General features: G+C 46.9%; 1 protein-coding gene across 3 annotated transcripts; it reads left to right on the forward strand.

Annotated features, from left to right (window-relative positions):
* Positions 1 to 44,144: 44,144 nt before the first annotated feature.
* UBE2K (ubiquitin conjugating enzyme E2 K) lies at positions 44,145 to 114,961 on the forward strand. Of its 3 annotated transcripts, XM_073561094.1 has the most exons (7): positions 44,145 to 44,487; positions 73,231 to 73,324; positions 88,405 to 88,463; positions 91,694 to 91,776; positions 92,319 to 92,418; positions 100,813 to 100,941; positions 109,511 to 114,961. In XM_073561094.1, the coding sequence occupies exons 1-7, from the start codon at positions 44,239 to 44,241 to the stop codon at positions 109,583 to 109,585; spliced, it is 789 nt and encodes a 262-aa protein (XP_073417195.1). In that variant the 5' UTR covers positions 44,145 to 44,238; the 3' UTR covers positions 109,586 to 114,961. The 3 variants fall into 3 exon arrangements, 2 of the variants coding, with proteins under 2 accessions (XP_073417195.1, XP_073417197.1); XM_073561096.1 differs by lacking the exon at positions 73,231 to 73,324 and having other exon boundaries at positions 44,228 to 44,487; XR_012227055.1 differs by lacking the exons at positions 44,145 to 44,487; positions 88,405 to 88,463; positions 91,694 to 91,776; ... (1 more) ...; positions 100,813 to 100,941; positions 109,511 to 114,961 and adding an exon at positions 44,494 to 54,011.
* Positions 114,962 to 133,621: the final 18,660 nt, after the last annotated feature.

Consider the following 133,621-nt stretch of genomic DNA (forward strand, 5'->3'; position numbering starts at 1 on the left):
TACTGACGTCATCATGACCCCCTGTCAGTGTCGGCGTCTGTGACGTCAGACACAGAGGGGTATGATGGGAGAGGGAGCGTAACGCTCCTCTCATCAATGTGGTCAGCTGTATCGGCATCTAGCCGGTACAGTTGACCCTGCGATGACGAGCGGGGGGCCCATTGCTGGTACAGGGCCCCCCACGTCTCCTCAGGGGCTCCATAGTGGCCGGGGGCAAAACAGGGAAATCGATTCTCCCTGCTCTGCAGCAGAATGTAAGTGTATCGGCGCAATGTGGTCGCTGATGCAGTTACAGTACATAGAGTAGCTCCTGGTGGGCCACCGCCCCCTCAGTAGTTACACTACTGGTTCTTATGTATGCTTGAAAACTAGTATTTGGCTTTACACCACTGCAACTTGGTTTTGCACCACTAGAGGGAGTATTTCCCTATATTTCATCATTTTGTCCTTGAAACTTCTTTATTCCTTTTTGTATTGCTATCTGTATGATGTTACTGAATGTAATTGTTTGTTTGGATTTGTGTCTAATTGTTAAAATGTAAAGTTTCAATAAAAATTTACAGTTTAAAAAAATGGTTTGAGCTCCTGAGCAATTTTCATAACCAGCAGAGGGAAAGCTCTTCACTGGGAAGTGATATTAGTAATATGGGAAAAGGTTCCCAGGCTATTAATTAGAGATCACAGTGTTTACTGGTGAATAAATCCAGCAATGGCTAAACAGAGAGCTGTGGGTTCATATAAATAGCCTGGGAAGGGGCCAGAGATATTGCCCCTCCAGACTATCAGCCCTCAACTGCCCCAGAAATGACGCATTTATAAGATGTGCCAAATATGGTGCTTAGCCTGACTCTTCCCACTTGCCCTGGTGTGATGCCAAGTGTATTGTCAGCTAACATCAAGCCCATGGATTAATAATGGAGATGCATCTATAAGACGTCCGGACCATCGTAAGTTTTCAAATACACACATAGCAATAAAATCTTTTTTTTTAATAACACAAAATGTCGTTTTACACATTTATTTAAAAATAAAAAACAAAGTTATATTCACCTTTACACCTAATCCATTGAAGCCCAAGTCCCCTGTAAAAAATTTTTAAAAAAATAAACAACTATATCTTTCACTTGCCCGACATGAAGATAATTCTCCGATGCCCATGTACCCAGTATGCTGTAATCCATCTCTGCGACATCTGGTTTTCCAAAGGAACAGTGGCATGTAGTGATCTTCTGCACAGGAGCCGACGACTTCTGCTCCAGTGACCTCCGGTGTGTGCACCAATAAGGTGCTCTCCCCATGTCCTCCCTGCATAGTCATCACCATGTACACATAGTTCGTAGCGATGACTATACAGGGAGGAAGAGGGGAGAGCATCTTATCGGCGCTCACACCGGAGGTCACGGTGACTCACCGGCGCCTGCGCAAAGGATCCCTAAATGCAGCACCCACAGAAAGGATGAAGTATGTATTTCTGAGGGAGTGCAGGGCGCAAACATAGGATACCGGGGCCGTAACTTACGCTGATGGGAGGGGGTAAGTATTACAATGAAGGCGGCAGGGATTTCTTCCAGACACCGCACGCCTTGCAGCCTGGAACAAATCATGAACATAAAGAAAGGATATAAAATTTCTCAGCTACAAGAACCATTAATATGAGTCAAACAGGAAGGACTAGTGCAACATTTCTATTACCTGTATGCCCATATTAATAGCCTATATACGTTCCGGAGAGTGACAGATTCTCTTTAAATTGAAGGTTCCCTCTTGAAAACTGGAACCCAGGTTCATCGGTCCTCATAAGATTGTGACCGCCATCAATCCTGTAGCATTCCTCCTTGCTTTGCCACCCACCATTTGGATTCATAATGTTTTTAATTGATCTCTACTCAAACAATATGTTGCGTCCTCTGTACCATAACCGCTACCCAGGGTCGGAGTGGCCTGGCGGGGTACCGGGGAAATCCCCGGTGGGCCCTTGGCTGTGGGAGTTTTTAGGGGCGTGGGCCCTTTAAAAACACAGGCGTATGTGCAGGGGCGCGCGCAAGCAGCGTTCATTACCTGAACCGCTGCGGTGCGTGTCCCGATGGATATTGGCAAGTGTATGGGGTGCCAAGATGGATTTATGGGGGAGCCAGGATATATATATGGGGGGTCATGGTGGATTTATGAGAGGGGGCAGGACAATGGACCAGGATGCATATATAAAAGGGCAGGATGCATATTTATAGCAGGCCAGGATGCATATATGGGGCAGCCAGGATGGATATATGGAGGGGGGAAGGATGGATATATATGAAGGGGCCAGAATGCATATATGGGGGGCCAGGATGGATATATGGGGGAGGGGCAGGACAAGGGACCTGGATGGATGTATAGGGAGCCAGGATGCATACATATGGTACAGCCAGGATGCATATATATGGGGGCCAAGATGGATTTATGCGGGAGGGGGGCAGGACAAGGGGCCAGACTGAGAAGACATCATCATTGCTATTGGCTACACCCCATTGCTGAAGTGTGAGAGAGCCGTGAAGCCAACCACTCGTACACAGAGCTGCGTAAAAACCTGCAAAAGTTTTAAAACTACATGAGGATGTTGGAACAGAGCTTCGATGACTTGCTGCAATGTATCCGAGGATTTATCACCAGGCAGGACACACAACTACGTTGAGCATTTCCTGTGGAGGAATGTCTGTTGGTGACCATGAGGTTTTTTTGAAAAACACATGTCGTTAGTATTATTGTTTGAAAAGCCATGTACTTATTTTTTTTTCCTATTTTCTGTCTGGCAGATTCCTGGCTACCGGAGAGACCTTATCATCTCTACATTTTCAATTCCGGATTGGAGTGTCCACCCTTTCTGGGATTGTTGGAGACACCTGCCATGCTTTATGTGATGTTCTGCATGAAAAATTCCTCCCCCAACCCACAACTGAACTGTGGCTGGAAAATGCTGCAAAATTCCAGGACATTTGTAATTTTCCAAACTGTGTGCGGGCTGTGGACAGCAAACACATTCGGATTATGAAACCAGCTGGAAGTGGATACGAGTATTTTAATTGCAAAAAATACTTTTCCATTGTTCTCATGGCGATTGCAGATGCTGAATGTTGATTTGTCGTCATTGATGTTGGCTTATTTGGATGAGAAAATGACTTACAGACGTTCAAAAACTCTGACACGGGCCATCGTTTGTATGGGAATAATTTCAATTTTCCACAGCCACGACCTCTTCCGAACACTGAAGGACCGCCAATGCCGTTTGTTGTGGTTGGGGATGAGACGTTTCAAATGTGTGCCAACCTCATAAAACCGTACTCGAGTTGGGCCTTGAATCACACCAAAAGGATTTTTTCAACTACCAACTGACAAGGGCACGAAGAAATGTGGAGTGTGCCTTTCATTTGCTGGTATCTAAATGGCGCATTTTGGGAACAGCATCAATCTAAAAACTGAGACAATTGATGATGTGGTCAAAGCGTGCGTTGTTATGCACAATTACATCCTTGCAAAAGATCAACAACCACTTGACGAACCTGTTGCTAGCAGTTTGCAAGATTTCTGTGATCACCCTCTTAGGACTACAGTGGAAGTTGCCTAGATGAGGGATAAGTTTGCTGCTTGCTTTGTTTTGGATATTGGACGTGTGGCATGGCAAGACGGTATGGTTTAATACACTTGTAAGTAAATATACCTTTAATGTTTGCTGACTTTACTACTAATAAAACATCTCCAGTGAAACACCCGTTTCTACTTCACTCAACAGTACAATACACGTGTGTGTTTTCACATTAAGAGACAAAGAAAACACAGGGATAGTGCAAACAAAATAAAAATGTTATTTACCAACAACAAACAACTGTTTATTTTCCATTAACCAACATTTGGCTTTATGCTCGGGGTCTGTCTGACAGAGAGATATTGTAGACCTTAGGGGTGTTGAGCTGTGATGATTGGGTGGTAGTCAATGATGAAGAGGTTACAGAGAAAAGGGCAATAAATAGCAGAATTGGCTCATGGATGGGACTGGACATATTAGGAGTAGACACATTAGGAGTAGAATCTTGGGAAGGGATAGACAAATTGGAAGGGAGAGACACAAGGGAAGGTAGTGACATATTTGACAACAGAGACACATTGGTAGGTGAGGGTGGAGGTGGTGAGTCCAATTTTGGCCAACTTTTTTGCCCTGGGTCTTCTTTTTCCTGTGCTGAGCAGAGTCACTAGTGGGAGTCTGCTTTTTGAAGGTACCTCTGTGTTTCTTGCTTGGCTGAGTGGGAGTGGTGGCCTCTGTTGCAGTGTGCTGGCGTGGTGCTGGACTGGGCAGCGTGGTGGACATTGAAGGCTGCATGGCTGCCGCGTTCGGCTGCATGGTGGATGTTGAAGACTGCATGGCTGCTGCACTCGGCTGCATGGTGGAAGTTGAAGGTTGCATGGCTGCTGCACTCAGCTGCATTATGTAGATGGATACTGTAGGAACAGTCCTAATGTCCAGCGCTGATGGTGGTGGATAGGTCACTTGCGCTGTCATCGGTTCTTGAGCAGACGGGTATCCAAGTCCTTGAGATGTGTCATGGTTTGCTGAGGAGTTCTTTGGCAGTGCTTCTAGGGTTAACACCATGTGGCCTCTCTTTGGTTGGGGGAGGGCTATATTTACCTGCCCCTGTGCTGTGCCCCTTGTCAGTTATCATCCAACCTTGGCTGAGCAGCTAACCCTGTGAATACCTGTGTGTATGGCTTATATTTGTTTGCGTGCTTGTATATGACCTGGTCTGTTCCACATTTTGCATTTGTCTCCTGATTCGGTACTTCACGTGATACTCCTGGTTTTGTTCTCTGCTTTGTCCCCCAACTGTCTGCTTGTTAGTTCCTCTGGTACCTTGTATCTCTCTCTGGCTTCTGACCCCGGCTTGTCTCTTACCACGCTATTTGTCGGTCCTCTTGGCTACCATGCTGTTTTCTGGTCTGACCTTGGCTCGCCTGACACTGTCATCATCCCTGGGAGTTCAGGACCTATCCCTGTCTCCAAACCACGCCCACGGTGGTCACGTGCTGCAGGTCCTGTTCACCTGCAGGCATGCTTACAGCAGCATCCCATGTTACAGCAGAAGTTCCTGGCTTTGCCAGCATGTCCCGGGACACTCGTACAGTCTCAGGGGGTAAGTCTGTCACAGTGTCCGTTACAAGATGTTTGGAAAGTTATTGGAGGATTCTACCACTGCTGCTGTGCTGGCCCTTGTTGACCTGTAGCAAACAAAGCTTGTGCGGACTACTGATATCGGGACTGCTGCAATGCCTGGTTGTAAGCAGCCTGGCGGGCCTGCATCACGTTCAGCTGGAGATCAGGCGGTAGGTTTTCCGAGACGCACCGCTCTATTAATGAAAAAAATGTTGTGCCGGTCTCTGAAGGTTGGCTTCCAGGTTGTCAAGGCATCTGTGGACTTCCTGGAAAAGTGTGTTCACCTGAGTGAACCCACTATCCAGACTTTCTAAAACCGCCTTCAGACCATCCTGGAAGATTGAGCCTAAGTGAAGAAACTTGGGCATGACTGGCCTCTCCCAGGCCCTCTGCCGCTGAAGAGAAGACCCAACAAAACCAGTGGCAGAGGCCTGGGAGAGGGGAAAACCAGATGGACCGGCAGACTGTTCCCCTGCCTGTGAAGCCAGCCTGGTTGCTCCATCGCTGTTGGATTGGGATTGGGCCTGTTCATTGGCTGGTCAATGAGGAGCCGCTCCAACAGAGGACGATCCAGGTTGTGTTGTGCTGTACTAGGTTCTGTGTGGAAAATAAATGAAAAACATTAGTAAAAAAATATATTGTTTATATAATTGTAGGACAACACAAAAGATACTCGCATTCCTTGACTAAGCACAGGCCTCAGAAACAAAAGTTGACAATGGTATTTATATTTTCTGAGTATTGCAGCAGCACCACTTTGAGCTCAAATCTCCTCTCAAATGTCCTTATTGAAGCGATCCTTCATCGAACGCCAATGGACTGTTATTCTCTTCACTGTGAAGGGGTAAAAAAGGAAAAGAATTAATTGTAAAACAATGCATCTACAGTACATTACCAGGTTCACTGCCACGTCAGACCACATTGCAATACTTATGAAAATCCTTTCTGGCATGTGGCGTGGCACGGTCTCAATCAGCCAGCAGCAATCTTGCCACTTCTTACCAGAGTCGTCGAATCACGTCGGAGTCAGAATGACTACGATTACGGGGGTCCCACAACACTGCTCGCTCTTGCACAGATTGAATGAGTTGGTCGTTATCAATCTCATGTTTGCCTTCCTCACGTTGTGGAACCTAAAGATCAAATAAAAAAAAAGAATCGGTAAGTAAAACTGAAAACAAATTCAATTACAACTGATTGTTCTGCCCATTCATGTGCAGCAAGAAATTTCTTAGGTGCTGTTCTAGCTATGGCCATTAAATGTCACAGTTGCCCTTCTCTTTCCTGTTCATGGATTTAGAAACCTTTCCCCTTAGGCCTCTTTCACACTTCCGCTTTTGACCATCAGTCAAAATCCGCCAGGTTTTGAAAAAAACGGATCCGCTATTTTTTTTGCGGATCCGTTTTTTTCCCCATTGAGTTGCATTACTGGCGGATTTTGACGGATGGCCAACCTTTGGATCCGTTTTTGTGAGGATCCGCCAAATTTTTTTCATCCGCCGGCATGCCTGGACGGACTTTGCAATGTTTTTTTTGTTGTTGGATCCGCATTTTCCATTGCGCATGCCCAGAGAAAGGAAGTCAGGGACAAAATTAACCCTGAAATCCTTTCTGGCGGACGAAAAAAATTCTCTCTCTCTCTCTCTCTCTCTCTCTCTCCTTCCCGGCCAGCGGTTCCTTTAAAATTCTTCATTCTGCGGATCCGTCAAAATAAGGATCCTGTGCCATCCGTTCACATCAGTTAGGAACGGATCCGCTTTTCCGCCTTTTTGGCGGATTTTAACTGAAACAAAAAACTGAAGTGTGAAAGAGGCCTTAGTGGTTAATCTGTTCAGAACCGCTCCTTCTTGCTTCCCGGGTCAGCAACATGTAACCATTTCTCATGGATTTCTGAGGAACTCACATGTGCTCAGATCTCTGCAAGATCACTGCTTATATCAAGCAGATTGCGGTGAGCTTTTAATGCAGTTATGTAATATATGTTATGCATCTGTGTTAGCTGGCCATAGTGCATGTCCTATGATATTTGCAATGCATTTTCAGTTCTTTGTAATGCTCTTCCTCTGCATCTAGTTATATGCATTTTCTGTTCAGTTATCACTATGCTAGCAGCCTAAGTTTGTTTCACTGCATTGTATGTTGTATTGCTCAGCCTCTGAATAATGCATGCAACTGATATAATAGCACTCTGTATTACTATAGCACCTTGTGTATTGCTGTGATAAAATCTGCTAGCTCAGACATACTGTATTGTCTGTTTCTTATAGTTTTTACATGATATCATCCACAACTGTGTACACCAATCTCTGATTCAGCCACAATTGTGTTCAGCAATCTCTGATTTCATCTACTACTGTGTTCACCAATCTCATCTACTACAGCATCTGTTACCTCCAATTGTTGTCCATATCATCACAATAAATAATAATAGACTTAAGCACCCATACAGTCTTGTTACTGGGAGTGGATGAAGGGTTTAGCCGTATGCTGGAATCCACACAGCGTCATATGTGGAAGAAAGCAGAACACTAATAATGAAAAGACTATTTACACCCCGTGTTTCCTCCTCAGATTCTTGAGGCCCACGACCCTGGGAAGATTCATTTCCACTCGACTGCTCCTGCTCTTCCACACTGGCATGTACCTATATAGAAAATACATGATTTACCACATGTATAGTATTTCCAGTCAATACATACCAATCAGTATATCAAATTTGATTACATAATCAGTGTCATGTCAACTGTGGGAAGCATCACTGGAGGACATGTTGGAATAACAGGCAGCACTCAAGTAAAACACTACAGAAAAGAACAGAGAAGAAAAACTAAACTTGTTAAGAGCCAAACAAAACAAAAAAAAGATAAAAAACACAATGGACACCAATATTTACATTACAGGCAGTAGTCCAACAGTGCCGCTGTCAGGCAGCACAGCACCAGGACAGCAGCACAGCATGGGGACAGCAGCACAGCATCGGGACAGCAGAGCAGCCCCAGGACAGCAGCACAGCACTGGGACGGAGAAATCCAGGACAGGAGAAATGAGGGTCAGTACCACAGCACCAGAATGGTGAAATCCTGGACAGAAGAACAGGAGGGCCAATACCACACCACCGGGATGGAGAAATCCTGGACAGGAGAAGCAAGCCTCAACAGTAATCCTGGACCAGAGCAGCAACCAGTCTACAAGGAGCAGAAAAATAATTAGTACAGACTACAGACTGCAGAGGCAGATACACATTTTCAAAGCTTCTATACTTAAATAGGCAGTATTGTGCTCACATCCAGAGTTTGGAGAGTAATGGCCTTACAGTGTCCATAATTCCTTTTATACAGCTGGTAACAGGTGCGGACTGGGGCTGAAATTCAGCCCGGCATTTGAAATCACACAAGCCCATGGTGTCCCTGTCCCCAAGCACCAGATGGAATATATTACTAATTATTACCCTGGATGGAGGAAAGCAAGATTTACTACAAGACCAGTATGTCTAATGATACCTGTGGCCTGCTGGGTAAGTGGCGGAGTCAGGAACTCTGTGCTCTGTCAAAACTCTTAACAGTATGGGTGTCTTGAGATCACCCATTCTGTTAAAAATGTAGCAGTCAAGGTGGCCCACAACCAGACAGGCCCTTCTGGTATTTCCCAGAATTGCCAGATGGCCAGTCCAGCCCTGGCTGGCAATTAGCATGTGATGAAATAATTTCCTGGATCTGCTAATTCTGAAGTATGCATGCGTTTCAAACGCATGTGTATGCATGTCCTTGCATACCAATGCGTTCCCATAGACAGTAATGCGTTGTTTTGATGCATGACTGCGCATAATTGACGCCTCAAAAAATGCAACATTTTGCATTCGCCGGACACCGCCGCACACAGCGAAACGACGCATGCGTACAAAACTGCATGCGAACTGATGCAAACGCGTGTCCCTGCGTACACGATGTTAAATATAGATACGTGTGGCGCATGTGGATCTATGTGGATCGTACGTTTCGCACAGATACGCTAATGTGAAACCAGCCTTAAACCCAGTCTGAGGTTCCGGAGGTCCCTCGTAGAAGATGGGGTACTGTCCCAGGATACCCGACAACAGAGTCGTGACATATATAGTGGATAAAATAAGTATAAGAAAGGAGAGGTCTGTAATTTTTATCATAGGTACACTTCAACTAGTTTGCAAAAGAGAAGACTTAATAGCTGTCTACAAATATCTAAAGGGCTGTCACATTGTAGAAGGATCAACTTTATTCTCATTTGCACAAGGAAAGACTAGAAGCAAAAGGGATGAAACTGAATGGGAGGAGACACAGATTAGATATTAGAAAAAACTTTTTGACAGTTAGTGATCAATGAGTGGAACAAGCTGCCACGAGAAGTGGTGAGTTCTCCTTCAATGGAAGTCTTCAAACAGAGGCTGGACAGACATCTGACAGGGATGATTTAGCGAATCCTGCTTTGAGCAGGGGGTTGGACCAGATGGCCCAGGAGGTCCCTTCCAACTCTACGATTCTATGATTCTATGATTCAACTGTGAGAGACAGAATTGTAAAAATAAAAATCCTATTTCATGAAATAAGTATTTGACACAATAGAAAAAACAGAACTTAATATTTGGTACAGAAACTTTTCTTTGCACTTACAGATGTCAGATGTTTCCTGCAGTTCTTGACCAAGTTTGCGCACACTGTAGCAGGGATTTTGGCCCACTCCTCCATACAGGATCGGACTGAAGCACCTTGGGTCCACCAGAAAAAATCATTCTTGGGCCCACATTGTAGCTACATTGAAATAAATACGACCACCAATTGTGCGGTAAAACGCGCTAATATCACGGTATAATATAAGGTACTACACATCTTAATTATGTAGCAGGGGTTGGGGTAGCCTTCCTCATAGAATATAAAGTAGCCAACTCATAGAATATAAAGTAGCCCCCTCATACTATATAAAATAGCCCCCTCATATAGTATTATGTTGCCCCCTCACAGAAAATAATGCAGACCTCATATAGCATAATGTAACCCTCCCCATAGAATATAATATAGGTCCCCATAGAATATAATGCATCATACAGTATAATGCAGCCCCCATAGGGTATAATTTAGCCCCCATAGAGTATAATGCAACCCCCTCATAAGGTATAGTGCAGCCCATCCATAGAATATAATGTAGCCCTCTCATAAAGTATAATGCAGCCCCCATAGGGTATAATGTAGCCCCCTCATAGGGTATAATGCAGCTCGCTTCGTATGGTATTGTCACATCGGCGGCTGTTCCCGCTGTCGTTCCTTCAGCGGCAGGGTCCGCCGCCGCTTCCACTCACCGGGCCGCGTCTCGCCGTGCCGCCTCCCTCACTCACGTGGTCCAGTCTGTCGCCTCCTCGCTTCCTTCCTCCCGGCCAGCCGCGGTCCCGCGCATGCGCCTTAGGCCGCGGGCGCGCCCTGCAAGATTGTTAACCCTGCAGCGGCCATTCTGAGGCTATGGCTGGCCAATCATCTGCCGGCACAGGGTATATCAGGTGTCTCCTCTTTGTTGGAAACGCCTGATTATCGTGTGCCCTGCCTGCGCTAATCCAGGCCGCTTTACAGTGTTTTTCCTGCCCTGTGCTCCGTTCTGCCCTTTCTCCTGGTTCCAGGGCTGTATTTAGAGTTTATGCTGCCCTAGGCACTTTTAGTGCTGCCTCCCCCATTGGTGAGTATGACTAATGAAGACACTTTGGCAAAAATCGCTGATATGAAAGTAGCCTTTCTCCCCAGTGCAGCCATCTCCCCAGTGCACCCATTTCCCCAGTGCAGCCGTCTCCCCAGTGCACCCGTGTCCCCAGACGCTCTCCCCCCCCACGCCGCTCACTCTCCATCTGGCTCACCCCCCACGCCGCTCACTCTCCATCCGGCTCACCTGGCTGCTGCTGCTGTATGTCTTCTCTAGCCAGGCGCAGGTATCTGTTCTTCCTGTTTGTGTGAGTGCGTGGTCACGTGGAGTGGCATCCATATTCATTACTGTAATGAGCGGTACCACATGACCCCATACACAGTCAGGAAGCATAGCTGCGCCTGAGATCATCGGAGCTGCAGGCACCGCTGGAGGAGCCAGGAGGTGAGTATGATGTCATCGAGGGGGGGGAGGAGGAGGGAGAAGGGAGGAGGAGGTATGGACCGACCGGAGGGGAAAAAAAAAATATTGCTGAGGTGCCGCCCCTCCACAGAGTCCCGCCCCAGGCACAGGCCCACGAGTGCCTAATGGGAAATACGGCCCTGCCTGGTTCCTCTGTCCCGTGCTCCGTCCTGCTCCGTGTCCTGGTTCTTCTGTCCCGTGCTCCGTTCTGCTCCGTGTCCTGATTCCTCTGTCCTGTGCTCCGTCCCGCTCCGTGTTCTGGTTCCCTTACCCTGTGCCTGTTCTACTCCTGTTCCTGTAGTCCTGTGCCCCGTGCTCCTTTCTGTGCTTATTACCCTTTGCTCGGTGCTCAGTCCCGCATCCACCACCTGGTACCTGCTTCGTCCACCTCCTGTGGTCTGGTATCCAGCACCCCGTACTCCATCCGGTACATCCCGTTCCAGTACGCTGTGCTCTGTCCTCTACTCTGTCCTGCCTGAGGTACACCCCGGTCCCTTGAGCCACCCCTCTTGGTTCCAGCTGTCACGGTGTCTGACTCCCGCGGGTCTGCCCCTAAAGGTCCCTGTATAGTGGTCGGCTCCACCTGGTGCGCTCGCTCTCGGGGGCTTCAGTTCCGCGACCCAGAGGGTCCACTCTAGGATGCTGCTCTTCCCAGAAGCATCAAGTATAATCAGGCCATGGACCCCTCTGGTGCTGCGGCGGCTACACAGAAAGAATTACTCTTTTTGCGGGAAAACTAGACTCGAATAATGGCCTTTATGAAGTCCATGGACACCTGGCTTTCCACTCTTCAGACCACCGACCCAGGGAATGCCCCCCTGCTAGCAGGCCTCCAGCAGGAGCTCGAGCAGCAGCGTGATGCCCAGTCCCACATCCTGAGCTACATGGCATCCGTCGATGATCGACTACTTTCCCTGCAGTCATCTGCTGCTGCCTCGGCCCTGCCCCGGGACCCAGTATATCACCCGCCGCCACGTTTGGGGAAGCCTCCTAGGTATAGCGGGGACCCCAAGCTGTTCCGGGGGTTATTGAACCAGTGTCGTTTGCACTTCGAGCTCCTGCCCAGCAATACCCCTCCGATCGGGCCAAAGTAGCGTTTATTGTGTCGCACCTAGAGGGGGAGGCCTTAGCTTGGGTAAATCCCCTGTGGGAGAGGGATGATCCCATGGTATCTAGTATGCAGAATTTCCTGGATACTTTTCGCAAGATTTTTGATGAGCCCGGACGGTTGGCTTCTACTACCGAGGCCCTTTTTAATCTCCGTAAGGGTTCCCTTACCGTAGGACAGTACGCTATCCGCTTCCGGACACTATCCTCAGAGTTATGGTGGAATAATGAGGCTTTGGTTGGGGCCTTTTGGAGAGGGCTCTCAGGCAAAATAAAAGACAAGCTTGCCGGCCAGGACACTCCCACCACCCTGGAGGACCTCATATCCCTGGCCACCTGTATAGATTTACGGTTTCTAGAGCGCTCTCGCAAGTCTATTAGAGAGAGGAGACCCTTTAGGCTATACCAGGCTCCCATTCCTCGTTCCCCCGCACTGCCTACTGCCTACTGAGCCCATGTGGACCGGGTAAGATTGTCCGAACAATGGCGGAGGGAGAGAATGACACAGGGTTTGTGTCTTTATTGCGGCGGAGCCAATAATTTTTTGCGTACTTGCCCAGAGAGACCGGGAAACGCCTCCAGCTAGGCCAGGTAAGGGAGGCCTCCCTAGGTGACCCTGATTCCTCTCTGCCCCTTACCATTTCAGCTCTAATTATTCTAGGTCGGGAGCGTAGATCTGTGGAGGCGTAAGTGGACTTGGGTGCTGCTGGTAATTTCATTCTGCTCGAAGAGGTGGGCAAGTTCCGAAATCCGGTGGTTACCCTAGACAATCTGCATGCGATCGCCTCTGTGGATGGCAAACCGTTACCTGAGCCCATCACCATGGTTACCGCCGAAGTGGAGTTGCAAGTTGGAGCACTTCGTCTGGAAAGAATAGCCTTTTACATCCTGCCCAACTTGTCTCAAGCCGTGCTTCTTGGCCTACCTTGGCTCAGGTCGCATGAGCCAGTTCTAGACTGGCGTTCAGGGGAGATTCTACGCTGGGGCCACTCCTGCCAAAAACGCTGTCTGTTGTCGATTGCCCATCCCAGACCGCTACAGGTTCCTGCCGATCTTCCTGGGCTTCCCACGGCTTATCACTTGTGCGCCGATGTCTTCAGTAAAAAGGAGGCTGAGTCCCTACCGCCGCATCGGTCCTACGACTGCCCAATCGAGTTGATTCCGGGGGCTACACCTCCCAGGGGGAGAACTTATCCACTGTCTCCAGCAGAAACCTCGGCCATGTCAGAGTACATTCGGGAGAACTTGGCCAAGGGTTTCATTTGAAAATCGTCTTCTCCTGCTGACGCTGGTTTTTTCTTTGTCCGGAAGAAAGATGGATCCCTTCGGTCATGTATTGACTACTGAGGCTTGAACAATATCACAGTCAAGAATAGGTATCCCCTTCTGCTAATCCCTGAATTCTTTGACCGCCTGAGGGGGGACCAGGTCTTTACCAAGTTGGATCTGCGGGGGGCCTATAACTTGATCCGAATCCATGCTGGGGACAAGTGGAAAACTGCCTTCAATACACGGGATGGCCATTATGAATATTTGGTCATGCTGTTTGGACTCTGCAATGCCCCAGCGGTGTCCCAGGAATTCATTAATGAAATCTTCTGGGACCTACTGTACTCATGTGTTGTGGTATATCCTGATGAAGCCACTGCGGGTGGCGACATGTGTCGGATACACACTACACCTGGCTTTACTCCATATTGGTCTTTATATCTAACACTATTTTTCTCATGTCTTTCGACATGGGTGCTTTTTTCAGCCTGTTATTCTAATATCTGCATGCCTGAACGGCCATTCTAGGGTTAATTAATTACGATTATTTTGTTTATGAACCTACATGCACTTTATCCACAGGTAGCTTTATGACTTTAGTGATTCAATTTTCATTTTTGGTCACTACTTATATCCTTTATGTGTATGGTACCTGGATTATTTTGTTATCCTATTGACATTTGTCTTGCATGATTTAGAAATGATATAAACACATGGATATCTGTATCCCTAGTAGGCACAACCTATATTGTGAATTGTTATTTGGTATGCTGTCTATATGACTATTTGGCTGCTATTTGTATTAACTGTTTTTGGAGTATTACTACTGGTTGCTGGCTGTATTATGAGCCTATGGTTGTTACAGTTATGTCACATGGGTGACTTTTAAATGTCCATGTTTGTTTTATTCATGTCCAATAACATTTGCTTCCAAACGCTATCTCCTGGCTTGTGGTGATCCCCCTTTTATGGTCTATCTTTTTCTGTGTTTGTTATAGCCTTTGCATATAGGCCTGGGTTGGATCCTGTCTTTTCTATTCAACTGTGGTGCCCCCGCCTCTTGTTTCCAGTGTCAGAGGAAGAGGGGAATGATGGGAGAGGAAGCATCATGTGATGCTCTTACTTCCATGATCGCGACGCGCACTTGGGGGCGGCGCTGACGCCGGGTCCCCCTGTCTCTCGGCCCCATAGCGGCCACTTGTGCTGGGGGCCCCTGTGGCAAACACTGCCCGCTTAATATTCACTCCTCTCCACGCCCATGGGGGCGTGGGGAAGCGTGAATATTCATTTCACTTTAGCAGCGGGAACAGGCTTTGGCTTCCTGTCACCCGCTGCTGCTCTGCTGGCAATGGGGTCCCCCATAGCAGCTGCATGGTGTGCTGCTATCAGCGACACACCACTGGCTGGAGGCCCCTGGAGCAGTAGGGGCCCTAGGCAGCTGCTAGCACTATATGCCAGCAGGTGTCAGTGCCCATTCCAACCCTGCCTCGTGTGGTACAGTAAAGGGTGTTTTACTGGATGGAAGATACGTTTCTCCTAGCAGATTAATGTTTGGCCGGGTTTTTTCTTAAAGACGGGACCTGCGATGATGTCAGGGTCACATGATCAGCCCATGTGATGTCTACCTCACTGGTGGGAGGGGTTAGGCCCTATGTAATGGAGGTTGGTGATTGCCACAGTAGGAGTGTGTGTTTCTGGAAACTACAGGAACTTGTGTGGACGCAGCCTGCAACTTGTGGGATGGGATTCCCGTGCTGCAGGACTGTCGCAGCAAGACTCGGAAGAACCCCGGGATGGCACCTGGCGGATGCCGCAGGACCTGGCAGCCACTTAGTTACGCCCGTCCAGTGCAAGGGGTGAGTCTGGGACCAGTGGTTCTCCAAACTGGAGTATGTGATTGCTTTGCCTTCTGTTTTATTAAGTTGCTGGTTACTGAGTGACATTAAAACCTCTGAAATTGGACTTTATGCCTGTGTGTTGCCTCGTTACCTACAATTGGTGGAGAATGCAGGCAGAGGCAGTGAGGCCAGGCTGTTTTTGTTTTGATCGGAACCCCAGCCTATGTCTTGGGTGAAACGAGTGGCAGAGATCCAGGCGGGGAACTTTCCAGAAATGGAGGCCACGGTAAAAACGCTCATAGAGGCCATATGACAGCAACAGGAGGCCATGTGGCAGCAGCAACAGGAGGCCATGCAACAGCAGGCTATGCAGCAGCAGGCTATGCAGCAGCAGCGGGAAACCAATCAGCTGTTGATACAGCATATCACAACAGCGCAAGCAAAAGGAGCTGACCGGGGAATCCAAGATATTCGGAAAGCGGTTTGTCCTGCGATTCCTAAAATGGAAGAATCGGACGATGTGGAGGTGTATCTGGAGATGTTCGAAGGAGTCGCTGAGAGAGAGAAGCTCCCCCGGGACCATTGGGCAGGTGTTGTCGCTCCGTTTCTGACCCCAGGACCATTGAGCAAGCATATCTCGACCTACCCCCAGAGCATAGGGCAGACTACACGGTCGTCAAGGGTGAGATACTGGCATGCCTTGGGGTAAATGTGTTAATGCGGGCCCAGCGGGTACACCAGTGGGAGTTTACCCCCTCCAAGCCAGCCCGGTCCCAGTATTACGATCTTTTGCACCTGTTACAAAAGTGGTTGCAGTCTGAAGTGTTGTCCCCCACGGCCAAACTGGACCGCATAGTGACTGATAAATTTTGGAGGGCTTTGCCTCACTCCCTCCAGACATGGGTCGGTCAGGCATCCCCTATTAATGCCATGCAGATGATAGACCTCATAGAAAGGTATGGGGCTACCAAAGAGTTACAGGGAGGGACCCCTCGAAAGGTAACAGGAAGGTTCCCTATGTCCCCGCCCCTGGTTCGGCGAGAGGAGCCCAGGAAGGCCGCTCAGGACTTATCTGGGGAAGTAAGGAGCCCAATAATCTGCTGGCGGTGCCAGGAACCAGGTCATATGAGAGCTGATTGCCCCCACCTGACTGAGCCCATGGACACCAATTTTGGGTACCGCCAGTCCCACTATGCCGAACCGATGTGTGCAATGGGTACCCCGAAAGGTCCCAATATGGAACATTTGTGTCGGGTTGAAGTAGAGGGCCACCCGGCTGTGGCCCTGTTGGACTCAGGGAGTCTTGTAACCCTGGTACGAGCCAGCTGGATACAGACCAGAGAGTATACGGGTCGGAAAATTGGGGTGTTGTGTATACATGGAGACTTAAAAGACTATCCCACCGCACTAATGGTAATCAGCACGCCAGCAGGGAGGCGGTGCCACGAGGTGGGGGTGGTGACTAATTTACATTATGAAGTGATAATTGAAAGAGACTTTCTGTTGTTTTTTGTGCTGTGGCCGTCGGTTGTCCCGTCCACTGAGCAACTGCCGGCACCAGAAGCAACCAGGTTACATTCTCCAGAAGGGGGGCATGAACCTGGTAGCCCAGAGGAAGAAGTGCTGGTGGTAGGAATAACCTTCCCTTCGGTGGAGGAGGGGGAGAGTTCTCCCATTGAAATATTGGCTGGAGAGGTGGAAGACTTGCCGCTGGGACCCGAGTTGTCAGACTTGAATGTATCAGGTGATAATTTTGGTACAGCGCAACTCCGAGACCTCACTTTAGCCAGGGCCAGAGAAAATGTACTGCTTGTCAATGGGGAACCCCAACAACCTGGGGCAGATACGGTGTTTCCACACTTTGAGTTGAATCAGGATTTGTTGTACCGAGTCGAGAAAATACGTGGGGAAATGGTAGAACAGTTACTGGTACCTTAGACATATCGAAGGCTGGTAATGGATTTAGCGCATGCGCATGTACTTGGGGGGCATTTGGGCCAAAAAAAGACCATTCACCAAATTCTGCAGCGATTTTACTGGCCAGGGGTCCATGAAGAAGTTAAACGATACTGTAGCTCTTGTCCAGTGTGCCAGGTAACCAGTCCCCAGCCTCACTTTCGGAGCCCTTTGGTGCCGTTGCCAATTATAGAGGTACCCTTCGAGAGAGTGGCCATGGACCTGGTGGGGCCTCTCAATAAGTCGGCAAGGGGACACCAACACATTCTTGTAGTTCTAGACTATGCTACCCGATATCCTGAGGCCATTCCTCTGCGCCACACATCAGCTAAGCTTATAGCAAAGGAACTCATGGGTATGTTTTCACGGGTAGGAATTCCGCAAGAGATTTTAACAGACCAGGGAACCCCCTTTATGTCAAAAATTATGAAGGAACTCTGCCGGTTGTTAAATGTTAAACAGTTGCGTACCTCGGTCTATCATCCCCAAACAGATGGTATGGTAGAAAGATTCAATAAGACACTGAAGAGCATGTTAAAAAAAGGCAGTTTCCAAAGATGGGAAGGACTGGGATCTGTTATTGCCATATTTGTTATTTGCAGTACGGGAGGTACCCCAGGCATCTACGGGGTTCTCGCCCTTTGAAATATTGTACGGCAGACATCTACGGGGCTTACTAGATATAGCCAAAGAGGCCTGGGAGAACCAACCTACTCCCCACAAAAGTGTGATAGAACATGTTGCAAAAATGCAAGAGAGAATGGAGACAGTCCTACCTTTGGTCCGGGAACATATGGAGGCAGCACAACGGTCACAGAGTCGGGTCTATAACCGGGAGGCTCGGGTAAGAACCTTTAGCCCTGGGGATCGAGTTTTGGTGCTTGTGCCTACCGTAGATAGCAAATTTCTCGCAAGGTGGCAGGGACCCTACGAGATCATGGAGAAGGTGGGGCCAGTAGACTACAAGGTACACCAACCATGTCAGAGAAAGCCAGAACAGGTTTACCATGTTAATTTGCTTAAACCCTGGAAAGATAGAGAGCACCTTGGTGGGGATAGTCCGCTGCCAGCGTTTCAGATGGAAAAGGCTCCGTTACCTCGGGGTGAGGCAGGAGAAGCCCAACCCGCAGTCAAAATTGCAGATACTTTGTCTCCTAAACAGGTTCAGGAGGTCCGGGAGTTCATCAGCCGAAATACAGATGTTTTTTCGGAGCTCCCTGGACGCACCTCCCTAATCCAACATGACATTGTCACAGAGCCACAGGCCAAGGTCCGACTAAAGCCATGTCGAGTGCCTGAGGCCCGGCGACAAGCCATCTCATAGAAGAGTCTCAGAGTGAGTGGGCCAGCCCAATAGTTCTAATACCCAAGCCTGATGGGTCTCTAAGATTCTGTAATGATTTTAGAAAACTCAATGACATTTCAACGTTTGACGCCTACCCCATGCCCCAGATTGACGAGTTGATAGAGCGCTTTGGGCAAGCACGGTATTTTACAACTCTGGACCTCACAAAATGTTATTGGCAGGTACCCCTAACAGAGGCGGCGAAGGGAAAGATGGCGCTTATAACACCTGAGGGGCTGTTCCAGTATACGGTGTTACCCTTTGGGTTGTATGGCGCTCCAGCAACGTTCCAGCGGTTAATGGATATTGTTCTCCGTCCCCATCGCCGCTATACCTCAGCCTATCTGTCATGATCACGTGTGTCAGGACGCAGATGTTTCCGCAAGGCGAACCCATGTGACACACGTGACCCTGGATACACCGCCTCCAGTGGGGCGCATTTAAATAATAAAACGTGCAGGTGGATACGCCGCCTCCACCTGGCGAATTTGGGAATTACACGTTATACATAAAATCTGGAACCCCCGCCTCCAGTAAGGCGAATTTAAATAATAAGGGGAACCTGGGAAACTTTAACAATGGTGGGCCCTGCGATAGGGAATGGGGGACGTGGAGACCTCCTAAGCTCCCCTGAGCCAGTGTCCCTGCACTCCTTACATTCCCTAAACAGGCTCCGCACCTGTCGCCGCACACGTACCTTAACGCCCTTGCTCACCCTGACCCTAAACCCTCACTAGGGAATGGGTCGGTGCGGAGACTAATCCCACCACTGCACTAATAACACACATGAGGAAAGAAACAATACAGGGGAAAGACCACTTAGCTTTGCTCTGTTGCGTGCGCTCCTAGCAACAGAGCCCACCACCTGCGTGCGTCTTCTCCTCCACCCGGATCCATCACCATAACAGGATCCTTCACCTTAGTGCAGCCTTGGAGCAGAGTCCACCACCAGTTGCAGCTGCTTAGTACCAGAGTCCCAAGGATGAGTTCAGCTTCTGACACGAAGTCGAGCATGCTTGAGTCCAGCTCAGCGGCCAAGTCCCACATGGTGAGTGCCACTCTCCATAGTCGCCACTCCACCAGCCCATGCAGACACTTCCCGCTGACACCATCACTGCGACCCCACCACGCCATGCCAGCCCTTCGTCCAGACACCATAGCTGACACACGTCCCCTCTGGCTAAGCTGCGCAGGACTCCTAACCAGCTCCATCCTTCCTCCAGGCTCTCCAACCCCGAGTGAACACAATCTCACAATATCACAGGCCGTGATTGCACACCCCTAGCACACCTTTATAGGGTGTCACACCTGATCCATAATTAAGTGCACAAAACCCTAAAGTGCAATACCACTAACCACCACCGGGGACAGTCAAGACACCTTGGAACTTTCCAAAGTAAAAAAAGTTCACCCAGTGCAATTTAAAACTGTCAGATCATTAAAGTACCCGCCCTTAATGAGGGGCCTCTGGACCCTCAAGACAACCCCTCATTAGGGAAACACCTACAGCGGGGAAGCCCAGACCCTGAGTTCACCCCACCATTACCTGACACTTCAGGTTTATGACAAACGCACCGCTGGTATTGGCAATAAAGTTCATTTTGGGGGCACCACTCATCTCCACAGCGCCGACCTGGGGAACGAGTTTATGTATGTGTATGTTTGTTTGTTATGAGCTGATCAGGCTCCACAACACACTTCCACAGGATGTTTTTTGGTGGCACACATACACGCTTGTTCACACACAGGTCCAGACCTGAACGTTTAATGCACACATTCGTTTGTCATAAATTTGGTGAACTCATTCTGGACTCTAACAGAGGCGCCCCCCTGAGTCACCACACTCACACCCCCGCTATTCACCACGGGACACCACCCTCCAACCCTCTTTACCATGAGGTCTACGCCTCCCAGGGTTGGTTAATGGCGAGGGTTGAGACCCGCCCCCACTCCCCCGCAGCGCACCCGCCGCACACACCTGGAGGAGAAGGGGACAGGAAGATGGATGAAATATACACTCGCTGGTCGGCTTCCTCCAAGCGACCAGGAGGGCGGCTTCTTCGGTGGAATAGAAGATTTGGCGTAAACCCCGTGGACTATCACACCAGTCAGCTCACCACAGGGGCGTACCCCTTCACCTCGGGGAATACCAGGCAGCTCCGTGGGGCACCATTCCTCCCACCTGCCTGGGTGCGCCCGCATGCATGAACCAGTCCCGCTCCCCAGCAGCGACTCTAGGGGGCTTTAGTACCAGAGCCGCAGGAATATGGAGGAAAATATATACACTCGCTGGTCGCCTCCATACGACCAGGAGGGGCGGCTACTTCGATGGTATAGAAGATTTGGCATAAACCCCGTGGACTATCACACCAGTCAGCTCACCACAGGGGCGTACCCCTTCACCTCGGGGAATACCAGGCAGCTCCGTGGGGCACCATTCCTCCCACCTGCCTGGGTGCGCCCGCATGCATGAACCAGTCCCGCTCCCCAGCAGCGACTCTAGGGGGCTTTAGTACCAGAGCCGCAGGAATATGGAGGAAAATATATACACTCGCTGGTCGCCTCCATACGACCAGGAGGGGCGGCTACTTCGATGGTATAGAAGATTTGGCATAAACCCCGTGGACTATCACACCAGTCAGCTCACCACAGGGGCGTACCCCTTCACCTCGGGGAATACCAGGCAGCTCCGTGGGGCACCATTCCTCCCACCTGCCTGGGTGCGCCCGCATGCATGAACCAGTCCTGCTCCCCAGCAGCGACTCTAGGGGGCTTTTAGCCAGACCGCAGCCGCCATCTTTTTTTTTATTTTCTGGTTAGCTGAGCAGAGGCCCCAGACCCTGATAACTGCTGCTGCAGCGGCACTAACACACCTTGCCGCTCCCCACACCTCAGTGAGGCCCGGCAGCAAATACCATAGGTCTCCACATGGCCAAGGCTCACCAGAAACAAAAAAAAACTGTAGGGCCTGTGATAATGTCATGATCACGTGTGTCAGGACGCAGATGTTTCCGCAAGGCGAACCCATGTGACACACGTGACCCTGGATACACCGCCTCCAGTGGGGCGCATTTAAATAATAAAACGTGCAGGTGGATACGCCGCCTCCACCTGGCGAATTTGGGAATTACACGTTATACATAAAATCTGGAAACCCCGCCTCCAGTAAGGCGAATTTAAATAATAAGGGGAACCTGGGAAACATTAACAATGGTGGGCCCTGCGATAGGGAATGGGGGACGTGGAGACCTCCTAAGCTCCCCTGAGCCAGTGTCCCTGCACTCCTTACATTCCCTAAACAGGCTCCGCACCTGTCGCCGCACGCGTACCTTAACGCCCTTGCTCACCCTGACCCTAAACCCTCACTAGGGAATGGGTCGGTGCGGAGACTAATCCCACCACTGCACTAATAACACACATGAGGAAAGAGACAATACAGGGGAAAGACCACTTAGCTTTGCTCTGTTGCGTGCGCTCCTAGCAACAAAGCCCACCACCTGCGTGCGTCTTCTCCTCCACCCGGATCCATCACCATAACAGGATCCTTCACCTTAGTGCAGCCTTGGAGCAGAGTCCACCACCAGTTGCAGCTGCTTAGTATCAGAGTCCCAAGGATGAGTTCAGCTTCTGACACGAAGTCGAGCATGCTTGAGTCCAGCTCAGCGGCCAAGTCCCACATGGTGAGTGCCACTCTCCATAGTCGCCACTCCACCAGCCCATGCAGACACTTCCCGCTGACACCATCACTGCGACCCCACCACGCCATGCCAGCCCTTCGTCCAGACACCATAGCTGACACACGTCCCCTCTGGCTAAGCTGCGCAGGACTCCTAACCAGCTCCATCCTTCCTCCAGGCTCTCCAACCCCGAGTGAACACAATCTCACAATATCACAGGCCGTGATTGCACACCCCTAGCACACCTTTATAGGGTGTCACACCTGATCCATAATTAAGTGCACAAAACCCTAAAGTGCAATACCACTAACCACCACCGGGGACAGTCAAGACACCTTGGAACTTTCCAAAGTAAAAAAAGTTCACCCAGTGCAATTTAAAACTGTCAGATCATTAAAGTACCCGCCCTTAATGAGGGGCCTCTGGACCCTCAAGACAACCCCTCATTAGGGAAACACCTACAGCGGGGAAGCCCAGACCCTGAGTTCACCCCACCATTACCTGACACTTCAGGTTTATGACAAACGCACCGCTGGTATTGGCAATAAAGTTCATTTTGGGGGCACCACTCATCTCCACAGCGCCGACCTGGGGAACGAGTTTATGTATGTGTATGTTTGTTTGTTATGAGCTGATCAGGCTCCACAACACACTTCCACAGGATGTTTTTTGGTGGCACACATACACGCTTGTTCACACACAGGTCCAGACCTGAACGTTTAATGCACACATTCGTTTGTCATAAATTTGGTGAACTCATTCTGGACTCTAACAGAGGCGCCCCCCTGAGTCACCACACTCACACCCCCGCTATTCACCACGGGACACCACCCTCCAACCCTCTTTACCATGAGGTCTACGCCTCCCAGGGTTGGTTAATGGCGAGGGTTGAGACCCGCCCCCACTCCCCCGCAGCGCACCCGCCGCACACACCTGGAGGAGAAGGGGACAGGAAGATGGATGAAATATACACTCGCTGGTCGGCTTCCTCCAAGCGACCAGGAGGGCGGCTTCTTCGGTGGAATAGAAGATTTGGCGTAAACCCCGTGGACTATCACACCAGTCAGCTCACCACAGGGGCGTACCCCTTCACCTCGGGGAATACCAGGCAGCTCCGTGGGGCACCATTCCTCCCACCTGCCTGGGTGCGCCCGCATGCATGAACCAGTCCCGCTCCCCAGCAGCGACTCTAGGGGGCTTTAGTACCAGAGCCGCAGGAATATGGAGGAAAATATATACACTCGCTGGTCGCCTCCATACGACCAGGAGGGGCGGCTACTTCGATGGTATAGAAGATTTGGCATAAACCCCGTGGACTATCACACCAGTCAGCTCACCACAGGGGCGTACCCCTTCACCTCGGGGAATACCAGGCAGCTCCGTGGGGCACCATTCCTCCCACCTGCCTGGGTGCGCCCGCATGCATGAACCAGTCCTGCTCCCCAGCAGCGACTCTAGGGGGCTTTTAGCCAGACCGCAGCCGCCATCTTTTTTTTTATTTTCTGGTTAGCTGAGCAGAGGCCCCAGACCCTGATAACTGCTGCTGCAGCGGCACTAACACACCTTGCCGCTCCCCACACCTCAGTGAGGCCCGGCAGCAAATACCATAGGTCTCCACATGGCCAAGGCTCACCAGAAACAAAAAAAAACTGTAGGGCCTGTGATAATGTCATGATCACGTGTGTCAGGACGCAGATGTTTCCGCAAGGCGAACCCATGTGACACACGTGACCCTGGATACACCGCCTCCAGTGGGGCGCATTTAAATAATAAAACGTGCAGGTGGATACGCCGCCTCCACCTGGCGAATTTGGGAATTACACGTTATACATAAAATCTGGAAACCCCGCCTCCAGTAAGGCGAATTTAAATAATAAGGGGAACCTGGGAAACATTAACAATGGTGGGCCCTGCGATAGGGAATGGGGGACGTGGAGACCTCCTAAGCTCCCCTGAGCCAGTGTCCCTGCACTCCTTACATTCCCTAAACAGGCTCCGCACCTGTCGCCGCACGCGTACCTTAACGCCCTTGCTCACCCTGACCCTAAACCCTCACTAGGGAATGGGTCGGTGCGGAGACTAATCCCACCACTGCACTAATAACACACATGAGGAAAGAGACAATACAGGGGAAAGACCACTTAGCTTTGCTCTGTTGCGTGTGCTCCTAGCAACAGAGCCCACCACCTGCGTGCGTCTTCTCCTCCACCCGGATCCATCACCATAACAGGATCCTTCACCTTAGTGCAGCCTTGGAGCAGAGTCCACCACCAGTTGCAGCTGCTTAGTACCAGAGTCCCAAGGATGAGTTCAGTTTCTGACACGAAGTCGAGCATGCTTGAGTCCAGCTCAGCGGCCAAGTCCCACATGGTGAGTGCCACTCTCCATAGTCACCACTCCACCAGCCCATGCAGACACTTCCCGCTGACACCATCACTGCGACCCCACCACGCCATGCCAGCCCTTCGTCCAGACACCATAGCTGACACACGTCCCCTCTGGCTAAGCTGCGCAGGACTCCTAACCAGCTCCATCCTTCCTCCAGACTCTCCAACCCCGAGTGAACACAATCTCACAATATCACAGGCCGTGATTGCACACCCCTAGCACACCTTTATAGGGTGTCACACCTGATCCATAATTAAGTGCACAAAACCCTAAAGTGCAATACCACTAACCACCACCGGGGACAGTCAAGACACCTTGGAACTTTCCAAAGTAAAAAAAGTTCACCCAGTGCAATTTAAAACTGTCAGATCATGACACTATCTAGATGATATTATTGTGTTCAGCACCGATTGGGAAAGCCACTTAGCAAAAGTACAGGCAGTGATAGACTCCCTGCGACAAGCAGGGCTAACTGCCAACCCAAAGAAGTGTTTCATAGGGTTGGTGGAAGCCCGGTACTTGGGTTATGTCATTGGGAGGGGAGTTCTCAAGCCCCAGGTGAACAAGGTCGAGGCAATTCAGAACTGGCCCCGTCCCTTCACAACAAAGCAGGTAAAGGCCTTTTTGGGTTTGGTGGGATATTATAGGCGATTCATTCCCAACTTTACAACCCTGTCCGCGCCTTTAACAGATTGTTTAAAAGGGAAAAAATCTGTGATAATCCACTGGAATGATCAGTTAGAGGAGGCCTTTACAAAATTAAAAGGGGTACTGTGTGGTACACCAGTCCTGATCACTCCAAATTTAAAAAAAGAGTTTGTGGTGCAGATTGATGCCTCTGAGATAGGCCTCGGTGCCGTGCTGTCTCAGGAAGTTAACGGGGAAGAGCATCCCGTTAGCTTCCTAAGCCGGAAACTTACCCCAGCTGAAACCCGGTACAGTATTGTGGAGAGAGAGTGCCTGGCCATCAAGTGGGCACTGGAATCATTGCGCTACTATTTGTTGGGGAGAACATTTCGGTTGGTGACAGATCATTCCCCTCTTACGTGGATGAGTCAAGCTAAGGAGAGGAATGCCCGAGTCACCAGGTGGTTCCTGTCCCTGCAAAACTTTAAATTTTCAGTAGAACATCCCGCAGGCAGACTACAGGGGAATGCAGATGCCCTGTCCAGAGTTCACTGTATGTCATGTGTCCACCCCTCTAGGGTTGAACATAGGGGGTAGGTATGTGGTACAGTAAAGGGTGTTTTACTGGATGGAAGATACGTTTCTCCTAGCAGATTAATGTTTGGCAGGGTTTTTTCTTAAAGACGGGACCTGCGATGATGTCAGGGTCACGTGATCAGCCCATGTGATGTCTACCTCACTGGTCGGAGGGAGGGGTTAGGCCCTATGTAATGGAGGTTGGTGATTGCCACAGTAGAAGTGTGTTTCTGGAAACTACAGGAACTTGTGTGGACGCAGCCTGCAACTTGTATATGGGATTCCCGTGCTGCAGGACTGTCGCAGCAAGACTCGGAAGAACCCTGGGAATGGCACCTGGCGGATGCCGCAGGACCTGGCAGCCGCTTAGTTACGCCTGTCCCGTGCAAGGGGTGAGTCTGGGACCAGTGGTTCTCCAAACTGGAGTATGTGTTTGCTTTGCCTTCTGTTTTGTTAAGCTGCTGGTTACGGAGTGACATTAAAACCTCTGAAATTGGACTTTATGCCTGTGTGTTGCCTCGCTACTGCTGCCCAGCTATTGCCTACCAGAGCGAATCCCTACACTCCATACAGATCTTCTCCAGATTTTTCAGGTTTCAGAGCTGTTGTAAAAGGGGTTATGTAAAAGTGATCATTGTATTTATTACTCTTTGCTAACTGGTACTGCTACATGTTTACATGTATTACCACACATATGGAATGGTACTGCTACTCCTTTTTGGGTATTACCATTGTGTGTCTCTGTGTCTTATTGTTATTGTTGCTTTTATCTGTATGTGTGATAATGTTTACTACATTCCAGGGTTTGTCATTTGTAGAATAGGGAAAGCGTAGTGCTCCCTTTGGAACACTAGGGGGGCACTCTAGTATATAGGACTTTTAGCAGTTTAGGGTTAAGTGTAGGAGGGGCTGCCGGGAGTAAGGGTTAGAGCAGAAAGGAAGTTAGTCAGATGGGGCCAGCGTGCCCGAAGTGTCCATGTGGGCTATAGGCCCAGGACGGCTCGGCAGTCACACAACGTTTAAGTAGCAACAGCCCAAGTTATCTACGGCCACTGGACATCAATACAGTGGGCCAGAGCAGTAGAGAGAAGATGTTGTGACTCATAGCCTGGGCGGACGCTTTTAGGGCGGGAGTCGGTTGGAGTGAGGAACATAAGGATGCTGAAGCTTCGCAGGGAGTGGTTCAGACGGGTCGGATGCTTTTCCAGAGGCAGCCAAACTGGGTCGCGGATGATTTCAAGTCTAGGATGAAACAGGCAGAAGGTGATGGATAGTCACAAGCCATCAAACAAAGAAGAACTGCTTAAATTTTTGCCCCAGAAGCAATGTGAAAGATTAGTGGCAAGCATGCCAAGACGCATGAAAGCTGTTTTTAAAAATCATGGTAATTCCAGAAAATATTTATTTCTGAACTCTTCCAGGGATAAAACATTGGTATTGTTTTTTCTAAATGATTATGAACTTGTTTTCGTTGCATTATTTGAGGTCTGAAAGCACTGGGTTTTTTTTTTTTTTAATTTTGACCATTTCTCTTTGTCAGAAAAAAAATACAAAGTTTATTGCTTGGATATTCGGAGACATGCTGTCAGTAGTTTATAGACTAAAATAACAATTTACATTTTACTCAAAAATATACATATAAAGAGAAAAATCAGACAAAGTGAACATTTGAAAGTGGTCTCTTTATTTATGCCAGAGCTGTATATGCCAATTTGTTTTTTTGAGCCATATTCATGGCGATAATCTGGTCACGGTTTTCACCTGCACTGTTATATGGAATAAGTACTCTTATACACCCATCGCACCTTATAACTTCATTATCTGGTAGCCAAAGTGCTGCTTTTCATTCTCCATACTCAAGTTCTATGTGTATTTACTTGTTATATTCTTGAATAAAATAATGTTTTTAGCCATTTAGTCTATGTTGGAGTGGCTAATGGGTCTGTAACAGGATTCCTATTTGTATATGGCCTTTTGATTTACTGTCAATGTGCCCGGCTGTTGTATTTTCTATTAATCATAATGACATCAACTTGCATCACTGGAGCAGATAGTCATGTCCATGCTTCTGCCATCTAGTGACAATTTATCAAACTACAGGACATCACAAAAACCCACAAAAATTAACTGGAATATAAATTGGTGTGCTTGCAACATGTTGGCGCATGTTCACACTGGCCACTAAACAGACAAAACCTAAAATAAAAAAAAGCAAATACCCTACTGTAAATAAATAAATAGCGATAGTGCATTAAAATTCTATAGAGTACTTTGTTAACAAAATTTTGATCAAAAATATAAAAGCAACCCAACCACATAACGGTGACCCTATTCGGCTAGTCCCAACAGCTAGTTGCTCACTTTGTTTTATCTTAGGTTTTGTCTGTTTAGAGGTCAGTGTGACCATGTGCATACGCACTGCATGTATACCAACTTGTATTCCAGTTCATTTCTTTCAGTTTTTGCTGCAGGTTTTTGCAAACTGTGCAAATAAGGTTGTGGCTTCCCTTTTACTTGAGCTGGGCATTATGTTTATATAGGTCCCCATGACTGGGTGTCCATTAGTTGGGGGACTCAGTCCTGCTTGGCTCTTATTCACATTACATCATTTTGACATATGATAAGGTTTTAATACTAAAAGTTAGGACCATCCCAAAAAGGGTCACCTTGACGTAGTGGGATGGCTTTTACGTTTTTTTAATCAAAATTATGTTATCCGAGTCCACTATGTTATTTAAATGCTATTTATTTATTTACTGCAGGGTATTTGCTCATTTTGTTTTTATCTTGGGTTTTACATGGGCTATTTCAGCTTTGTTCCTTCTAAGCATTGTGAGGTGACTGGGTCCAGTGACGTCACATCTACTGATTTCTGCTGGGTCACATTTGTAGGCACTATGGGGCATTCCGCTGTGGAAAAAATATTTCCTTATTAGTTTATTTTTTTAGAACCCTATTGATCCCATTGTGCTGTACATGAGAAGGGGTTACATACAAAAAAAACAAATGTAAATTACAGAGAACAAGCTACAATGACGGACTGGTACAGAGGGGAGAGGACCCGGCCCTTGTGGGCCTACAGCCTACCATCCCAAAGAAATTCTATGAAGGTAAAGCAGAGGCGGGTTCTACAGCAAATCTTCCGACCAGTACCCTATTTGGTGAGTCTGTTTCTGGATTTGGTGGTTGTCTTCCATGTATTTTGCTTTCTCTATTCCCTACTATGGGAGTTGCAGAAACAGCATGCTGGATATTTCAGTGACCACCTTAGAAATGGATAGAGAGAGCTGCATAAAAGCGCAGCCACCTCTCCATTCAACCTTCACTTAGATGCAATGGCCAGAGAACAGACTGGGGGGGGGCACTGGAAACCTTGAAAACGTGTCGTGGAGACAAGAGTAGGACCTATGCTTTACTTCCCCTATAATATACAAGATAACTACAAGATTTAGCACTAGTGTGAACACAATCTTCAAAGGGTTGTCTATCACTTTCTAAACGTTTCTTAATGAGACCAGGTGAGAATGAAATAGTAAGTGGCTGTGGTTAATAATAATAATAAATTTTATTTCTATAGCGCCGACATATTCCGCAGCACTTTACATTTCAGAGGGGATTTGTACAGACAATAGACATTACAGCATAACAATAATCACATAGATTATAACAAATACCAAGAGGAATGAGGGCCCTGCTCGCATGCTTACAATCTATGAGGAAAAAAGGGGAGACACGAGAGGTGGGTGGTAACAGTTGCCCTGATTGTATGGACCAGCCATAATGTTAAGTGTGTAACAGTACAGACACAGAGGGCTAATGGATGCATAAATCATGTGGGAACATGATGCGGGGAACCTAGTTATGGTAAAACTTTTGGCTGTGCCACCCAGGGATAGATTAGGTTAATGTGTTGAGGCGGTAGGCCAGTCTGAATAAATGCATTTTCAGGGCACGCTTACAATTGTGGGGATTGTGGACTAATCGTATTGACCTGGGAAGTGCATTCCAAAGAATTGGCGCAGCACGTGTAAAGTCTTGGAGACGGGAGTGGGAGGTTCTGATTATTGAGGATGCTAACCTCAGGTCATCAGCAGAACGGAGGGCGTGGGTAGGGTGGTATACTGAAACAAGGGAGGAGATGTAGGGTGGTGCTGAGCCATGGAGTGCTTTGTGGATGAGGGTAATAAGTTTATACTGAATTCTGGAGTGGATAGGTAGCCAGTGTAATGACTGGCACAAGATAGAGGCATCAGTGTAACGATTGGTGAGGAATATGTTCCTGGCTGCAGCATTCAAGACAGATTGGAGAGGGGAGAGTTTGGTAAGAGGGAGAACGATTAGAAGAGAGTTACAATAGTTGAGACGAGAATGAATAAGAGAAACAGTAAGAGTTTTTGCAGAGTCAAAAGTAAGAAAAGGTCACATTCTAGAAACGTTTTTGAGGTGCAGATGACAAGAGTGAGCCAGTGATCAAATGTGGGGGGCAAAGGCAAGCTCGGAGTCATGTATGACCCCAAGACAGCGGGCATGTGTTGCTGGGGAGTAATAGTGGAACCACACACGGAAATGGCAATGTCGGGTATAGGTACATTAGTAGAGGGAGGAAACACAAGGAGTTCAGTCTTTGACAGGTTCAGTTTCAGATATAGTGAGGACATGATGTTAGACACAGCGTTTAGACAATCACCGGTGTTTTCTAGAAAGGCTGGCTTGATGTCAGGAGAAGAAGCGTATAATTGGGTGTCATCAGCATAGAGATGCTACTGGAAACCAAATCTACTGATTGTTTGATGAATAGGGGCAGTGTACAAGGAGAAGATGAGGTTGCCTAGGACCGATCCTTGAGGAACCCCAACAGTAGGGAAGATGAGAGGAGGAGGAGCCAGCAAAAGATACAGTAAAGGAGCGGTCAGAGAGATATGAGGAGAACCAGGAGAGAACGGTAACCTTGAGGCCAATGGAACGGAGCATAGTGAGGAGGAGCTGATGATCCACAGTGTCGAATGCTGCAGAGAGATCCAAGAGAATTAGCATGGAGTAAGGACCATTTGATTTAACTGTTAGTAGATCATTAGAGACTTTAGTAAGGGCAGTTTCAGTAGAGTGTAAAGAGCGGAAACCGGATTGGAGAGGGTCGAGAACAGAGTTATCAAACAGATAGCGGATAAGACGGGAGTGGACCAGGCGTTCCAGGAGTTTAGAGATGAAGGGAAGATTAGAGACAGGTCTATAGTTAGCGGCACAGTTTTGGTCGAGGGATGGTTTTTTAAGTAGTGGATGTATGATGGCATGCTTAAATGAGGAGGGAAAGAGGTTAAATATTTTAGTTAGGTGAGGGGTGACAGCAGGGGAAAGGGACTGGAGCAGATGTGACGGAAATGGGTCACTGGTGCAAGTAGTTGGGCGAGAGGATGCAAGGAGCCTGCTTACTTCTTCTTCTGTGACTGGTTCAAAAGCAGAGAGTGAGCTAGATGCAGTGGGGGAGGGAGGACAGTGCATGGTTTGAGGTGATTGGGAGATAATTTACTGTCTGATCTGGTCAATTTTTTCTTTGAAGTAATTGGCCAGATCGTCAGCTTGAAGATCTGTGGTTGGGGCCTGCACTCTTGGGTTGAGTAGAGAATGAAAAGTGTCAAAGAGACGTTTAGGGTTGTTGGACAGTGAGGTGATGAGGGTGTTGAAATAGGTTTGTTTGGAGAGGTGAAGGGCAGTGTTGTATGTTCTAAGCATAAACTTATAATGGATGATATCTTCGTGTAGATTGGATTTACTCCACAGAAGTTCGGCGCACCTGGAGCACCGCTGCAGGAAACATGTTTGCAGGGTGTGTCAGGGTTGTCGCTGTCTGTGTTGTGGTGTTCTATTTATAGGGGGTGCAAATTCATCCAAGGCAGTTTGAAGTGTTTCATTGGTATGCTTCAATGCAGAATCAGGACATGAGAGGGAGGAGATAGGGGCCAATGAAGACTGCAAGTTTTTCATAAGTTTCTGGGTGTTAATGGCCTGTGTGTTTCTATAAATATGGACAGTGGGGATGACCTGAGCAGCCTGGCAGTTCTTGATAGAGAATGAAAGAAGATTGTGGTCAGAGAGCGGGAGAGGGGAGTTTGCAAAATCATCACTGCACAAAGCCGAGAGAAGACCAAGTCGAGGGAGTTTCCGTCTTCATGCGTTGGAGAATTAGTAAGCTGTGAAAGGCCAAATGAGGAGGTTAGAGATAAAAGGTGAGTAGCAGATGGGGAGAGGGGAAGAGCAATGGGGATGTTGAAATCTCCCATGATAAGGGTAGGAATGTCACAGGAAAGAAAATGTGGAAGCCAAGTGGCAAAATTATCCAGGAACTGTTGACAAGGGCTGGGAGGACGATACACCACCGCCACTCGCATGGAGAAGGGGGTGTAGAGTCTGACGGCATGGACCTCAAAAGAAGGGAAGACTAGTGAGGGTAGTTGAGGGATAACCTGAAAGGTACATTTTGGTGATAGGAGCAGACCAACACCTCCACCTGCTCTATTGTCTGATATTTGGGGTATGAGAGAAGTGTAGTCCCCTGTATGAAAGAGCAGCAGCAGTGGTAGTGTCAGACTGCTGGATCCAGGTTTCAGTAAGAGCCAGGAGGTTAAGAGAATTAGAAAGGAAAAAGTCATGAATGAAGGAGAGTTTGTTACACACTGAGCGAGAATTCCAAAGTGCACAATTAAGAGAGACAGATGGCATACAGGGAATAATAATAAGATTAGAGGGGTTTCTGAGTGTAGCAGTTGGGGGGTTTGACTTTCTATAACATGGGGGACCAGGGTTGGGAGCAATGTCTCCTGCGACTAGGAGAAGGAGGATAGAGTGAGCAGATGGTTAAGTGATTTGTGAGAGCGTCTCTTATGTTGAATGGTGGGACTGACTGGATCTGTGCAATTTAACAATGTGAAAAGAGGGTGAGTGCTATACATAGGAGAGGAAAGGAGTGAGGGGCTGATATGGATGGAGTGTAGAGAGTTAATGCCAGGGCGGTGGAAGTGTGTGAATGCAGCGGCCAGGATATAAATTACACAAATGCATATGGTATATATTTGGTGCACTTCAAATGTACAGGGAATAGATGTATATAAATGTCTTACCTGTCTCCTGCCCTGTCTAACTGCCATGTTCTAACTGCCTCGTACATTGATACATGTACTTCGATTACATGTGCATAAATGCCCCCTGCATAAATGCTTCCCCAAACTACAGTTGTGGCCAAAAGTATTGACACCCCTGCAATTCTGTCAGATAATACTCAGTTTCTTCCTGAAAATGATTGCAAACACAAATTCTTTGGTATTATTATCTTCATTTAATTTGTCTTAAAAACACAAAAAGAATTGTCCTAAAGCCAAATTGGATATAATTCCACACCAAACATAAAAAAGAGGGTGGATAAAAGTATTGGCACTGTTCGAAAAATCATGTGATGCTTCTCTAATTTGTGTAATTAACAGCACCTGTAACTTACCTGTTGCACCTAACAGGTGTTGGCAATAACTAAATCACACTTGCAGCCAGTTGACATGGATTAAAGTTGACTCAACCTCTGTCCTGTGTCCTTGTGTGTACCACATTGAGCATGGAGAAAAGAAAGAAGACCAAAGAACTGTCTGATGACTTGAGAAACCAAATTGTGAGGAAGCATGAGCAATCTCAAGGCTACAAGTCCATCTCCAAAGACCTGAATGTTCCTGTGTCTACCGTGCGCAGTGTCATCAAGAAGTTTAAAGCCCATGGCACTGTGGCTAACCTCCCTAGATGTGGACAGAAAAGAAAAATTGAAAAGAGATTTCAACGCAAGATTGTGTGGATGTTGGATAAAGAACCTCGACTAACATCCAAACAAGTTCAAGCTGCCCTGCAGTCCGATGGTACAACAGTGTCAACCCATACTGTCCGTCGGCGTCTGAATGAAAAGGGACTGTATGGTAGGAGACCCAGGAAGACCCCACTTCTTACCCCGAGCCATAAAAAAGCCAGGCTGGAGTTTGCCAAAACATACCTGAAAAAGCCTAAAACGTTTTGGAAGAATGTTCTCTGGTCAGATGAGACAAAAGTAGAGTTTTTTGGGCAAAGGCTTCAACATAGTTTACAGGAGAATAAAAGAGGCATTCAAAGAAAAGAACACGGTCCCTACAGTCAAACATGGCGGAGGTTCCCTCATGTTTTGGGGTTGATTTGCTGCCTCTGGCACTGGACTGCTTGACCGAGTGCATGGCATTATGAAGTCAGAAGACTACCAACAAATTTTGCAGCATAATGTAGGGCCCAGTGTGAGAAAGCTGGGTCTCCCTCAGAGGTCATGGGTCTCCCAGCAGGACAATGACCCAAAACACACTTCAAAAAGCACTAGAAAATGGTTTGAGAGAAAGCACTGGAGACTTCTAAGGTGGCCAGCAAGGAGTCCAGACCTGTATCCCATAGAACACCTGTGAAGAGATCTAAAAATGACAGTTTGGAGAAGGCACCCTTCAAATATCAGGGACCTGGAGCAGGTTGCCAAAGAAGAATGGTCTAAAATTCCAGCAGAGCATTGTAAAAAACTCATTGATGGTTACCGGAAGCGGTTGGTCGCAGTTATTTTGGCTAAAGGTTGTGCAACCAAGTATTAGGCTGAGGGTGCCAATACTTTTGTCTGTCCCATTTTTGGAGTTTTGTGTGAAACGATCAATGTTTTGCTTCATTCTCTTTTGTGTTTTTTCATTTAAGACAAATTAAATGAAGATGATAATACCAAAGAATTTGTGTTTTCAATCATTTTCAGGAAGAAACTGAGTATTATCTGACAGAATTGCAGGGGTGTCAATACTTTTGGCCACAACTGTATGTCTGAATATATAGGAGGCTAAGGCTTAGATTTTTTTTTTTTGCTCTCTCTCTTCTCGTTAATCAATCAAACTAAATTGAGACAGCAGGACCCAATAAAATGTTGTGGTCAGATAAACAGATGTCCAGCACTACATGGATCATAAAGCACTTTGAAAAGTTTCTTGACCTCACAACATAAGGGGACAAGCAGAGTAAGTTGAAGTAACTATATACCAGATATGTGGGGCTGAGGAGAACCAGAAGTGAACCCGCAGAACAGAACCGCGACGACGAACCTCCTCGGGGCGAGCTGGCCAAGTGGACCACCCCCTATACAGGGAGCGTCTGGTGCAAGCCTCGGGGAGACTATCACCGCAGAAGTTTATACCCGGGGACAGATAGCAGGAGGAAGACCAGAGGAGACCACAGGGGCTGCGGCAGGACCAGCAGGAGAGGGTTTGTGGACAGGAATGGATCAGACTGACGGCGGTAGATACTGCAGGAGAAGACTTGAGGACAGGTACGGGCGAAGCAGGCAGTAGGAAAGAACACAGGGAGATTACAAGGAGGTACAGGAGCACAGAGCGCAGGACAGAGTGCAAGGCTGGGAGGGCGCAGGGATGCGTGGACCTGAATCAGAAGTGCTAGACACAAATGATAGTCAGGCACCGGGCAGGAGGCGAGGCTACCTGATATAGGACTGCTGGCAGCACTTCCGGGTCAGGGTCAGCCAGGAGGTGGAGCAGCAGCAGAGCAGGGGAGATCAGTGGCAGGGTCACTGGCGCGCAGTGCGCAGGCGCACCCGACGAGTATGGAAGGCCAGCTGCAGCGGCGGCAGTGAAGGAGCGGGATGACGCGTACACACCTCGGGAGCGCGCAGGGTGAGGCGAGTGCGCCGGTATTCGGGAGGAGCTGTGGAAGCGGAGGGCGCCGTCACAGGCGGCGTGACAGGTGCAGTTGGAGCGGGAAGCGCGGCAGCGGGCGGCGTGACAAGATATAAGCTTGCATAGTTGAAAACACATATATAGCATTCAGGATTAACTGCTTGCTGACATTGAATGGAGTGGAGAAGCACAGGAGTTGATTCAGAGCAGAGATTGAATGAGCTGGTTACCTGTATGAAGAGAACAGAGATGCGTGTCATATTCATCCATGTTATAACTGCCTCGTACTTTGATACATGTACTTCGATTACATGTGCATAAAAGCCCCCTGGTTAATGGGGTGGTCTAAAATTTGTTGCATATTCTGTCCCTCTTTCTCTTTTTTCAGCAGTTGGGAGGTATAGTAGTGACATTAGGGTTAGAGAGGGCTGGAAATAAAAAGTATGGGCGTGACTTTTTCAGACTCATAACTATATGGAGGACTAGATGGCACGCACCGTATAAAGACTGGACTAGTTAGACCAGTGGCACGTGCTGGCGTCAGAAAGATTATATGTTCAGAAATAACTGCCCAAGCTCTATTTCAGGAATACATTAGTAGAATCATTGACAATGACCTGACACATTCTCTTTAATGCTTCGTGTCAATTAGATGTTTACATATAAAACAAATGTAGGGAGATGGACGGGGCTAGGGCGGCTTCTTGTCTGGCCGGGCTGTCACCATTGTTGCCGGGGGAAGGACTTTCTGACTGGAGCAGACCTTTGCACCTGACTTTAAAGGGCGAGGTGGACATAAAAGGGGCTGAGCGCACGAAAACGGGACTTCTGGAGGTACGTGTAAGGAGAAGGTTGACTCAGTCTCCCCTGTTCCACGCCAACCAGGAGGCCTATTCGGCGGTCTGTAATTCCCTGCGCGCGCAACCTGTGCATGGACAGAGCTAAGCATATTGTAGACTCCTGAACCCGAGAGCCCTGACCAGTCGGCACCCCTCACAGTGACTGACAAGCTTCACAGTACTGACCTCGTGTTACACGCTGAATCGGGAGGCTCTGCTGTGGCCTCCACCTCAAGACTTTGTGTCGCACTTGCTGCGTCACCTACAACATCTTGTTCAACACCGTGTTCCAGGATTGGGACACCACGTCTGGAAAAGGATACGCCACTTCGTTAAAGACAGTGCTTCAATTTCATCCGGGACCACTTCAGAGACGTTTCGCGCCACCTGCGCTGCCATCTTGGGATCTTTCAACCTCTTCCATCTGGGAGCCACAGACTGATAAGTTAATTTGCTTTAACTGTCTGTTGTTAATGCTGCACCCCCCTACTGTTTTACCCCTACCTGCATTTGTATACATCCATACCTTCGTACTTCCGGCGTGGAGTAGTTACCGCTAAGATCTCTTTGCATAAAGAACCCGTTAACTCTTGATCTGCTGGGTCGCCCTCCCAGGGCTGTGGGGTACTCGGTACCGGGCCGGTCTCTCAGAGGGGAATGTCACAGCAGCGGTGACCCGGTCCGTGGCCCTGGGCGCCCATGTAAAAGGGGTAGAGTGGTGGAATAAAGTTTGAGTGATTCGTGACGCCACCTGTGGTATTCGGCAATGAAGATGTTAAGCCGACGCTGCAGACAGATCCTCTGGGACAGATGCTGTGGTGCAGCAATGATGGTGTAGCCCTCCACAGGCAGGGCTGTAGTCCCAGGGCAGTGTAGATCGGTGTTGGGGAAGAGGGTGCAGTGTCTGGCACAGAGATGTAGCAGTGCTGGAGAAGTTGCAGAAGGAAGGCAAGGACACAATGGAATGTAGTTTCTTTACCTTTACTTTGTAAGTGCAGTCCAGGGTCCAGATTACAGATGGCACAGGAGCTGATTAGCCTGGAAGCAACTCAGGAATCTCTCTATGCGGATAGATTGTGTAGTCTCCTTGCTAGCGCTTACTTGAGGTACATCCAGTACTGTGTTACTCTGAAGTTCCTCCTTCTTCTTCCCTTTTGGATCTACCTCGTATGGCAGACAGCTGTAGCCTTCTATCTCCTTTGGCTCACACATCGCTGTTGTGACCACAAGTCTTAGATGGGAATAGAGCATTTACAGCTTCCTATTCCTCTGGTTTCTGCTGCAGGACCATTAGTATCCATACAACCGTGGAGACCAGGCTCCAGATCATGCGCTCCAGCTGGGAACGAGCTCTCAACTCTGCTCAGTCCCCCAGCTTCTCTCTCCACGTCTACACACTTCGCCTTCCTCACAGAACTGACTAATTTCCCCTCCTGGCCCCCAGAGAGAAGCTCTTCCCCTTAGTATTGGTTCAGAGCTCCCTCTGCTGGCCTGGAGTGGGAACTGTGTTGTATGTAGAGATTAACTGCTAGAGAAACCCTTCATTGCTTCCAAGCCTGACATCACCCTCCCTGGAGGAAGGCAATGCCACTGGGGGCGCCACACTGCCTCCTGCTCGTCACTGCATCCCACGCTCCTGCTAGTACCTTTCACACAATTTACATAAACTACAGGGTGGGCCATTTATATGGATGCACCTAAATAAAATGGGATTTGTTGGTGATATCAACTTCCTGTTATTGATATTATTAAGATATTGAGTTATTGAGTCAGTAGAGCATTGATGATTTTTATGCCTCACCACTCGGTGACCTAACTCTGTAACTTTATGTAGTCTTAACTTCATGGCTCAGTTCTGGTGGTTCCTTTCACTTTTCAATAGCTGTTCGGATCTGATCTGCAGTACCTGGTGGCGAGCACTACACAGTGTACAGAACTGTGCTGCTTACAACTGGAATCCACTTAGGGTATGTTCCCACAGTCAGTAAACGCTGCTGGTTGGATGCTTCGTACATCCGCAGCGTTAAAACCGCAGTGGTCAGATGTTTCAGCATAGTGGAAGGGATTTCAAGAAATCCCATCTCCACTATACGCTTAAAGACACCTCCGGCATCCCTGCGTAAACGGACATGAGGCGTGTCTTTCCAGACCGCAGCATGTCTATTTATGTTGCGGAGACGCTCACTCTCCACAGCATAAATTTCCCATACACTATCATTAGATGTGGTAAAACCACATTATCTTTCTAATCACATGCGTATTAAGTGTGGGAACGCAGCTTACTTCGCGTGTGAAATAATTCAAATAATGTCTTACATTGTGACACAGCCGGAAGTCAAGCTACACTACATTTCTCGTGATGAGTTGAACTGACCGCGAGAACTGCTGTGCACATGACTGCAGGGGTTATCTCCTATCACTAGGCAAGTTCTCACGATCAGCTGACCGTACCTGCAGTACACGTGACCGCCGGGGACATCTGAAGGGTTAAAGCAGAACCATGGGATGCAGTAACAGACCAAAGCAGAGCAAGGGTTAAAGAGGGTTTAATATACAGTGGATACTTCACGCAGGGAGAAGTGGGGAAGAAAAGACAGGTTCAACAGGGATGTCAGAAAACGAGAATGTTAGGCAGAGTCAGGCAAATAGGCAAGGAGGTGTACTGGATCTTGGCGAAGGTGAGGAATCCTTGTGGTCCGGAGGAACGAAGGGTGGAGAAAGAAGTTTCTTCCCCGTGCAGGGGTTAACATGACACGGCGGTTGTACGCAAGGTTATTTGGCCTCAGGTCACAGGGTCTGACCCGGCTTCCCTGCCAGATATGGTGCGAGTCTATGATTTCACAAGGAGTCTTATGACTCACAGTCAGTGATGTCAGCCGTGACCGCGGTGTCACTACCACTCTCTGCTGCTTGACTTTCCGAGAATCGCTGAGGCCTCTAAGCCTTAGGTCGGCTCTGTGTCAAACCCCTGCGGCTAGAGCTCTCACACTGTCGCTCTTTGTGCTGCACGCTCCCGCCGAAACTGACTGCTTTTCCAAGCGCTGCGGCTCTTTTAGCTTAACCATGCCTGTCAGCAGGTGCAAAGGTCAGTTCGGGGTTTTTACCTTTCCCCCGTGCAACATAGGTGACAGCCCCGACAGTTCTGGAACCTTTGCAGGGAAGGTACGCCTGACACGGTCCTTCTCCTTACACATCTCTGGTGATCAGCTAGCTCGGCTGTGTCTGGATGTCATGTTGAGTGGTGGCATAATGCCACCGTTCAGCCAAAGGCATCCAGATATAGCAGAGCTGGACTCATCATGGGACAATATAGATATCTTCTCGGTGGAAAGGTATGGTATACTGCTGCTTTTTTATTTTATTTATCTTACAGGAGATTGAGGACATCAGTGGAATAGGCAATGCTGTAAGTATGGTTTAATTAAAATTATTAAAGTAGTCTTGTATCATTATTTCAATTAAAGGACTTTATTCTGGCTGTTTCTTTATTTACCATACAACTATAGGATTAGTAATGGACAGGTGTCTTATAGACGCTTCTCCATTGCTAAGCCGTGGGCTTGATGTCACCTGACAATACAAAGGTGAGATCAACCCCACTAATATTACCCCACTTGCCACCACTACAGGGTAAGTGGGAAGAGCTGGGTAAAGTGTCACAATTGGATGTGCCATTTGTGGGCCGGCTGCGGGCTGCTATTTTTAGGCTGATGAGGGCCAAAATCCATGGGCTTCACCAGTCTAAGAATACCAAGCCACATCTGTCTTTTTCCTTGGCTGGTTAACAAACATAGGGGGACCCCATGCTATTTTTTTGAGGGAATTCCACTATTTTTGCTTACCATCCAAGGTAAGCAGACTGCTGTGGCCTGCTATTATCAGGCTGGTTAGGTTCATGGATATTGGATCCTTACCAGCCTGAAATACCAGTCCCAGTAGTCTGCTTCCCTCTGGCCGGTTAACATACATAGGGGGACCCTATGTGCACACGATCAGGAATGGCTCGGTATTTGCTCAGGTTTTGACACAGGTGAAATCTTCAACAAAGGTGGAGGCGTCTCAGCACGCATAGTGGAGATGGGATTTCTTTTTAAATCCCATCCACTATGCTGTAACATCTGGCCTCTGTCAGATGTATGCAGCGTCCAGCCCATCTCGTTTACTGACTGTGGGAACATACCCTAAAGCTTATAACAGCTGATCAGTGAGGGTGGTGGTTGTTGGACCCTCACTCATCGGATATTGTTGACCTTTCCTGAATATGGGTAATATCAAAGTAGAGGACAGCCGTTTTGAGGTCCGGAATTTTAAAAAATGTCAAAATTAATAAATTAAGATTTGTGTGTCACAAGGCACCGAAAAAACTAAGATGATATAGAACACTGTCCTGAAGGGACCCAGTAATCAGAACCTTAAAAAGAACACATTGTGCATGCAGCCTGATCTGTGGGCAGTATGGTAGAGTAGGAAAAGCTGAGCAGAGTGATATATAGCAGGGGTGGGCAGTTAATTTTCCCGAGGGGCCACATGAGAGACTATGACTGTTGTGGAGGGCCGAACCAATAGGCCGAAATTAATTCTGCTCAATATTAATATAATTATTATATTATTGATAATTTTAAAAATATTAATTGTATCACTTAATAATAATGAGCAGAATTAAGCATGCTGACATCCCCTATATATTGTTTGAACCAGAGTACAGCCCCTTCTGTACAATTCTGGCACTTAGCCCCTCTCTTGCTATTGGAAGGTGACATTAAGCCTGGTTAATAATGGAGAGGCGTCAATAACACACCGATCCATTATTAATCTTATATTAATAAAGGGTTAAAAAAAACTACACACATAAGAATAAAGTCTTTTCATTAAATAAAACACAACACGGTTTTCATCTTTTTAAGTCCCAGATCCAAGCAATGCCCTCGTCTCCTATTAAAAAAGAAAAATAATAAACCAACCGTATACTCCCTGTCCGACGCAGTCCAATTAATAACGAGTGTCCCACGACGATCTCCCCTATAGAGCAGTGACATCAGGTGATGTCACTGCTCTATGGGGCCTACCAGTGATGAACTGACAGGAGACAATGGCTCCTGCTGTCCATCACTGAGGTTACCTGAGTTCAGAGTCTCACTTTACAGCACTGCTGCATGAGAATTAGGGTTATGGGACATCTTTCCTGGCGGAGAGATACACAGCGGAGGATTACCTCCTCCTGTCATTACTTGCCAGAATCCATGGCTGTTCTTCTGATGATTCTCGTCCCTTACTTGCCAGCATCCATGACTGTTCTTCTGATGAGCCTTGTCCCTTACTTGCCAGCATCCATGGCTCTTCTTCTGATGAGTCTCGTCCCTTACTTGCCAGCATCCATGGCTGTTCTTCTGATGAGCCTCGTCCTTAATTGGTAGCATCCATGGCTGTTCTTCTGATGAGTCTCGTCCCTTACTTGCCAGAATCCAAGGTTGTTCTTCTGATGAGCCTCGTCCCTTACTTGCCAGAATCCAAGGCTGTTCTTCTGATGACCCTCGTCCCTTACTTGTCAGCATCCATGGCTGTTCTTCTGATGAGCCTCGTCCCTTACTTGCCAGCATCCATGGCTGTTCTTCTGAGGAGTCTCGTCCCTTACTTGCCAGCATCCATGGTTGTTCTTCTGCTGAGCCTCGTCCCTTACTTGCCAGCATCCATGGTTGTTCTTCTGATGAGCCTCGTCCCTTACTTGCCAGCATCCATGGCTGTTCATCTGATGAGCCTCGTCCCTTACTTGCCAGCATCCATGGCTGTTCTTCTGATGAGCCTCGTCCTTTACTTGCCAGCATCCATGGCTGTTCTTCTGATGAGTCTCGTCCCTTACTTGCCAGCATCCATGGCTGTTCTTCTGATGAGCCTCGTCCCTTGTCAGTATCCATGGCTGTTCTTCTGATGAGCCTCGTCCCTTACTTGCCAGCATCCATGGCTGTTCTTCTGATGAGTCTCGTCCCTTACTTGCCAGCATCCATGGCTGTTCTTCTGATAAGCCTCGTCCCTTACTTGTCAGCATCCATGGCTGTTCTTCTGATGAGTCTCGTCCCTTACTTGCCAGAATCCATGGTTGTTCTTCTGATGAGCCTCGTCCCTTACTTGCCAGCATCCATGGCTGTTCATCTGATAAGCCTCGTCCCTTACTTGCCAGAATACAAGGTTCTTCTGATGAGCCTCGTCCCTTACTTGCCAGAATCCAAGGTTGTTCTTCTGATGAGCCTCGTCCCTTACTTGCCAGCATCCATGACTGTTCTTCTGATGACTCTCGTCCGTTACTTGCCAGCATCCATGGCTGTTCTTCGGATGAGCCTTGTCCCTTACTTGCCAGCATCCATGGCTGTTCTTCTGATGAGCCCCGTCCCTTACCTGCCAGCATCCATGGCTGTTCTTCTGATGAGCCTCGTCCCTTACTTGCCAGCATCCATGGCTGTTCTTCTGATGACTCTCGTCCGTTACTTGCCAGCATCCATGGCTGTTCTTCTGATGAGCCTCGTCCCTTACTTGCTAGCATCCATGGCTGTTCTTCTGATGACTCTCGTCCGTTACTTGCCAGGATCCATGGCTGTTCTTCTTATGAGCTCCGTCCCTTACTTGCTAGCATCCATGGCTGTTCTTCTGATGAGCCTCGTCCCTTACTTGCTAGCATCCATGGCTGTTCTTCTGATGAGCCTCGTCCCTTACTTGCTAGCATCCATGGCTGTTCTTCTGATGACTCTCGTCCGTTACTTGCCAGGATCCATGGCTGTTCTTCTTATGAGCTCCGTCCCTTACTTGCCAGCATCCATGGCTGTTCTTCTGATGAGCCTCGTCCCTTACTTGCTAGCATCCATGGCTGTTCTTCTGATGACTCTCGTCCGTTACTTGCCAGGATCCATGGCTGTTCTGCTGATGAGCTCCGTCCCTTACTTGCCAGCATCCATGGCTGTTCTTCTGATGAGCCTTGTCCCTTACTTGTCAGCATCCGTGGCTGTTCTTCTGATGAGCTCCGTCCCTTACTTGCCAGCATCCATGGCTGTTCTTCTGATGAGCCCCGTCCCTTACTTGCCAGCATCCATGGCTGTTCTTCTGATGAGCCCCGTCCCTTACTTGCCAGCATCCATGGCTGTTCTTCTTAGTAGCCGGCCTGGCGTGACGTCATGGTTGTGAGATGACGGCCATGTGCCGACTAATCAATAAAAGAGCCGCGGAAGCCCAGAGGTAGGCGGCTCTCATGTCTCCTGTTCAGCGACCGCAGATAATGCCGCACACACATAATGCCGCACATTGACGCCCAGTATAAAATACCACGTATAGAAAGTGGGGGAAAGTCAGCTCAAAATGTCTTCCTAATGGTACGGAATGTATACAAACACGTGTGGCCGCACGGTCACTGGCGCACAGCGGCGTGCAATGTGCACAAGAACATATACGGGGCAGGAAACACTGAAAGTCTAGGACACAGATTTCTCTTCAGGGCCAGCGCCACACGTCACGTGATCAGGCAGGCGCGCAGCAGCCTATGACGTCTCTGGCTCTAACCCACGTGATGTCCCAGGGAGCCCTGTCAGGAAGTTCTTCCTGCGGCCGCTAGCGCCGCACTGCGCATGCCCCGGCCACCATTTTGCCGTGTAGTGTTGTGTCGGGGGCTCGTTCTCCGCGGCGGGGGAGGCTGTGCAATCTGTCAGGGCCACGGGGATTACGGCAAGAAGGCCGGAGCACTGCATCTATCCATTCCGGCGTCACATCCATTGAAAAAGGCGGAGCCTCGCCAGGACAGCACCGGAGCAGACATGGCCAACATCGCAGCGCAGAGGATCAAGAGGGAGTTCAAAGAAGTGCTAAAGAGCGAGGAGGTGAGGGCTGCCCGGTCACCATCATGTGTGAGGCTGCACAGCACCCCCTGCCTGGTGCCACACAGGGCTGTGCCAGTCCTTTCTGGGCCCCCTGTACCTTACTGTGAGCCCTGCTCCGCTGTGACCAACGTCACCCCTCCTCTATACCCTACTGTGAGCCCTGCTCCGCTGTGACCGCCGTCACCCCTCCTCTATACCCTACTGTGAGCCCTGCTCCGCTGTGACCGCCGTCACCCCTCCTCTATACCCTACTGTGAGCCCTGCTCCGCTGTGACCGCCGTCACCCCTCCTCTATACCCTACTGTGAGCCCTGCTCCGCTGTGACCGCCGTCACCCCTCCTCTATACCCTACTGTGAGCCCTGATCTGCTGTGACCGCCGTCACCCCTCCTCTATACCCTACTGTGAGCCCTGCTCCGCTGTGACCGCCGTCACCCCTCCTCTATACCCTACTGTGAGCCCTGATCTGCTGTGACCGCCGTCACCCCTCCTCTATACCCTACTGTGAGCCCTGATCTGCTGTGACCGCCGTCACCCCTCCTCTATACCCTACTGTGAGCCCTGATCTGCTGTGACCGCCGTCACCCCTCCCCTATACCCTACTGTGAGCCCTGCTCCGCTGTGACCAACGTCACCCCTCCTCTATACCCTACTGTGAGCCCTGCTCCGCTGTGACCAACGTCACCCCTCCTCTATACCCTGCTGTGAGCCCTGATCTGCTGTGACCACCGTCACCCCTCCCCTATACCCTACTGTGAGCCTTGCTCCGCTGTGACCAACGTCACCCCTCCTCTATACCCTGCTGTGAGCCCTGATCTGCTGTGACCGCCGTCACCTTTCCTCTATACCCTGCTGTGAGCCCTGCTCCGCTGTGACCGCCGTCACCCCTCCTCTATACCCTACTGTGAGCCCTGCTCCGCTGTGACCGCCGTCACCCCTCCTCTATACCCTACTGTGAGCCCTGCTCCGCTGTGACCGCCGTCACCCCTCCTCTATACCCTACTGTGAGCCCTGCTCCGCTGTGACCGCCGTCACCCCTCCTCTATACCCTACTGTGAGCCCTGCTCCGCTGTGACCGCCGTCACCCCTCCTCTATACCCTACTGTGAGCCCTGCTCCGCTGTGACCGCCGTCACCCCTCCTCTATACCCTACTGTGAGCCCTGCTCCGCTGTGACCGCCGTCACCCCTCCTCTATACCCTACTGTGAGCCCTGATCTGCTGTGACCACCGTCACCCCTCCCCTATACCCTACTGTGAGCCCTGCTCCGCTGTGACCACCGTCACCCCTCCCCTATACCCTACTGTGAGCCCTGCTCCGCTGTGACCAACGTCACCCCTCCTCTATACCCTACTGTGAGCCCTGCTCCGCTGTGACCACCGTCACCCCTCCCCTATACCCTACTGTGAGCCCTGCTCCGCTGTGACCAACGTCACCCCTCTATACCCTGCTGTGAGCCCTGATCTGCTGTGACCGCCGTCACCCCTCCTCTATACCCTGCTGTGAGCCCTGCTCCGCTGTGACCGCCGTCACCCCTCCTCTATACCCTACTGTGAGCCCTGATCTGCTGTGACCACCGTCACCCCTCCCCTATACCCTACTGTGAGCCCTGCTCCGCTGTGACCACCGTCACCCCTGCTCTATACCCTACTGTGAGCCCTGCTCCGCTGTGACCGCCGTCACCCCTCCTCTATACCCTACTGTGAGCCCTGCTCCGCTGTGACCACCGTCACCCCTCCTCTATACCCTACTGTGAGCCTTGCTCCGCTGTGACCGCCGTCACACCTCCTCTATACCCTACTGTGAGCTCTGCTCCGCTGTGACCGCCGTCACCCTCCTCTATACCCTACTGTGAGCCTTGCTCCGCTGTGACCGCCGTCACCCCTCCTCTATACCCTACTGTGAGCCTTGCTCCGCTGTGACCGCCGTCACCCCTCCTCTATACCCTACTGTGAGCCTTGCTCCGCTGTGACCCCGTCACCCCTCCTCTATACCCTACTGTGAGCCCTGCTCCGCTGTGACCACCGTCACCCCTCCTCTATACCCTACTGTGAGCCCTGCTCCGCTGTGACCACCGTCACCACTCCTCTATACCCTACTGTGAGCCCTGCTCCGCTGTGACCTCCGTCACCCCCCCCCTGTACCCTGGTGTGAGCTCTGCTCCGCTGTGACCACTGCCACCCCTCCTCTGTACCCTACTGTGAGCTCTGCTCCTCTGTGATCAACACCACCTATCCCCCTCTGTACCCCAGTGTGAGCTCTGCTATGACCACCGTCACCTCTCCCACTCTGTACCTTGGTGTGAGCCCTGCTCCACTGTAACTTTTGCCACCTCGCCCCTCTGTACCCCGTTATGAGCTCTGCTCCGATGTCACTTCTCCCCCTCTGTACCCTGGTGTGAGCCATCCTACGCTGTGACCACCGTCACCTATATCCCTGTGTACCCTGGTATGAGCCCTGCTCCGCTTTGACCACCACCCCCCTCTGTACCCTTGTGTGAGCCCCGCTCTGCTGTGACCACCGTCAACTATCCACCTCTGTACCCTAGTGTCAGCTCAGCTCTGTAGTTACCACTGCCACCTCTCCCCCTCTGTACCCTGGTGTGAGCCCTACTCTGCTGTGATCACCTCTCCCCCTCTGTACCCTGAGTGAGCCTTGCTCCGCAGTGACCCTCCACCCTGTGACTGAAGTTATACTATATGTTTCTCATATATAGCCGCTCCACCCGGTGCATTCTGTTTTTCTTCTGTTGCCTCCTCTGATCAGTTTGGCGTTCTTTTCCTCCAGCTTCCCAGGTGGCCGCCGCAGTGATAAGTTTGACCCACACCTCATACTCTTTCCTGTGGAGTGGGATACAAAAGACAGAGGGAGGAGTATTGCTGTAGGCTTACAGCTGCGCTCCTTCTGCCGCAATGGCGGCCATCTTTAAGTCGCGAGGAGCAGAGCGCTGATCTGAGTGGAGGAAATGCAGGAGGCAAAGTAAGACCATCAGGCAGGGTGAAAATGCATGAGACGTGTATAGTCACTTTGTAGTTTTATGGTGTAAGGTTATTTTAATATATAAATATATACGGCTTGTATTTTCAAAGGTGCCCGATTCGCTGGATATCGGCGCTGGTCCCGGGAGATGCGGCATATGCTGGATACAGCAGAGGGTTTCCTGTATCTGCTATGTTGTCAGCTGTGTGAGGGGCTTGGATGACTCGCTCATTTCAGTAACTAAACCAGCACCCTTCTTTATCATCTCTGTGGCACAGAAAATGGGGAGGCTGGATACGCCTGAAATGAGAAGTCAGCCAGCCCCCTTCACACAGCAATGATTACAATGCCACATAGGGAAGTCAAGGTCATGTCAGAGGTGGAATTGCTGACAGCAGTGGTATCTGCAGATTAGGGCAACAAACTGTTCTGTGTTGCGTTTTTTTTTTTTGTTTTTTTTTTTAAATATTTTTTTTGTAAACCCCTTCCTGTAGATAGGCACGACTGTACATCCAGATTACAAGTGATCTCAGAAATGGCGCAGGAGTTGTGACCGGAGTCGGCTCTTATCTGGGATGGAGCGGAGTTCCTGCTGCATGTGCAGAGATCCCGGTACTTCAGCCCCTCAGAGATCAGTAGTGACAGTGAGTCAGACAGAGGGCGATCGCTCACTTTGTCAGCCCAAACGATCCGTGGGTTCAAGGCGAGACCTCTGAGTGTTTGAGCTTGTTCACATGGTGCGTGTTTGTGGTGGGTTTTCCATGGTCAAAAATGCTGCACTTTACAGTACCAGCAAAGTAAATGTGATTTCTAAAATCTCATGGACACGCGACTTATTTTTTTTCCTTGCAAATTTGAACCTTAAATAATTTTTCAAGTCGGCAGCGTGTCACTTCTGTCAGCATTTTTCACTCATCCAAATGAATGGGAGGAAAAAAAAAACGTAAAAAAAACAAAAGCATTACATGCCATGGTGTAGAAAAATCTGCTGCAAATGAACATGTGCTGTTGTGTAAAAAAAAAAAAAAAAAATTTTTCCTCTTCGCCACGACAGCACCCACTGAGAGAGGGGATCCGCCCCCGGAACAGGAAACCTACAGAGAGATAAATGGGGCGGTCCCCCTCGCTCCTTCAGTTTTGGTTTCCTGTTCCTGGAAAGGAACCCGCAGAAGAGGATGCCTGGTCTGGTAGCCGCCTGCGTGCAGAATATGAGCAGCAGGGGCCCCAGGACCGGAGGCAGCGTCGGGCGGAGAGGTGTATTCCCCCCCCCCCAGAGCTGGTGTAATGCAGGTGAGGCTGGAGGCGACAGTGGTGCCAAAGCTCACTGGGGGCATGGCTATAATCCCCCCCCCCCCCTAGGGGGTAGACGCATTACTAACGCCATCGGGGCGTACTGAGACCGCGCGCCCCCCCCGAGTGGCAGAAGGGCTTGAGCGTGTGTGCTGAGCGGCGCCGCTGGGAGTCATACCTGCGGCAGGAGAAGGACCCCGTGCGTGGAGGGGGGGCGCAGACGCGCGGTGTTGCCGGCCGCCGCGGGACAACGCCCGCGCATGCGCAGTAGGGGGAGAGAGAGGGAAAAAAAAAAAAAAAATGGACGAAAAAAAAAAAAAAAAAAGAGAGGAGGAGCAGCTATAGCAAAGGCTTTAAAAGGAAGCCACAGACACAGCGCTGGTGCGCAGTCATGTCGTCCTTAGATGACCCAGCTTCGCTCCCATTAGGTCAGCTAGTGGTATCCCCACTTGGCAGTAGACAGAGCAGTGCTACAAGGAGAACCAATAGCACCAGAAAAAGTGGCAGCTCTAGGAAGGAATCCAGTGGACCTTCCAGGCAAGATGAGCCGTTAGAGAAGAAACGTAAGGAAAAGAAGTCGTCCCATGCCTCGCCTCAGCCTGGGTCTCGGACACCGCAGCCGGTAGTTGCTGACGAAATTCACGGGTGAGTGTTTTTTTGGTCAGGATAGATAATTGATAACCTTCTCTTTCTGGTCCATACCCCCTTTAGGCTAAAAGAACAGAGAAGGCGAAACATAGAGAGTGTGCCTTATGTTCGCAGCCCCTCCCGGATGGCCACCCAAAGAGATTATGCCAATCATGTATTGAGGAGGCCTTACAGGAGGAATCCTCACGAAAGAAGGAGGATATCCGGGCAATGATAAGAGAGGAACTACGGGCCTTAGGCAGTTCCAGTAGTCTAGGGGGTCACTCCTCCGTGAGAGAAATACGTTTGCCTAAAGGAGGAGTCTCGCTGGCGTCAAGGTCGCCGTCAGATACCGGAGAACTAGATTCCGATAAGTCCCAGGAATACCTTTCCTCAGAGGACGAGGATCAGACGTGTTTCCCCACGGACAGTATCAGTAATCTTGTGAAGTCTGTCCGAAATACCATGGGGTTGCCGGAGAGTAAGGACCCCAAGACCCCTCAGGACATAATGTTTGCGGGTATTTCCCGTAAAAAGGTCCGAGCATTCCCAGTGGTCCCAGCTGTAAAAGACCTAGTTAAGAGGGAATGGGAGAAACAAGGTCAGAGAACCTTCCTCCCCTTAACGTCAAAGCGTAAGTATCCCTTTGACGATGAGGAGTTAACAGCCTGGTCGAGAGCCCCCAAGGTGGATGCGGCAGTGGCCTCTACCTCCCGTAGATCCTCCTTGCCGGTAGAGGATTCGGGAACTTTGGCTGATTCTTCGGATCGTAAGACCGATACATTCCTCAAAAGATCTTGGGAAGCTTGTACGGCAGCCTTTAAGCCCGCAATAGCAGCCACGTGTACGGCAAGATCAATGTTGGTGTGGCTGAACGACTTGGAGGACAATATTAAAAATGGAGTAGCTAGGAGTAGACTTCTTTCCTCTATATCCCTCATTAAGGGAGCAGCGGCCTTCCTCTCCGACTCCTCCGCGGACTCTCTCCGGTTGTCGGCTAGAGCGGCATGACTGACCAATGCAGGCAGGCGGGCCTTATGGTTGAAGGGGTGGAAAGGAGACACACAAACAAAAACTAGATTGTGTGCTATACCCTGCCAGGGTAAGTACCTGTTTGGTACGGAACTGGATGAGATTTTGACAAAAGCGGGGGAGAGGAAGAAGGGGTTCCCTAACCCGTATGTTCCGTTCAACAGGAGGGCCTACAGGAAGCCGCCGTTCGGTAAAAAGAAGGACTTTAGACCCCAGGACCGCTGGGGAAATAAGGACCCCAAGCAGAGAGGCAACCTATTCGGGAAACGTCCCTTCAGGGGAGACAGATCCCGATAAAACCGTTACACCGGTAGGTGGCAGGCTATTAAGATTCAGCCGCCAATGGATGAAGGTGACATCAAACCCGTGGGCCTTAAATATTGTGTCATCAGGCCTAAAATTAGAATTTGTTCGGTATCCACCGAACTCCTGCCTATTGACTTCTATGAAGTCCCGATCACAGCAGGAAGCACTGGAGATGGAGATTGCAGTACTGCTAACTAAACAGGTCCTAGTAGAGGTCCCAGACGACGAAATAGGGATGGGCTTTTATTCTCCTCTATTTTTAGTCCCAAAACCAGATGGCTCTTACAGGACTATAATAAATTTAAAGAAACTTAATACCTTCCTAAGACTGAGGTCGTTTAAGATGGAGTCGATTAAGTCTGCAATAAAGCTTTTGTTTCCCAGGTGTTATATGGCAGTCTTGGACCTAAAGGACGCCTACTACCATCTCCCCATATATCGAGGGCACCAGAGGTTCCTGCGGGTAGCAGTCTGGTTCAAAGGTCGGATTCAGCATTTCCAGTTTGTGGCAATGCCATTCGGGCTATCCATGGCTCCTCGGGTATTTACCAAATTAATGCTGGAAGTAATGTCGTATGTAAGGCTGAATGACACCTTAGTTGTCCCTTACTTAGACGACCTGCTCATAGTGGGGAATTCTGTTACACAGTGTGAAGCAAGAATAGCTAGGATTATCTCATCCCTACAAACACTGGGTTGGCTAATTAACTGGGAAAAGTCCAGACTAGTGCCTGTGACCTGTCAGAGGTTTTTGGGTCTGCAAGTGGACTCCGTAACTGAGGAGTGCTTTCTGCCGAACGCCAAAGTAATGGCCATAATCGATAAGATACAGAATGCTACAGGAAGACCTGTAATATCATTGAGACAGGGCATGTCCTTGCTGGGGTCTCTGATATCGTGCATTCCAGCGGTGCAATGGGCTCAGTTCCACTCCAGAGTACTACAGTGGGCTATTCTGCAGGAGACAGACTGCAGGGGCGGCTGGAAGGGAAGATGTCCCTATCGCCCGAGGTGGTTGAATCCCTAAAATGGTGGTTAATTCCTTCCAATCTATCGAAGGGAGTACAGTGGTGGGTGACTCCCTCCAAAGTACTCACCACGGATGCCAGCCCCTTAGGTTGGGGAGCCCACCTAGAGGAGCACATGGTACAAGGCTGGTGGCGTGAGAATGAAATAGAGGCCTCCTCTAATCTAAAGGAGCTGACAGCGATTTTTTTTACGCGATATCTCACTTTCTCCCGCAGTTAAGGGGCACCCACATAAAGATCCAGACAGACAATACCACCGCAGTGGCCTATATAAATCGGCAAGGAGGCACGCGGTCAATGCAACTGATGTCTATCGCGGGAAAGATCCTGGAGATGGCCGAGGTCCATCTTCTCTCCTTGTCAGCGCTCCATATAAGAGGAGTAGACAACTCCCGAGCAGACTATCTCAGTCGCCAGGCCCTATACCAGGGAGAGTGGGTCCTCAGCAGAGACGTCTTCGAAATGATAGCGTCAGAATGGGGCAGACCGGAGATAGACCTATTCGCAACCAGAGCCAACAGGCGCGTAAAAAGGTTTGCTTCTCTCTACAGGTCGGACAACCCAGACATTCTAGATGCCCTCCAAGCACCCTGGGCATTCCAACTAGCCTATGCCTTCCCTCCAATGGTGCTACTACCAACAGTAGTCAGGAAAATAAGACAGGAGAGGGCGAGGGTCATCTTGATAGCCCCGTTTTGGCCAAAAAGACCGTGGTTTTCATGGCTGAGAGCCATGTCGGTAACCGACCCGTGGATCCTGCCGCTGCACCAGAATCTTCTCTCGCAGGGACCCTGCTACCATCCACAGGCCAAAGCCCTGCACCTAGCGGCCTGGAATTTGATAGGGAGCTACTGAGGCAGAAGGGTTTCTCAAAAAACCTAATCAATACCCTGCTACAAAGCAGGAAGGAGTCCACGACAAAAATATATGCTAAAGTGTGGAGGAAGTTCCTGGCCTTCCACCCAACAAAACTAGCTGGTGAAGTACCCATTACGGCCATTCTAGAGTTTCTACAAAAAGGCCGAGAACTGAGACTCTCAGTAAACACTCTTAAGGTCCACGTGTCAGCCCTAGGAGCCCTGTTTAACTATAACGTGGCAGCAAATAAATGGGTGACTCGGTTTATCTCAGCTTGTCAACGAGCAGAACCGGTGCATGTGCCTCGGCTACCAGCGTGGAACCTTACTCTAGTTTTGGATGCCTTCACTCAGGCACCATTTGAGCCCATAAGCTCAGCATCAGTGAAGTGCCTCTCATTGAAAACGGCTATGCTGGTGGCCTTAGTATCGGCCAGGAGAGTGAGTGATCTTCATGCTCTATCAGTAGACCCACCGTTCCTGTTAACAACACGAGACAGTCTCATTTTAAAGACGGACCCGTCCTACCTGCCCAAACGGGCAACTAAATTTCATAGGTCTCAAGAGATATGCCTACCTTCATTCTATGAGAACCCGTCAACACAGGAAGAGGAGAAATATCACACCTTAGATGTGAAAAGAGCCGTGCTAGCCTATCTAGATAGGACCAGTCCCTGGAGGCAGAGTAGGTCTCTTTTTGTCTCATTCCAGGGCAGCAGGAAGGGGTCTGCAGTTACATCAGGCACGATATCCAGATGGATTAGAGATGCGATCACAATGGCGTATCTGACAAAAGGAGAAGACCCTCCACTGGGGATTAAGGCGCACTCCACTAGAGCCATATCATCCTCCTGGGCCGAGAGGGCGAACGTCCCAATTGAACAAATATGTAAGGCTGCAACCTGGTCTTCTCCGTCTACCTTTTATAGTCACTATAGACTAGATTTGTCCTCTACCGAGGATCTAACTTTTGGTAGATCAGTCCTTAACACGGTGTGCCCGCCCAAGTGATTATCTCTGGAAATCTCTCAGTGGGTGCTGTCGTGGCGAAGAGGAAAAACCGGATTACTTACCGGTAATACTCTTTTGTAGAGTCCACGACAGCACCCGCTCACTTCCCTCCCGTAAGAATTTTTCACACATGGGTCTCCTTGGTGGTGGAGATTGTGATTTAAGTTAGATATGTGATTAAACTTAGTAAACATAAAACTACCTAGGGGTAAGATAGATGAATTGCCCAAATAAATTGACTAAAACATGTATGGCGGTTCCTCTGTTGTTCTCGGTAACACAAACTGAGGGAGCGAGGGGGACCGCCCCATTTATCTCTCTGTAGGTTTCCTGTTCCGGGGGCGGATCCCCTCTCTCCGTGGGTGCTGTCGTGGACTCTACAAAAGAGTATTACCGGTAAGTAATCCGGTTTTTTTTTTTTTAGTGCAAAACAAACACTAGAGCCTCCAAATCAGTTTTAATAATAAAAATGGTTTATTTGTAAACAAAAAAAAACACAACCCTCACCTAAAAGATATATTTGAGATTGTGCGCAATGACTCAAACTATAGTAATATATTTTTTACCCCTTACTGTGGACGCCCTTGAAAAATAGCAAATGAAAAACAATGTCAGAATTGCTGTTTTTGTTAATTTTGGATTAAAAAAAAATTAAATACAAAGTGTTGAAAAAGCTGTATGTATTCTAATATGTACCGATAAAAACTACAGCTTGTTACACAAACCCAGCCTTGAGGCGGCTCTGTAGACAGTAAAAGTAAAAAAGAATGAAAGTGATCCAAAAGTGGAATGTACCGAAAACTACATCTAGTCCTTAGAAAACAGTCGCACAGCTCCGTCGACTGAAAAATAAGAACATTTTGGATACCAGAATTTGTTGATGCCGCAAAAAAAAAGTAGAAGTTAAATTTGAAAGGAGTTTAAAAAAAATACAAAATATAAGAATCTATTTTTTGTTATTTTCCTCCCATAATGTGTTCTAGAAAGGGATTTAGAAGCTGCAGGTACCACAAAATGGCACCAATAAGAACTACAACTTCTCATACAAAAAATAATCCTTCAGACAGCTCCGCTAATGGGAGACTGTAATCATTGTTTATGGTGACCAAAAAACAAACGTTTAACTCAGTGTCTTTTAATTGTACAAAAGTAATAAAATGATGAAGCCATAGAAACTTGAAGTCGTCATAATTGTGCTGTCCCATAGTCGGGAGCGCTCGTTCGGCCGAGCTCCTGTGTCTTCTATGGGAAAGCTGCTGCCAGTATCTCGGTAAATTCCAGCTCCACATCTCTCCTGACCCAATGGAGAACTTTAGAGCAAACCTACACTGTCACAAGACATTGATAATGGAGCAGGACTCCGCCGTATCATATTTCTACATCAGTGTAGTAAGGCCCCGTCACACATAGCGACTCACCAGCGATCCCGACAACTATATCATCGTGTCAGGATCGCTGGTGAGCAGTCACACAGACAGCTTCACCAGCGACGCCGAGCACGCGGCGTCGCTGTGTACCTTAGTTACCAGCGCGCTGATGCAGGGAGCTGGTAACTAAGGTACACATTGGGTATCTAAGTGACGCACGTCCCTTAGATACCCGATGTGTACATTAGTTACCAGCTGATCGCTGGTCTCCAGCCTGTCACATGCAGCGATGCGTGCTGGTCAGCGGGAGACCAGCGATCAAAGAAATGTCCAGGGCTTTCCAAGAGCTTTCAGCGATACCGGCATGGGGTCCGGTCGCTGGTCAGTGTCACACACAGCGATCTTGCTGGTGAGATCGCTGTTGTGTCACAAAACTTGTGACTCAGCAGCGATCTCGCTAGCGAGATTGCTATGTGTGATGGGGCCCTTACTAGCGATTTGTGCTGATAACCTGCCGCGTGGACGGCTGGAATTCTGTGCTGCGGGCGGCTTTATACTATATAGCATCCTTTTTCTTCTTGGCCGCTGTCTACAGGACGGGAGCGAGTGCTGTAAGATCCTATGATGATCACACTCCCACTGGAAACGAGTCCAGCAGCGAGAGAAAATGATTGCTTGCTTAGTGTAACCCACAGCACCGGAAAAGTATTATAATGAGAAGTCTTGCTCTATAATTTTTTTATGAGAGCGTACATGTGCTTTTAAATTCTTCCTTTGCCCCAGGTTAGGAGTTGTCTTGGGGCCTGAACTGACCCTGGTGACATTGCATCACATCATACATTTGCATTTTTTTTTAAAGGGTCATTCTATAGGATAGAAAGCTGTGGGCAGCGCCCAACTATTTCCACCAGTCACACAGATAATGAAGAGGTTGAGCATGTGCAGCTCCTCTCTATTGAAGTCTGGGCTCTTCATGTTCTCAGTGCACTGGACCCAGGTAATGATAGAGGAGGATGACCTATCTTGTGAATAATGCTCCACCGCTGTGTGTGCCTTTTGTGGGAAAGTGCTAATACTTTAATAGAGGCTGTCTGACACAGATCTCCTCAAACATCTCAACTGATTGGTTACGACTGTTCACATGACCACATCAAATAGACAAGGAACCGTGTTATCTCTTTTGGCCAATCCGATGGAAGTAAGCGTTGTTTCTAAATTTTATTTTATTTATCGGTAGTACACATGAAAAAATAAACTTTGTCATATATCTTATCAGAGAATGATCATTTCCCTAATTCTCAATTCCCATGTAAAATGTGTATTCAGTGAAGACAGAATGTTCCATGTAGGAGATGGCAGCAGCAGGTGCTCAGAATGTTCTACATGGAGGAGAGGCCTTTATAGGCACCAACTGTCGTCATCTATCTCCGTAATGGGAAAATCTGTCTTCACTGAATTTTACCCATGAATTGAAAATTTTGAGAATGAATGAGCAGTCCTGGCATAGAAAGGAAATAAGGATTTCTCTGGTATATTCCAAATTATATTTTCATGTTTTGCTTTATAAAATAACAATTAAAACGTCTTGAACTTGGCGTGCATTACAATAACAACTGGGGTCATGCCGTCCGTTTAACAGCACTGCGATAGCTATGCTCAATCCCTATCTCATTCTAGGGTGTGCCAAATTCTTAGGATCAGTGGGGGGTTGTTGGGTCCGGCCCCCCACACATGTTGAAGTACCGGCATATCCTGGTGATATGCTCTCACTTTGTAAGATACACATACCCCTATAAACTTGGCTTTCCAGACTCCTCAATAACACGCTGCCTAGCCATACGTTTCTTCATCTTTTTAATCCTATGTTTCTTCTTAAAGATGATTTGTCATGTAGTATTTTTGTTAGATTTCTGAATGACATATTAATATAGGTAGCCATACTGGTTGTCTTTTGGCTTGAAGTAAAGGTGCCTATACACTATGGATAGCTGTTGTTCATCTGACCGCTGTCTCTAGAGATGTCTCCATGCACATGCATGCTCAGATCGTCTGAGCTTGGATGAGTTTTGGATTGTCACAGGGTTGTGGGCTGATGCCAGACGGCTGTGATGATTGTAAAGTTACGGTACTTAAAGGGAATCTGTCACCTCATTTTTGGCCTATAAGATGTGGCCACCGCCATCAGGGGCTTTTCTACAGCATTCTATAATGCTTTAGATAAGCCCCCGATGTAACCTGAAAAATAAGAAAAACGAGTTAGATTATACTCATCCCTGGGTCGGTCCGATGGGTGTCGTGGTCTGGCGCCTCCCATTTTCTAGCGATGACATCCTCCTCCTTACTTATGCTGCGGCTCCTGTGCAGGCATACTATATCTGCTCTTTTGAGGGCAGAGTAAAGTACTGCAGTGCACAGTCGCCGCACTTATTTGACTTTTCCGGGGCCTGCCCACGAATTAGTAATGGAGAGGCGTCTATAATGCACCTATCCATTGCAAATCCTATAGTTGTATGGTAAATAAAAATGCATCTTGGCACTATCCAGGATGAAAACAGTTTTATCCCCCAGACATGGATTATGGCGTGGGACAGAACGACGGACAGGTATGGTATATTGTTTATTTTACTTTTATTACAGGAGAACGAGGGCTTTGGTGGAATTAGGTGTTTTAAATAAAAATGGAAAACTGTTTAGTCTTACAGTATTTCAAATAAAGGACTTTATTCTGGCTGTGTTTATTTACCATACAACTATAGGATTTGTAATGGATAGGTGCATTATAGACGCCTCTCCATTACTAATTCGTGGGCTTCATGTCACCTGACAATACACAGGTGACATCAACCCCACAAATATGAACCCCATACTCCAATCTGCCGCTCCTGCTTTAGCTGTTATTAGGGACAACAGGTGTCTGATGATGGGAGCTGTAGTCCCATCAGATGACACCAGAGACTGGAGGTAAGCTTTATACCTCCGATCACAGCTGCGTGCTCCTGCTGTCTTTTGTCAGCGTTGGAACCGCTGCTCTCTGACCGGCGGGGATGATTTCCCCGCCGATGAGTAGCGGTGTTTGCCGCGCTGCCATGCACATGACAGCATGACAAACACTCAGTGTTCGGACAACCAAACCCGAACAGTAAGATGGATTTCCTGGTGAAGTCCGTGTTTGATGTCCATGCTCGAACAGTAGGTGTTCGGTATGGATACCGAACTTTACTGTTCGGGTTCGCCCATCTCTATTCATCTCAGCATATGATTATCTTAGAACTAATTTAGAGTTTGATATACAGTAAAGATGCATAAAGCTTACGCAAAAGCTTTAGGCTGGTGTAGAAAAAATGCTGAAATTTAAGAGTGCTTTCAAAACTAAATAGTCTAGGTAATTTTTATACGTTAACATAATGCTAAATACATGTAAAAAAGAGTAATATAAATTACATCAATGTTTGGTGTCTCCACTAGTGATGAGCGAGTGTATGCTCGTTACTTGAGTTTTCTGAGCATGCTCGGGTGTCCTCCCGAGTATTTTGGCTTGCTTGGAGATTTAGTTTGTGTCTCCGCAGCTGCATGATTTGCGGCTGCTAGACAGGCTGAATACACGTGGGGGGTTGCCTGTTTGTTAGGGAATCCCCACATGTATTCAGCCTGTCTAGCAGCCGCAAATCATGCAGCTGCAGCAACAGAAACTAAATCTCAGAGCACGCCAAAATACTTGGAGATCACCCTAGTATGCTCAGGATAACCCGAGTAATGAGTATACTCGCTCATCACTAGTCACCAGTGGCGGATCTTAATAGGGGCGGATGGGGCGGTCGCCCCAGGCCCAAGGTTTTTTGGGGGCCCAGGGCAGGGGCCAATCCGGTCGGCATCTGTGTGAGCCGCCGCCGCCCAGTGGCGTAGGAAGGGGGTTGCGGTCCGTTCCAGGCGGCACGTGTGTGGGGGCGGCGGGGCACGGCAGGAGTAGAAATTCCTCCTCTCTGTGCTGTGGGACTCGGGAGAGAAGCGTGGTGGCGGCCGGCCGAGGCACAGTGAGGAGAGAAGAGGACTGAGTATTAGCAGGAGATTTTGGCAGCGGCTAGCGCAGGTGGGTCACGGGTCACTCACCATTTGGGAGGAGGATGCTCTCTGCCTCTCCCCAGCCTCCCTCCATGCTCAGTCAGCTGCTGAGCTCTCCCTGCGGGCGGCTTCCTTCCTCAGTGTCACACAAGAGTCACTCACACACACAGCAGCCAGGCAGTCGCAGGCAGCCTGTGTAAGGCTGTGTGCACACACTGCGGATTTTGCTGCGGTTCCGCAGCGGTTTTTGACATGTCAATTCTTTCTGCGGATTCTCCTGCGGTTTGCCATCTCCTCTATTGAGGAGATGAAAAACCGCAGGGCAAAACCGCAGAGCAATCCGCAGGTAAAACCACAGGTATTTTGACCTGCGGTTTCACCTGCGGATTTTACAAAATCCGCGCGGATGAATCCGCACCTAATCCGTAGCGTGTGCACACAGCCTAAGTGTAACTTATATGTTAACACAAAAAAATGGAGTGAAAGTCCAAAATATTTTAGAAACGTAAGAAATTTATTTGAGGAACAACACCGTTATCCCGTGCTAAAGTGCTTACCCATCATGTGCTCCAGGACAAGTGCAGCGTGGCGGCGCTGCACTTGTCCTGGAGGCTGGAGCACATGATGGGTAAGCACTTTAGCATGGGATAACGGGGTTTTTCCTCAGGGTGCGCACCTGGGTTCTTCCCTACACTTTGTGTCCCGGTTTTATGGCCCATCATTACAAGAAGCACTTGGCTCCTTTTCACTTAATATTATATGGACAGGACAATTAACAGCTGATATTACCCGATTCCTTCATTGTAGATGTTGTTTATAATTGTCAGTACGATTTTTATGTATAATAAATTTCTTACGTTTCTAAAATATTTTGGACTTTCACTCAATTTTTTTGTGTTAACATGTTATGTGGGAGTGTCCATTATCGATCCCCCTTTGAGTCGTAATTTTACAAATGGTGACTCGCCTGGGGTACATTGCGAATTGTTCCATTTGGTATTGTTTTATTTATATATATATATATATATATATATATATATATATATATATATATATATATGTGTAACTTATACTGCGGCCAGGGGCAGAGGAGGCGGAGCTGAGCCTGCACATTACTGTCTGTGCTGCCTGGGAGCACTGTCGCAGGCAGTGTGTCAGAAATGAATGTCTGTCTGTGACTGTGTGATTAATCATTAACATCCCTAACCAGTAGCCGGCCAGGCCGGTACCCCCTCCCAAGTGCGGCCATTTTATTCCTTTCCAGACCCCGCATCCGAGCAGGCCATTCAGCGCCCGGGGGGCGCCAAATTCGGGAACAGCCGATTTAATATTATTTATATTGTTTGACCATACAATACAATTTCTTGTGAGAAAAAAGTAATTTTTCTTTGTTTTTATGGTCTAATAAATGTTACAATTTGTATACCTAAAAATCAGCATATGCAGTGTTTTTGTGAGAAGAGCCACAAAATTTTGACAGAAAATGTTTTCCTGGGAAGTGGGGTACAGGGGCCCAGGTTTTATGAACAGCCCCGGGCCCATAGTCCACTTAATCCGCCACTGCTAGTCACTACCCTTCTCCTTCAGAACAGGATCAAAGAATCAATTATTCGAGATACAATTACACACAGTTTTTGAGGGAACTCATCAGGGAGGTTGTTCCAAACATCTTGGAGAACTGACATCAGATCTTCTTTGGATGTCGCTTGTGCAAAACCTTCTGTCTCCATGGAATCCCATACAACTTGATGTTGCGATCAGGGATCTGTGGGGCCATATCACTTCCAGGACTCGTGGGTTCTTTAAACTGAAGACACATTTTGGCATTGGCTGTAGCTAATCAGTCGCCTCCTTGATTATATTATATGATGGATAATTATCTGCCTGAATATACTATATCACAAACATAAGTACAACCCTCACATTTTTGTAAATATTTTATCTTTTCACAGATATGAGACTTTGGTACAATGTAAAAGCTTATATACTAGTAGCAGTGTAAATTTAAGCTCTCTAAATATCTCAACACAGTCATTAATGTCTAAACCACTGACCACAAATGAGTTCACTTTACTAAGTGAAAATGTCCAAATTGTGCCCAAAGTGTCAATATTTTGTGTGGTCATTGTTATTTTTAAGCACTGCCATAACACTCTCAGAACCCCGGAGTTCACTAGAGCTTCACCGGTTGCTACTGGAGTTTTCCTTCATGACGACAACACAGAGCTGGAGGATGTTGGAGACCTTGCTCTCATCCACCTTTCGTTTGAGGATGTCCCACAGATGCTCAATAGAGTGCAGGTCTGGAGACATGGTGGGCCAGTCCAGCACCTTTACCCTCAGTTTCTTTACCAAGGCAGTGGTGGTCTTGGAGGTGTGTTTGGGATCGTTATGTTCCAATACTTCCCTGCGGCCCAGTTTCCGAAGGGAGGGGATCATGCTCTCCTTTCAGTATGTCACAGTATTTGTCATTTATGGTACCCTCCATGAACTGTAGCTCCCCACAGCTGGCAGCGCTCATGCAGCCTACAGCCATAGCTCTCCCACCACCATGCTTGACTGTAGGTAGGACACATTTCTCTTTGTACTGCTCACCTGGTTGCCACCACACGCTTGACACCATTTTTTCCAAATAAATTTATCTGTTTCATCAGACCACTGGGCATGTTTCCAGTAATTCATGTCCTTAGTCTACTTGTCTTCAGCAAATTATTTTTAGGCTTTCTTGCGCATGATCTTTAGAAGGGGCCTCCTTCTGGGATGACAGCCATGTAGACCAATTCCATGCAGTGTGCGGCGTATGGTCTGAGCGCTGACATGTGAACCCACCATCCCTTTAACCTCTGCAACAATGCTGGCAGCATTCATATTTCTGTTTTAAAAAGACAACCTCCAGGATATGATGCGGAGCACGTGCAGTCAACTCCTTTGGTCAATCATGGCGAGGCCTGTTCTGAGTGGAATTTGTCTTGTTAGGCTATGTGCACACGGCGCAGATTCACCCGCGGATTTTTCCTCGCTGATTTTGCACAATCCGCAGGTCAAAAGACCTTCGGTTTACCTGCGGATTAGGCTGTGGTTTTGCCCTGCGGTTTCTCACCTCCACAATGGAGGAGATGGCAAACCGCAGCGGAATCCGCAGAAAAGAATGACATGTCAATTCTTTCTGCGGATTTGAAACCGCAGGCAAATCCACGCGGAAATATCCGCACCGTCTGCACAGCGGTTTCATTTTTCAATAGGCTAGAATGGTACTGTACATCTGCTCCGGATCCGCAGGGCCAAATCCGCAGCAGAATCCGCACGTGTGCACATAGCCTAAAACTACCGTATGGTCTTGGCCACCGTGCTGCAGCTCAGTGTCAGCGTGTTGGCAATCATCTTATAGCCTAGACCAGTGTTCCCAACTCCAGTCCTCAAGAGCAACCAACAGGTCAGGTTTTAAGGATTTCTTTAGTATCGCTAAGGTGGTGGAATTATTTCCTGTACAGGTGAGCAGATCTCACCCGTGCAATTTTAAGGGAAATCGTGAAAGCATGACCTGTTGGTGGCTCTTGAGGACTGGAGTTGGGGAACACTGGCCTTAGACCATCTTTATATATAGGAACAATTTTTTTTGAGATCCTCAGTTTTTTGCCATGAGGCGCCATGTTGAGCTTCTAGTGACCAGTATGAGAGTGTGAGAGCGATAACACCAAATGTAACACACCTGCTCCCCATTCATACCTGAGACTTTGTAACGCTAATGAGTCACATGACACCGGGTGGGGAAAATGGCTATTTTGGGCACAATTTGGCCATTTTCATTTAAGTGTGCACTCCCTTTTATTGCCAGCGGATTAGACATTAATGGCTGTGGGTTGAGTTACAGTATTTAGAAGGCACACCAAATTTACACTGTTATACAAGCTGTTCACTAACTATTTTACATTGTATCAGAGTGCCATATTATCAGTGCTGTCTGGTGAAATGATGTAATAAAATGTTTACAAATTGAGGGGTGTACTCACTTTTCATATACTGTATATCACCATTAAAGGGGTTGTCCGGGCTTTTCACATAATCTCAGTACATATCTGGGCTGCAGAATGGTGACAATAAGTAATTTACCTTCTGTCCCCAGTTTGAGGGTTTTCTAGATATCACTCTCTTGCTTCTGATCAGAACGTCCAAGGGGGGTGTGTTCTGGCATTGAAATGAGAACTGGTCGTTTCCTCCTACTCTACTAAAAACCTGCCCTCTATAGCAACAACCCCACCCTCCATAGCAACAGGCCCTCCACTCCGCATGAACAAGCCCTCCTCACACAGTAACAAATCCTCCCCCTCTAGCAGCCTCAGTGCAGAGAGCAGAACCACCCAGCTGCTCCTCCCCAAGACACACACTGAACAGTGATCTATGGAAAGTGAAACTCTAGTGAGGAGGGAAAATCGTCCTGTATTCTGGGCCACTCCATGATTACAATACATAACGCACTCATTATCGGTGATTCCTTCCCTCAGTGTCCCAGGCTGCTGGCAGTGATGGGGCTCGGCTGCTGGCAGCAGTGAGAACAGACTGTGTGATGGCAGTGATGGGGGTCAGCAGCTTCTAATCTGCACAGGGGATGGCAGTCACTGATGTAATCTGTTTTGTGACAAAGCCTCTGCTGTGTGAATGAGACAGCTCTATGTCACTGATGTCTTCACACAGCAGCAGATTTGGTGCAGTGTATGTGTGAGCATGTCTGTTTGGTATACAGCCTGCAGCAGCCATCTATTGTGTATACAGCTTGCAGCAGACATCTATTGTGTATACAGCCTGCAGCAGCCGTCTATTGGGTATACAGCCTGCAGCAGTCTCTATAGTGTTTACAGCCAGCAACAATCTATATTGTGTATGTGTAATATATATAGATTATGCTGGAATGGAGGCAGAGCTGGAGTGGAGGATGGGCGGCATCTCCAGGAGACCCGAATATGTTGTCACTAAGGGACCCTGAAATTTCGAGTGTCAGCCCTGAAGGGATGAGAGCATAGATGGAAGAAGACATCAAGGTGGCGAGAGCACAGAGGGGAGAAGACAGCACAGGGGAAGAGCACACAGGGGGAGACAGCACAAAGGAGAGAGCACATGAGGGGAGAAGACAGCACAGGAAGAAGAGAGAGCGGACAGGGTGAAAGACAGCTCCACAGAGCTCACCCCATCGTGACATCACTGCCCTCCTGATGCAATCACATCGGGCCCACATCTAGTGTATATATTATACACATATATCTACTATAGACTTGCATTAGGTGCTATATATAGTTTTCATTACACAATATACAATTATCTACAAGGAGTATGGCATGGAACATGTAATGGCCCTATCTATTACCATTGTGGATGTGATGTAGATTATGCTGCTTTCACAAATACAGGATCACTGCTGTGTTCTTTCCAATGCTGGAATGATGATAAAGATGAGTGCTGGTGCAGTTCACTGACAGCCAATGAGTGGGCAGTGGGTGGTGCTGGTCACTGGAGCTTGGTGGAGCTTCACACATACACTGCACCAAATCTGCTGCTGTGTGAAGACATCAGTGACATAGAGCTGTCTCATTCACACAGCAGAGGCTTTGTCACACAACAGATTACAACAGTGACTGCCATCCCCTGTGCAGATTAGAAGCTGCAGACCCCCATCACAGGCCATCAGTCTGTTCTCACTGCTGCCAGCAGCCGAGCCCCATCACTGCCAGCCCATGCCCCATCACTGCCAGCAGCCTGGGACAGTGAGGGAAGGAATCACTGATAATTAGTGAGTTATATTGTAATCATGGAGTGGCCCAGAATACAGGACGATTTTCCCTCCTCACTAGAGTTTCACTTTCCATAGATCACTGTTCAGTGTGTGTCTGGGGGAGGAGCAGCTGGGTGGTTCTGCTCTCTGCACGGAGGCTGCTAGAGGGGAAGGATTTGTTACTGTGTGAGGAGGGCTGTTCATGTGGACGTGGAGGGCCTGTTGCTATGGAGGGTGGGGTTGTTGCTATAGAGGGCAGGTTTTTATTAGAGAAGGAGGAAACGACCAGTTCTCATTTCAATTCCAGAACACACACCCCCCTTGGACGTTCTGATCAGAAGCAAGAGCGTGATATCTAGAAAACCCTGCAAACTGGTGACAGAAGGTAAATTAATGTCACCATTCTGCAGCCCAGATATGCACTGAGATTATGTGAAAAGCCCGGACAACCCCTTTAAGGAAACCATTAATCTTGACCAAATCCCGAACTCTATTTGCTGAAATGTAGCCACAAACTTGCAAGGAGCCTCCCCCATGCTTAATTGTTGCCTGTAGACACTTTTTATTGTAGCGCTCCCTAACCCTTTGATCAACAATTTGCCTTTTGTTACAGCCAAATATTTCATCACTCCAGACCCCTTGCTGCCATTTTTCTACACAACGGATCCTGTATTTTCGTGCTTAGTTGAATCACTTGGTCTTATTTCCATGTTGAAGGTATAATGGCCAAAATTCTCCCATGAAGACCTCTTTTGGCCAGACTTCTAACAGTAAATGGGTGTAGCGGAGTCCCAATGGTTGCTGTCAGTTCTGAGCTGATGGCACTGCTGGATACTGTCTGATTTCAAAGGGAAGTGAGCATAATGTGTCTTTCATCTGCTGCACCAAGTTTCCTTTGCCAACAACTGTCTACAGATCTCAGCATTGACATTTCTTGGTGTCCTCATTGCTGAGACATACAGGCGGATAACATATTCATCATGCAATACCATCAGGGAGATGACTTATTGTCTCCAAATGTATTCTGCAGCAGGACAAAGACCCCAAACATACAGCCAGCCATTAAGAATGTTTTGTGTAAAGAAGGAGTTGTGGAAGTGATATGGCCCCCACGGATAAGAAAATAATTCTGGTTAAGGTATGTGATGCCCAGGTGAATTGCGCGCAGTGGGGCGCTGCTGCCCAGTCCAAGTCTGTCGAATTGAAGGACAGTGGCCTAACTTGAAGTTTGTGGGCCCCAATGCAAAATTTGTAACAGGGCCCCCCAATTGTCAGTAGCCTGTAATAGCGGCGTTCTCGCAGGGGCCAAAGGGACGTTTTCTAGCACCACCTACCTTGTAGAGCTCAAGTACCACTGAAGCACCTACTATAGTTACACCCCTTCTTATAGGGGTAATCATACTTTAAACAATGTGTAACTTCCATTTGATTCAAGTAAGGGACCGCTGTTATGAAATCTGCCATATTGTGCGAGTTCAATTTCTTGGATCCGCACAGATATAGCTACCAATTTTAATCTAGCCTGTCAGGGAGAAAGCTTGTTATAGCTGGAATGCTCACTTAATACTGACCCTGCTACTGTGGATGCCTCAGGTACTGAACTCAGATCTTCAGACATGTTAAAACTTTTGAATACGAGATACAGAAATTGCGGTAATGTTTTTGGCATTTGGGTGGTAGCACCTTTCCATGCTCTCTTTGGATCTCCCTTCCCTGATGATGTGATTGGCAGATGCTAAAGGCAATGGTGCCTGCCATGTTGGTGCTCTCGTGAAGATCAGCCTGTGGCTGGGTTTAGCAGGAGACAATGATTTTCCCTGGTATTTGTTTCCCAGTTTGCAGTACATCATGTGTTAAAATGAATCGTATCATTCAAGTAAAAACCTGGTCCCTTAAGAAAAAACAGCCGTAATTCAGATACTCAAACTCCAAATTAAATTGTCCTCAGAACGTATAAAAAGAATTCTTCGTTGAACCATGATGAAAATATGATAAAATGGTTCCAGACACGGCTGTTCTTAGCCTGACGGTGGAGGGCATGTGCCTAACCATGTCTACATATTTATTAATCATGTTTCAAGAAAGAAGAATTATTTTAGCGATAATAAAAAATTGTTGAAAAATAAGGATTTTGAAGTTGTTGGTTTTTTTGCCAATACTGTGCTCTTTTCTGCCTTTTATCTTTTTTTTTTTTTAATTGAAAAACAACTTTCTGCTCATATGTTCAGGCTTGTGAACTTCTATTAAACGCTTCAGGTTTCATAGATGCCGTGGGTCCAATTCATTATTGTATTTGTTTTTCAGTTCTTCTTTTAATCAGAGCTTTTTTTTTAAATTCTATTTTGTGTTCGTCTGTATGTCCTTATGCTCACTATTGATGTTTTCGTGAAATTCACCAATTGCAATTTAAAAAAAAAAAAAGTCGCATAACTTGACTCAGAACCCCACATTTACTGGTCGAATATTTTCATTGTCAGTATTGCAATTGTTTCAAAAATTTGAGGTTTTTTTTTCAAAGCGATTTATGCCAGATTTCTGATGAAATCAAGGCCATAGCTCTTATTGGTGCTTTATTTGTCCCCACATAGGGTGGCTTTGTAAGCTGCTCACTAGCTTGGATATACAGTTAAAATAAAAGATGCCATCCGATGCCACAAAACCAATAGACGCTTCAGGGAAAACCAGGGCTGTGGAGTCGGTAAGCCAGACCTCCGACTCCTCAATTTCCATGACTCAGACTCCACCAAAATGGTCTCCGACTTCACATCCCTGTTTATAACCTGCTTTCTACATGCTGAATTGCCCCATCTTATCAATGCAGGTATTGCAGTGCCTGCCTCTGCTCCTTAACCCCTTAATCCCATGTGACGTACTATCCCGTCCATGTGCCCTGGGACTTAATTCCCATGGACGGGATAGTATGTCACAGCGATCAGCGGCGCCCACTTGGTGAGCGCCGCTGATCGCGGCCGGGTGTCAGCTAACGATCACAGCTGACACCCGGCACAATGTGTCAGGGGCGGTCACGGACCGCCCCCAACACGTTAACCCCTTGCACACCGTGATCAAACACGATCGCGGTGTACCGGGGGATAAAGGGAAGCATCGGCAGGAAGGGGGCTCCCTCCGTGCTTCCCTGAGCCCTCCACAGCAGCGCAATGTGCAGCGCTGCTGCGGGGGTCTCTTTCCCTAAAGGTCCCCGGATCCAAGATGGCGACTGGGACCTTTCGGGGGCCTGTAGGGAGCTGACTTCCTCAGTGCCTGCAAAGCGCAGGCATGAGGAAGTCTGCGTCTATGCCTGTGACAGATCGCTGATCTTTCACAGTGATCTGTGATGTGACAGATCAGTGATCTGTCACAGGACAGTGATGTCCCCCCTGGGACAACCTAATAAAGTTAAAAAAAAAAAAAAAAAGTGTAAAAGTAATTTTTTAAAAATCGCTAAATTGTAAAAAAAAAAAAAAAAAAAAAAAATATTCCCCAATAAATTCATTTTTTGGAAATAAAAAAAGAAAAAAACAAAAGTACACATATTTGGTATCGCCGCGTCCGTAACGACCTGCCCTATAAAACTGTCCCATTAGTTAACCCCTTTAGTGAACCCCTTAAAAAATAAAAAACGAAGCAAAAAATGATTTATCATACCGCCGAACTAAAAAATAACGTGCGATCAAAAAGACGCATATAAATATTCATGGTACCGCTGAAAACGTCATCTTGTCCCGCAAAAAACGAGCCGCCACACAGCGAAAAAATATAAGTTATAGCTCGTAGAATAAAGCGATGCAAAAATAATTATTTTTTGTATAAAATAGTTTTCATTGCATAAAACCGCCAAAACAGAAAGACATAAATGAGGTAACCGTACTGACCTGAAGAATAAAAGCGCTTTATCAATTTACCAAAAGAAATTCATGAAACACTTGTTTTTGTTCATTCTGCGTCCCAAAAATCGGAATAAAAAGCGATAAAAAAAAGTCACGTGCCTGAAAATGGTACCAATAAAAGCGTCAACTCGTCCCTCAAAAAATAAGACCTCACATGACTCGGTGGGTCAAAATATGGAAATATTATAGCTCTCAAAATGTGGTGATGCAGAAACTATTTTTACAATAAAAAGCGTCTTTTAGCGTGTGACAGCTGCCAAACATAAAAACCGCCATAAATAGTAAATCAAACTCCCCGTTATCACCCCCTTAGTTAGGGAAAAATAATAAAATAAAAATGTATTCCATTTTCCCATTAGGGTTAGGGCTGAGATTAGGGTTAGAGTGTGTTGGGGTTAGGGTTGGAGTTATAATTGGGGGTTTCCACTGTTTGGGCACATCAGGGGCTCTCCAAATGCAACATGGCGTCTGATCTCAATTCCAGCCAATTCTGCGTTGAAAAAGTCAAATGGTGCTCCTTCCCTTCCAAGCTCTGCCATGCGCCCAAACAGTGTTTTACCCCCGCATATAGGGTATCAGCCTACTCAGGACAAATTGCAAAACAACTTTTGGGGTCCAATTTCTCCTGTTACCCTTAGGAAAATAAAAAATTGGGGGCAAAAATATCATTTTTGTGGAAAAAAAATGATTTTATTTTCACGCCCGGGCGTTATAAACTTCTGTGAATCACTTGGGGGTTCAAAGTGCTCACCACACATCTAGATAAGTTTCATGGGGGGTCTAGTTTCCAAAATGGGGTCACTTGTGGGGATTTTCAATAGTTTAGGTACATCAGGGACTCTCCAAACGCACATGACACCCGCAGACCATTCCTTCAAAGTCTGCATTCCAAAACGTCACTACTTCCCTTCCGAGCCCCGACGTGTGCCCATACAGTAGTTTTCTCCCACATATGAGGTATCAGCGTACTCAGGACAAATTGGACAACAACTTTTTGGGTCCAATTTCTCCTGGTACCCTTGGGAAAATAAAAAACTTGGGGACTAATTGATCATGTTTGTGGAAAAAATACGATTTTTTTATTTTCACGCCCAGGCATTATAAACTTCTGTTAAGCACTGGGGGGTTCAAAGTTCTCACCACACATCTAGATAAGTTCCTTGGGGGGTCTAATTTCCAAAATGGTGTCATTTGTGGGGGTGTCCACTGTTTGGGTACATCAGGGGTTTTCCAATCACGACATGATGTCCAATCTCAATTCCAGCCAAAAACGTCAAATGGCGCTGCTTCCCTTCCGAGCTCTGCCATGCGCCCAAATAGTGGTTTACCCCTACATGTGGGGTATCGGGATACTCAGGACAATTTGCACAATAACTTTTAGGGTCCTGTTACCCTTGGGAAAATAAAAATTGGGGGTGAAAAGATCATGTTTGTGGAAAAAATATGATTTTTTAATTGTACAGCTGTATGTTATAAACTTCTGTGAAACCCCTGTGGGTTCAAAGTTCTCACCACATATCTAGATAAGTTCCTTGGGGGGTCTAGTTTCCAAAATGGGGTCACTTGTGGGGGGTTTCCACTGTTTAGGTACATCAGGGGCTCTCTAAACGCGACATGGCGTCCGATCTGAATTCCAGCCAATTTTGCATTAAAAAAGTCAAACGGCGCTCCTTCCCTGCTGAGGTCTGCCATGCGCCGAAACAGTGGTTCCCCCCCACATATCAGGTATCAGCGTACTTAGGACAAATTGCACAATAACTTTTGCCGTCCAATTTCTCCTGTTACCCTTGGTAAAATAAAAAAAATTGAACCTGAAGTAATTTTTTTTGTGAAAAAAAGTTAAATGTTCATTTTTTTTAAATATTCAAAAAATTCCTGTGACGCACCTAAAGGGTTAATAAACTTCTTGAACGTGGTTTTGAGCACCTTAAGGGGTGCAGTTTTTAGAATGGTGTCACTTTTGGGTATTTTTTATCATATAGACCCCTCAAAGTGGCTTCAAATGTGATGTTGTCCGTAAAAATAAAATGGTGTTGCAAAAATGAGAAATCGCTGGTCAATTTTTATCCCTTATAACTTCCTAACAAAAAAAAATTTTGGTTCCAAAATTGTGCTGATGTAAAGTAAATATGTGGGAAATGTTAGTTATCAAGTTTTTTGTGTGCCGTATCTCTGATTTAAGGGCATAAAAATTCAAAGTTGGAAAATTGCGGAATTTTCAAAATTTTCGCCAAATTTCCGTTTTTTTCACAAATAAATGCAAGTTATTTGAATGAAATTTTACCACTAACATGAAGTACAATATGTCACGAGAAAACAATGTCAGAATCACCGGGATCCATGGAAGCGTTTCAGAGTTATTACCTCATAAAGGGACAGTGGTCAGAATTGTAAAAATTGGCCCGGTCATGAACATGCAAACCAGCCTTGGGGCTTAAGGGGTTAAAGGGTTTTTCCACTAAAAAGTAAATGTATTGCCTTTCTACAAGGCTAGGCAATGAGTGTCTGGTGGGGGTGCGACCGCAGGGCTCCTAGTGATCTCTATCATTAGATGGGGTTGTGTGTGGCCAATGCTGTGCCATTCATTGATCTGGTAATGGTGGAGATAGCGGTGTGCTGTACTCGGCTGTCTCCGTCAGGTCCATGACACCAGATATAGCAGAACCAATTTTTGCTTTCATAGGAAAAAAACCCTCAGGTTTTCCTCTTTTCTCTCTGTGCTGGTATTGTTGCACTGTGACAACCACATGGCCCTTCTACAGCTTTCCATCAGGTTGTCACCTATGGAAATCTCTTCTAACCCTTTCACTGCCAAGGACCTGGGTGAAAATACGTTCTGATTTTAAACCATTGCTGCCATTTAGAATTTTAGAGCTTGGGATACCAGAGTCTAAGTTCCGGGGACAATATTTGCTGTACAAGACTCATTTTAGGTCAGCAGTGGGGATAATGGGTTTTATTATCTGGCTTTGTGTATAAAGTGGGAATAGGAAGGAGTTAAAAGGGGCAATAGAAAGACATGAAGATACCCCCCATGAGTCCGGTGCTGCCTTCACAAGATCTGCTTTTGAGAGGATATATGAATACCCGGTGAAATGCTATTTTATAAATCCGGTTTCAGATATATAAAGTGAAAGTTGTCCTGCTGTGAAAGGGTTAAATTACCTGTTGAAGATCCCACTAATGGCAGTTGGTGCATGTCCTGAGCCAGCAGGTTGTCTTTCCATGGAGTTTGAGTAAACTATATTCCAGAAACACTGACCTCCTACTATTCATTGTAACCGAAGTGTAGGTAGTGATCGGCCATAGGAACCACTGACCGCAGCAAAGCATCACCTGAAGGATATTTATGATGGAAGTGTGGAAAAATTGTCCAGGACCTAGTGAGACGTATATGGGTGTAGTGGGAATGTAGCGTCTGTTCATTTACTGGCGCCACACAGGTTAGATCAGGAATGTGGTTCTTAAAGAGGACCTGTTACCAGGTTTAAATTAGGCAGTTTTTGCTCTATTTCCACTGAGGAATCTGGTTTTGTGATTTTTCCACCTTTCCTATTTTGATTTTGTTGTCTTCTAAGTCTGTTATATGGTTTTTAGAGAGGTGGGCCTTTTTTGTTCAGTGCAAATATTTATGGTCTGTGATCACAGGATCCTCGGGGGCGTCTTTAGGCTGCTCTGTGTTACCCTGTGAGCAACACCCCTTGTTAAAGATCATCCGTGTATCCCCAGATAGAAAGGTCAACATCTATGGAACCGTATGGCGGATTGTAAAAAAGACAATAATCCGGGAGCAGCAGGAATAAAATGAGAACAAAAACTGATCTCTTCTCACCTAGTGACTGGTTCCCTTTATGATGATATCCACAAATGAGTCCAGCTTCTGTGTGACCCTGGCTGGGCACTAGGAGGACCTGTAATACTTCATTACTGTTCTCCCAGTAAATATTACAGTGCTGGGTCATATTTCCATAAAGCTCCGCACTGTTCCTCTGTTATCCCTCCTGGTAATGTTTGAATAAATTGCCAACTAGGTGGTATCATTTCCTCAGTGTAGATCCTGAAAGATGGCTTCTAGCGGTATCCATGGGCATTTTAGGTTATTTTTGTTCACATGTGTTTAACCCTTTAATGCTTCTATTGAATCGAATTGGAACACCAGGTTTGATTATATAGCCGTCATATGCGACAATCGCTCCCATCATTTGACCAGTGTGCCCAGAGTAGGAGAATTTCTTATCTGGCTGGAGCTGCCCTCTTATACAGGTAACTGGGATCTGGTTTCTCCTCCTCCATGCATTCAGGTTTGGCTTCTTAGAAGAGGAGTTATTTTAGGATTGCGGTCTCAGAATATTGTATATTAGCTTACATCAACTCCGGGTCTTCAATGAATGTGATGCCATGACTGTGCTGTGTGCCAGCCCCACCTGCTGACTTGCACAGTCCTAATAATATGCTGTTTTAGTGTTTGCATAATGATTGTAATACGCAGGTTATTAATCATAATCCTTTTTTTTTTTTTTACTTTTTCTCTTTTAAAGACTAGCAAAAACCAAATCAAAGTAGATCTAGTAGATGAGAACTTCTCAGAGCTGAGAGGCGAAATTGCTGGCCCCCCAGACACACCGTATGAAGGTAGGTACATCTACGTGCATATTGTGCCCCCTGTCCTGCATCTATGTAGGGTATTGGTAGAGGATCTAGCTTGTGTGCCAAATGATTAGCGCAGGAAATGTGCTGATATAATAACAGCCGTCACTTACCTGTTACATCCTACACCGCTCCAGCTCTGATCCAGTGGTTACTGCATGGCATGTGATGTGCATCCGTGTAACGCTGCAGCCAGACAGTTACTCAGGAATCGTTTCATGCCAAACGTGAAAACAGCACAGCAGAGCCCAGCGAATGGCTGCAGCGGTAAGGTGGATGTTTGGCAGCCTGTCACCTTCCCAGCGATGCTAAGACTACTGAGATGTAGGCATAATGCACCAGAATGTGTAAGGTAGTGATCACAGGACTGCATGCTCAAATGTGAGGGGCATGTTACCCAGTAGCGTAAACGCTGCTTTTTTTCTCACCAAAATAAACAGACACACACTAGCAGTCTGCCCTGATTGTTTTTTTTTTTTGCAATTTTGAATTTATTTTTTTTCAGTTAATTCGTTTTTGTTACGGAATCGCAGGGATTTTACGCTTAACGTGTGCCTCACATGTTTGATAATGCTATTATCTTGCAGATACAGGGTTAATCTGCAGGTTTATAGCGTTAGATCTTAGATGGGGCCTGGATGCTGTACCAAAAGTGCTTGTTCCCCAACAAAATGTACTTTATTCCTCCTGTGAGACGCTGGTTTTCATTCATACAGTCATGCAGTCACAGTACCAGGTATTTTTACATCTGCCTCTTACAATGCTACGAGCTGTGACTGTAGCCACGCTCGCATGTTTGTATGATTTTGAAAGCTTGTGGCTGCAGGGAAGAAGGTTAATTTTTCTCCCTGGAGCCATGCTTTTAAATTTACAGCCAGGCATCTTATGTAAGGCCAAGTTCACACGTTCAGCATCTGGTCAGTAATTTACAGCAGTATTTGTAAGCCAAAACCAGAAGTGGGTGATATATCCAGAAGTGGTGACGTGTCTCTATTATACATTTCCTTTGATTGTTCCACTCCTGGTTTTGACTTACAAATACAGATGTAAAATACTGAACATGTGAACGTGGCTTAATGCCATTACTCTACAAAGTTAATTGAACCTAACTGGTTCCCTTTAGCATGTATGAAATGGTGGAAGGTTTTATTTAAAAATGATAGTCACTGAAGAGCTGAATAAAATGTAGTTTTTATTTTTCTCACCTCCATTGTGCAGATCCTGGCATGTTAAGTTTATATTCTAATCTCCACCATAACCAAGGGGAGTTAGCAGAGGTTCTTCTCTGGGGACATTTACTTTTTCCACTGCAAGACATTGCCCAATCATAAGCAAGAGGCGTCATACAGGGGATTAAAAAAAAACCCACATGCTCAGAAAAGGTCAGAACTGTTTTTCTCTGTGTGACATGATAAAACTGATGTGTCCAGCCAGGTCACACTGAGATCTTGCTGCCGGCAGCACCGACTGTGATTACAGGAGCTGTAATGACATTACATACCTGCTCTGAGTCTATCCCAGCCGTCGGGAAATCTTTCCCCGGTACCTAGAATATATGTGGAGTGTGATACTCTGCAGCTCTCATCTCATTGTACTGACATTGTAGGGGGAGGAAGAAAGCAGAGCTGTATGTCATTACATAATTTCCACCTGACGCACAGCTCTGCCCTCCGCCCTGCACTTGTAATCACAGATGATGTAGAGCAGTGTTTGTAGTGGCACACACCTCTGCTCTCCTCCCACGGTCTCACTGCCAGCACCTGCTGTAATTACAAGTGTAGAGGGAGGAGAGCAGAGCTGTGTGTCATTACATGTCTTGTCATATCTCACTGGGAAAGCCTCTTCTGATATTCTCTGGGGCGTTTCCAGCTTTCCTTCCTGCTCATGATTGGTCTGTGGCATTTAGGATAAAAGTAAATGTCCCCATAGATGAATCTCTGCTCACTCCCTCTTGGTTATAGTGAAAATTGGCATATAAACTTTACAAGCCAATATTTGCAATGGAGATGAAAAATAAAAACATTTTCTTAGTAAGATTTTCAACCACTAAATCATGATGTGGCCAGTGTAGTATATAAAAAATGGTGAAAAGTCCTCTTTATGCATTCTTGTATTAATTTTTTAGACTACCTAAAAACTCCTAAATAATCGCACAATTCAACAGCAGTATGTTGGCTGTAGATTACAGTACACACCTGCAGCTGATAGAGCTGACTCGACATCAGGGTATATACAGCTCTGGCAAAAACTAAGAGACCACTGTCTGACAGCCATTCCATTCTGGTGTCAGTTGAATTCCAACCAGAGTACACTTCATTCTACTCAAATGTGCTTCTGATTAGGTGATCACCTGAACCAAATCTTACTGTATTTAATGAAGGAAAGTATAATAAACCTTGCTGTGGTGTTCACAATCCTCTTGCAATAGGACAAGCTGGATGGCAAAACAAGTGCTAGTAATATTCCAAAAGTAATAGGAATGAAAAATAGCTTTTAACCATGTCAAAGGAGATGAAAAAAGTATTGAGTGAGGAAAAGGACGACTCAGTTCTGGATTTACTAGCAGAGGGATGCATTGAGCGTCATGTTGTTTCCATCCTTAAAATTTCTAAGACGGCAGTCCATTACAACAAGATAAAGCAGCAGACATTGGGGACAACAAAGCTACAGACCGGCAGAGGGCGAAAACGACTCTCCACTGACCAGGATGACCGTCATCTTATTTGAATGTCAGTCAGCAACCGCAGGATGACATCAAGTGACCTACAAAAGGAATGGCAAATGGCAGCTGGGGTGAAGTGCACGGCAAGAACAGTTCGTAACAGGCTACTAGAGGCAGGGCTCAAGTCATGTAAAGCTAGAAAAAAGCCTTTCATCAATAAGACGCAAAGGAGAGCCAGGTTGAAGTTTTCCAAAGACCATAAGAATTGGACCATAGAGGACTTGAGTAAGGTAATCTTCTCTGATGATTCTAATTTTCAGTTTTGCCCAACACCTGGTCATCTAATGGTAAAACGGAGACCTGGAGAGGCGTACAAGCCACAGTGTCTTGCACCCACTGTGAAATTTGGTGAAGGATCAGTGATGATCTGGGGATGCTTCAGCAAGGCTTGAATTGGGCAGGTTAATCTGTGCGAAGGACGTATGAATCAAGCCACACAGTTAGGTCCATATATATTTGGACAGACAACATTTTTCTAATTTTTTGTTCTAGACATTACCACAATGAATTTTAAACAAAACAATTCAGATGCAGTTGAAGTTCAGACTTTCAGCTTTCATTTGAGGGTATCCACATTAAAATTGGATGAAGGGTTTAGGGGTTTCAGCTCCTTAACATGTGCCACCCTGTTTTTAAAAGGACCAAAAGTAATTGCGCAATTGACTCCAAGGCTATTTCATGGACAGGTGTGGGCAATCCCTTTATGTCATTCTCAATTAAGCAGATAAAAGGCCTGGAGTTGATTTGAGGTGTGGTGCTTGCATTTGGAAGGTTTTGCTGTGAAGGAAACATGCGGTCAAAGGAGCTCTCCATGCAGGTGGAACAAGCCATCCTTAAGCTGCAAGAAAACAGAAAAAACCCATCCCAGAAATTGCTACAACATTAGGAGTGGCAAAATCTACAGTTTGGTACATCCTGAAAAAGATAGAAAGCACTGGTGAACTCATCAATGCAAAAAGACCTGGGCGCCCATGGAAGACAACAGTGGTGGTTGATTGAAGAATAATCTCTATGGTGAAGAGAAACCCCTTCACAACAGCCAACCAAGTGAACATCACTCTCCAGGAGGTAGGCGTATCAATATCCAAATCCAAGATCAACCTCTACCAGAATGATGGAAAGAGAAAAGTATGGCGAAGGCGTGGTACAGCTCATGATCCAAAGCATACCACATCATCTGTAAAACACAGCGGAGGCAGTGTGATGGCTTGGGCATGCATGGCTGCCAGTGGCACTGGGTCACTAGTGTTTATTGATGATGTGACACAGGACAGAAGCAGCCGAATGAATTCTGAGATATTCAGAGCCATACTGTGTGCTCAGATGCAGCCAAACTGATTGGTCGTCGTTTCATACTACAGATGGACAATGACCCAAAACATAAAGCCAAAGCAACCCAGGAGTTTATTAAAGCAAAGAAGTGGAATATTCTTGAATGGCCAAGTCAGTCACCTGATCTCAACCCAATCTGTCCAATTACTTTCGGTCCCTTTAAAAACAGGGTGGCACGTGTTAAGGAGGTGAAACGCCTAAACCCTTCATCCAATTTTAATGTGGATACCCTCAAATGAAAGCTGAAAGTCTGAACTTCAACTGCATCTGAATTGTTTTGTTTAGAATTCATTGTGGTAATGTCTAGAACCAAAATTAGAAAAATGTTGTCTCTGTCCAAATATATATGGACCTAACTGTACAAGGTTATCCTGGAAAAACGGTTGATTCCTTTTGCTGAGGCAATGTTCCTCAACTCTGAGGACTGTTTTTTCCAGCAGGACAATGCGCCATGCCACACAGCTAGGTCAATCAATGTGTGGATGAAGGACCACCACATCAAATCCCTGTCATGGCCAGCCCAATCTCCTGAACCCCATTGAAAACCTCAGGATGTAATCAAGAGTAAGATGGATAGTCACAAGCCATCAAACAAAGAAGAACTGCTTAAAATTTTGTACCAGGAGTGGCATAAGGTCAGCAGTGTGAAAGACTGGTGGAAAGCATGCCAAGACGCATGAAAGCTAAGATTAAAAATCATGGTTAATCCACAAAATATTGATTTCTGAACTCTTCCTCTGTTTCAACATTAGTATTGTTGTTTTTAAATGATTATGAACTTGTTTTCTTAGCATTATTTGATGTCTGCAAGCATGGCATTTTTTGTTATTTTGACCATTTCTCATTTTCTGAAAATAAATACAAAATTTAGTGCTTGGAAATTCAAAGTCATGTCAGTAGTTTATAAAATAAAAGAGCAATTTACATTTTACTCAAAAATATACCTATAAAGAGAAAAATCAGGCAAACTGAACATTTTGCAGTGGACTCTTCATTTTTGCCAGAGCTGTATATAATGCACGGTTGTCCTGAACATGGAGAATAATTATAATCATGTGCATTAGTAGGAATCGTCAATAAAAGTTGTCCTGATGAGACAATCCCTTTAATACGATTGGCCTCAGCAGTGACATATACACATTGCTCCGAGAGATGGCTGGTATCTTCATTATACCTTAGGTCACAGACAGGGATAAAAGGACTTAAAAATCCTGTAAGATTTTCGCAAAAACACCATGAAAAATAGCCTCACCAAATCTTGTCCAATGACTGCTGCATCCTGCTAGTGCATAAAGGCTGGAGCAGCACAGGTGCCCTCCACTGATGAGAACAGCCACCCTATCACTATAGCAGTGATGATGGTGTTAGCTGCCTAGTGGGGGAAAAAAGCACACAGATGGAGCTTGCTTAGGACATAAGTCACTCAGGAAAGTGCGATGCACAGTGTCTGGTTGACAGCCTATTTAAAAATCGCTTAAAATGGAAAGCGGGCTGTTCAGCACTATATATGCATCACACAGAAAACACAGCCATCAGAAAGGAGCCCAGCTGCATCCTGCAAAAAATGATAAAAAGTGCAATAAAAAGATACAAAAAAATGCATATGATAAATGCATTCAATGAGGTATTGGTTACTATTTTGGCCAAAACAGATAAGCTCGCAACCCAAAGTCAAGGATCCCCATTGTATTGTGAATACCTAACTAAACATCAATTCAAAGCTCACAGACAGGGAAAAAGGACTTAAAAATCCTAAGGGTATGTTCACATGTTGCGGATTCGTGTGCGGATTTTTCCACGCGGAATCTGCAGAATCCGCAGGTAAAGAGACATGCGTTTTACCTGCGGATTTCGCCTGCGTTTTTACACCTGTGGATTCCTAGAATGGAATGGGTGTAAAAACGCTGCGGAATCCGCACAAAGAATTGACATGCTGCGGAAAATAAACAGCTGTGTTTCCACGCGGAATCTTCCGCAGCATGTGCACAGTGGTTTTTGTTTTACATAGGATAACATGGTATTGTACATCACTTGCAGATCTGCACACAAATCTGCAATGTGTGCACATACCCTAAGCAAGCTCCTTCTGTGTGCTTTTTTCCACTAGGCAGCTAACACCTTCATCATTATTGCTATAGTGATAGGGTGGCTGTCTTCATCAGTGGAGAGCCCCTGTGCTGCTCCAGCCTTTATCTAGAAAAAACTTTTTGACAGAGTGATCAATGAGTGGAACAGGCTGCCATGAGAAGTGGTGAGTTCTCCTTCAATGGAAGTCTTCAAACAGAGGCTGGACAGACATCTGACTGGGATGATTTAGCGAATCCTGCTTTGAGCAGGGGGTTGGACCAGATGGCCCAGGAGGTCCCTTCCAACTCTACGATTCTATGATTCTATCTTTGGGAGCCTGCTGTCCTGCTAGTGCATTAGTCATTGGACAAGGTTTGGTGAGGCTACTTTTCATGATGTATTTTATCTTCATTATACCATGTACACACCTCCAATCCTAGCCTGAGTAAGTCAGAGCTGTGCACTCGAGAGGGCTGCGGCAGTGTTGGCCGTTCATACTCGACAGCAGAGCCGGGGTCGGCACTAGAGAGAGCATGGCTATTAATGTTGTATAACGCGTGCGGTGATCAGCGGTGTAAGGTAAGGATACAATGATGCCGCCTTACTCCTGATCCTTCTAGTCCTGCTGCTGCTCTCATTTGGTTTATTGGTGTAAAGTTCATTGTACCATACTCTATTTGCTTTTACTTTGGAAAGTACTTTATATTTCACTTGATGGGAGGGGGGTTTTTCTTATTTTGGCCGAGTAAGGAGATTTCATAGAGATAACAGCATACAATGTTCACGGCTTTATAACAGGGAAAGTAGCCACGTGATCCTTTCCCTCCAGCTCACCGCAGCTTTGGGTGTTTCCTCTGACTAATGTCCTCGTCTGCCTACAGTTCCAGATCGTGACTCGGCGCTGCCTCGGTGTGTGATTCTCGTAGTCCTGAGCTGGCATCTTGTGGAGAAGCTGATGTCATCCCATTGTGTCCACCCTGTTTTCAGTGTGTACGTCACCCGTGCCCGTTAGGTGCCTATTCACTTGATGGAGGCCACCAATGCCTTTTCTCGGCCTCTGTCAGGCTGGTATACATAGTTGATTTTTTTTTTTTTAGTAATATATCTCCAAGACTGTAACCAGTGAGATTTATTCACAGTCTATGTATTGTGTTGCTATTTATGATATATTAAAGGGAGTCTTGTGTGTTCAGACTGACAATATGAAGTAAGCACAAGGACGTAAAAGGCACATTGCACCTATAAAAAAATCTCCCCTTTAGGACCTGATACATTATTGCATTTGTGTTTATTTCTTGCTTAAATTTTTTTGACATTTTGTAGAATATGAAAATTTTTGTGCTCGGAAAAGGTGCAAAAAAAGGGTTAAGGCAAAAATAAACACCACACCACTATTGGCAGCTTTCTTTATAGCTCGCGCATAGGCAGAAAGCTGTCACAGTGGTGGGGACAGGGCTAAGAAATATGGAGGACTACCTGACAGCATATTTACTAGTCCTCCAGTGCTAATCTCTTGCTGATGAAAGTGATTTTTATCAAAACTATAGCTAGCAACCCAGTAAGTGACACATCGCTGGATTCGAAGTCTCTGTCCTTACATTGTTGCTTTCAGATTAGATGGCAAAAACCTGGTGACCGGATCCCTCTGATTCCTCGCAGCATGATCTCACCGCTGTTGCTTGCTCTAGAGCACTAGGCTTCAGTAACGCTCGTGGCTCTCGTGCATTAAGTAAGATGGTTAACTTTTCTCGTACTGGCTGTTCCCTCCTCATCTGACAGTGACTTGTGTTATTCAGGTACATCTGTTTTTTCTTGTAGAGTCAGAGACTATGTGTAGCATTGCATACTGTTAGAGTGTTAGCGACTCCTGGAGTGGACCCTCTGGGTCGCGGCACCAACCCTCCCAGGGCGAGCTAGCCTAGTGAGGACCACCCCCTATACAGGGAGTGTCAGGAGCAAGCCCCAGGGGATACGATACCACGACTGCTGGCACCAGGCGGCCGGCTCACAGGAGATACGAGACTGTGTGACTGGAGGGTGCAGGATACTAGGGAACACAGGAGAGTACACGGGAGTGCGCTGAGTACAGGGTAGTGCTAGACGGGTACCCGTGGGCACATAAGGCGTGTAGCAAGAAACAGAACACAGGAATAGAGTGAATGCCAGGAGACACGGCGGAGCAAGAAACAAGGGACAGGATACGAGAGGATGTGCCAGGAGGCACAACTGAGCATGAAGCAACAAGGGTTCAGAGCAAGTGCTAGGAGCACCACAGAATAGCAGAGCAGAGGACCCGAGAACAGCGCACAGCCAGGCTGGGACACAGCTGACCCAGCCAGGAAGCACAACAATAATCAGGCACCTCCCCTAGGGGGAGGTCGTCTGATATAGCACATGACTACTACTGGTTCCGGGTCAGGACCTAGCCAGAAAGCACATGACCACTAGTGGTTCCGGGTCAGGTCCTCCAATACCATAGAGAGGACCGAGCCCTATACAGCACTGACAGGAGCGCGCAAGCGCAAACGTGGCATGGAGGAGGAGACCCGGGGACGAGAGTTGCGCGTGCGCACCCGACGGGGACCCCTGAGGGACCGCCGTACCGGAGGGAGTGACGTCGGGGCCGAAGCCCCACCTCCTGGTGAGCGCGGCATAACACATTCACTCTTGTAGCACACATGGCCGTGCAGTGTGCGGCCACAGACTGTTTCCTGAAGGTGAAAAAGGCGCAGTCAGCTCACCTGTCTAGGTGCATGACAAAATGCTCCAGCGATAGCCGGCGCTCACATCTTGTTAAGAGTTGCTTCGTTGATCCAGTACTATAAAATGCATAAAAAATGGTTGGACACAACAGCACAAATTATATTGGATGCACTACAAGAAAACATAAAGAATGAGGCAATTCCAGTGATTGAAATGCAGCTAATCTAGGGGTGGACAATTAATTTTCCCGAGGGGCCACATGGGACCATGACTGTTGTGGAGGGCCAAACCAATAGCTTGAAATTAATTCTACTCAAAATTTATTAATATTAATTGTGTCACTTAATATTGAGCAGAATTAAATATGCTGACACTGCCCTATATATCTTTAAACCCCCACACAGCCTCCCCCCGTATGCGGCAGGAGCCCCACACAGCCTCCCCCCGTTTGCGGCAGGAGCCCCACACAGCCTCCCCCCATTGCCTCCCCATGTGGAGCATTTCACCCCCACAGCCTCCCCATGTGCTGTCTTTAACTCCATAGAATCCACATGTCAACACACACAAAAAAAACCACACCACATACTCACCTCGGTCCCGTTCCCAGGCGCTCTGCTTGTGTTGCTGTCTCCGATGCATTGACTCTCCAGCGGTGCACAGCTGACGCGATGAAATGACGTCATCGCGTCAGCTGTTTCACACGCTGATTGGTGGAGGAAGTGGCCGGAGGCCCCGTCTCCACCAATGCTTTCTGTGCCTAGGAAGACAGCGACTGGGCAGACACGGTGTGGCCGGTGGACCTCAGGTTTCCAGCCCCACAGCTGTCTCGGTCTGCGGGCTGGACTGAGACAGCCAGAGAGCCGGATGTGGCCCGCGGGTCGCACTTTGCCCAGGTCAAAGCTAATCCATCAAATATTTGTAAACATTTTCAGCAAATTCATTCAGGTGATCTTACCCATTTTTCTTTTTGTGCCCTTGGAAGGTATAAGAGACCCACTGGAGGAGGAGACTGGAAAAGAGCTTTGCCGAACAAGGAGACTTACTGGCTCCTCATGTTCTATAGAATCATAGAATCGTAGAGTTGGCAGGGACCTCCTGGGCCATCTGGTCCAACCCCCTGCTCAAAGCAGGATTCGCTAAATCATCCCAGTCAGATGTCTGTCCAGCCTCTGTTTGAAGACTTCCATTGAAGGAGAACTCACCACTTCTCGTGGCAGCTTGTTCCACTCATTGATCACTCTGTCAAAGTTTTTTTCTAATATCTAATCTGTGTCTCCTCCCATTCAGTTTCATCCCATTGCTTCTAGTCTTTCCTTGTGCAAATGAGAATAAAGTTGATCATTCTACAATGTGACAGCCCTTTAGATATTTGTAGACAGCTATTACGTCTCCTCTCAGTCTTCTCTTTTGCAAACTAAACAATCCCAGATCCTGCAACCTTTCCTCATAAGACAGGGTTTGCAGACCGGTCACCATTCTGGTCGCTCTTTACTGAACTTGCTCCAGTTTGTTGATGTCTTTTTTAAAATGTGGTGCCCAAAACTGGACACAATATTCCAGATGAGGTCTGACCAAAGAGGAGTAGAGGGAAATAATGACTTCACGTGATCTAGACTGTATGCTTCTGTTAATACATCCTAGAATTGCATTTGCCTTTTTTGCTGCTGCATCACACTGTTGACTCATATTCAGTCTGTGATCTATTAGTATACCCAAGTCTTTTTCACATGTGCTGTTGCTTAGCCCTATTCCTCCCATTCTGTATATGCTCTATACTGCTCACCATATTGGTTTAAATAAAATATTAGATTTAATTCTTCAATAATTAGCATGTTATCTACATTTTTTTTTTATATCTGAAGATATATGTATATGTTTTATTCATGTGTATTCAACACTTTTTTTTCTGTAACAATAGCATGAAACAAAGTAAATACTCACATAGTCACCTGAATATGGCTTGATCAGGTCAGCCATGCAAATGCTCCGCTGCTCGTCTGTGCTTAGTCAGGCTTCATAAAGGACCATGTAGGTCTGAAACATGTTGCCTGGGAGCAAAGCAAATATTTTTTTCTACCTTAATTTTTGTGCTGTTGTGGTGTTTTTGTGCATTTTATACTACTGGATCAATAATGCAATTATTTTAAGATGGGAGATCCGGCTACTGTTTGGACAGTGTTTCCTAAATCTCCACCTTATGAATTAGGGGGGTGTGCCATTACACTGCGAAAGTTTTCTGGGTGACTGGATTCTTATCAAAGAAAGAAGACCTACTTACTGCAGGAGCAGCCAGAACCAGAAGTGACCGGCCAGGTGACCGGTGGTCAGGATGTCATTACTTCTGGTCCAGGTGGAGACCACTAGAGCTCTGGTGGATTTCAGTGGTAAGTATTTTCATTTCTCTTTCTTTTCTTTTGTTTCCTTTATATAATTACCGTTGTCCTGTCTTGCGCTTTTTTTCTTTTTTTCTTCCATCTTCTAAAAATTTCCAAAGTAGTGGCAAACCCCTTTAAGCTTGTAATTGCTCATGATTGTTCTTGTTAGGGTCGCTAACGACATAATTTTTTGGTAAAAATAAAGAGCACAGTAAAATCTGCACCTAAAAAAAACTATGACCATACCTCTGCTCTGACAATATGTCACTTAGACTTAGAGATGGGAAATGTAAACCAAGAAGATATATTGAGGTTTCTTTTTGGCGTTGACCTCCATTTACCTATTCTTGCTTTTTCCATCAGTTTTTTATGCTGAGCTGTCAGCTGATTTTTTTTTTTTTTTTTTTTTTTTTTATTTAGCTAGCAGTTATCTGACCTTCCATATCTATCCCTTTCCAAAGATGATAGGAGCCATCAAGTTTCTATCACCAGGGAGAAGATAAGCTGCTGCCAGAAATCTGACAGTGCTTCTTTCCTGGGGTTCCAGCAGTCCTGATCTTTACTCAGCAGCAGTCTATAAAGATGAACGCAACGTTGGGAACTCCCCATAAACATGCACCCTCTCGCAGCCAATCATTAGATTATATGCAACGTGCCAGGCATTGACTCATCTCCCAGCACAACAAAGAATCAGACATGGTGAAATCCAACATCTGTCAGGGGAACGTTACATACCAGCTATCCCAATGCCTGGACTGGCCAAGTCTGCCAAAGTAGTAGCCACTCTTTGTGTGCCCCCATTAGAGAAAAGATGTGACACAATGGGAAGCCTGCAGTTACCTGCTGTGTATGGCCAACTTTACAGATCGGCTCTGCTTTCTGGCTCATAGAGTGAAGCCAAAGCAGTGCACCTTTATGTGGCTGGAAATGCTGTTAAAAAGCAATAAGCCTTATGGGACAACGTTACAGGTAATCTGTCAGTAGAATCGTCACTCCTAAGCCATTTATATGGGCTTGTTGGTCATAGGAAGATAAATAAAGTGATACCTTGATATGTGCGATCAGATGTTTTGTTCGAGAGAAATCCCATGTTTTTCTTATATGTAAATGAGCAGTTAAGATCTATGGGCCGAGCACTGAGTACATGAGAATCTGCCTCCATAGATTATTGTAAATAATTGGGAAAGTTATCAGTGTGATGGCCGCTCTCTACGCTCCTGATGTCACTGCAGAGTTGTGTGTGATTATACCTGACCCATCTGCAGGATCCTCTCAGCTTCCAGCTCACAGGCAGACAGGGCTGCAATACAGCAGAGCTGTGAGAGCTGCAAAAATGTGTTTGTAAGGAGGCAATGTTCAGTTCTCCTCCTATCCTATACCTCCTATCATTTACAATTATCTCTGGAGGCAGATTCTCGGGGGAAATCCGTGTCCGGCCCATAGATCTTAACAGCTCATTTATATATAAGGAAAATGCGGACTTCCCTGGAATGAGACCTTGATATCTGCTGTAGTGCGATGTGTCATTGTATTTATCTTCCTATGACCTACATACCCATATAGACGGCTTAGAAGGGACGATCCTACTGACAGATTCCTTTTAGGGTGACTGTATATAACCACCATACTGTGTGTCGTCCGATCCAGCTGATTTTGGTGTGATCTACTGCCAGTCTCATTCCCATAATCCACATTAGTATCCATTTTGGTGGATTCAACAAAGTATGTAAGGTTGGTCATACACCTAGACAGCTGTCAGCTGCGATATTCCTCCTGACTCTAGACAGACGCGTAAGGCTGAGCATTGCTGTCTTAAGGGATCGCTCACACTTGCGTATATATCGGAAAAAGTCTGATTGCCCTCGGATCAATGTTATTCAATGAGGCAGATCCCTGTATTTTTTCTCGTCTGTGTTCGGCATGCTGCGATTTCACTGTGAAATCAGACAAATATGAGAGAATGGCAAGCCGTATGGATCATCAGACATCTGATTTTTACGGATACATTACAATTCTGTCATATAGGAAATTGCCAATGGCCCTGTAAATGATTAATAACTGAGTAAAAAAAAAAATGTCTTGCACACTGATGGCACACCAGCACTTAATGTAAGCGAACCCTAATAGTGAGGGGGAAACGTAACTGAGGGACACGTCTGATGGCTGCTTACCTCTTCTGAGAACAAAGGATCCTTCCCCCCCCCCCCCCCCAAAATCTGCCATCAGGAAAGATTTGAAACCCCCATATGTATTAGGTAGTCTCTGATCCTGCCTAAGGGTATGTGCCCACATTATGGGTTTTTTGTCTATTTTACACGCGTTTTTGTAGTGGTAAAATAATTTTACTGTACCAGCAAAAAGAATTTCTGAAGTCTCCTGCACATTATGCTTATTTTTTTTCCTTGCAGATATGAAGCACTTTGAAATCTGCAGCATGTGAATTCTATTAGTTTTTGCAATCTAGTTTTACACATCGTATTTTTTGCATAAGAAATTTCTGCAAAGACAGTGTGCGCACATACTCTTATGCAGCAGGTTCATGTAATGCGTATTGCCATCATAGTAAGCGAATTAACACGAAGAAGGGAATTCATATGGACAATCGCTTTTGTTTTCTTTTTTTTGTTTGTTTCTAGTGTTTTCTAATAAAAAATATTCTTGGGCCCAAGCAAACCATTACAGAAATAATACATCTCCGAGCTGGGACATTGCAGTACTCTGCGCTCAGTGAGGGCAGACATGTTCCCTTTTAAGATCTGTCACATTGTGTCAGCAGTTAATCTGTGGGCAGCATGGTATAGAGAGGGAGACGCAGAGCGGAGTGATAGGATTGCTGGAAAAGATTCAGTGTAACTTGTATTTTAGTTCTGGTGTTTGTATCCATCAGTCCAGTGGAAAAGCTGTCCTGCTAGGGATGATCAGTCCAGTGGAAGCGGTCCTGCTAGGGATGATCAGTCCAGTGGAAGCGGTCCCGCTAGGGATGATCAGTCCAGTGGGAAGCGGTCCCGCTAGGGATGATCAGTCCAGTGGGAAGCGGTCCCGCTAGGGATGATCAGTCCAGTGGGAAGCGGTCCCGCTAGGGATGATCAGTCCAGTGGGAAGCGGTCCTGCTAGGGATGATCAGTCCAGTGGGAAGCTGTCCCGCTAGGGATGATCAGTCCAGTGGGAAGCTGTCCCGCTAGGGATGATCAGTCCAGTGGGAAGCGGTCCCGCTAGGGATGATCAGTCCAGTGGGAAGCGGTCCCGCTAGGGATGATCAGTCCAGTGGGAAGCGGTCCCGCTAGGGATGATCAGTCCAGTGGGAAGCGGTCCCGCTAGGGATGATCAGTCCAGTGGGAAGCGGTCCCGCTAGGGATGATCAGTCCAGTGGGAAGCGGTCCCGCTAGGGATGATCAGTCCAGTGGGAAGCGGTCCCGCTAGGGATGATCAGTCCAGTGGGAAGCGGTCCTGCTAGGGATGATCAGTCCAGTGGAAGCGGTCCTGCTAGGGATGATCAGTCCAGTGGGAAGCGGTCCCGCTAGGGATGATCAGTCCAGTGGAAGCGGTCCTGCTAGGGATGATCAGTCCAGTGGGAAGCGGTCCCGCTAGTTATTGACAGCTATCTACTGTATATGCAGTGTCCTACAGGGAAGACTGTCAATCACTAGTAGGACCTCCCACTGGACTCATGCATACAGTCACCAGGGATTTCAATGGTAAATACACATCTTACTGAAACTTTTCCCACAAAAATGTATAAATCAATGTGCTCAGTATATAAGAATTGTAGAACTTTTCATAAAATAATCTCCAGACTATATTTCCATAAGATCTTTTTCCTGGTCCATCTTGTTCATTGTACTTATGTGTCCATATCTTGGTTACAGGAGGCCGATATCAGTTAGAAATTAAAATCCCAGAAACATACCCATTTAATCCACCAAAGGTAAGAAGATGCATGCTACTGTAGATGCCGCTAATAACCTCTCACTTTTCTGCCTAATATATCACACTAGGAATATTTTAATGAGGTGTTTAATCATTTTGTACATATTCTTGTCAAAGTACCGTATTTTTCGGAATATAAGATGCAGCAGACCATAAAATGCACTTAAGCTAAGTTCACACTTGCGTTTGGGTGCTCTGCTCAGGGCTGCGTACTTCTTCCCGTCAGATCCGCATAGATGCGCATGCGTTCTGCGTGCCTATCTTTAACATTGGTTGTATGCGGATGTGTCGTTTTGATGTGCCCGCTGACTACACGGGAACGCAACATGTTGTGGTCAGCGGACACATCAAAATTTCGGACGCATCCGCGTACAACTCATGTCCCTGCGTACCCAATGTTAAAGATAGGTATGCAGGATGCATGCGGATCTGAAGGGGAGAAGTACGCAGCCCCATGCAGAGCACCCAAACGCAAGTGTGAACTTAACCTTGGGCTTTAGAGGAGGACAATGCAAAAAAATGTGGTCATGACTAGTGATGGGTGAGTATACTCGTTGCTCGGGTGTTCTCCACGAGTATTTTGGTGTGCTTGGAGATGTAGTTTTCGTCATCTCAGCTGCATGATTTGTGACTTGTAGACAGGCTGAATACACGTGGGAATTCCCTAACAAACAGGCATTCCACACATGTAATCAGCCTGTCTAGCAATCGCAAATCATGCAGCTGAGATGACGAAAACTGAATCTCCGAGCAAGCCAAAATACTCGGAGACCACCTGAGCAACGAGTATACTCGCTCATCACTAGTCCTGACGTTGGGGGGTGGGGTGGGGGGGCGGCGGCTCCTGCTGGCACTCCTATAGGGTAATATCTCCCATCCGGGTATATATACATGAGTCCACATCCGGATGTACCCCCTGAGCCCCGTCCAGGTGTACATGGCGCCCTGTCCCCCACCCCATCCCCATCCTGGTATACATGGGACCCCATCACGCTGAACACACAAAAAAACAAACAAACCAAAAAACAATTCTACTTTCCTTTCCCTTCGCTTCGTGGCAGCGGTGTCCTGTTCTGATGCTGTCTACAGCGTGTAAGCAGCGCATGACGTCACTGCCATGCGCATTCACGCTGAGGTCAGCTCCCTTGCCATTGCTATCCACGGATTATGGGCATGTGGAGCAGTGAATATTCATTCTCTTTAATAGCGGGCACATGTGATTGCCCAGCAGCTCCAGGAGCCAGTGACTGTGGCTAAAAGTGTCTCTGCTGTTAAAGAAAATGAATATTCGCTGATCTGCATGCCCACAGTCCCTCCCACCTCTCGGCGCTGGCTTTAGTGCATAGAGGTGAGAGGGACTATGGGCGTGTGGAGCAGTGAATATTCATTTTCATTTAACAAGCCAGCACAGTATTAGCCGCAGCAACAGACTCTTGCCTCATGTGACCTCCGTCCTGGTATACATGGGACCGCATTGCCTCACCCTCCTCCGCCGTCCAGGTATACATGGGGACCCCCATTCACCCTCCCCCTCCATCCAGGTATACGTGGGACCCCCATCCCTCCCCTCCGTCCAGATATACATGGGACCCCCATCCACCCCCACCCCGCCGTCCAGGTATACACAGGACCCCCAACCTTTCCACCACCCCCCCTGCTGTCCAAATATTCATGGGACCCCATACACCCCCCTCCCGTCCTGATATATGTGGGACCCCATCTCGCTGCACACATTTAAAAAAAAAAAAAATTACTTGCCTTCCCTCCGCTTCTTCTCAGCGGCGTCCTGTTCTTACACGCAACTGTCTACAGTGTGTAAACAGCGCATGGCAGTAACGTCATGCTGAGGTCAGCTGCCGGAATAGTCACTGCTCTCCACGGATTATGGGCATGAGGAGCAGTGAATATTCATTCTCTTTAATTGCAGGCACATGTGATTGCCCATAATATATACAGATACCTCAGTGACATCTCAACATGTCAAAAAAGAGGGTAAGGCTAAACCAAGCCCCCCTAGAGAAAAGAAAGTAGCACCCACTCCAATATATATATGAATAACAGGAGAAACAGGAGTATACAGGTGAATGATGTAAAAAATTCATCTTTATTTAGAACAATAAAAGCATGATCAAGGTAACAGAGTAATAAATATGACAACACCGCAGGGTGAAAGCAGATAACCTCAGGGTAACCAAAATGCCACCCTGCACATAGGTGCATAAGGTACAGAGTAATGGAAGTATAAATGTAAATAGCCAGTGCACATTACAAGGTCATGCACCGCGGTAAAAGCACCCCATAGCGCTTGTGCATAAGAAAAGTTTAGGTGGTCCAGTCAAATATGGGGTGATGGGGTCCCATGTATACCAGGACAGGGGGGCATGGGAATGTGGTCAATCTATACTAGGAGCTGGGGGAGAAGGGTCACAGGAGGCAGGAGTCGGCTGCTGTGGCTAACACGGCCCGCGGGGGAGATGGGGTCATAGGAGGCAGGAGTCGGCTGCTGCGGCTAACACTGTGCCTGCTTATTAAAAGAAAATGAATATTCACTGCTCCCCACACCCATAGTCCCTTTCACTTCTATGCACAGAAGCCAGCGCCGAGAGGTGGGAGGGACTATGGGCGTGGGGGGCAGCAAATATTAATTTTCTTTAATCACCCTGCCGTTGGTGTTGGCCACAGCAGCCGACTCAAACCTCCTGTGAACTGCTCCTCTGCCACTCCTCTCCCATACACAGGGGACATATATGTGATACATCCAGACTATAAGACGCACCCCCCACTTTCCTCCAAAGTCCGAAAAATACGGTATATTTCCGAGGACAGGTCTCTCCTAATATACGGGAGAGTAATTGATGAGATTATTATGCTTGCTGGCCTGAGGGCTGCTTCATGACCAGGATGGTGACATGGTGCGAAGTTCCAGCAGGTTACTGGTCACTACAGAGAGGGAGTGGGATCCCGTCCCTAAAGAACATAGTCAGCTTACAAGTGGTGAATATTAGCCAGATGGCACAGGTTTTTTAGTGGTGCTTGGGCTCATAAGTGAACGGACCTGTGCCTATACTATGATGCAATGGTGCCGCCTTATCCTCCGACTAAGGCATCAGACAGATGTGTACATTATGATTAGGGATCGGAGACCAAGTGCTAAGATTGCCATATTAAAAACATGAGGTTCCTCAGACCAGGTGCCCTGCTGTACTGATGCTGTCCTTTCTTTTCTAGGTGCGGTTTATTACTAAAATTTGGCATCCAAATATTAGTTCAGTTACAGGAGCCATATGCCTGGATATATTGAAGGATCAATGGTAAGACATTTTACTCAGACTTCTAGTTGCTGCCCCCATTTATTCTGAACCCCCCCCCCCCCCCGTGACTACCGGTTAGGCCACGTTCACACATTTAAGATTTGTAAGCCAGAGCTGGAACAATCAGAGGAAAAGTATAATAGAAACACGTCACCACTTCTGGATTTATCACCCACTCCTTTTGGCTTTATCACCCACTCCTTTTGGCTTAAAAATACTGAAAGTGTGAATGTGGCCACATAGTCTCCTTACACTGGGTTCATTCCCATATAAACCTGACTAGAGCAAATGGGAAAACATCCTTGTGTCACTAATTGCATAGTGTGTGGCCATAGGATTAATAGTTTAATGTGAACAGGGGACATGCTGCCCACAACATCGAAAGTGAGGTGGAAGAGGCGCTCATGGGAACAAAACTGGCAGCATGGGAGGCTTCTAGCTTGTTCTAGGTTTTAGTGCAGAAGACCAAAATGGGGTCTGGGTTTTGCAGATGTATTGCAACTCTCCAGGCCTAACATTACTGCTGTCCTCCTTCTCCACAGGGCAGCAGCCATGACCTTAAGAACAGTGTTGTTATCATTGCAAGCCTTGTTGGCTGCAGCAGAACCAGATGACCCACAGGACGCGGTGGTGGCTAATCAGGTGAGACTATTACACGGATCTCCTACTTTATAGTGGCTGTGAGAAGTCTGATCAGGACATGTAGTTAGAGGCGGGCAATGGCTATTCTGTTCACAAACTCTATCCTCTATATACAGTGGGGGAAAAAAGTATTTAGTCAGCCACCAATTGTGTAAATTCTCCCACTTAAAAAGATGAGGCCTGTAATTGACATCATAGGTAGACCACCTCTGAGAGTCAAAATGAGAAAACAAATCCAGAAAGTCACCTTGTAACTTTGATCATTAACAACAGTTCATCTCAATATTTTATTACCGTATATACTCGTGTATAAGCCGAGATTTTCAGCCCCTTTTTTGGGGGGCTGAAAGTCCCCCTCCTCGGCTTATACACGAGTCATATACCTGGGGGTCAGTGTGGGAGGGGGGCGGGGGTGTCACAGATTATACTCACCCGTCCTGGCACTCTCTGCAGCCCCCTCGCTTCTCCACTGTCTCCCTGCCTTCAGTGGTCACATGGAACCGCTCATTAAACTCATGAATATGCGCATAGTAATGAATGGTAATGAGCAGTATCACGTGATCGCTGAAGGCAGGAAGGGAGTCAGTGGAGAAGCGAGGCTGCAGAGACGTTCCAGGACGGGTGAGTATAGCGATATTCACCTGTCCTTGTTCCCACGCTGCTCACCGCCGTCTGCTGCTTCCTGTGTCCGTGATGTTTAGCCAGCAGAGTGACGTGGTTAGTGCGTGCCGCGCCCTCTGCTGGCTGAAAAGTCACTGCAGACGACACGCAGACAGTGGTGAGCAGCGATGGACCCCGGACAGGTGAATATCACAGGTTCCGGGTCCTGAGCAGCTGTCGACCGGAAGTGACAGTGACGGTGACGCACACTTCCGGTTTGCGTTCCACGGCGGTCCTGTGATGGGAAACGCGCGCCGGCACCTGGGGACCCGGGAAATTGATCCAAGGGCAGCAGGGGTCGAGCGATGGTTCCTCCCCAGGGACAGGGGGAAGGAGGAGCACCAAGCAACGAACGCGGCAACACCCACATAAGGGTGCCACGGCCCCAGGTAAGCACAGTGTGTCTGTGGTGTGTGCAGACATGGATGGTGAGAAGCCCTCGACTGCAACATCTGTGGAGCCCAGCGTTGCCTCTCCTACAGTGAGTAGCAGGGCCGGTCCCTTGTCTGTCAAAAAATTGGTGGCACAGGTCTGAGTAAGCCTTCTCTTTCTCCTTACAGGAAGACAAGGCCTCTGCCCCTAGAAACCCCCGCAAGTGTGGTATATGTGGTGCCAGGTTTCCTTCTGACGATAAAAAGAAGCTATGCCAACCTTGTACGCAGAATATCCTGCGCACTGAGCAACCCTCCCTGTTTGACAGCCTAAAGACTCTCATTAGGCAGGAAGTTCAGACCTCCATGGCAGCCCAGACCCCGGTGGCCCAGGGCCCTTCCCCAAAAAAGAGGAAAAGGGCACCTATGGAAGCCGACTCAGATTCGGGGGAAGTCCGTTCCTCAGGATCGGACGATATTTGGGAAAATGAGGGCTCCACTTCCACCTCCAAACATGACGCAAAAAAAATACTATTTCTCCTCTGAGGATATGGAGGAGTTTGTCTCCATGGTAAGAAATACCATGGGAGTGGAGGAGGCAAGCTCTCAGTCCAGGATGAGATGTTTGCGGGGTTGAAACCCAGAGGTAGGAAGGGGTTTCCGGTTCATGAAGCTATACAGGACCTAATAGCTCAGGAGTGATCCTCCCCCGAGAAGGCACTCAGTGTGCCCTCTGAGCTAAAAAATCGCTTTCCCCTAGAAGGTGACAATTCGATTTGGGAGATCCCTAAGATAGACGTTCACGTCTCTAAAGTTACTAAGAAAACGTCCCTTCCGGAAGCTTTGAGGATGCTTCCCAGTTGAAGGATCCTATGGATCGCAAAATAGAAAGTCACCTTAAAAAATCCTGGGAAGCTTCTACGAACCTGCTCAAAGCGAATATTGCATCCACCTGCGTAGCCAGATTTTTGTTCTTCTGGCTGCGTACGTTAGAGGACCACCTATCGGGGTACCCCCAGAGAGGAAATCTTGGACTCCCTTTCAATCCTCCAGAAGGCAACAGGTTATTTAGCCGATGCTTCAGGAGAAACGGTACGTGTAGCAGCAAGGTCCCTAGTCCTTTCAAATTCGGCTAGGAAAGCCTTGTGGCTGAAGTCATGGAGTGACGACATCCCCTTCCAGGGGCCACCATGTGTTCGGGCCTGTCTTGGATGACATCCTTGAGAAGGCTTCCGACAAAAACAAATCCCTGTCGGAGCAGAAAGCCATCAAGAGGCGATTTTTTTTCATCCCTCAAGAGAGCAGACCTCTCAGAAGGCATTCAGAGGGAAAGGCAAGACTGGACGATGGAGCTACCCGAAAGGGGGTAAAGGAAGAAACATCTTTGTGTCCCAGCAGCAACAGCCCCCGGAGAAACAATGACTCCCAGGTCAGGGATCGACTCACTCAGTTTCTTGCCCAATGGCAGGCCACGACCTCGAACCAGTGGGTCCTGCATACTATACAATTTGGGCTGAAACTGGAGTTCGAACACCCCCCCCCCCCACATGCCCTGAGAATCACCCCGGCACAGTCCCCAAGTCTCCAAAAAGTCCTGCTGCTTCAAATAGAAGATCTGTTAAGTGAAAGAGTGATCTCGTATGTACCTCCACAAGAGGTTGGCAGAGGACATTACTCTCGCCTGTTCCTGATAAGAAAACCCTCAGGGAAGCACAGGCTCATCATAAATCTGAAACCCCTGAACCACTTCATCAAGCATCGAAGGTTCAAGATGGAGTCAGTGAAATCGGCGATCCCTCTTATTGGACGGGGCTGGCAGATGACTACAATAGATCTAAGGGACGCTTATTACCACGTCCCCATTCATCCGGATCACCAGGAGTTCCTGAGGTTCGCGGTCTCCCACGACCAAGGAGTCAGCCATCTCCAGTTCAATGCCCTGCCATTTGGCGTATCCCCGGCACCAAGGGTGTTTACGAAAATCATGAGGGAAGCAGTCATCTCAATTTGTCTTCAGGGGATATGCATTGTGCCATATTTAGACGATCTGCTGATCGTCGCTCCATCAGTATCCCGGCTGAACCAGGACGTATCGAAGACTCTGCAGATACTCGAATTCCTAGGGTGGATACCGAATCTACAGAAGTCGGCCCTCTATCCTTCCCCAAGGAAAAAATTCCTGGGGATCCTCTTAGATTCAGGAAAGAGGACGTCCTTTCTTCCCGAGGATCGTCAAGCAGACCTTCGGCAGAGAATAGTCCTGTTCAGAGAACAAAGGGCACCAACGCTGAGGGACGCCATGTCTATCCTTTGTTCCCTGACATCGTGCATTCAGGCGGTATCCTGGGCACAAGCACACACGCGAGTCCTCCAGTCATACATCCTGGTATACGCGAGGAAGTATCCAAACAAGGATTCCACTTCCAGGACACGTAAAATCGGCCCTCTTGTGGTGGCTGAATTACCGAAACTTGAGACGAGGAATTAAGCCGAGGAATTAAGCTGAGATCAGCTTCCTCTGAAGATATTCTGTACCGATGCCAGTCTGAGAGGCTGGGGAACCGTGGTGGAGGATTCATACTTCCAGGGACTGTGGCCCCAGGACATAAGATCCAGATCCTCGAACCTAAGGGAATTGACGGCAGTGGAAGAATCACTGAAAGCCGCGTCTGCCCTTATCAAGAACCATCACGTTCGGATATACTCCGACAACGTAACCACGGTGGCATATCTCAGACACCAGGGCAGGGGGGCACGAAGTACGCCAGTCTAAAGAGGGTGGCAACAAGGATCTTCCTCTGGGCAGAGAAACACCTGTTATCCATTTCTGCGGTACACCTGAAGGGGTCGGAAAACATCCAGGCGGACTTCCTAAGCAGGAAGGACGTCCATCCGGGAGAGTGGTGTCTGAACCAGGAGGTATTCCAGGCTCTATCCTCGAGATGGGGAGACCCAGAAGTCGACCTATTTGCAAGTGCGCAAAATACAAATGTGACAACCTATTTCTCCCTCAGTCCTACGTACGGAGCCTGGGGGACGGATGCATTCGCCCATCCATGGGTCTTCAGACTGGCCTATGCCTTTCCCCCAATCCATATGCTGGCAAGAATGTTACAGAAGATCAGAGCAGACAGGGTCACGACAATCCTGGTGGCTCCTATGTGGACAGGACGAAGCTGGTACAGCGCCCTGTTGGACATGGCCCAGGAAGGTCCCTTGCTCCTACCCCAAAGGACCGACCTCCTTTTTCAGGGTCCCTTATTGCACCCAAACCCAACCAAGTTATGCCTAGCAGCTTGGTTATTGAGGCCAACATTCTAAAAGCCAAATGGCTATCGGATGAAGTAATCTGAACCCTTCAAAAAAGTAGGAAACCGGTGACAAACGCCATTTACGGCAAAATATGGAAAAAATTTTCCTCCTGGTGCTTTCCGGGGGCCCCTGACCCCGCCCATCCAAATGTTGCCCAGGTACTAGATTTCCTACAAAAAGGGTTAGTTTTAGGACTCACTCCAAGCACATTAAAGGTACAGGTATCTGCCCTTGGCTCCTTTTTTGACCAAGACCTAGCCAAACACCGCTGGGTCAAACGATTTATGACCGCAGCAGGCAGAATTTGCCCTTCGCTCCCTAGTCTGGTTCCCCCCTGGGATCTTAATTTGGTACTCAATAGCCTAACACAGGCCCCATTTGAGCCCCTGTCAGAAATTCCATTAAAAATTCTCACACTCAAAAGTGTTTCTTGTAGCAATCACATCGGCCAGACGGGTGAGGGAGCTACAGGCCCTATCAGTGCAAGAACCATACCTCCTACTCAACTCGGACAGTATAGTACTGCGTCTAGACCCCTCCTTTATGCCGAAAGTGGTGTCAGACTTTCATAGAAGTCAGAATATCATGTTGCCCTCATTTTGCCCAAATCCTTCTAATACGAAGGAAGAGAAATTTCATACCTTGGATGTCCGCAGAGTAGTTCTCCACTACCTCGAATCAACCAAGGATTGGAGAAACAATCAGAATCTGTTCCTTCAATATTCAGGACGGAATAAAGGGAAGAAAGAGGCAAAAAACACGATAGTGGGTTGGATCAAGCAGTCCATCTCCCTGGCATATTCGTCAAGACATCTCTCTCCTCCCGAGTCGCTGAAAGCCCACTCTACTCGATCAATCGCTACATCCTGGGCAGCAAGAGGAAACGTGTCTTTGGAGCAGATATGCAGAGCTGCCACCTGGTCCTCTGTACACACCTTTACTAGACACTAAGACTGAATTTCAATAGGGATGTGACGTTCGGCAGACGCGTCCTGCAAGCCGTAGTCCCTCCCTAATAAATTAACGTTGGTATAAATCCAAGGTGGCTGTCGTGGAAGGTGATTAGAGAAAATAGAATTAGACTTACCGGTAATTCGGTTTCTAGGAACCTTCCACGCCAGCACTAATTTCCCTCCCTATATAATATGTTTACCTGATGATTCCTGCTCTACTGGCGGTAACTATTCATGCTAGTACATTCAGAAAAAAACACTGAGGCAGCAGGAAGGGGAGGGTTATTTAACCTCTTTGTGTTTCCTGTCCCCCATTAGGGCAGGGAGACAACCTCCAAGGTGGCTGTCGTGGAAGGTTCCTAGAAACCGAATTACCGGTAAGTCTAATTCTGTTATCCTTTGTTGGCAATAACAGAGGTCAAATGTTTTCTGGAAGTCTTCACAAGGTTGGCACACACTGTTGGTGGTATGATGGCCCATTACTCCATGAAGATCTCCTCTAGAGCAGTGATGCTTTGGGCCTGTCGCTGGGCAACATGGACTTTCAAATCCCACCAAAGGTTTTCTATGGGGTTGAGATCTGGGACAGGCTGTGCCATTACAAGACCTTCATATGCTTCTTACGAAGCCACTCCTTCGTTGCCCTGGCGGTGTGCTTGGGATCATTATCATGCTGAAAGACCCATCCACGTTTCATCTTCTATGCACTTGCTGATGGAACGAGGTTTGCACTCAATATCTCACGATGCATGGCTTCATTCATTCTTTCATGTACACGCATCAATCATTCTGGTCCCTTTGCAGAGAAACAGCCCCAAAGCATGATGTTGCAACCCCCATGCTTCAGAGTAGGTATGATGTTCTTTTGTTGCAACTCTGCATTCTGTCTTCTCCAACAACAGTTCTACTTTGGTTTCATCAGACCACATGACATTATTCTTCTGGATAATCCAAATGCTCTGTAGCAAACTTTAGATGGGCCCAGACATGTACTTGGTTAAGCAGGGGGACACGTCTGGCACTGCAGGATCTGAGTCCCTGGCGGCGTAGTGTGTTATTGATGGTAGCCTTTGTTTGGTGGTCCCAGCTCTATGCAGGTCATTCACTAGGTCCCCCCCATGTGGTTCTTGGATTTTTGATCACCGTTCTTGTTATCATTTTGACCCCATGGGGTGAGATCTTGCGTGGAGCCCCAGATCGAGGGAGATTATCAGTGGTCTTGTATGTTCCCCATTTTCTTATTATTTCTCCCACAGTTGATTTCATCACACCAAGCTGTTTGCCTATTGCAGATTCAGTCTTGCCAGCCTGGTGCAGGGCTACAATTGTTTCTTGTGTCCTTCGACAGCTCTTTGGTCTTCACCATAGTGGAGTTTGGAGTGTGACTGTTTGAGGTTGTTGACAAGTGTCTTTTATACTGATAACAAGTTCAAACAGGTTTCATTAGTACAGATAATGAGTGGAGGACAGAGGAGCCTCCTAAAGGGAATCTGTCACCCTTTTTTTGGCCTATTAGCTGCCGGCATAGACATCGGGGGCTTATCTACAGCATTCTCTAATGCTGTAGATAAGCCCCCGATGTAGTCTGAAAGAGAAGAAAAACACGTTATATTATACTCACCGAGGTGGGCGGTCCGGTCCGATGGGTGTTACGGTTCCGTCCGGCGCCTCCCTTCATGCGATGACGCCCTCTTCTCCCGGCCTAAAATGGCTCTGGCGCATTGCTCTGCCCTGTTGAGGGCAGAGCAGAATTCTGCAGTGCGCAGGCGCCAGACCTCTCCAGAAGCCTGCTCACTGCAGGACTCTGCTCTGCCCTCAACAAGGCAGAGCAATGCGCCTGCGCCGGAGCCATTTCAGGACTGGAGAAGTAGACATCATTGCATGAAGGGAGGCGCCGGACTGGATCGCAACACCCATTGGACCGGACCGCCCCCCTCAGTGAGTATAATATAACATGTTTTTCTTATCTTTCACGTTACATCGGGGGCTTATCTACAGCATTACAGAATGCTGTAGATAAGCCTCCGATGTCTATGCCGGCAGCTAACAGGCCAAAAAAAGTGTGACAGATTCCCTTTAAAGATGAAGTTACAGGTCTGTGAGAGCCAGAAATATTGAATGTATATAAATAAATCTTGCCAAATCAGACAAGGTGATTTTCTGGATTTGTTTTCTCATTTTGACTCTCATAGTTGTGGTCTACCTACGATGTCAATTACAGGCCTCTCTGATCTTTTTAAGTGGGAGAACTTGCACAATTGGTGGCTGACTAAATACTTTTTTCACCCCACTGTACATCTTTCTTTTACCAATATAGTGCTCAGTTCAAATAAATAGGCAAACAAGGCGAGTCCTCCAGGATAAGAACTCTCAGCTTCTGGAAGAGAGATGGAGACTTGTAGTGAAGACCCTCTTCTCAATTGGACGTCCAGTAGGACAAAACCTCTAATGCTAACTTCCCACAAGGTGTTTTCTGCATACTTATGGTGCACAAAAAACAAATAAATAATTCTAACTCTAGATTTTGTCATCTGTGCTTTTTTTTTTACACTGTAAATTGATGCAAATCCGCAACACGTCAATTTCTCTTGCAGTAAATGTGTTTTAGTTACAGATCTTTCCCATAGACGTGAATTAGAGTGAAAATCTGCAGATATAAAATACACACATGCTTAAGTGCGTTTTCACAGCACGTAATCTGAGTATGACTTGTCAAAGCAAAGTACTAGTATGTATGCAAAACAGAATCATAGAATCGTAGAGTTGGAAGGGACCTCCTGGGCCATCTGGTCCAACCCCCTGCTCAAAGCAGGATTCGCTAAATCATCCCAGTCAGATGTCTGTCCAGCACAATGAAGCACAATAAAAAAGCATCTAAAAAAAACAATGAAAAAAAAGCAAGTGGACTAATACAGATAATTGGTGCAGAAATGCTGCAACCTAAAAAATGCACCAAACCCTCCTGTTGGTAACAAAGCCTTACATAATGACAATGTGACATTCTGAACAGCAAATAGACGTTTCTTGCTGATCTGTAACATTTCATTTTCTGTCTGCCTCCACATGTTTTATCTTTGTCCCTCCTTTTTCTCTTCTAGTACAAGCAAAATCCAGAAATGTTTAAACAGACAGCTCGGCTGTGGGCACATGTATACGCAGGCGCAGTGGTCACTAGTCCAGAATACACAAGAAAAATAGAGAATCTTTGTGCTATGGGCTTTGATAGAGTAAGTATTGTGTGTGGTGCTACTGCTCTGCTGGTGGAGCTCGCCTGTGACCAAGGGGCCACGTATACTGCACGCAAGGAAAGCGATATCGACCATATCACTACCTGTCCTCTAACACTGCACATAGTGGATCACTACACCTGGGCTGCCAGGTTATCCACCCCTTGCTGTTTCTATGCTTTTTCTGTGTGTCCTATGAGTGCAGATTGTGAAATAAAGTTGTCTTCTGATCAGAAACCCATAGTAGTGGGCTGCCCCAGAGACCCACCCTGCTAGCACAGAATGACTGTTCAAACCAAGTACAGGTGCTTGCTGCATCATGCACCTTCCCACCTGCCTGTTTTACCTCTACCTCCTTCCCCCATCTTTGACAGCTCTGGCTATCTTTTCCTTGATCTCCACCCTTCTATAAAGGGTGTGGCCCCGCCATGATGCACGGAGCATGGTTTGAAAAGTCATTCTGTGTTGACAGTCCTCTTTACTGGCTAGCATTGATTTGAATTTAAGAGGCTGCATTCTTTGAAGGACAAAGTTACACTTTTAGTGATTCAATTTTTTTTCTGTAGACCTTTTGAACATTTTTTCTCTGTTTTAATTTTTTTTTTTTTTTTACAGCTTGGCTCATTATTGATGTGGTGATAACAAATATGCACTCATATCCAGGATCCCGTATTGTAGTCATGTTTCCATATTGTAGTTATGTCCTTAGATTTTAAAGGAGGAAAACAGAAAAAAAGTGACGAAAAAATGTGGTCAATTCTGTACTAATATTCCTCATGCTGGTATATATACTGTATTTTTCAGACAATAAGATGCACTTTTTTCCTCCCAAAATGTGGAGGAAAATGAGGGGAGCGTCTTATAGTCCCGATGCACCGGCTGTGGTGGGGAGGTTGGGGAGCTGAGCAGCGGGTCACAGGAGGCAGGAGCCGGTAGCTGCGGATAACTCCTGTGCCCGCTGCTAAAGAGAAATTGAATATTCATTGCATTCCACACCCATTCATTTCTTTCTGGCATACTGGTATGATTGGCCCCATCCCATTGCTGGTATGCATGACCCCATCAGAAAAGATTAAAAAAAAAATTACACTTACCTTCTCAGCATTCCCTCACAGCGTCCTGCTCCGTCGCCAGCAGCTGCTAAATGCTTGTAAGCAGCGCATGGCAGAGATGTCATGCGCTGCTTGCAAGCTGAAGGGCAGCTGCCGGAATACTCACCGGGACTGTTCATTGCAGGGAGCGATGAGTATTCATTCCTCTTCAGTAGCACACAGTGTCAGCCACTGGCTTCCTGCTGCTGCAGTGTTCACGTGATGATACTTAAGAGAAATGAATATTCAGAATATGGCTGACACTGCGCGCTACTGAAGAGGAATGAATACTCCCGAACAGTCTCAGTGAGTATTCCGGCAGCTGTGCTCGGCCATGTGCTACTTACAAGCTTTAAGCAGCTGCTGGCAACAGAGCAGGACACTGTGAGGGATTGGAGGAAGGTAAGTGTAATGGTTTTTTTTTTTAATCTTTTCTGATGGGGCCCTGCATACCAGGATAGGGATGACGGCGATCATTCCTGCCACGATCAGGGGGCCATGCATATCAGGATAGGTATGAGAGGGGCCATGCATACCAGGATAGGGATGTGGGGGCCATGCACACCAGGCTAGGGATAAAGGGGGGCCATGCATACCAGGGTAGGGATTAGGAGGCCATATTTACCAGGATAGGGGATATTAAGCACAGAACTGACCATTTTTTGCTTCCGTTTTTTTCCCCCTAATTTCCTCCTGTACAACCTAGGTGCGTCTTATGGTCCGGAAAATACGGTTTGTCCTAAACCAGGTGTGCAGAATTTAAAAAAAAAAAAAAAAAAAAAAAGCCATCCTACTTTCTCGTTCGCCTTATTGGGGGACACAGAGACCATGGGTGTATGCTGCTGCCACTAGGAGGCTGACACTATGCACAAAAAAGGTTAGCTCCTCCTCTGCCGTATACACCCCACCGACCGGCAGGAAATTCCTCAGTTTAGCTTAGTGTCAGTAGGAGGTGGACACGGGTCTTTTATTAGACCCATATCTACCTCCGTGTGCGTCGTTTCTTTGCAGGTTCCGGAGGGATACGGAGTGAACAGTCACATCCGTACTCCCACAAAGAGACTATGAGTACGGCGTGTACTGCCACCCCGTATCCTCATAGGTCTCCGCAGCAGGACCAGGAGCCTCGCACAAGTAGGTGCCAGCCGCACGGATGGTCCTTGCCCCCCGCCTCCCACCAGAGCCTGAAGGTTGGATGAGGCGCGGATTTCATAGAGACAGACAGCGTGGGATTTTCAGGTACCTTTATTGTAAGGCCCCCTGTCTGGGTGAGTATGTCAGTCTTCCCCCCGGCGTTTTCTCTTGGAGCGGTCGCCAGGGGGACCACGTTAGGGTCCCTGCACGCTCCGCATCCCCCCACGGTCACCGCATCCATACAGGCCCCGGGTCTTCACGGGCCTTGTTCTGCGCTTCCCCCCCTTTTTTCCATCTCGGCAGGGGTAGCGCTGGAGTCGGGCAGTTCTGGGCAGGGACGCGGCCTGGTGTTGCGACGCGTCTTCCGCGCCGACCCCCTGCTGACAGGCGGCCGCCGCAACTAATTTAGGCCCCGGCTTGTGTTCGGGCCTACCGCAGCGTCGCGGCCACGCCCCCCGCCCCTTTCTTCTAAGCGGGCTTCTCTCCCGCTCTCCCCAGGCCCTCCCCCCACCTTTCCCTCTCCTGCCCAGCATATTATGGCTAGAGGGCAGCAATTATTAACCCTGCGAGGAGCTCCGCCCTTCCCCGGGACCCGCGCTTTTCTACAGGCAGGCGCCATCTTCACAGCCTGCCAGCCGGACGCAGCTGGAGACGCTCCCCAGCCCCTGAGCAGTTTCTGCAAGCAGCTTTTTGCCTCTTTGGGACGGCCAGCCGGACTTCTCCCTGATCTGCATCCCCGGACAGGTCGAGCAGCATCGCTTTTGGGGACACCGGACCGTGAGTAGCTCTGCACGGCAGACTGACCCTTCTCCGCCCTCTGTCCCCCAACCTTCCGGCACGACCTCAGGGGTCAGTCCTCTCCCCTCTGCCTGGACTGTAGCAATCCAATCCAGCCCGACGCCGCTCAGGAGCCATCCATAGCCCCAGGGGGTGAGTGAGCCCCTCTTGCCGGGTTGGGCCTCCTCCCTATCACAGTCGGTGGCAGACCTCACCAAGGTGTCTCAGTCCCTAGTAGCCGTTCTGGATAAGTTGCCCTTGGGAGCTTCTGCGGGACCTAGCACGTCCCAGGACGTTCCATCTGAGCCAGCCAGTGTCAGTCGCAAGAGACCCAGGCAGGATCTCCAGGCGGAGTCCTCTCCTCGCCCTACCTCACCCCATACTCCCCAGCAGTCTCCCTCTCGGGCCTCCTCTCCCGAGTCAGGTGAAGCGCTTTCGGAATCTGAAGGGGTCTTAGAGCTGGATTCGGATCAGGATGCGAACATGAAGGATACGGTGCAGAACCTCATTGCCGCGATTCACCATACCTTCGACATCACTGACGCCCCTGCGAAATCCTCAGATCAGGAGGTTTCGTTCAGACGGGCGGAAACACCTTCCAGGGTGTTTCCCTTTCATTCCGAGTTTGGGAAGATTTTTACCAAGGAAAGGGAAGATCCGACTAGACGCTTTCAAAGAGGAAAGCATCTCGGCGTGCTGTATCCGTTCGCTAAAGAGCTCACGGACAACTGGGCCGCTTCTCCTTCAGTGGACCCTCCCGTATCCAGACTCTCTAATAATACTGTTCTTCCGCTGTCGGGTGTAGCGTCTCTAAAAGATTCTAATGACAGAATCATAGAATCCCGAGCAAAGTCTGCCTTCGAGGCGGCATCTGCGGCGGTATGTCCACTCTTTGCTTCATCTTGGGCAGCAAAGGCTATATCCGCTTGGGCAGAGGACCTTCGGCAGGGCATTCTGGATAAGGCACAACCGGAGCATTTGGCCGATCTCGCCAATCAGATTTCCCATGCGGGGGATTATCTGCTTTCTGCTTCCTTGGATGCCGCATCTTGCGCGGTTCAGGCGTCAAGCAACATCGTGGCAATCCGACGTACAATTTGGCTCAAGGCCTGGCAGGCGGACTTGTCCTCTAAAAAGTCTGACTAATCTGCCTTTTCAAGGAGTTCGTCTCTTTGGGTCCCAATTGGGCCAGATTATTAAGGACGCTACCAGAGGTACGAGTTCTCTTCTCCCCCAATCCAAGCCTCGCAGACCTCCTCCAAGGCGTCAGTTCCGTCCCTTTCGGTCTTTCCGCCGTTTCAATGCGGCGGAAAACCCTTCCAACCAGCAAAGGCCACAAGCACGTCAGGAAAGAAAGAAGGTCTCCTTCAGGCCCACTCCGTCCTGGCGGTCCCACTCTTCCCAGGGAAGACCACCCAGATCTAGATCTGGACGGTCTACGTCCGCATGACTATCATCGGTCTTCCGTGGGTCCCTTCCAATTGGGAGGTCGACTTCTTTTCTTCAGTGACGTCTGGTTCGCCTCAGTAGAGGACGCTTGGGTCAGAGAGGTTGTATCGACAGGATACAAAATAGAGTTCGTTTCTCTTCCACGGGATCGCTTCTTCCATCCCGTCCGCCACGGGATCCTGCCTTGATCCCGGGGTTCGGTTCGGCCATCGCCTCTCTCCTCAGCTCCGGGGTGATTGTGCTCGTTCCCGAATCGGAACGATTCACAGGGTTTTATTCAAACCTGTTTGTGGTGCCGAAAAAGGACTGGGCGGTTCGACCCATCTTGGATCTCAAGTTACTCAACAAGAGAGTTCGCCTCCGCCACTTCCGGATGGAGTCGGTTCGCTCGGTGATAGCCTCCATGAAGGAGCAGGAATTCACGTGTTCCATAGACATCCAAGATGCCTATCTACACGTGCCCATATTTCCCGGACATCCGAAGTTCCTGTGGTTTGCTATTCACCACGAACATTATCAGTTCGTCACGCTCCCTTTTGGGCTCGCCACCGTTCCCAGGGTCTTCACGAAGATTATGGCGGCGTTGATGGCCTTGTTGAGGATCAGAGGTCTTGTTCTTTTTCCGTATCTCGACGATATTCTGATCAAGGCTCCCTCCTTTCATCAGGCCCGCCTAAGTGTGGCGATCGTTCTAGACACCCTGTCCAGTCTTGGGTGGATCGTCAACCGGAAAAAGTCCTGTCTGATCCCTACTCAACGCCTTGTGTTTCTGGGCCTTCTTTTCGACACTCGTCGGTCAAGGGTATTTCTCCCACAAGGCAAGATTCTTTCCCTGCAGCAGGGCGTCCGATCACTACAGATCGCACGGTTTTCATCTCTCAGGACAGCCATGAGGATTCTGGGGAAGATGGTGGCAGCAATAGAGGCAGTTCCCTTTGCCCAGTTTCACGCCAGGCCCCTCCAGCAGGCCATTTTGTCCAGGTGGAACAGGTCGGCTCTGTCTCTGGATCGTCCGGTTCGTCTTTCATGCCGGATCAAGCGGTCTCTCAACTGGTGGTTGACGTCTCCCCTCATTCTCTCGGGGCGGTCCTTTCTTCCCAGATTGGCACAAAGGACGCCAGCCTCATCGGCTGGGGTGCAGTGTTCCGCAATCACACTGTTCAGGGTCGATGGTCAACTCAGGAATCAGCTCTGCAGATCAATGTCCTGGAGATACGAGCGATCCTTCTGGCTCTCGTCCACTGGGAATGGCGCCTCAAGGGCCTGCCTGTCAGGATTCAAACAGACAATGCCACAGCGGTGGCGTATATCAACCGACAAGGGGGGACACGGAGTGTCTCAGCCCTGGCGGAAGTGTCCAGAATTCTTCAATGGGCAGAGACCTTTGTTCCAACAATTTCCGCGGTTCACATTCCCGGCGTGGACAACTGGGCCGCCGATTTTCTAAGCCGCGAGGGTCTCGCGGCAGGGGAATGGTCCCTACATCCGGAGGTGTTTCATCTGCTCTGCCGTCGGTGGGGAACCCCGGACGTAGACCTCATGGCGTCTCGCCTCAAAAGGAAGGTACCACAATTCGTGTCCAGGTCTCGGGACCCCCTGGCAGTGGGCGCCGACGCTCTGGCCGTTCCTTGGTCACAGTTCGAGCTCCCCTACCTGTTCCCTCCCCTGCCTCTTCTTCCCAAGCTGTTGAAGAAAATCAAGGCAGAAGGGATTCCAGTCGTCCTCATCGCCCCGAATTGGCCCAGAAGGTCTTGGTTCGCGGACATTGTCAACCTTCTCGCGGACGCCCCCTGGAAGCTTCCCGACAGGGCAGATCTGCTGTCGCAAGGCCCGATTTGCCACCCCAATTCTCGGTTGCTCAATTTAACGGCGTGGCTGTTGAGACCGAGGTTTTGAAACGGGCAGGATTCTCTGACCGAGTGATTCATACCATGATCCGCGCCAGAAAGCCTTCCTCTTCCAAGATCTATTACCTTTCTTGGAAAGCCTATTTCTCCTGGTGTGAGGCCATTGACATCGCGGCCATGGTTTTTTCGCTTCCTTCTGTTCTGGCGTTTCTTCAGACAGGGCTGGATGCGGGGCTTGCTCTCAGTTCCTTGAAGGGTCAAGTTTCGGCACTGTCCATTTTATTTCAGAAGATGCTGGCCTCCCGGCCCCAGGTCAAAACCTTTCTTCAGGGTGTGGCTCACACGGTTCCTCCGTACCGAGCGCCCGTGGATCCTTGGGATCTTAATTTCGTTCTTGGGGTTCTGCAAGGTCCTCCTTTTGAACCTCTCAGGGATGTTTCCCTTGCCCTCCTTTCTTGGAAGGTGGCCTTTCTGGTGGCCATTACTTACATCCGACGTGTGTCAGAATTAGCGGCCCTTTCTTGCCGCTCTCCCTTTTTGGTACTTCATCAGGACAAGGTAGTTCTGCGGCCTCCGCCCTCTTTACTTCCAAAGGTGGTATCTTCGTTTCACCTCAATGAGGACATTGTTCTGCCATCCTTCTGCCCGAGCCCAGCTCATCCTCGGGAGCGATCCTTGAACAAGCTGGACCTGGTCAGGGCATTGAGAGTCTATCTAGCCAGGACATCTTCCTTGCGGAAGTCAGACTCTCTGTTTATCATTCCAGACGGTGCAAGGAAAGGTCACTATTGCTCGCTGGATCAGATCGGCAATTTTGGAGGCATACCGGGTCAAGCATCGTGCAGCTCCTTCAGGGATCAGAGCGCACTCTACCCGGGCGGTGGGTGCCTCCTGGGCGGTGCGCCACAGAGCTTCCGCGCTGCAGCTTTGCAAAGCTGCAACGTGGTCTTCGGTTCACACTTTTGTGAAATTCTACAGGGTCCACACCTACGCTTCGGCGGACGCCAGCCTAGGTAGAAGGATTCTGCAGGCCGCGGTGGTGAGTCCACTGGCCTGATGGAAGTTTGTTTCCCACCCCAGGGACTGCTTTGGGACGTCCCATGGTCTCTGTGTCCCCCAATAAGGCGAACGAGAAAACAGGATTTTTTGGGTTGCTTACCGTAAAATCTGTTTCTCGGAGCCTTCATTGGGGGACACAGCACCCTCCCATGTTCTACAACTCCTGTTCTTATGTTTGTCGATTGGTTACAGTTGAGTTGTTCGTTCTGTTTTCAATCTATTCCGTTACTTCTCCTACTGCTTTCTCACTAACTGAGGAATTTCCTGCCGGTCGGTGGGGTGTATACGGCGGAGGAGGAGCTAACCTTTTTTGTGCATAGTGTCAGCCTCCTAGTGGCAGCAGCATACACCCATGGTCTCTGTGTCCCCCAATGAAGGCTCCAAGAAACAGATTTTACGGTAAGCAACCCAAAAAATCCTGTTTTCTTTCCCTGTGCTCCCTCACAGCATCTTGTTCTGGTGCCAGCAGCTGATTTATGCTTGTAAGCAGGGCATGGCAGTGACGTCATGCACTGCTTACAAGCAGAGGACAGCTGCTGGAATGCTCACTGCTCCCCATGCTGGAACTATAGGAGTGGAGAGCAGTGAATATTCATTACCTTTAGTCCTGTCATGGAGAGCAGTGAATATTCATACTCTTTAGTAGTGGGCACGTGTGATTGCCCGGCCACTTGCAGGAAACCGGCGGCTGTGGCTATCACTCTGCCCGCTATTAAAGAGATATGAATATTCACTGCTTTCCACTCCCACGCGTGTAGAAAGTTGTGAATATTCATTTCTCTTTTTAGCAGTGGGCATGGGTTAGCTATGGAAGCCAGCTCCTGCCTCCTGTGAGACCTGCAGGGCCACCGCTGCCGCACCTCCCCATCAACATCATTTCAATCGAATGTGCCTCTAAGGCTGGGATCACACATGCGAGAAACTTGGACGAGTCTAGCATCTTAATACCTGGCACTGCCGCCGGCACTCGGGACCAGAGTGTGCGGCTGCATGTATTTCTATGCAGCTGAGCGCGCCGCTCCTGAGTGCCAGTGGCAGTGCCGGGTATTAAGTTGCGAGACTCGCATGTGTGATCCCAGCCTAAGACTGTACATTCAGCTGAAATAAAACGCTGCTGTCGGCGGCCCCCTGAATCGGGCAGGGTTGCCACTGACGCAAGGGGTATTGTACATGGCCTGAGATGATCTTCTTTTCTCTTTTCCCCTCTTTCAGAATGCAGTAATAGCTGCCTTGTCATCAAAATCATGGGATATAGAAATTGCAACAGAAGTTCTGCTGAGTAACTGAGAAGTCTCTGGTCCAGGCTTGCCCCTTCCCAACAGCTCGACATATCTTATTTTTTAAGATTCTGCATAAGAGGAAAGCAAAACACTCTGCGTGATGACGCTATTTAGGCCACACTGAAGACTGATGGGGGAACTGTTCTGTAAATAAAGCTAATTAAACATGTAAATTAAATGACAACCAAACAAAGGGGAGGGGGTATGGGTATCATCTTTTTTCCCTTAATTATTGTAAAAAAAAAAAAAAGTCTTGGAGCTGAACCAATGGAAAAAAAATAGCATTTGTGTTTTACCATGGGACAGTGGCACAATGCCCCATTTTTGTTTTTGCCCTATTCTAATTTCCTGTAGCACAGTGGGCTGGGTCAGCAGGTTCATGCCTTGGGATACTAGGTCATCATTTTGCCAGTCACTGTCTGCCGTACCGCTTGTACCAGCCATCCTTTGTCTGTGGACTTGCATGCATGCACATCTGGTTACATTGATTTGTCCAACCTTTCATTTGTAAGATATTTGGTTTTTTCCTCCTGGGGGATTTGAGACATAAAAAGAGGTTTTCATGAAACCAAGCATAAAAATGTGGTCTAAGTGTTGTCAGCTAGTACCAGAGAATGCTGCTTACGTCCACACCGTACTCCATAAGGGTGAGTTTCTTTTCATTTCCACACAATACTACTTTTTGGAAAGCTGAAAGAAAATAAATGGAAGGAGCCAACTAATGAGGAAGCAAATGACCTCGTCTTGTGGTTACATTACTGAACTACTGACACTAGTTTGAAGCATTTATTTTGTGAGACTAGAATTCTGCTTTGCAACCAATTATTTGAGTTTTCTTACTACAATGCATCTAACAAACAAAAAAATTGCCAAACTTTGCTTTTTAAATTTTATCATTTTGTTACCGCACCTACGCCAATTTGTGTATCCAGTGTTAGTGTAAGGGTGCGTACTCACGGTCAGTAAATGCTGTGGATTGGACGCTACGTACATCCGCAGCGACCCGATGTTCTAGCATAGTGAGAGGGATTTCACAGACACCTGTGGCTCACCCGCGGAGATGGTCATGCGGCGTGTCTTTCCAGACTGCAGCTTGACTATCCTGCGGCAAGCTAAATCTCACCCCTACAATGTATTGGACGTGGTGAATCCCCGCGGTTCAGTGAACACATGAGGAGTCACCTGCGTTCAAAAGCCGGCAGCGCTTTGGATGAAGCGGACACGTGCTGCTGATTACTGACTGGGAATGTACCCTGAGCCTGTGATTTCCAGACTCGCCCAAACTCAACAGCTCCCTAAGCATTTATGAGGTGGTTGAGTTCTGGAGACCCGTGGGCCGTACTTACTCTGATAAGAAGATGTCTGAATTTGGCCTAAAACTGCAGTCATTGCCACTTATAATTGATAAATTAATAGTGGACTCAGACGAAGGATAAAGTGGCAACGCATTGGAGAAATGGCAACAAAATGGTAAATTTAAAAAAAAAAAAAGTGTTCCTGTCCCCACCAATATTAGATGCATTGTAGGAAGAGCAAAAAAAAACAAAACACAAAACAAACGTTGTGCAGGTTCATGTATTTTTTTTAAATAACCTGATTACCCAGCGTGGCCTCTATACTGGTTGCAATTTAGAGTATTACAAGAAATGCGTGCGTGGCCTTAAGTTAAAAAAAAGTGAAAGTAAAGTGCTAGAGCTGCTCAGTCTTTATAATTACTCTGCCTCTTGCTTAGGGGCCCGTTACACATAGCGATATCGCTGTAACGTCACTGATTTTGGGACGTAGCAGCGATATCGCTATGTCTGATACTTACCTCCGACCGGCTCCCCCGCTGCTCATCGCTGGTCGCGCGAGAACGTCCTAGACCATTTCTCGTCGGGCGCTTCCTGTGGCGCCGACGAGCGACGCGTGGACACGGGCGGGAGGATGTCAGGATCGCCACGTCTGACCGGTAAGTAGCGACCCCCCGACCGCTGCGATGTCGCTGGTGAGATCTGCCTGTGTGGCAGCTCACTAGCGACCACTTAGCGATGCACCAGCGATCCATATAGTTGTCGGGATAGCTGGTGCATCGCTAAGTGTAACGGTACCCTTATTATTATGAGTTACTGCGGTGATCTCTAGTCGCTATGAGAACCATGACTGTTTACAGACTAATCAACCGATTGTTCGAAGAACCCTCTTACGTCACTGTTTAGTCTTATATCTGGCAAATTATCAATGAAAGAGCTTTATGAATCAGATCCAGCCGGTTCAGACAATCTTTGCTTTTTCTTACATGGACACATCTTGTAAAGTAGCTCTAGCAAATCAGCATTTCTGAACTTGGCCTAAATACAAGTGCCATGATTTTTTTTTTTTTTTTTGCAACAGGCGCTTGAACAAAATGATACTTAATAGGAATTTTTTTTTTCCCAAGTATCCAGAACACAGCGAAATACTTCCGGGACATAGTTCACCATCGCAGTTGGGCAAAGCATACTGCGCGTGCACGAGTCCAGATTTCAATGCGCACGTGCGTAATATGGAGGCCCAAGTACGGAAATTCCCTGAAATATTGCGGACAGTGGACAAGGAGGGGTGGCGGAAAGGACCTGCCCATCGGACCGGACCCAAGTCATTTAAATACTGTGCCAAAATGAGATGACAGATTCCCTTTAAAAAAAAAAAAAAGAAAAAAAAAATACCTTGAGCAAGATCCTTGGTAGCATGCACCTAACAATCAGAGAATCTGGCTTTGTAATGTTTGTAACTAAATCTATAGTTTTAAAACCTCATTTTGGCTATCTTCACACAAGAATATGATTTGTCTTAAAGGGAACCTGACAGGTGATACATGCTACCCAAACCGTGTGCTGCGTAGATCAACTATAGGCTGTACAATCTCCGTCGGTTGCAGTGACTGACACTGTTGTGCCTGTATGCACATATAAGCAGACTTGTCAGTCACAGTCAATGGGACCCTCTGTAGGACTAGTGCACAGTGCAGCTCAGTCCCCAGCAGGCCCTTTCAGACATTGGGCATATAGCTACGCTGATGTCGGACTCCCTTTGATGTGGGCTCCGGCGGTGAGCCCACCTCTTTCTCAGAACATGTCAGCTGTTTTGAACAGCTGACATGTGCCTGCAATAGACGCGGGTGGAATCACAATCAACCTGTGGCTATTATCTAGTTAAATGCCGCTGACAATGGCATTTAAATGGCACTTCCGGCAATCGCGCAGGAAATACGCACACTAGTGTCCCGCATCATGTGATCGCGGGTCACTGGTGTGTTGGCATGACATTTGGAGGTTTCCTGGAGACCTCTATGGTTGTCAGTGCTGGCTTGCTGTGAGCGCCTCCCAGTGGTCAGCACTCATAGCAAGAGTAAATCTGCATAGAGGCGAACTGATCATCACCTCTATGTATGTAGCAGGGCCAGTCAGGTTGTGGCAGCTTCTAGCCTCCCATGGAGACTATTGAGACATGAAAAAAGTAAAAAAAAAAAAAAAAAAAAGTTTTTAAAAATGTGGAAAAAATAAAAGTTCAAGTCACCCCCCTTTCACCCCATTCAAAATAAAACAAAAATAAAATCAAACATACACATATTTGGTATCGCCGCATTCAGATTCGCCTGATCTATCAATATAAAAAAGGATTAACCTGATCGCTAAATGGCGTAGCAAGAAACAAAAATCAAAACACCAGAATTACGTTTTTTGGGTGCCGCAGCATTGCATTAAAATGCAATAACAGGCGATCAAAAGAACATATCGGCACATAAATGGTATCATTAAAAATGTCATCTCAGCGTGCAAAAAATAAGCCCTCACAGAACCCGAGATCACAAAAAAATGGAAACATTACAGGAATCGGAAAATGGTGCAAATTTTTTTTTTTTTTTTTTTACAAAGGTAGGAATTTTTTGCACCACTTAGATAAAAAAACAACCTAGACATGTTTGGTGTCTATGAACTCGTAATGACCTTGAGAATCATAATGGCAGGTCAGTTTTAGCATTTAGTGAACCTGGTTAAAAAAAAAAAAAAAGTCAAAAAACAAGTGTGGGAAGTTTGTTTTTTGCAATTTCTCCACACTTGGAATATTTTTCCCATTTTCTAGTACACGACATAGTAAAACCAATGGTGTCGTTCAAAAGTAATGGCTCTGGGAAGAAGGGGAGCGAAAAATGAAAATGCAAAACCGAAAAAAGCGTCGGGGGGTTAAGTGGTTAAAAGTATGTTCTTTGAACTGCTGCGGCGTTTCAGAGTCAAACATATAAGGCTGTGATTGTACAACCCGTGGCTGCTACATGCCCACAGTTTGAGCAGCATGCATTGACTGTCAGTTTCCATGTAAAGGGATTGTCCACCACTACTTTCTTCCACAAACATAAGGCCGTGCCATGGGTTGTCTCTGCTTCATCAAAGTAATTGGAGCCGAGTTGCAATTTTGTAGTGTGAACCGGGGTCCTGCTGGTTTGGTTAGAAAGCATGTTTTTCATTTTTTTTTTTTTTTTAAAAAACCATGTAAACCATCCTAAAGTAAACTAGTCTGTGTTCACATTGACAAATGCTGACACCCTACTGCTGGGATCCTATTAGGATAGGTGGTTTATACTTGATGATGTAGTAGTATAAGGAATTTCCAATGGGGGGGGGGTATTGGTTTTCCCCAGAAACTGTGCCAAGCGTGAGTGAGTTGCAGTAATTGACTCTGCCCATGGGCAAACATGGCAAAACAAAACTCCATTCACACACATTTTTTTTTCTTTTAAGTTTGGACACCCCCTTTAAGGAATTAGTCACACAATTTCATTATATCCTTCCCAAAAAATGCCTTCTACTGCTTCCCCCTGAAATCTGTTTCCAATAGAATGCAGGATCGTATGCCTTTATTAAAGTCAAAATTGAGACTTTGTTACTATAGCACTTCAGCGCCTAAATCTCACAGTTTTGTTGTATTTTTCGTGATTTGTTTAAAAAAAACCAAACAACTTCCACAATTCATTATCTGTAATAGCTGCAGGAAATGTACGGTATTTGGTCACTTACTTTGAGAATGCCTTTTATGTGTTTACAGTGGATTACTTGCTTACTCATTTCTTGGCCTTTCTAGAACCTTGTGCTCCAAAAAGTTTATAACTAAATCATTAAAAAAAAAAATATGGAAATCATTGTACCGGAGGTATATTTTTTATTTTCTACACATTTTCTAGGTCTGTGCCATCTTCAATAGCCCAAATGTTTGTTTTGAAGGAAGCATTAAACTATGGAAAACTTGTTATTTGCATACCTGTGGTACATTCCACATTGTCTGACAAGGGTTTGGTATGTTTGGAATAGTTCAACAAAAAGTAAAAAATAAAAAAAAAATCTGTAAAAAACCCAAAACTTTTAAACGTGCGCTTGTCCGTATTTTTTCATTGAACGTTCAGATTGTCCAGACTAGAACTCCAATAGAAAGTTGTACTTAAAACTATTTGATCACATGGACAGTATTAGACAACATCACAAGCACTCCGATAGGATCACAGTTCTAGATCACGGTGTTAATGGGGATATTGATGAATTGTGATTGAATGGTGCTGTGGAGAGCTAGCTTTTATGTGACTATTCAGATTAAAGGGCATATCCCAATAAATCAAAAAGTCCTGCAAGGCTGTTAGGCAACGTTCACATATCTAGTAATCATCAGTTATAATGGATCCAGCAACAATCTGGTAACAAAAAAGTTGTGCAGGCAACTTTTTTCCAGCTTTAAAAAACCTGATTTCAACTGCTTCCTGGCCACTGCACTGGAAGTCTGGCTACTGAGAGGAAATTAGCTTAATTAGCGGTGCAGTTTTTGTCATTGTACATAGTGAGTGGCAACCGGGTCAGTACTGATGGTGATGCACAATGTTGGTTTTGTGCCAAAGAAAACTTGAAACTACGGCCAAAATGTTCAACCTTGGTCTCATCAGACCATCACCCATTTTCACACATGCTTTTGGCAGACTTGAAGTAGATTTTGACAAAACAGCTCGCTTTGGATGTTTTTTCTTTGTAAGAAAAGACTCACAGGCCAGGCATATGAAGAATACAGGAGATGACAGTTATATACAGTGCATAAACAGTACTTTTCAGAAATTACTGCAGCTCCTTTAATGTTGCTGAAAGCCTTTTTGGCCACATCCAGGACCAATCTTCTTTTTGGCTTTTCATCGATTGTTGTGTGACATCCAGTTCTAGGAAATATCTCCATTGTGCCAAGTTTAAGCCAATTCTTGCTGACATCTTCAGTGTCCCATTGTAAAGCAAATGCCTTTTGAGTACTTTTGAGAGCTGCAGATTTGTCCCCGCGGATTTGTAAAAACCGCAGGTAAATCCGCATGTCAAAAGTCCTGCGGTTTCACACCTCATAATGGATAAGGTGTGAAACCGCAGCGGATTCCGCACAAAGAATTGACATGCTGCGGATTGTAACCCATGGGAAAATCCACAGCATGTGCACAGCGGTTTTTGTTTTACCATTGGAAACAATGGTACTGTACAATGCAGCAGAAACTGCTGCGGACCCGCAGGGCCAGAAACACTGCGGATCCGCAGCAGAATCCGCACCATGTGCACATGGCCTTAGAAAGTTTTCGTTTTCTTCTCCCAACGGATAACTTTCAACAATGAGATAGATCCCTTTGCTGTGTTGTAAGCCAATTGCAGACCATGGCTTTTGCTGTAAAGAGTATGTCAGGAAAATCCTACCGCTAAACTTTATATGGAGTTAATCAGAATCACTGTGAATGACAGCAGCTGTGCACAGACTACTATGTAACGTGAGTTTGGCTAATTCTGAACACAATCCCATCTGCAATTAGTTCAGTTTCTCAATGGATTATGGGTGACATTAAACATGTGCACCCCTCCCAGTATTTATAACCGAATTCAAGACATTTGTTAACTCTTCAGGAGCTTTGCAGCCAGAAGAAAAAAAACTATTTACTAAAATGTTGATTTGTTGTGGAATTTCTCCTGAGTACATGTATACCCCATATGTGGTCATAAACTCCTGATTTGGCACACGGGAGGGCTTGGAAGGAAAGAAGCAGCTTTTGACTTTTAGAACACATTTTTTGCTAGAACAGATTGTGGACACCATGTTACATTCAGAGAACTCCTGAGACACCAAAACAGAAGAAACACCCACAAGTGACCCCATTTTGGAAAATATACCCCTTGAGGAATTCATCTAAAGTTGTGTTAATTTTAAACTTTCAGGTGATTCACAGAATTATATAACATTGGCCTGTGAAAATTAAAAAAAATATATTTTTTTCCACTAAAGTGTTTCAGGCCCAAGATTTTAGTTGAATACTAAAAACTTGAATAAAGGGCCAATAGGGCAAAAAAAATAAACAAAAAGGACCCCATAATTTGTTATGCAAATTCTTCTGAGGATGATGATGATACCCCATACGTGGTAAGAAACTACTTTTCCAAGTGCAAAGCTCAGAAGAGAAGCAGAGCCATATTGGGGTGCAGATTTTTCTGGATTGTTTGCGGGTGGCATGTCGCATCACATTGGCAGAGCCTCTGCGTTACTAGATCAGATACCCCCCCATAAGTACCACATTTTACAAACTACATCTAGTGGTGCAGTGACCATATTGACATTACAGGTGTTTCACATAATTTCAGAGATGAAGAATAATTAAATTTTCTCCATCACCACATTGGTACGCTGCCAATAGGTAGATACAAAAAGATTAGCTCCTCCTGCAGTATACAACTAAACACAGGCTCCAGTCGAACCAGTTCAAGCTTAGGCCAGGTTTGCATTGCGTACTTCTTCCCTTAAGCTCATCCTACTTCCGCATACCTATCGTTAACATTGGGTACATGTGTTCCCGTGCAGTCGGCAGGCACGTCAAAATGACGCACACGGACACATCCGCATACAACGCATGTCCCTGCGTACCCACTGTTAAAGATAGGTACGCAGGACACGTGGACATAGGCGGAGGGTAGGTGGAACTTAAGAGAAGTACGCAGACCAGCCAAACGCTAATATGAACCCGGCCTTGGTGTCAGAAGGGGGCACATGTGCTCTGAGTTTCAGACCACAGCTATGACTCTTCCTTTTCTCCCCTTTTTATTTATTTTAGATCTCTTTTTCGTCGGATTACAGAGGGGCAACAGATCCCTTAAGGGCAGTTCTCCCTAAACCTACAACAGGCGGGAACGCGGAGTGTCGCCTCCTGCATTGGTTTTTGTTATGGGCATGCCTGTGATATTCCACAGGGCGACTGATCTCTTCAGTGTACCGTTCTGCCGACACCAGCAACAGATGGGAACATGGAGTGTCGCCTCCACGTACCCCCCCTCTGCATTCAGGCTCATTCTGCCCTTTTTCACTGCACCAGACCAACAGCCCTGTCCAATCCTCGGGGAGTTAACCCCTTGAATGTACCAGAGGCATTTACAGTGTCCATGCAACCCACTCCCCATCACCCCTGATGAACAGCGGCGATGGCAGGAAGGCAGACGGTCCTTCCCTCCTCTGACCTCCCAGTGGGTAGATGGAAGGCTCCTCACTGTCCACGCTGAAGCCCCTTCATCCGCGGTAGCTCCATGCCGGGACGAGCACCACTGGTAAGAGGGCCCAAGTCAATGGAGGGCTCCTGCAGCAGAGTTCTCAGTGCTCCCCCGTGGCATCTCCCTTCCTCGGGGAACAGTCCTGTCAGCCGCAGAAATTTAGGCACTGGCTTGGGCGTATTCATGGTGCAATCCCGAGGTTCTTCTCACATGCTGGTGTGGCGCTGAGCAGAACCCGGTGGCACTTTAAAGGTGCACAACAGACCTGCAGCACTCACGGGGCACAGGACCTGGGTAAGACCTCTGACCCTGCAGCAGACTCATCAGCCCACGATGGCCCTTCTCTGCAGTTCCTCTGGGCTACACTCCCTATTGGAGGATATTAGCAGAATAAGGAGTCAGGGGGCATACTGTGGTACCTTATGTCTCTCCCGAAGACATCCAAAAAGGGTAATAAGGTACATACGGCGTATTTCACCTCGTGTACTACCCTGCCAGAGTTTGTTACTGCGGGGACGTAGTACCCCACTCTGCAAGGACTGTGATCCTGAATGCGCTCAGAAGCCCTCTGCCGCTACCGACCCCAGTGTACCCAGCCCCCGAGGGTGCTTCGTCGCTATCCCAGTCCATGGCATCACTGGCCAAAGCGATACAGTCCCTTTTTGATCCCTCCTGTCGGCTAGGGCCTTTGCCAGCCTGTCTCGGAGGATTTCTCCACCTCATGGAAACACTCGACCAGCAGGGGCCAGTCTCAGACAAAAATTCCACAGGTATTTAGGAAACTAGGCCATAGCTCTTCATCAACCTGGCCTTCTCGTGCCTCGGCATCCATGAGCTCTGCCTCCCGCTCCTCCAAGGCTGGCAGTGTTCACAATTCTGCATCCAAATTTGACATGCCCCTTGACCTAGACTCACCGGATACAGAGGCGACAGTGGACAGTCTTATTGAAGCCGTTAACCATATGGTAAAGGTTGACAAGGACCCTAGTTCTGTCCCGGATCACGACGTGTCCTTTAAAAGGACAAAACGCCAACCACCCCGAGTTCCAGGACATAGTTCGTTGGCACAGAGAGCGACCGGACAAACGCTTCAAAGGTCAGAATACTATAGAGGCAAGACACCTTTTTTCCCCTGACTTGCAGAAGGTATGTGCAGAATCCCCTCCAGTTGATCCGCCTGTCTCCCGCTTGGCCTTGAAAACCCTTCTGTCCTTCCAGATAGAGAATCTGGCCTGTTCGGTTTTCGAGGCTTTGGGTTCAGGACTCTCCCACTCTTTTGCCGCGGCATGGGTATCTAAAGCTATGGTCTCTTTGACTGATTCCATGACCAGGACGTTACAGGACAGTGTCCTTCCTCTAGAAGAAGAACTAGCCAGTCAGATCTCCTTGGTGAGGGAATATTTGTTACACGCATCCCTAGAAACGGCTAACTGTGCTGCGCTTGCGGCCGCAAATGCCATCACAATCCGACGGGCACTGTGGCTCAGGGAATGGCAAGCAGACTCTGCGTCCAAAAAGTCTTTGACGTCTCTGCCCTACCAGAGCAGCTGTTTATTTGGCGAGAAACTGGATCAGCTTATCTCTGACGCCACAGGAGAAAAAAGTAGATTCCTTCCCCAGCAAAAGACTAGGTGTCCTTTTTGTCGTCAACAGATACGTTTCTGGTCCTTTTGTAGCAATTCCGGTCGGGCCAATGCAACCACCTCTTCTGGCTCGGGGTGTTTCCCTCCTAGGGACGGGTCTCACTTAAAACCAACCAATTATGGAAGGACCGACCCAAGTAAACTAGATCTAAGGGACACATGTCCCACAGATTTTAGGCCCAATGACTCACTACCTTATCCTGTCGATTCCAGCAGGGTAGGCGGACGTCTACTCCTCTTTCGTCATATCTGTCTCTCCGTCGTTCACGACGAATGGGTCAGAGACCTGGTGTCAGGCAAAGTTCTTCCCCTCTTGCCCCCTCAAAACAGACACGCGGGCCCGGGCTTTCTACCTGGTCATCGATTTGTTGCGTCGAGTCGGGGTCATCATTCCGGTCCCAAAAAGCGAGTGGTTCTACTCAAACTTATTTGTGGTCGCAAATAAGGACAGAACGGAACAGTCCATCCTGGACCTGAAGTTACTCAACAAGTTTGTCAGGTTCCAGCACTTCAGGATGGAGTCCTGCCGCTTTGTCATCACATCGATGGAGAAGGGGGAGTTCCTAGCATTCATCGACATCCGGGATGCTTATCTCCATATCCCGATTTTTCCTCCTCACCAAAGGTTCCTGCGTTTCACCATCCGCGAGGAACATTTCCAATTTATGGCTCTGCCCTTCGACCTCACCAACGCTCCCAGAGTGTTCACAAAGGTCATGGCGGCTGTCATGTCCATTCTGCACTCTCGGGGCATGGTCATCCTTCCATACCTGGATGACCTGTTGATCAAAGGGCCTTCCCTTTAGGCCTACGCCAAGTGCGTCTGTATAACCTTGAATGCACTTTCTCATCTGGGTTGGCTGATAAACTAAACAAGTCTTTCCCAGTCTCAGCTCAGATTTCCTTTTTAGGGATGACCTTGGACACCTCCCGAGGGTTGGTACTTCTCCCTCGAGATAAGGTCATAGCCTTTCAACAAGGAGCCCCGTCACTTTGTCGCCCATTTCCTCTTTTGATCCAGTTCAGAATGCAGGTCCTGGGCAAGATAATGGCAGCAATGGAAGCTGTTCCCTTTGCCCAGCTACACCTCCGTCCTCGGCAGATTGTGCTTCTGTCGGCCTGTGACAGGAATTCCTTCTCTCTTGACCGTCTGTGCCGCCTGTCTCCGAGGGTCAAGCGGGGGCTCAGGTGGTGGACATTACGGTCCTCCCTCTCTCAAAGGAGATCCTTTTTCCTGGTTCAATGGCCGGTGGTCACCACCGACGCCAGTCTCTTCAGCTAGAGGGCAGTCTTCTGTCATCATACCGCCCAGGGGCGCTGGTCACCTCGGGAGTCGCTTCTTCTGATCAATGTTCTGGAAATACGGGCCATCCGGTTGTCTCTGGCAGTTCCATCACTTTCTGGCGGGTGGGTCACCCCACATCAACCATCATGAGTGCACTCGCAGCAGAGCGGCAATGCGTGAGGTGGAACATATTCTCTGCTGGGCTGAGGTGAACCAGTCAGTCATCTCAGTGGTTCACATCCAGGGCATCAAGAACTGGGTGGCAGACTTCCTCAGCCATGAGGGCCTCGCCTTGGGGGAGTAGTCTCTTCATCCGAAAGTCTTCCAACAGATTTGCCATCGCTGGGGAACTCCGGACATGGACCTCATGGCATCAAGGCTAAACGCCAGGGGGATCTCTGCACAAATTTATGTAAGTTATTGGCCATTATCTATTTCGGGCATTTATGCACTGATAATGCACTAATAAGCACTTTACTATTAGTCAAAGCTTGATCGGCTAAATGTGGGTGAATTGAAACCTCTAATTTGGGATCATAATATTTAACACTCACTAGTGTGGTCTATCAGCATTACTTATAAGAGTAGCATGTCACTTTCCTTGCCCATAAATAGATGATATAGATATTGTGATGAAGGAGCAGCCGCCATCTTGGATATGGGGCCTAATGCTCGCCTTATGTCTGAGCTTGGCCTGTCCATTTTGGTCTGAGTTCACAAGAATTACAGGCGGCTAACTGCTCCTACTCCCCCAGGGCCTGTAAGCATATTGAAGAAAACAGGATTTAGTGCTCCAATGTTGAATAGCAAGGTCTTTTAGTATGATAATGAGATAAAGCCAAAGCAGAACTTCAAAGCTTGAGTAGGAGCCATGCCAGCATGGGGCAGGAAGGTGCCTGGGGGCTTCAATTAGAATATACCTGTCAGCTGGACATAGAAATACACATCCATTGTCTCTCCCAGCCTCTTCGACTCCATCCTAGGATCATGGATTATGAGAACACCTTTCGAGTTATAGACTCATAAAAAATATTTGCGTTACCCTGAGGAAATCGCGCCTGGCAGTGCGACTCCTGAGTCAGTGAGGGCCCTGGGATCTGAGATATAGAGATTGGCCCTCCACAGCGACCCAATGGGGCCATGTTTGCTCTCCACACGACAGGCAAAACAAACCGCATTCACTGGTACCTCTCTTGTCCTGATCCAATCATGCTGTAGATAGTTACCCCCTTTCTTAGATATTGGGAATAAGTTCTTCAGGGAGCTAAAGGGTGGAGATTATTAGCCCACCCTCTGACATAGGGGGAGGAACCCAGCATGCTTAAGAACTAGCAGCACATGACAGAGACATTCTCTCACAGAAGAACCAGACAATGATGATTTGAGAAGGAACTGGGGACAGATCTGCCAAGGGGAGCAGCGGCCCGCGCCTTGGGGTCTGTCCAGCAACTAAGATTCTTGTACTTGTGGACTGCAGAGTTTCCGGTACCCACATGCAACCTACAATCTGGTAAATTGACCTCCAGCTTAATATCTCTAAGTCTTGTACCCTTATTGTTATATTTTACTCTGACTGCAAATCCACTGTAATTCCATTGTATAGCTTACTGTATATTTCTGTAATTATCTAGTGTGCCCTTAAGGCAATTAAACCATAAAATTTAATCTTGGGCTGATGCTTTTACTCTGATTACGAATCTTAGAAAACCCAGTGGGTAACAGGACATCCTCCCCGGCGGCCATTTGCTCTAGGTGCAGTTCCCTTACTGACCTGAGACAAAGGGGGCGCCGGAGAGCTGTGCCTGTGTAGTTACGTCACATTGGTGACATGGGAGGAAACGGTCTTTCCTCCACAGATATTAGGCCTTTATATTGAATATTGATCTATTTTCATCCCTGTATTTTTGCCTGCAGTGTTTTGTTCTGTTCCATTATGTTTTAATAATGATTCAATAAAATATAATTGATTTTCTTTAAAACTCATCCATAGTTGTATAGAGTTGAGAGATTTAATTATGATTCCATGATTCATGGGAATTTTGCAGGTTTAAACGCCAAGGTGCAAGAGTTCGTAGCCCGGTCCCGAGATTCAGAGGCCATTGGGGTGGAAGCACAGTCCTTCCGTGGCATCTATTTCATTCTGTCTTACGTGTTCCCCCCACTTCAATTACTTCCAAAGGTTATCAGGAAGATCAAGATGGAAGCGATCCCGGTTATCCTAGTCGCCCCAGACTGGCCTCGCCGGGCATGGTACACGGAATTGGTGCAGCTCATCGCCGACGTTCCCTAGTGACTACCGGATCAACCAGATCTTCTTTCCCAGGACCCGATTTGCAACCAGAACTCAGAGGCCCTGTGTTTAACGACCTGGCCGTTGAATCCTGGGTCCTAACACAAGCTGGGTTCTCCCAAGAAGTGGTTTCCACTATGATTAGCGCTCGGAAACCTGCATCAGCACACATCTATCATCGCACCTGGAGAGCCTTTTTCGCATGGTGCAGGGAACGCGGCCACTACCCTCTCAACTTGTATATTCCGACCATTTAGGAGTGGTTCAGACGGGTCTGGACTCAGGCCTAGTGCTTAGTTCTCTCAAAGACCATATCTCTACCTTATCAGTTTTGTTCCAGCGCCGGATTGCTTCTAAGCTGCAGGTGAAGACTTTCATTCAGGGGGTCGCCCACATGGTTCCCCTATATAAAGCCGTTGCATACCTGGGACCTTAATTTAGTCCTGGGTGTTCTACAGGAGGCTCCATTTGAGCCGCTGCAGGATCTCTCTGGCTCATCTTTCATGGAAGGCCGCCTTCCTGGTTGCGGTAACATCGATCAGGCAGGTATCAAACTAACCACTCTTTTCTGTAGAGCTCCTTTCCTAATTTTTCACCAGGACAAGGTGGTTCTTCGACCGTCCCAGTCTTTCTTGCCCAAGGTGATCTTTCCTTTTCATCTTAATGAGGTCATTGTCCTGCACTCGCTTTGCCCAGCACCAGTACATCATTTTGAAAGGTCTCTCCACACTCTGGATCTAGAGAGGGCCCTTAGAAGGTGCATCTCACGGACGGCGTCTTTCCGAAAGACAGACGCTTTATTCTTTTTCCTGAAGGTCACAGGGACTGGCCGCTTCAAAGTCCTTAATAACCAGGTGGATATGCTCGGCTATTAGGGAGTCCTACTGTGTCAGAGACAAACCTATCCCAGCGGGGATCAAGGCACACTCCACTCGGTGAGTGGGTGCATCCTGGGCCATTCGGCACCAGGCGTCGGCTAAGCATATTTGCAGGTCTGTGACTTGGTCCTGTCTGCACACTTTTTTGAAACACTACCACATTCACTCAGGCCTCTGCAGATGCAGGTCTGGGAAGGATCTTGCAGACAGCAGTGGCGCATCTCTAGGCAGCTGGTGCATGAGGCCTGTTCAGTTATGGGTTTTTTTCCCACCCAGGAACTGCTTTAGGACATCCCATGGTCCTGTGTCCCCCAGTGTTTCACTGGAGAAACAGGGATTTGTGTACTCACCGTAAAATCCTTTTCTCCGAGCCACTCATTGGAGGACACAGCACCCACCCTGTTAGCCTGAAGTTTTGGGTATGTTCTTTGGTTTGACGTTTTATGCCTTTGGATGATGTTCATGACCTACTGCTTTGTCACTGAACTGGTTCGGCTGAAGCCAGTGTGTGGGTGTATACTGCGGAGGAGGGGCTCATAATTTTGTATCTTAGTGTCAGCAGCATAACACCCATGGTGATGTGTCCCCCAATGAGTGGCACGGAGAAAAGGATTTTACAGTGAGTACACAAAAATCTGTTTTATCACTAAAATATCACATTTTCAAAAGTAAGTTGGCCCAAAGTTTGTTTCACAATGTCTCTTTAATGAGGTATTACCCCATATGTGTCTCTTTGGCTACACGGTGAGACTCGGGCGGAATTTAGCGCTATTTGACTTTTGGAGCACAGATTTTTCCTAGAATAGTTTTCAAACTCCATATACAGAGCCCACAAGTGCAGAAAAGACATTACCCTCATGTACCCCATTTTGAGAACTACACCCCTCTGCGCATTTATCTATAGGTGGAATGACTACTTTGACTCCATGGGTGTTTTCCAGAAACAAGCAGCACTGGATGCTGAATAGCGAAAATTGTAAATATGTCATTGTAGTGACCAAAACATTTTAGTGCCCAGCTTGTGCTTCTGGAGACAAACAGCCCAAAAATTAACTAGTGACTGTTCAATGCAGTTATACCAAACACGTGGACACACTGTGGTTTAGGTACACTGTTTGGCTTAGAAGATGGGGGGGGTGAAGATTTCACTTGATTTAGTTTGGTGGAACCATGGTATTTTTTCAGAGCCATTGTGCTACCAGCAACATGGAAGCCCCTTATATTTCCATTAACAGATGAGGAACCTGAATATCTTTTTTGTGGATTAAGGTAAAGCTTTTCTTGGTAGCATTTGGAGGTACCTGACATTTTGGATAATTTTTAAGGTTGGTTGATGCTTTGTGAAGTACGGTATTCAGATGTACGGGACATCCTGTTCTCCAGACTCCATTTTTGTGCTTGCGAGTCAAATTTTGTAACTTAACTAGATGAAAGTTCACGGTTGTTATGAAACCAGACTGTTCCAGCTTGTACAAGATATGAGACCCTGAAAAAATGTGCTATTGTTCTATTTTCTACGTCACGCAGCTAGGAACATATTCCGATTTTCTTGCAATACTATTGGCTTATAAAGTAAATGTATTACGACAATGTTATTGGTAGCTATGTACTTTGCATAATTAAACAAAATACTATAAAAAGAGGTGACAAAATAAAAGGGCTTAGTGATCTGCCTTGATCCTCCCACACAGAGACCCCTATCTCCGTCTGGTCATTCCCAGTTGCTAGCAACGCCCCGTGGATTAATTTGGAAATCACTTGGTCAACCGTGAAGGGTTAATTTAGCCCTCCCTCAAAAGCTACCTCACCAGTTTGTCCTATGTTCTACACTCAAGATAAAAACAGAACCCGGACAAATCTATTTGCTCTGCACTACGTCTTACCTCTGTACAGCGGCGTTCATCTTTTCAGAAATGCACAAAACTGTGGCTAACTACAGTTTGTGCTTGCCTAAAAAGATGGACACCATTAGATCATAGGCCAAAGAGACCCCCATCTGCCTCATTATATGGAATCTTCCATCCGGTGATTTGTCAGAATCACATTTCTTTTGAAAGCCTAATGTAAGTGCTCAGCTTAAAGCACAGAATAAATGTGAAATGAACTACAGTGCAATCAACAGCAGTTCAAGAATTGCTTTTAATTTTTATTATGTTTACCAAGAGGTATCAAAATAAGACTGCTTTATTCTGTGGGTCAGTATGATTACAGCGATAACAGATTTAATTTTTTTTTTTGGAGGGGGGCGGGGGGGTTTGCTTTCACACACAAACACTTGAGTAAAAAAAAAAAAAAAAAAGAGTATAAACTGTGTTCCAAATTATGCAAAAAGAGTTTAGGAGTGATAAGGTTAGAATTTTTTTGTTTGTCATTTAAACTCATTGATGGTGATGTGTGTCAGGGCTCTTTATATCACTGAAAGCAATTGCAGATACCTGTGCAAATTAGTTTGGCAGGTGTGTCCAAATAAAGGCAAGACTACTTAAGAAGGCTGTTCCACATTATTAAGCAGCCTACATTTTTTTGCCAAAATGGGAAAGAAAAAGGATGTGTTGGCTGCTGAGAAGCAACAAATTGTGGAGTATTTAGGTCAAGGCATGACTACAATCAACATTGCCAAGACAGTTAATCGTGATCATCGCACAATCAAGAAGTATGTAGCTGATTCCCAGCACACACGTGTGCATGCTGATAAGGAAAAATTGAGGACTCTTTCCAACAGGCAATTGCGTCAGGTTAAAAGAGCAGCTGCAAAAATGCCATCATAGCAGCAGACAAGTTTTTGAAGCTGCTGGTGCCTCCAACGTCCCCCGAACAACAAGATGCAGGGTCCGTCAGAGGTTTGCAGCTGTGCGTAAGCCATCCTATCGACCACCTCTATCCACTGCACGCAAGCAGAAACGGCTCCAGTGGGCCAAACGATACATGAAGACTGACTTCCAAACTGTTTTGTTCACCGATGAGTGCCGTGCAACGCTCGATGGTCCAGATGGATGGAGGATGGCTGGTTGATGGACACCCCATGAAAACACGGCTAAGGCGCCAACAAGGAGGAGGTGGAGTAATGTTTTGGGCTGGAATCATGGGGAGATTGTTGGCCCCTTTAGGATCCCTGAAGGGGTAAAGATGAACTCCATAATCTATGTGGAGTTTCTAAAACAGAACTTCCTGCCATGGTTCAAGAGGAAGAACCGTGCTTTCCGCAGCAAGATCATTTTCATGCATGATAATGCACCGTCTCATGCTGCAAATAACACATCTGCATCTCTGGCTGCTATGGGCATAAAAGAGGACAAACTTATGGTGTGGCCACCATCTTCTCCTGACCTCAACCCCATTGAGAACCTCTGGAGCATCATCAAAAGGAGTGTCTATGATGGCGGGAGGCAGTTCACATCTAAGCAACAGCTCTGGGAGGGTATTCTGTCTACATGCAAAACGAAGCACAAACCATCCAAAAACTGACAAATTCAATGGACGAGAGAGTTCAGAAGCTTCTTTCCAACAAGGGGTCCTACGTGCAAATGTAACATCACCTAGAATAAAGTTTTGACTTGAAAACTGTTTGATTTCATTTTGTAATAAGTTGATAATGCTTATAATTTCACAATTGACCATTTTTTGTTCAAAATAAAAATTAAAAGGTTGAAATCTCTGCTGTGCATAATAATTTGGAACATGCATTTTGAGTGTTTATTTTTAAAAATATACTGTTTTCATAGGCAGTTTGTTCAAAAACATTGCAATTATACTAGAATATTAGATGACTGGAAAATAACAATGACTGCAATTCATATAGGTAATTTAGAGAAAATATGAGGAAATATTTTTTGCATAATAATTTGGAACACAGTGTATATATTATATTTTATACACAAATATTTGCAGCACCATATTTTGAGCGTGGTCATTTTTCACTTTACAGTTTCATATGGGTGCTTGATTTTTGCGGGATTAGTAGACATTTTGATTGGTACCATTTTGAGATACATATCTTTTACGATTTTTCAGAGGCACAATGATCAAAATTGTATTTTTTTTACACTGTTCACAGTGGTGTAACTGAAAAAAAAAAACAGCTTTATTCTTTGTGTCAGTACAATTACATCAATACCATATTTATATGGTTGCGTTGCTTTTACACAAAAACTATTTTATAGGATAAATTATTTTTACATCACCATAATCTAGAGCTATTTTATGGAGCTGAGTGTTGGCTTGTTTTGCGGGACAAGATGACAATTTCAGGGATTCAATTTCTATTCACAGACTACTTTTTGATTGTATTTTATTCCACTTTTTGGTTGGTGGAACTGCTTTGCCAGCTTTTTTTTTTTTTATACAGTGTTCACTTCAGGGGTCAAAAAGTGTGTTTCATTCATGTTTTTCAGAAAACGGCGATACCAAATATGTGTACTTCATTTATTTTTGTTTTCACATAAAAAGGAGTTTAATATTTTTTCTATATTTTTTTTACTTTACCTTCTTACTTAATGCCTTCATGGGACTCCCAACACCTATCTCTGCTCACTGGTCCCATGCATTGCAATGTACATGTATTGCAATGCATGAGACCTATCAGCTTTACACATGCAGATCAGCTGTTAAGACAACCCAAGGCTCCCAGTGATCACATCACAGGGGACTTGGAGGAGAGGCAGCACATTCCGTAGCATAAACTTCTAAATGCAGTGAACGCTATCAATCACAGCATCTAAAAGATAACACAGCCAGGGGCCTGCTTACCCGGGAAAACATAATCGGGACCTAAAGCAATCAGGTCCCGATGATGTTGTCAGACTGAGGAGATCATCATCGTGAATCCGGACTCTACCCTTACATGACAACTCACTGTAAATTTATGGCGGTGCCGCAGAAAGCCCAGCTAATGCCAACAAATATTAACTGCATGCAGTCAGAAAGAAGTTAAAGCATGATGAAATAATAGTTGAATGAAATCGGACACGTGTCGAAAAATTAGCCATATTTATCATGCAGCCTGAGTCACTGTAATAAATTTGAGGCATTAAGTTTAATTCTAATCTAAGTTTATCTGGGAAGTGTAGGGATGGCTCATACATATTTCCTGAACTCAGGCCATGAAAATAATAAAGCGAGTTATTTGTGTTGCTAAAACCAGATACTGAAAATCTGTTCATAAACTGGGTGTGTATGCAGTCTGGTGCTGGGGGAGTGTCATTTAACTATCATAACTAGTCAGTAGTCACTATATACTTTTCCAGGAGAAAGAGAAACTGCAAGAAAAAATTTCTAAGTAAACGTATTCCAGTATTGTTATATTATGGGAAATGCAGTATTAAAATAAAACTGATATTTTACAGATGTGAGTTCATATTGCAGTATTCCAGACATTCCGAAATAGAAATCGGAATTAGAAAAATGCATGCTGCCTACAGTGAAACATGGTGGTGGAGGTATCCTTATGGGGGCTGCATGAGAGCTGCTGGTGTTGGGGATCTACATTTCATTGATGGTATCATGAATTCACAGATGTTCTGTGCTATACTGAGAGAGAAGATGCTACCATCACTCCATGCCCTTGGTACGCGTGAATTTTTCCAATATGACAATGATCCAAAAATCTTGTGTTGTATTTGTGAAGAACTCGGTGAAAGTGATTCAGTGTCCAAGTGTCTCCCGATCTGAATACAACCAAACAACTATGGGAAATTCTGAAGGGACAAGTTGGGCATCACTCCTCATCCACATCCAGGCTCTAAGAGTTCATTCTTAAAGAGTGTAAAAAGATAGATGTTACATTACGTCGCCAACTTGTTCATTCCAGGACTAAGTTTTGGTGCTGTCCTTAAAAATCATGGAGGTCATACAAAATACTAGATGTAGCTTTTGATGTGGGTTTACTCATTTTTGTATCAACTAATTTGAGGAAAACTGATACTTTTGTAATGAAAAATATATTAACCTTTCATGTTATGGGTTAAAAAATATATTCTATGAAACTCAGACTTGTCAAAATTTTGGTAGTTGTTCTTGTATTCACTGAGATATTGACTAAAATTTTAATTTTGAAAATGTGGTGTACTGATTTAGGCTGAGCACTGTGCTTGTGTTACTACCCTAAGATGGGAGATCACTACACCTCACCTACACAGAAAACTATTTACTATTAGAAAGGGTGAAACGCTTTGGGGGTGGCAGGGAAGTCACCATACCAGACTGATCACATGTAAGTGTCCATTATGAATAATAAACCTTCTACATAATTACCTTTATGTCTTAATGTAGACAAGATTACAATGTCACAGTGTAGTGCTCTGAAAGAGATATTGGTGGATTAACTGGACAGCAGTGATTTGCTTTACATATCTATAATTATTGGACACCATTAGTATTATTATACAATTTACCAATACCAGTCTGGTACATAGATATATCTCTGCACTTTAATAGCAGCACTCAGATTTTTACTGTTTTTAATTGAATAAATTAAAGGTTCATCTGTGGTTTAATATTCTCAGGCTATTCTGAGCTCTTTATAGGCTTGTGGCTTTGAGTAACATTATATTGTGGTTTTTGATCATGTAGCAAATAAACTCTAAGGAAATTATTAGCGTCTAATATTTACCTATTTAAGTGGTCGTCTTCACCATGAAGAACAAACAGCAAGGAGTTCATTTTTTTATTTCTCTCAAAGTCAGCACTACTTCAATTGGGTTCAAAGGACTGACACACTCGTGCTGTAGCTGCCATTTACAATAGTAGCCAAATTTGAAAATCAGCTGAGGCGCATGCACTCAAGTTTCATTTCAGGTTGTGGCATCATGTTTAATAGTATGTGGGCATTTCAACTTCCATCATGAAGGGAAACCATCACTTCTTAAGGTGTGTTCACACAAGGTTCTTTTCAAATGGATTTTGGAGTGGATTGTTTTTATGTAGCGCAAACATTTCCAAAGGAACTTTACATTTTAGAACTGCTTAAAAATCTGCAAACAGTACTCAAAGTATTTATAAAGTGTTGCAGTCCATTAGTGGCCACTATGTTCCATCAGAACAGAAAGAAATAGGCCCAGATTCATTAGGACCAGTTTTTTTTTTGTTTACACTGGTCTTGGTGATGGGGTGGGGTACGGAGGACTTGAATAATAATTGTGATGTTAGAAATGCCTCCACTCGTCATGAATTTGATGAGCCGGAGTCGCCACACCCAGTCTCAGCTCTGACAAAATGGTTTTAGAGTAAAAATGGCAAAATCCAGAACATCTTTACACAGCTTTGCAAAGAGCTTTGATGAATTGGGCCCACAGTTTTTCATGAGGCCACTGTGATAATCTGTGTACCCGATTGTGAGAAATCACAGCAGATAGTCCCGCCACTTCCAGAATATGGAGCGTTAGATATGGACCGAGCAGAGGAAAACGGATAACACTGTAATTACTCACACATGATAGCCTATAAATCACAATGGTACTTTTTAAGCCCCCGTTTGTAAAAGATGTGACTCCTCACTCCATTAAATTTACAAATAAAAAGCCAAACCCAAATGTTAAGAAGAAAACAAACTTTATTAAATAGCTGTATGTACACTTTGGAGGGAAAAGAGAAATGGCTATTTTCCCTGCAGGAACCTGGATTATAACGGTGTATGATGGCCAGAAAACCATTAAAGAGATATTAGGAGACGGATACAAAGTTTGACAGTGTAAATAGTGTTCACTAAAGAGCAGATCAAAATAGTAATGCGAGTTGTAAGGAAGACAAAAGAAATTAGTGTGACACAGGGCACAGATAAAGGATGATGCTGTACAAAGCAGAGTACACACAGGACTATCTACAGCCATTTGGATTCAATTCACATTTCTTCCTTTCATGACCCAATGTAGATTATGAGCATTCTGGCCAAAATTTAATGTGCGAGTAAAAAAAATTCATACTCCAATGAGTCTGAAATACCAGTCAGGGAAGCATGATGAAAAAAACAGACAGGGTGAAATATCATTAGGGGAAGAGACACAAAGGGGGAGATATGATGCAACAAGCTTTGAAGACTTTTTTGGTTGTGCATTTTGTGCTCCTTCTGTTATCCAACAAGACAATGGGAACGGAATAAGAGCAAAGGTGGGAATTGGCCAGAATACATTCCCCCACCACCATCAGGGACAATGCTTCAAACATTTTATGATATAAGGCACAAGGAAAAAGGAAAAGCAACACAAATACAATACAGTAATGTATCCAGGGAGAAGGAAACCGATGCAACTCCGTGTGGAGCCGGCAGGTTGGACCAAAATGTTTGTAGAAATGTATCCTCATAGAAGACAAAATGAAAAGTAAGCCAGCTCACCAGCCACCTGCGCAGATCCTCGGAACCCCGTGCAGACAAACGTGGAAACGAACAAGGCAAAGGAAGAACGGGTTCCAGCTGCATATAAAATCCTTTTCTTCTTTATTGAAAAAACTTATTAAAATGCTCAAATAGCTTGTGCGCTCTCCACAGGTGCCATAACAGAGGATACGCGTTTCGACCTTGTTGGTCTTTAACCAAGCTATACTAGTACATATACAGCTTATCTCTATATAGAAAATTGTAACCAATCACAACACAATAGCATATCACATGACAGATAAGCAGGTCCTATACAAAATTTAAAAGAATTAACCATGATATTTAAGGTAAAAAACAAACAGAAAAATAAATGAATAAAAAAATAGAAAACAAAAAAAAAATTAAATTAAAAAATGATGAATGAGGAAAAAAAAAACCACATGGTAAATTAACAATAATGTAGCATTAAATCATTTCTTTTGTTGAGACCACCAGGGATTCTAGGGTTTAAGCGGTAGATCCAATAGAATTGGAAGATATTTATCTACAATTTTTCTGATATTTACAAAAACATTTCATAAACCACTGAGTGGCAATACTTTATTGCATGCCACCAGTAGTCACAGCAGACACACAATTAAATCTATTCCCGTGGAAGAACTCACCAGAGTAAAACGAAATTGTAATGTGGATGGGGATCTAAAGAAGGAATTTGATTTTGCTACAGAAAAATTAAATTGCAAATATCCATGCTGGGCACTAAACAGAGCACAAAGGATTGCGCAACAAAAAAATCGCACTGATCTAATCAAATCATCAACCAAAAAACAAGAAGAAACTTTTAGAAACAAACCATATATCTGTTTTCAATATAGTCCTCAGTTCACACAGATCAGAAAAATTGTAGATAAATATCTCCCAATTCTATTTGAAGACGACAAATTAGCCAGTATTTTAACCCCTGGTATTAATGTGGTATCAAGAAGGGCTCCTACATTGGGAAACAAAGTATAAGTTTATTTTTTCTGGATAAAAAATCCCCCAAAAATTGGTTGAACTGCACTGGATTTTTTAAATGCAGGTC

The sequence above is a fragment of the Dendrobates tinctorius genome, unplaced genomic scaffold (assembly GCF_039654945.1).
Source record: "Dendrobates tinctorius isolate UK_male_01 unplaced genomic scaffold, ASM3965494v1 ptg000314l, whole genome shotgun sequence".
Classification (NCBI taxonomy): Eukaryota; Metazoa; Chordata; class Amphibia; order Anura; family Dendrobatidae; genus Dendrobates; species Dendrobates tinctorius.

What these genes read in the sequence shown, in the direction of transcription:
- UBE2K (XM_073561094.1), top strand. Translation starts at nt 44,239, where the DNA reads ATGCCCCGGCCACCATTTTGCCGTGTAGTGTTGTGTCGGGGGCTCGTT. An exon ending in AAGTGCTAAAGAGCGAGGAG is followed by an intron (nt 44,488 to 73,230) that starts GTGAGGGCTGCC and finishes TCTCTTTTAAAG; the next exon opens with ACTAGCAAAAACCAAATCAA. An exon ending in CCCAGACACACCGTATGAAG is followed by an intron (nt 73,325 to 88,404) that starts GTAGGTACATCT and finishes TCTTGGTTACAG; the next exon opens with GAGGCCGATATCAGTTAGAA.